The sequence below is a fragment of the Pseudochaenichthys georgianus genome, chromosome 4 (assembly GCF_902827115.2).
Source record: "Pseudochaenichthys georgianus chromosome 4, fPseGeo1.2, whole genome shotgun sequence".
In the NCBI taxonomy this organism is placed as follows: domain Eukaryota; kingdom Metazoa; phylum Chordata; class Actinopteri; order Perciformes; family Channichthyidae; genus Pseudochaenichthys; species Pseudochaenichthys georgianus.
This window is the reverse complement of record NC_047506.1, coordinates 42,153,783-42,297,961: the sequence shown is the minus strand read 5'-3', so window position 1 is coordinate 42,297,961 and position 144,179 is coordinate 42,153,783. Positions and strand designations below refer to the sequence as shown.

The 144,179-nt window shown below is 41.7% G+C and overlaps 6 protein-coding genes across 10 annotated transcripts in view; 5 read left to right on the top strand and 1 right to left on the bottom strand.

Moving 5' to 3' along the window:
* Positions 1 to 1,871: 1,871 nt before the first annotated feature.
* Positions 1,872 to 21,105, bottom strand: LOC117445895 (kynurenine--oxoglutarate transaminase 3-like). 2 transcript variants are annotated; one of them, XM_034081832.2, is made up of 14 exons: positions 21,019 to 21,105; positions 18,433 to 18,523; positions 9,556 to 9,617; positions 9,064 to 9,208; positions 6,971 to 7,120; positions 6,798 to 6,884; positions 6,549 to 6,671; positions 6,325 to 6,445; positions 3,840 to 3,916; positions 3,670 to 3,759; positions 3,409 to 3,595; positions 2,737 to 2,819; positions 2,556 to 2,642; positions 1,872 to 2,462 (listed from the first exon to the last, which is right to left on the bottom strand). In XM_034081832.2, the coding sequence occupies exons 2-14, from the start codon at positions 18,520 to 18,522 to the stop codon at positions 2,406 to 2,408; spliced, it is 1,359 nt and encodes a 452-aa protein (XP_033937723.1). In that variant the 5' UTR covers position 18,523; positions 21,019 to 21,105; the 3' UTR covers positions 1,872 to 2,405. The 2 variants fall into 2 exon arrangements, with proteins under 2 accessions (XP_033937723.1, XP_033937724.1); XM_034081833.2 differs by having other exon boundaries at positions 20,963 to 21,069.
* A 35,654-nt stretch (positions 21,106 to 56,759) lies between these two features.
* On the top strand, positions 56,760 to 72,537 carry lrrc8c (leucine rich repeat containing 8 VRAC subunit C). The gene is made up of 3 exons (XM_034081636.2): positions 56,760 to 56,907; positions 67,476 to 67,618; positions 69,203 to 72,537. The coding sequence occupies exons 2-3, from the start codon at positions 67,481 to 67,483 to the stop codon at positions 71,447 to 71,449; spliced, it is 2,385 nt and encodes a 794-aa protein (XP_033937527.1). The 5' UTR covers positions 56,760 to 56,907; positions 67,476 to 67,480; the 3' UTR covers positions 71,450 to 72,537.
* Positions 72,538 to 77,013: 4,476 nt separating this feature from the next.
* Positions 77,014 to 95,478, top strand: lrrc8db (leucine rich repeat containing 8 VRAC subunit Db). 3 transcript variants are annotated; one of them, XM_071202953.1, is made up of 2 exons: positions 77,014 to 77,040; positions 92,535 to 95,478. In XM_071202953.1, the coding sequence occupies exon 2, from the start codon at positions 92,537 to 92,539 to the stop codon at positions 95,090 to 95,092; it is 2,556 nt and encodes an 851-aa protein (XP_071059054.1). In that variant the 5' UTR covers positions 77,014 to 77,040; positions 92,535 to 92,536; the 3' UTR covers positions 95,093 to 95,478. The 3 variants fall into 3 exon arrangements, with proteins under 3 accessions (XP_071059054.1, XP_033937923.1, XP_033937924.1); XM_034082032.1 differs by lacking the exon at positions 77,014 to 77,040 and adding an exon at positions 77,275 to 77,477; XM_034082033.2 differs by lacking the exon at positions 77,014 to 77,040 and adding an exon at positions 78,863 to 78,979.
* Positions 95,479 to 99,700: 4,222 nt separating this feature from the next.
* Positions 99,701 to 102,708, top strand: LOC139433794 (THAP domain-containing protein 3-like). Of its 2 annotated transcripts, none has more exons than XM_071203013.1 (4): positions 99,701 to 100,073; positions 100,850 to 100,982; positions 101,808 to 101,912; positions 102,236 to 102,708. In XM_071203013.1, exons 1-4 carry the CDS (start codon positions 100,009 to 100,011, stop codon positions 102,242 to 102,244), a joined length of 312 nt encoding a protein of 103 aa, XP_071059114.1. In that variant the 5' UTR covers positions 99,701 to 100,008; the 3' UTR covers positions 102,245 to 102,708. The 2 variants fall into 2 exon arrangements, with proteins under 2 accessions (XP_071059114.1, XP_071059115.1); XM_071203014.1 differs by having other exon boundaries at positions 99,704 to 100,073; positions 101,808 to 101,894.
* A 36,005-nt stretch (positions 102,709 to 138,713) lies between these two features.
* On the top strand, positions 138,714 to 140,497 carry LOC117445790 (uncharacterized). Its single transcript, XM_071203039.1, has 5 exons — positions 138,714 to 138,820; positions 139,274 to 139,372; positions 139,558 to 139,790; positions 139,879 to 140,056; positions 140,427 to 140,497. The coding sequence occupies exons 1-5, from the start codon at positions 138,766 to 138,768 to the stop codon at positions 140,495 to 140,497; spliced, it is 636 nt and encodes a 211-aa protein (XP_071059140.1). The 5' UTR covers positions 138,714 to 138,765.
* Positions 140,498 to 140,966: 469 nt separating this feature from the next.
* LOC117445789 (uncharacterized) overlaps positions 140,967 to 144,179 on the top strand; it is a 3,221-nt gene continuing 8 nt past the window's right edge. Inside the window, exons 1-8 of the mRNA XM_034081660.2 lie at positions 140,967 to 141,028; positions 141,105 to 141,196; positions 141,308 to 141,425; positions 141,750 to 141,857; positions 141,969 to 142,160; positions 142,408 to 142,560; positions 142,829 to 143,028; positions 143,197 to 144,179. The exon at positions 143,197 to 144,179 is cut by the window's right edge and continues 8 nt beyond it. Of these exons, the coding sequence (XP_033937551.1) occupies positions 141,016 to 141,028; positions 141,105 to 141,196; positions 141,308 to 141,425; positions 141,750 to 141,857; positions 141,969 to 142,160; positions 142,408 to 142,560; positions 142,829 to 143,028 (876 nt within the window). The 5' untranslated portion in view covers positions 140,967 to 141,015 and the 3' untranslated portion in view covers positions 143,197 to 144,179. The remainder of the gene's footprint in view (positions 141,029 to 141,104; positions 141,197 to 141,307; positions 141,426 to 141,749; positions 141,858 to 141,968; positions 142,161 to 142,407; positions 142,561 to 142,828; positions 143,029 to 143,196) is intronic.

Genomic DNA, 144,179 nt, shown 5'->3' with positions numbered 1-144,179 from the left:
GGATCGCTGTGCATTCGTGTGTGGGTTTTTTGAGACTCCCCTGACGGTCAGCCGATTCGTACTTGTAATTTTTTATATCTATAGCCAATCAGATGTCTCCTCCATTCTAAGCCAATCACATGAGCGAGCCCCCACGAGGGTATGGTTTTTTGCGTTCATGACGTAGCGCTTCATGTACGCATTTTGCGCTGTCCGGTCAGCTCGCTAAACAGAGGGCGGAGCATCAGGTGATCATGCAGAGCAGCGTGTCTCCATCAGACTCAGCAGCTGATCTGATCTCTCTCTTGCGTCCGGTTATACTTCACTTGCGTTTATGTCCATATCGATCAGATCCAGCTCTCCTGATCGGCCTTTATAGAGAGCAGCGATCAAACTATTAAGAGTGAATATCGGCCGATAATGACCGGCGGGGCTCCCCCCCGTTAACAGGTCACTGTCTAGCACTGGCTTCGTAGTGCACTGATCGATTAGGCTAAGCTAACCTGTAGCTGCTCCCTCCACACTCACAACAACTTCATACAGACATAAATAAAGCAGCTGTATTCGCCACACAGGAAACACACATTTAAAACGGTTTTGCCTGCCGTTTTTGTGTACACAAGCATTCATCAATGGTTTGGAAAGTGGCGCTGTACCTTAATAATATAAAGGCTTGTATTTGCGTGCATTTCCTGTTCGGAAAGTGGCGCTGTACTGAGAGTGGAGGTGTCCTGACATTAGCGCCTGCAGGCAGGCTCCATGGAGCTGTCAGCTCCGGACTGCGCAAAATGCGTACATGAAGCGCTACGTCATGAACGCAAGAAATCTACCCTCGTGGGGGCGCGCTCATGTGATTGGCTTAGAATTGAGGAGACATCTGATTGGCTATATAGAAAAAATTACAAGTACGAATCGGCTGACCGTCAGGGGAGTCTCAAAAAACCCACACACGAATGCACAGCGATCCGTGCACAGAAAGCGGTTTGTGTTTGCAGGTGCAGAGGTTTTAAACGGAAAACAAATATGTGAGGATCAAAAATACATATGTAAAACTTTTTTCTGTATTTGGATTTTATTTACATGTAGCCTATGTGAAGGAAATATTTTGTTTATGTGTTTGTACCAAAAATCATTTTGTGTTTCACATAGGTCTGCCATAACTTAGAGCAGGGGTTTAAAGGTTTAAAGGTTAAAGGGTTAAAGGTTCCGCTTTCCTGTTGGGGGACTGTGACTAACTGCCAGAGGACTTTAACAGACTGTCTTTGTCTCTGAATCCATGTGTTTTTGTGATTATCGATCAGAAGACGCGCGAAATAGAGGCTCCTCCTTGATTATCTGTGTAGATTTGCGCTGTGTTTCTGTGTAATCTTCAGTGTTGGCTGGGGAATCACATGATGAAGTCGTGTGAGAACCCTGCCAATGCTCCCGGCCGTGGCTCTCAATAAACTCAGGTGTTTGATATAAAGCGGACTCCAGCCTCCATTCCTTCCATCAACATTGCTGAGCAGAAGTTTCTCTCACAGCCTATATGAAACAGAACACATTTGTGTGTGCATTGAAAAACACAAGTGTGGATCTGGAAACACAAGTGTGAATCCTTCTGTGTGCATGTGTGTATTATGAGACTGTTTTGAGCCCATATCATATCACCTGTGTTTTTCCTAGTGTGACATGTGTCTGTGGACCTGAGTGAAGGTCTGACCCTGAGATCAACACTCAAATGTCTGCAATGTCCGTACTAACATTATTAAATTAAATACTAGTTGTCATACCACTGTAATGCTGTATGTCACACACGTCAGCCACAGGAAGACATTGGGACTAATTCAGTCAACTTCACAACTAAGATGAAATATGGTATTAAGATCAGATATGTCCTAAAGAGTCCTTCAAAGTATGTGGAAGTGTTTATCAACAGCGACTTCAAATACAAATATTTTAAGTTGCATTTCATGAAAAAAAAAAAAACTAAACTAATTGGATTTAAGAGTGAAAAACAAAAGCAGGATTTAAAAAATAACAATCAAAATTCAATACTATTATTATCACAGTTGTTTTTTATTCAAATATTATTCAAAAACAAAAATATGTTATTTGTGATTTATTTTTCCAGTCCAAACAGCGCAACCAGTTCCATCCAGCTAAGTGCTTTGTAATTAGTGTCTATGTACACATCAAAAAGGCTGAACACACAATAACTACACAAAATGAACACCTTGCATAACGCAGTCCCACACAGGACCTGCTGTGACCGTGAAGATTCTCTCAAGCAGTATGTCAACATGTGGAAGAGCATTTAGCAATTAACGTATGCACTTCAACTGTTAGTATTTGCTTTTCTAAGTTAACAGTCATATCTCATTCCCTCAGTTTCACTCGTTCCTCCTGCCTGAAATCGAGCTGAAGTCTTCAGACAATTCATCAAGTTAAACTTTCCTCCAGTTCTTCAAGATGGCCTCTGCTGCGTCCAGAGTGCTGTCTTGCTGTTAGGAGAGAGACAGTATGAGCATTCTTCACAAGAGAACAAAATGAAGTGTAAAGTCTTTCAGGTTTGTATCAGACACGTTTGTATTCACCTTAATGAAGCAAAGGCGAATATATTTCTCAAAGTGCTTCTTGGACTCCTCTCCAACAAACGCTGTGACGGGAATGGCTGCCAGTTTCTATATGAAATATGATAATTATGAAACAATAAAAAACTATGGGTTTCAATGTGATATTGTAGACAGCTGATTGAAAATAACCTAAATCATTTACCTTTTCTTTAATCATCCACTTCACAAACTTGTAGTCGTAGGCTTCCTCCTCCTCCTCCTCCTCCATGTGGGACAGGTCCTGATCTGCAATGAGAAGAGACACTGAAGTCCATCGAACAGCAGGACCTACTTTATTCACTTCTATCGCCTTTTCTAATATACAATTAGGATCTAAAGCGTTGCTATATTCTGAGGGTCAGTAGCAGTCCACCCTGGAAGAGTTTTATCAATCAATCATGGAGTTAGAACTAATTTACTGATAACTTTAAGTTGCTTTTTGTTTTTGCACAAATACAAAAAAATACCGTCTTTTATTTCAATATTCAAACCACAGAGTGACTTATTGTCCACAAACGGGTCGACGGTGCTGCACATATCCAGTGACTCTTCCATCAGAATGTGCATTTGGAGATTTCATTTCTAAATTCAATGCATTTATTTTAATGTCTGCATTACCTCTGTGAGCTCCAACTTCATTTGCACTTCTTGAATTAACTGTTCAGTATGAAAATGTGAAGTTGTTACCAAGTAAACGTGTGAAGTAGAACGTCTGTGTGCTGTCCAACCACCTGCCTCTTTAGGACTGAGCCACGGGGCAGTATGTGTCCTCCCTGGCAGCACGCAGCAGCAGCAGAGTAAGTGTGTCACAGATGTCAGTTAGAAGGTAACTCACTAAGAGACGTGACGTCCGCCAGCATGAAGTACCCCCCCTCTGGAATGACAGGGGTCATGCCAGCCTCCTGCAGGATGGCAGCCATGCGGTCCCTCTTCAGCTCCAGCTCCTCTGGCAGGGAGGAGAAGTAGCACTCCGGCTGCCCCATCAGCTCCAGGTTCCTCTGGAAGCCGTGAGCCACCGCCTCCTGGGGACGGACAGACACAAGTGTCAGAGTGCATACTGATTGGTCAGGAACCCGTGTCCCAGCTTCACACTTGCCTGTAGCGGTGTGGGGCAGGTGTACATGGTGTTCTGCATGACGGTCTGGAGATGCTTTATCAAGTGCTCAGGTCCTACAGACCAGCCCAGCTAGGAGACAACAACACCAATAAGTGCAAGAACTGATTTGTGAATATTCACAATGGTGTTCTAAATAAACTTTGTGTTACCTTCCATCCTGTGACACTGAATGTTTTCCCTGCACTGCCGATAGTGATTGTTCGATCCCACATGCCAGGAAGAGTGGCTGGAGAGGCAGAACACAGGTCATTGCAAACAGGGGAAACGGTCAGAATGACATGTCTTTTAATGCCATAACTTCATGCAAAAGTATACAATCATACAAGAATATTAGCCACAAATAAGCAAACTAAATGTATGTGCTATATGCAATATTTATATATATATATTGTATATTTTATGTATTTATTTGGTCCTACTTGTAGTGAGACAGCACTATAAGTTAGTGTCTTCAGGCAGCCACTGTTTACTTTGTGATGTATTCTTTCAATTTCTTTGTCTTCATGCATAACACTCAGATGTTTTAGTTGCATTAAACAATAGTTTTTTTTAAAGTTGCACTGGCTGAATCTTATGATAAACTGTCTCTTTTTTAATTCTCTTTTAGCTCTACTGCAGCTTGATTTCAAACATATTACATGTTCTTGATTGTTGTCTGGCCTTTCATATGGAAAGTGGCTTTCTGGACACAATGACATGAGAGGGGTGTGCGTCCCCTTGAAGTATTCAAAAGACATTTTGAAAGGAACCGGCTGGTTTAACTCGGATACATTCCATTCATCATTGCAACTCAAATGTTCCAACAGCCTTTTGTCCCTTTGTCGGGCAGAGGTGCCGGGTCAAAGTATCAAGTTACTCCCTTGCTAGCTTTATGATACATGGCATAGCACTTCTCTCTGTTAGCTACTGAGCAACTGGTTGGCTTGTTGCAGTTACCAAGCCTCCCATTACCTTGGTGGAACACTGTTACTGGCTAGAAAAAGTTGTTTTTCAACAGTTGAGTAATTTCTTGCATTTAAATGGTTGTTTTGATGTGTTCCAGTCAGGCTTTCGTCCAAACCACAGCACTGAGACTGCTCTTGTAAAGGTCTTTAACGACATCCACTTAAACACAGACAGTGGCAGAACTTCAGTGTTAGTATTATTAGATCTCAGTGCTGTGTTTGACACTGTTGACCACAGCATATTACTAGACCGACTGGAAAACTGGGTGGGACTTTCGGAAACAGTTCTAAATTGGTTTAAATCCTACTTAAAGGACAGAAACAACTTTGTTTCTATCGGTAAATACACATCTGAGTTGACAAATATGACATGTGGGGTTCCTCAAGGCTCCATCTTGGGGCCTCTTCTCTTTAACATCTACATGCTACCACTGGCTCAGATAATGAAGAACAACAAAATAAGTTACCATAGCTATGCAGATGACACACAAATTTACGTAACAATTTCACCAGGAGACTATGCTCCAATTCAAACACTGAGTAAGTGCATTGAACAAATCAATGACTGGATGTGTCAGAACTTTCTCCAATTAAACAAAGATAAAACTGAGGTAATGGTTTTTGGAGCAAAGGCAGAACGTATAAAAGTTAGCGCTGAGCTTCAGTCTGCAATGTTCAAAACAACAGATAAAGCCAGAAATCTAGGTGTAGTCATGGACTCTGACCTGAGTTTCAACAGTCACATTAAAACAGTTACTAAATCAGCCTACTATCACCTAAAGAACATATCTAGGATTAAAAGACTAATGTCACAGCAGGATTTGGAAAAACTTGTCCATGCCTTTATCTTCAGTAGACTCGACTACTGCAATGGTGTCTTCACAGGTCTCACTAAAAAATCTATTAGAAAGCTGCAGCTGATCCAGAACGCCGCTGCTCGAGTCCTCACTAACACTAAGAAAGTGGATCACATCACTCCTGTTCTGAAGTCTTTACACTGGCTTCCTGTGTGTCAAAGAATAGATTTCAAAAATATTGCTGCTGGTTTATAAAGCACTGAATGGTTTAGGCCCAAAATACATTACTGACCTCCTGCTAAATTATGAACCATCCAGATCTCTCAGGTCTTCAGGGACTGGTCAGCTTTCTGTCCCCAGAGTCAGAACTAAACATGGTAAAGCAGCGTTCAGTTATTATGCTCCAAATATCTGGAACAAACTCCCATAAACCTGCAGGTCCGCTGCAACTCTGACTACTTTTAAATCCAGGCTGAAGACTTTTCTTTTTGTCGCTGCTTTTATTTGAACTATTCATATCTTAAACTGCACTGTACATTTTATCCATGTACTTTTTCTTGTAATGTTTAATTGAACTATTTATATTTTAGACTGCACTGTAACTTTTATCCATGTATTTTTTTCTTAATGTTTATTTGATTAGCTTTTCTTTTTTAATGCTTAATGTCTTTCATTTTTTTTTTTTTTTGCGTTGAAAAGTGCTCTATAAATAAACTTGCCTTGCCTTGCCTAGGGCTCGTGAGCTAGCTAGCATGAGACCAGATAGCTTGGCAGTCAGACAAGAGTAGCTGCTTTTCTCAAGGTGTCCATCCCTGTAGCTGTTTGTACAGGATCTTATATAAGATGGATACCAGTGTTCTACTCTTTTTGCACAGTGGGTATGTTGAAAGTACCGATTTTGACATGTTGATGTCCTTTGTAGATCAGCCACTCATACACCTCATCACTGAAGCACAGCGTGTCGTGTTTGATACAGAGGTCAGCGATCACCTGCAGCTCGTCTCTGGAGAAGATCTGCAGGGAGACGACAGAACTACTGAGAGCTTTGTTTCCCATCAAGTTAGCAAGCATTTACATATCTCAGATGAAACAGGTAATGGCTGCGAAGTAGACTTACCTTCCCAATGGGATTGTTGGGGGTGTTGATGATGATGGCCTTTGTCTTGGAGTTGAATTTACTGGAGAGCTCCTCTGGATCAAGAAACCAGTCGGCACTTGTTCCCGTCTTGTTCCCAGACTTCTGAAATGTAGAAGAGATGTTGTGACATGGCTCCTATAATGTATTCATATCCTTAAGATATGCAGTAAGTAAAGTAACTACTTTGCTACTGTACAAGTGGAAGATGTATGTTTAGGTTTAACTTACAAGACGTAGCGGTATTAGGACAGGCTTGCCCCCGGCCATCCGCACCATGGGTACATAACAGTCGAAGAAAGGCTCGATGATGATAACCTCGGGAAAGAAACAGTGTACATAAATATAACACATTACAGGGAGCATGTTTGTAAATGTTTATGGTTTGAAACACCTGTCCTCACCTCGTCTCCCTCGTCCACCAGCCCTTGCATGGTGCTGAATAAAGAACCGTAACCTCCCACTGTCACAAGGATCTCTTTGAAGGGGTCGATCTGCCGCCCGCAGACCTTCCCATAGACCTGAGACAGAGCTTTCACCAAAGACGGGTGACCCTTGCAAATCAACAAGAGACAAAAGTGTAAGAACAAGCGGGTTTCTGGCAGCAGCAAATACTGTATGTGAGGGAATAGAGTATTGTAAAAAATGTAACATCTGTTAAAAGCTTCAGAGCTTCGTTTATAACGTTAATATTTGATGCCTAAATAAACATTTGAATGCTGCACAGCTTCTTCTCTTTTGATATTCCCATGAATAGTGTGGAAAGACAGTATTGTTGCAGATTAAGATGAAGCTCGAGTAGAATTACGATTAAAATTGGAATTGGTTTCCGGTACGATTGATTCAGACTTGTGATTTCCAAAGAGTCAAAAAGTCAACATTCATAGAAAATAAGGAAATATCCTGCTTCGATCAAATGGTGTGCTCTGCTGTTTGCCACATCGGTACCAACGGGGATGTGCAGCAGCAGCAGAACTGCACTTCCATAGAATGACAAAGGGTAGTTTGCTATGGACAGATATGCTGCGCTTAATTCAAAACCTCAACAGAAGTTTCAAAAAATGTAAACAAATAACAAAATGTACAGCCTAATCACTAGATTTATTAAAACATGACAGCTTAGCACTATCATACCAATATATGATAGCTACATTTCAGTTTGTTCATAATCAGGGTATATGCAGGAATCCTGAAGTCAAATGTAATACCTTTTAAGACCTTTTTTAAGACCCTTTCCATACATTTTAAGACCTCATCGCAACTTCGAGTTCTAACCGGTTACATTGGCGACACACTTTATCTCACATTTACTATTGATTGTAAGATAGCACAACTAAACAGAGTGCAGACAGACTACTGAAGCCTCCTCTCCACATGAACTTCAACCTCTCTGTGAAGGTCAGGGTTAATGCAGCATGCTGCTTTGTTGCTTCTGTGTTCTTTCATTCCAGTAGAACTCCCCAGAAACCATTAGAAACCAGTATTTGACCAATAAACAAAACAATTGACAACACTTTGAAATATTAAATATTAAACTTAAATATTAAATATTAAACCATAATGCCATATAGGAGCTCCCTCACAAACACCCAGGGGTTACATTGGGCTGGGGCTGTCCGGGGCCAAGCCTGGCACATAGGACGATGCTCTCACGTCATCCCCCTCACACATTTGTCATATGTTTACAAAAAACAATATATATGTTAAGACTTTTCTCGTTCTTAATATAGACTATATTTAGGGTAGATATGTGTTGACCTTACTTTAAAATAGCAGATCTCTGTGACCGGATATAGTTTGGCTTAGACCCCGGCCCCACGAGGGGCCTCATACAGAAAAATTGCAAAAAGTAGTACGTATGTAGTACATATGCCAGGCCTGTAAGTGGCGCTGCTGCCGCCACAAAATACACCAAAAGCAGCGAAGAAGACCCCGGAGCATGGTTGTCATGGTCGCCCTTGTGTTTATTCTCCGCGGTGGACGGCGTGTTCTCCTGCTGTATATCCCCCCCCCCCCCCCCCCCCACAGAGCGGAGCAAGGCAACGAAACCTCAAATAAGAAGCAGCATTTTATGGCACGCTATGCATGGGGCCACCTTGAGGGGGTTTCCCGACATGTTGTTTCAGTAAATTAAAGGGTGTTTCATGTTGTCGTTGCTGTGGACCTTCTTAATACCTTGGAAAATGCAGTTTAATACTTTTTAATACTTTTTAATAGCCTTAATTTTCGCTAAATTGATTTATCAACTTTTAATACTTTTTAAGACCCCGCGGACACCCTGATAATGCTGTTTTACCGATTGGGATATAAAGCCCCACATTCCACAGTGTAAAGGGCCTAAGGTTAAACAGAAAGTATTAAACTCTTTCTCCATTATCTTAGCAACACTTTTCCTTTGTAAATGGATTCAAAATAGATAATGATGGGTCCTAAAAACATTTTGTGATGGTAGTAGTGGATTATGAGTGAGTGTGTACAGTTAGTGTACAAGTCGTACAAAGCCTCGGGTGTACTGGTTCATCCGGTCCACAGAAGAAGCCTCTGCTAGGGCCTCCTTGACGTAAGAAGGCGGGGGGATATCTGGAAAGCCCTGACCCAGGTTAACAATGGACGGGTCCGCTGCCACTGCAGTGAACGCCACCCTGAACATAAATACATATAATAAAATAGGCCATTACAAGACATTACAGATGTGACTACGGATAAGTATGTCACACAACCTGACATCAAACTATCCAAAGTGTCCCTTTAATACCCCAGAATGAAAGAGACAAAGTAAACTGGTTATACAAATACATCTGTCATTTAGTAAAAAGTCCCCCCACTTTCTTCACATTGTGTAAAATTAGACAGCATAAAGAATATAGGTGTAACTAATACCCTCACAGAGAGACGGACTCTTAGCTCTTGGATACAATCAGAATAACAGTATTATATCAAATATTAACCTGATCAGAAGTCGATGAGACATTTTGTATTTTTCACTTACCAGACATTCTTGTCCAGTCCCTCGATTCTTTTGGAGTTCTTGTGCCTTGATGTCATTGTACACTGCAACACAAAACCAACATACATGAATGAATATCTGATTCAGTGGCCTTTTTACATTTAGCAGTCCCAAGTACTTCCTTGCATGTCCAAAAAGCTGTGTGTTGGGACTACAGAACATCAGCAGCCAGTGTACATAAACACACCAGAGGCCAGTGTACATGAACACACCAGAGGCCTGTACTACGTATCCAGTTCAACAGACCCTGGATCTGTTTGTGTTACCCGGCTTACCTAATCCAAAACAAACGTGCTCTCGCTAAGCGGTGCTACGACTCTGGTTATCAACTCGGTAACTCAAGCCAGGGTTTCTCTGTCCGGCTGAGTGTGCGTTCACATGAAAGGGGCGGGGTTAGCAACATTTGACCAATCACAAACATGGAGAAGCGTACTGACAGCGCAGCGTCACACTTCATGAATGAAAAGTGAACTATAATATTAGACAAATATGAAGAAGTTAAACTTTAAACATCCATGACTTAAACACTTTATCCAGGATCAAAGCCACAGAGCTGCACCTGCAAGGTGAATACAGCTGGTAAAAAGGTGTCATTAACAGGTTTATGATATCACTGCCCCGTCTAAAACACGATCTGACTTTAATTACATTTGACTCGAGTGTTTCGTCAACTTAATGTGTTGCTTAAAATAATACTTCTGCATATAGTATGTGACACTGTAAGTATACTGTATGCAGTGTCATATACTGTAAGTGGCATATACTGTATGCAGAAGTATTATGTGCCATGTTGACATTTGCCTCGAGTGTTTCGTCAACTTAATGTGTTCCTTAAAACCTGTTGAATCCCATCCCTGTGTTTCAGGCCTCAGGCTCCAAAATGACATTCCCAGAACACATGACCATATCTTCTAAAAGGGTTAACAAACTGTAAATTATAGTGTCCGTCCAAACATTATTTTTTACTTATAGTGAACACCACCCTTGAATGATGGGATGGTAGACTAAAAGCTTTAGGAATCCAAAGTGCAACATATACTAAGTACCCTGTATCAAGATTGATGCAAAACAAGTGATATTTGACCTTTTTAGAGAGGTTTAGCAAAAAAAACACTTCTGGGGCCATTTGGGTGGATTTTCCATATTTCTGGCCCCCCTTGGTCGATTTTGATGATTGACATCTCTTTTTAAGAGCCAATGGAATCGAGGGAAAGTTCCACATACACACACAGGTTACCAAATAAGGAGTGAGCGTGATGCGTAGCCAAAAACGGAGTTGTGACACACTCTGGTGGCTACCATAGCAGCTAATTTTTATTCTCCGATTTTTGCATACAAATTGAATGATGGATTATCAATAATTTTTTCAAAGTGACAGACACATCGGATTAACCTATGGATTAACCTTCAGCCGCGTCTTTTCTCGTTTTAATGCCATTGAACACGACTTTTGATCTGAAGAACAGCTAAGGTGAGCATATCTCCGTGTTTTGCTACCGAAAGCTACTCGTGTGTTGTCTGTATTTGCTTCCCCTGTCACGAGTTCTGATCACTCAGTGATGATCCTTATATTTCTATAATCTGTGGACTCTCAGGATGTTATCTAAGCTTGTTTGTGCGGATCCAATAAGAATATCGATCGGTATAGCTAGAGTTCTGTGCTAACGGCCTTAAGATTTTTTCGCTCGTGGCTAATTCAGAGGCTCAGCGTTAGCTTTGTGGATCAGTTAACTGAGTTTCTTCCCGTTACATGGATATGAAACATTCATAGTTTATTGAATATTAAGAAGTTTCCTTCAGATGATGCGTTTTTCTGCCCGGGGGCGGGTCGATGGGGTTCAACAGGTTAAAATAATACTTCTGCACACACACACTAAGACTGAATATCATGTTCTATTTGCAATTAAAGATTGATAATTGTGTGTATTGGGTTATTGAGAAGAGACTGGTTGGGTGTGCTTGTGTAATTATGTGGGATGGGGAACACTCAAAGATCTTTATTGAGGTACATTATTCTTTTTATTTTGTATTTTTCTAAAGAAATGTTTTTGTCCGGAGAGGGCCTTTTATCAGTTATAGTATTAAAGTTGAAAAGCGGGCAATGATTAAAAGTTAATCCATTCCAGGATTTGAACCAGTTGCCCATAGGACATGGCTGCATGCAGCCGCCGGCTCTATCCACTGGGCTATCTATTCTTTAAACCAGGGGTGCCCAACCAGTCGATCGCGAGATGTGTCTAAAAATAAAAAAACAATATTCTGTTTTATCGTTAATGTCCTAACATAATCTTCCTGTGCCAGAATAACGCATCAAAGCTTTGTGATTGGCCGGCGTGACCCCATGTGCCGGGCGTGGCTTGTGGGCAGTGGGCACTAGTTCGCTGACGTTGTCCGTGGCCCTTTCTCATTTCATCAAATCCCCCTCCTCAACTCCTCGGTCCTCCGGTAGTGACCCGGAAATGAATTTCAGCGCGCCATGTTGAAGGACATCTCATTTCTCTAAATGCACTTCGAGGACCGAGGATCGAGCATCGAGGAGGCTCTCTGGAGGAGCTCTAACCGAGGATACACTGATGGGTCCTCCACGGTCCTCCACGGCTCCTTCGTGGATGCATTTCCGGCAACAGAGATGTTTCAAAGAGTCGTGACGCACGGCCGGACTTATCTCAGCCAATGACAGCTCTGCATGCATCCCCTGGATATTATTTTATTAACTGCTTTCATCGCGACGCGATGTTTCCAGAGAGAACAGCTGTGAGGTCCGTGCAGAAAGCAGAGCAGTGTGTATAATATATATCACTCAGTATAACAGGCCTACTCTCTTTATTTGCTGTAGTTTAGTAGATATCTACAAACAAAGAGTCCATATTTTTCTAAAACCATTTAGTGCTTCACATAATAAAATACACAACGGCTGTTAGCTGTAGGTGCGTGTGTGTGGTACAGTGTGTGCGTAGATGCAGCGGACAGACAGGTCTCAGTTGGTTTGGTGTCCTCTGCTTACTTTTAATACTTGTAAATAATATATAAGTGGTCATGAACACATCTGTCCATCAGACAGAGGGCTGCTGTGCCTCCTGTCATCATTAATGGACGTCTCTTTAAAATGACCGCTCAGAGGAGACGAGTTCTCATTTCTCTAACCGCCTGCTGCTTCTCCTCCTCTCTCCTCGGTTCCCCTCCTCGGCTCGCATCTCCTGTGGGCGGGACTAAGTCTCGAGGATAGGAGTCGAGGAGGGGAGTTAGATAAATGAGAAAGGGCCCGTGTCAACAGGAGTGACAGTCCGCACACACACAAGACCGCAATTGTGGCAGAAGCAAAAAAGCCCAAAATATATAATTTTCACTCCGAGTGGGAAGATGATTATTTTTGTATCTATTCCAATTCAAAGTCCATCTGTCTCATCTGCAATGCGAGCGTGGCTTTATCGAAGAAGGGTAATTTAGGAGCGGCATTTCAAAACAGTGCACAAACGCTACGAGACGGAATTCCCTCCTAATTCTGCCCTACGCTCCAAACGGGGAGGGGCCTGAGAGGACAGCTAAATGCACAGCAGTCCATTTTCACCAGGCGCAACAACAAGAGCAAGGCTGCTACCATAGCATCTTATCGTGTCAGTCACGTTCTTGCGAAACACATGAAGTCTTTCAAAGACGGCGAAGTTGTGAAAGAAGCATTCCTGGAGGTGTTCCGGATTAACTGGTTCCCTCGTTAACTGGTTTCCCGATCAACTGGTTTCCCGATCAACTGGGGTGATTTTCAATCGCTTCTTCTGTCGTTTACATACATGTTTTGGTATATTTGGCTTGGTAGGAAGACTTTGATGCACATGCAGTACCAGTGTGTTAGGTTGTGGTTACAAATGTGTCGTCACTTTACAAACCGCTGTCATTGGAGGCAGTCGCAATTTCTACAGGCTCGCACTACCTGTTAGCATCTGGCATCTGTTAGCATCTAGCTCTCCTGCTTACAAACTTTTAGCCATTCCTGCTTATACAAGTAGTAGTTTTAGTTGTCTGCGATCTGCGGAGGCCTACTCCCACCTGTCGAGTACGGCTGTACTGAGGTGTTTTTCCTCCGGAGACGTCGCGAAGAGACGGAGCGGCTCCACCTGTTGCTGCATGCGATCTGCGATATACGGAGGCCTGCTCGTCACGAAGAGACGGAGCGGCTCCACCTGTTGCTGCCTGCGATCTGCGATCTACGGAGGCCTGCTCCCACCTGTAGAAATACGGCTGTACTGGAGAGGTTTTTACCCCGGAGTCGTCGCGGAGAGACGGAGTGGATCCACGCTTCGGGCTTGGCCTGCTTCCACCGGGCGTGTGCTGCTGTGCGGAGGAGGATTTTACCACCGCTGGGGCCTGCTTACCACCTGCCCTGTACTGCTGTTGCAGAGCCTGCTTTCACCCCGGGGATACCACGGAGGGACCGGAGCGCTTCCACGCTGCTGTTTTCGCCTGTCCTTTGCTGCTGTGCTGATTTTGCTCCAGGAACATCGCGGATTCTGTGTGCTGGTCTGGGGAAATGGCCCATATCGGGATTCTGCTGTGCCTGTTAACTGTTTTGGACTATGAGGAGATCTCTAGTCATTCTGAGAAGTCTACTGGATTCAGGTCTGTTCTGCCACCCGCAGTGCATCCCCTGAAAAGGTTCGGCTGTGTTGCTCAAACAATTACCGGTTGCCTTGTCACAGACAATCTGCTCGACAAAATATGTTTGTCTTTTTTGTTTTCCTGCGATGATGGTTCTTCAGGACTGCTTCTTAAGCTCAAATCACACTCTTGCAGACTTTTCCGGTGTTTCTAAATTAGATGACAATGTATGTGTGTCGTTTAAGAGGAAAAGATGCCTGTTTTTGTTGTTGTTATTACTGTCAGGAAATGTACAACCTAACCCTGGTCCGCCCAGTAGTAGTAGACATGATCGCTACTCCTGCTGATTTTAAAGCTAGGTCTGGGTTGGGTTTCATCCACTTGAATGTGCGCAGTCTGTTAGGTAAACTAGATTTTGTCCGTATCTGGGCGAGCTCGACTGACGCTGACGTCATTGTTTTATCAGAAACATGGCTAAATAAATCTATTTTGGCCTCTGACATTGCCTTAAATGGTTTTAATGTGTATCGTACCGACCGGCCTAATAAAGGTGGTGGCGTTGCCATTTATGTTAAGAATAAGTTCAGTGTAACCACATTAGTTTCCAAATCGATCAGTAAGCCATTTGAATTTTTAGCCATAAATATAGAAGTGGCAAAGGGTCAACAGGTCATGGTGGTGGGCCGCTACAGACCCCCCTCAGCTGTCAAAGACTCCTTGTCTTCACTAGCAAATCTTTTATCACAACTAGACTACAAGGAAATAGTCCTACTTGGAGATTTTAACTGGGACTGGTTAACTGCAGTGTCAGAGCATTTTAAAAACCTTTGTATCTCTTTAAATGTTACTCAGATTGTGGACAGTCCGACTCGCCCTAACATTAAGTCCCCTAATAAATCCTCCCTAATTGATCTCATTCTAACTAATGTTCCCCATAAATATTCATCTGTGGGAGTATTTGCAAATGATCTGAGTGATCACTGTGTTGTAGCCACAATTAGGGACACTAAGGTCCAAAAGGTTAAACCTCGCATTATCATTAAGAGAGACAAAAAACATTTTGTGGAGCAGGGTTTTTTACATGATCTGTTTGGGTTTGATTGGGGTCAAATCGATCTGTGTGCTGATGTAGAAACCGCATGGTCTTATTTGTATCTTGGTTTTATGGAGATCATTGATAGACATGCACCCCTGCGTAAATGTAGAGTTAAGGGATGAGACAATCCTTGGTTTTCTGCTGAGCTGTCTAGTCTCCTGCATGAGAGAAACAAGGCCTGGGCAAAGGCTAGGCAATCAGGCTCAGAGATAGAGTGGCTGCGTTTTAGGCAGCTAAGGAATAGCTTCACTTCAAATGTCAAAAGTGCAAAGTCAAAGTACTATTTGTCAGTTACCACAGAAAACCTAAATAATCCTAGGACATTTTGGAAAGCCATAAAATCGATATCCACCGGTGAGATCCGTAATGAGCTACCTCCGTGCCTTACCACAGCATCTGGCCCTATATCGGACAGGGCCACTATGCTAAATTGCTTTAATGAGCATTTTGTGTCCTGCGGTTCTATGTTTGATTCTGTGACTAACTCTGCTTCTGTGAACACTACAGGATGTGACTCTGAACAATGTGGTCTGGAAAACCCTTTTAGTTTTACTCCTTTTACTGTCAAGATCTAAGATAGATCCTAAGAAACCGGCTGGCCCGGACAACGTAGAGCCTTTCTTTTTAAAGATAGCTGCAGATTTTATTGCTCTTCACTCTCACTACTCTTTTTAACCTCTCCCTCAGCTCAAACACAATTCCAAAAGTATGGAAGTCTGCTTATGTCTTGCCTTTGCTAAAAGGAGGGGAGGCAACTATTTTAAATAATTATAGGCCAATCTCTAAATTGTCAGTTCAGGAGTTTTTATGTAAAAATGATATCCTGTGTAAACATCAGTCAGGATTCAGAAAGAAACACAGCACCATCACTGCGACAATGAAAGTGGTAAATGACATTACGAGTATTTTAGATAATAAGCAGAGTTGTGCAGCTCTATTTATTGACCTTTCCAAAGCGTTTGATACCGTCGATCATCGCATCTTAAAGCAGAGGCTACTCAGTATTGGCATATCCAGCCATGCAGTGGGTGGTTTGTGAACTACCTCTCTGAAAGGTCCCAATGTGTTCACTTTGATGGACTGTCTTCTGAGTGGTTGAACATTTCTAATGGTGTTCCTCAAGGTTCTGTTTTAGGACCACTTTTATTCTCCATATATATTAACAGTTTAGGTGAAAATGTGGATGAAGCTACTTTACATTTTTATGCGGATGATACTGTGATGTACTGTGCAGGTCCCTCCATTAAGGAGGCTGGTGTTAAATTACAGGCTGTTTTTAACATTATTCAGACTCAGCTCGCTGAGCTTAAGCTTCTTTTAAATGTTGATAAAACCAAGGTAATGCTATTTTCAAACGCTAAAAAGACACCAGAGCCTGTTTTGGATATTGTTACTATGCAAAGACAAGTACTTGAAGTGGTTACCTGTTATAAATAACGGTATCTGGCTTGATGATTGTCTTACTTTTAAACTTCATGTCAATAATCTGCTTAAAAAGCTGAGGGTTAGGCTAGGTTTCTTTTTCAGAAACAAGTCCTGTTTCTCGCTTGAGGCCAGGAAAAGGCTAGTCACTGTGACCTTTTTACCTGTGCTGGACTATGGGGATCTGGTCTATATGAATGCACCTGCCTATTGCCTGAACAAGTTAGATGCTGCGTACCACAGCACACTGAGATTTGTCACAAATTGTAAAGCACTGACTCATCACTGTACCCTGTATACCAAGGCCGGTCTGCCATCACTTACTGTAAAGAGGCTCAGTCATGGGTACACGTTTATTTATAAAGCTTTGTTGGGTAAACTCCTGTATTATATCTGCTCTCTGATAACACAGAGAGTTGCAAGCAGCTATTGTCTGAGGTCACATGATGTAGTCTTGTTAGATGTGCCAAGAGCAAGGACTGTCTCAGGTAAGACAGCTTTTATGTGCGCAGCTCCACTTGCTCGGAACAATCTTCAGCAAGAATTGAAACTGAGCAATCTCATTCCTCTGCATGTTTTTAAAGCTAGAGTAAATGAAATGCTTGCTGATACAATGGGCACTTGTAAATGTCTATAACTATGTATCCTGTAAATATAATGTATAATGTCCTTTATTGTTTTATGTTTCATGTGGAACCTATATGCTGCAGGTCTCCCTTGAAAAAGAGATCTATGATCTCAATGGGACCATCTGATTAAATAAAGGTTTGAAATGAAATGAAATGAAATGAAATATCCGGACGCACACAGCGGGGACTACAAAAAGAAAAACGAGTTGACTGGGGATGTCTGTTCAAAACATTGCGAGCTCCAATAAATCATTTAAACCAGCTATTGTTGCCAGACTTATTACTGAATATCGTTCTTAATGTGATACCAAGTCCATCTGAGACCTGTGTACACCTGCAGACAGCCTCCAAGTGAAGCACACGTTCTTTACTCACAGTTTGAAAGCAGCGTGGAGAAGTCTTCAGCTGTGAACTGTGATCCTCTCAGGTAAATATCCGCCCAGGGAAAAATGGGACCCGCCCAGGTTAAACTGTGTTACGACTTCTGTGGCTATCTACCAGCGATAATGTTTAATATGAAAGACCACACACATGTATCCCTTTATATAAACAGCATTCTGCAGCACTCCACTCATCCAGATAAGATATGACTGTTAACTCGTTTTGCAAAGATAGCAACAGAAATGTCATTGCTGCATGTGCAGGTAATTAGACTTTAAAATGCTGATGGGTCATTAATGTTGGTCTCGGCAAACAATATTAGGAATCCTCTATTCAAACATAATATTCAGTATGCTTCGACATGAAAATAACAACAAAGTTGATGCAGGACTCAAACCCGAGTCCCAACACCAAACTGTTAAACCTTTTTCTTTGTATACTCATAATTGTCTTTTTGTTCACAACTTCTCCACATTGTGAAGTGTTTCCCGAGCCAGAACGACCTATCTTTCTTCCTGACTTGCTCTATAGAACGATACATTTGACAATTTTAAGCTTGGCCTACCATTTGATTGGAGCGATGAGGAACAGGTGGGGCTTGAAAAGGCCCACCTGTTCAAAGTGGGGAATGACAGAAAACGTTTGAGAACCACTGCATTAGTGTCTGATTGGAAATTAGTTCATCATCAACCACAACTAAATGAGTCGTTTGAATTGATAGTTTTAAGGTGGACTTACCTGTGAAGTAGAAAAGCTTCTGCTGCAGTTTAGCGTAGTTGAATGAAATGCAAACCTGGAGCACTTCAGGACGTGTCGAGCTACGCTCATTCTGCACAAAAAAGAAGGATGAAAATGTAATAACCCAAATGTGTAGTATACACGTTTAATATTGAACCAGGCATTTTATTATTTATTATAACAATATTATTTTAAGTGGGTAAAATGTCATTTTATTTTATTAAACACTAACTTACTCTTTTCTTAAGAGGTAATATGTTATTTTATAGTTGTAATGACTACCTTTATTTTAATAAATGTGTAAAAAAGTGTTCTATTGTTATAATAAATGACTTAAATTGTATTAAAGTTGTGTTTTGTTCTAATTGTGATGTAATAATGTCATCTTAATTTGTATTTGACAATTTCTCTGCTATAACTGTGTTATTGCGTGTAAATCTTTTTATTACATCTCAATATGTTTTGTCTTGTGGTGTGGGTTTCATATTGTTTCATTGTTTTTCTTTTCAGATCTTTTCCCTGTCTACACGTTCTGCCTCATATGTTCACTGACCCTAACCTGTATGAAAGTACAGGAGCTCTCTATATTCAGTATAAATAAATACATTTTTGAGATTTGTAATCAGACAAAATTAATCTGAAAAGATCACTTTGGGCTCCAGCAAATAGGTAGATGGCATATTCCTACGATTTACATTTCATGGAATCCTGCAAAACAAAGACAGCAGATGGCGCCATTGCTCACACAGCTTCAGATGTTAGGGAGCCCTCAGAAACTACACGTGCACACGAAGTCACAGCTATGGCTTATTACTGTTAGAAAATCAATTCTTAAATTAATTCTATATAGAAAAGCTAATTATGCTAAACTAATTAGAACAAAAACAGAAGACATTTAGATCAAAAATGAGAATACAGTAATATTAAATTCAAACACTTAATTGAAATACTATGAAAACAGACATACTGTTTAAAAGTCAAGAGAAAACATCAACACTTTCTTGGGGGGAAAATATATTTCCTCGACCCAAAAAAATAACTGACGGAAAAACGTGTGTCAACTAAAATAGGGGAATAACCAATGAAAGGAGAGTAATGTTCAAAAAGGAAAAATACGGTGGCCGCCATGTCAATGTGGGAGAGAAGAAAGGGGAAATAATAATTAGTAATATTATAATATATGTTAAATCATTACAAAACACTAATATAAAAAAAGACTAGAATAGGGAATATCTCTTGCAGTTATTTAGTTGTTATGTGTTATGTAACTACTAAGGCTGCATGATTTGGAAACAAATGTTGACTGACTATGCGATTACATTAATGATGGATGGATATTTTTTTGCATCATTATTTTCATTATCATTGAAAGATATTTAAAAATGATCAACATGTGGTATTTAGAGAGGATGTGTACCAGATTACTAATGTAGGTTGGGATATCTCTGCAGTTTCACAACACTTAATTCAAAATAATATTTTTTAACACATGGCGAGCTTCCTGAGATTTAAATATAGCATTAATAGTATTATGGAAGACAATGTGCCGTGTTGACATACAGAACTGACCAGTGGTGTTAAGTAACTAGGTACATTGTAGTCAAATACTCTACTTTAGCACACTTTTGAGATAGCTGCACTTGACTACTCTAGTATTTCCATTTAGTTACTTTGTACTTCTATTCCACTACATTTATGTAGTGCCTTTAGTTACTTTGCAGGAATCGATTAATGAATAACAATATAATCAACACTTAACGAGACCTTAGTTATACTTGGGCTAAATGCACATGCACCCAGCAGTAAATAAAGTTATTGATATCACATCAATACAGTATTATTATAATAATAATAATAATAATAATAATAATAATAATAATAATAATAATAATAATAATAATAACCAAAACATATAATATATAATATTCTGAAATGAGTCAATCTGCATAATGAGTACTTTTACTTGTATTTATTTAAGTATATTTTGATACCTATACTTTTGTACTCCGAATTGAGTAACGTTTTGATTGCAGGACTTATTGTAATAGAGTAGGCTATTACAACACTGGTAGTTTTACTTTTACTCAAGTACGAGATCCCCTCTGGAACTCAGATCACTGTGTTTGAAAATTATGGAATATATGATGTGCTTTGGTTATATAGCTACACTGTGGCACAAATAAAGAGGCACCTGCTGACCAAAGGAGGTCAAGTCTGGACTGTTCTAAACTCTCTGGACTTGTCAACTGATAAAAGAGTGCCAGTAAAACACCTTAGGGGATGGTTTCACCCTGTTATTTATCCTCAGCAGGTTTGTGTTGCTCCACTGAACCACAGGAAGCATGTGTTACCGTGAGCTACAGCCGAATAACACTGACCACCTATTTCTCTAACTAAGGCTAACACATGCTAGCTAGCTTTAGCTAACAACATTACTGCTAAACGAGCTGACCGTTGTGTTAGCCTTCACTTGCAATGGCACAAGGTTATGGCCGCAACTGCGTTCAGTCCTTATTGAAGAAACACGTACCATGTAAGAATACTGGTTGAAGTTAAGGCACCACCAGGTCAGCTAGCAGTACTTACTTGTCGGTGCTCTTTAATAGCCTACTGCGGTCAACTCAGCCGTCTTTCGCGTTCGCTTGGTCAAATCAGCAGCTCTTCATTTTTGAGTGCGCGATTAATAGCGCCTTTACGGTAATCGCTGTCCAAGAATAAAATAATGCATGTTTTTTTCTGCTTCTCAAAGGTCACTTCTTATTTAAATAAATATCTGAAATATAGATATTAAATGCATCAAATTGAACGTATAAATGAAAACTATTTCACAGCAACCGCATCCCCCACTTTTTGGAAAAATGTAATATTAAGATAAGAAGTACTTTATTGATCCCAATTTGGGAAATGTGCATTGCAGCAACATAAAATGTTTTGGCTCTATGAAACCTGATGTACTTATATGATTCTGTTTTCTTCAAGTTTGTATCTTCTTGGTTGAATGCACTTATTGTAAGTCGCTTTGGATAAAAGCGTCAGCAAAATGCAATGTAATAAAAAGACAAGGCATTGTACATTAAATAAATTAAAAGACTAGAAATATACATTCCAAAATATAAAACCTCTCAAATAGAAATAAAATAGCATTACAAAAAGTAGAAAATATACGTGTTAAAATACAAATTTGAAGTAACAAAATATAAAGCAGGATATATTATATATATATATATATACATTAAGTGTGTGAGGAATGGAATATTAAATATTAGATTGCATGTAAATGTAAAATGTACAGTGTGAGTATAAGTCAAGATGTTGTCACAAGAAAAGCTAAATACAACCTTTACTTTACATGCACATCACTATTTTTTACACAGAGAGCAATCCCTAGCTAGCTTTCTTTTAAACTTTTTGTCCATCTGCAGCCATACAAGTAATAAAAACATATCAACACAAAGAAAAAAGTGATTATTTGATTGTGTAATTAAAATAGGAAATTTACTTTTTCATGTTATTCGTATTACTTGTATACATTTTCATGTTGAACTAAAGGCTGGATATCTTTCATGCATCAAGGAAATTGAAAAATAAAAAAGTGAACATTTGTTCAAAAGTAAATAATGTTGTGTGCAAACATTTAAAATGTAAATATAAAATGTTTACAAGTTGTCCCTTTGAAATTATTTCTGGAAAAAACCTTTCTCAATAAATTATTAAAAAATGTTTAGTCAATATAAGATGTTCTGCCTATAAAATAGTTGAAATTGAACGTAAACTATATCAAACACCACGTGCATGGCAATGAACCCATGTGTGCCCACTATTAAAATGTACTTTGGTTGAAGTTAATAATAATATAAATATGTTATAAAGATCTTAATATATTATTGATTTAATCTTTCTGAACACTTTTGAATCAACACAAAATTAAGACTTATTTTATAATGTTCTAGATACCTTAATTTCATTTTGAAAATACCTGCCAACTTTATTAATACAGCAGATGAAAATATGTTATTAGGAGGATCAATTCGTGGACTTCAATGACTATTCATGAAGGCAGTATTATGATTGCTTGTATTTATTCTCAGAAATTGAATATTTTAAATAAGAAGTGATCTTTGAATAAATATTGCAAAACAAAGCTTATATCACATGCAGGCTTAGCCAGTGTGTATTTCTTCCTGCACTACAAGATTTCGATGTGTACAAATCTGGGCCATTTATAATAAATAAATGGCCCAGATTTGTACACATGATTCATAAGAGGCCAACAAGAGTGACAGGGGTGTGTCACTGTGCTGAAGGAAAGTTGTGAACAGCTATCCAGGCCAGTCTCTAAAGTGCTGCTGCTGGAGTACTGATCTAGTGGATCTAGTGTTGATGTCATCTGTCCACCATATCCTTTTAAAATACTCTGTCTAACATTTTTATCGCAAATATCGCACAAAAACATGCATTATTTTACTCTTGTACTGGCGTCACTGCCGCTTCTCGGCGATTACCGTAAAGGCGCAATAAATCGCGCACTCAAAAATGAAGAGCTGCTCAGTGGTAGTCGGATTGACGGTGAGTGCGAGATTGAGAGCAGCTGGTGGAATGGCGTCTTTGAGTCCTGGAGAGGAGGATATGGAAAGTGCATCTGAAGGAGAATGAGGATGGAATGAAGTAAGAATAAAGAGTTCAAGAAAGAAGATAGACATGTCAAGTGACAGTGTCAATGAGTCGAATGCAATGAAAAGAACAAAGAAAAGGAATGAGAATGAAGAGTGGAAAGTGATTGTGGAGTTTGGTGAACAATCTGCAACTAAATTACACCCTGTGGCCTTGACTAAAGCGATTCACAAATAAATTGGATCGATAAAACAAGCAAGATTTCTGAGCAAAGGCAGGGTTGTCAACTTTGGGTACCTGGCTGGAGTGAGATTTTGATATCATGGGTTTAATTACACATATGCGCACTAAATGACTGCTATCGTGCCAGTAGCGGGACCTTACCATAATTATATATATATAGGCTCTTATCAACACACTCTCACTCCCTAAGCTTCCTGCCAATTACCTGAGCAAATTGGATGCTGCGTATCATAGTGCTCTGAGATTTGTCACAAATTGTAAAGCGCTTACACATCACTGTACACTGTATACCAAGGCAGGTTTACCATCACTCTCTGTACGGAGGCTCAGTCACTGGTACACGTTTATCTATAAAGCTTTGTTGGGTAAACTCCCGTATTATATCTGCTCTCTGATAACACAGAGAGTTGCAAGCAGCTATTGTCTGAGGTCACATGATGTAGTCTTGTTAGATGTGCCAAGAGCAAGGACTGTCTTAGGTAAGACAGCTTTTATGTGCACAGCTCCACTTGCTTGGAACAATCTTCAGCAAGAATTGAAACTGAGCAATCTCATTCCTCTGCATGTTTTTTAAAGCTAGGCTAAATGAAATGCTTGCTGATACAATGGGCACTTGTAAATGTCTATAACTATGTATCCTGTAAATATAATGTATAATGTCCTTTATTGTTTTATGTTTCATGTGGAACCTATATGCTGCAGGTCTCCCTTGAAAAAGAGACCTATGATCTCAATGGGACCATCTGGTTAAATAAAGGTTTGAAATGAAATGAAATGAAAGGAGCGACGTTTGGTCAGTTTCCGTGGCGTCCAGTTGTGACGCTCCTAGGCTCCTTCAGCGTCATAAAGGGACGCAAATAGCTTTCAACTGATTGCAATGTATTCCCATCTGCGGCGGGATTTGACGCTCATGGAAGCACGGCATTCGTTTGTGTCGGCTGCCCTTAAAGGCAATGTGAGCGTCCACTCCATTCCCATTGGATAACAAGGAGAATTGTACACCCGGAAGTAAGTATTCCTCTTACTGTCGATTGATTTTACAGTGATATCTGCACTACTCATCGACTAAAAAACACCAGATTATCCTTGTTAATTACACAACATTGATTGGTTTAAATTGTGTGCAATGCTTTTGTATTTTTCCCCTTCGATTCGGAGAAACAAATATTTTTTCGGAGTAAAGGATGGCAGAAGACACTACACTACCCAGAATCCCCAGCTATCGTTTGGACTACACCATGTGCTCTATAGAGAGGCAAGTCCCTCCCTTTCCGGGAGCCTCCATGGGACCCCGGAAGCGTAAAATTATACATTGAAGTCAATGGAGAGAGAAAGGTTATCTTTTGATCCCGTTTGAATTGTGCCACGAATGACACATATGATGTTTGTCAATTTAAAAGAATATTTTGCAAGTCAAAAAAATAAAAGTGTGTCGTAAAACTGTGAAGTTACAAATTGTTTTGTGTGAAACCGCTCAGTGAACTACAGGTCTCTGGTCTCGCACAATACGCGTCACCATCACAAAGACGGCCGTCAGGTTAGCACGTTCACCTGTTCTTTCAGAATGAGAATAAAAGTATAAAATGAGGTGAAAATCACTACAAGTCTGGACCGTTGAGAGCTGTACATACACGAAAGGGGAGTTAGTCGGTTCTGTAAGAGCAGCGGGACCGGCTTTACAAGGTTTCGGTGAGTAATATGAGTGCAATGTGTAACGTTAATGTCAGCTAGCTAACATTAGCTAACAAGGTACACTAACGTGTTTTGTTTCAGTAACTAGTGTTCTCCTTTAGAACTTCGTGGTCTCTGTGTATGCTGTGGATAACATTAGTGTTCACAAGAACAAGGTACACTCCCGTGTTTTGTTTTAGTTGCTCTTCAGATTGAAGCGGCCAGTTTTATATCGACTATACTGTATGTGTGATCTCCCTTTACATCTCGTTGTGTCATTTGAGTTTATTTGCTGTGTGTAGATTCAAGGATTTTGGTGACATGAACATGACCATCGCGGAGGCAGTCCAGTTACCATCCTTCTGTCTCCGTGAGGAGGGTGGGTCATATATCACCCATACTGGCACCAGGTCCAAGGGCAGCTGCACATCACAGACCGGAGTCTCTGCTACTTTGTTGTGTGGACCACGAAGGAGGCGATCATCATCCTCATCCCCAAAGACCCTGCATGGCATGGAAATCTCCTCCTCCTGGAACAATTCTACACCCAGCATATGCTCCCTGTGTTGGCCAGTAGAGAGGAGGACATTTAAATAAACATACTCTTAACACCCTCAGACTCTGCGTTGTGTTTCGTATGTGTGATGGGGTTTTATGCAGAGGGGAGGAAAACAGGACACAGCAGATTGGGATTGTGGTGGAGACGCTGAGCAGTTATTTCATTGTTGCATGTAATTATTATTATACTGCGTGCTTCTTAGTTATTCCATCTTTTGCTGTAACATGGATCTGTATGTAACTCTATATTCACTTGTTATCTACCACACTCCATTCTACATCATACACCATCATTATACATGATGGTGTATATAGGATATATATATTTGTATACATTACATATCTATAAATTGTATAATTAAATTTTTCGTATTTGGGATTGTTGGAAACGTCTTTTTGATCTCTGTCTATAAACACAAACTGAGTAAGATTGACAATAAAGTTGACTTTGAAAAATATATATATTCTTTATGAAAATAGTTGACTGTTGGCGAAATGAATCCAAATTAAATGTTGGACTGAACTACAACTACGCCTTTAAATCTCTACGGACTGTTTTTCAGTGGGATGGCAAGTTCCTATCTTTAAACATGTATTAGTTTTTTCTCAGAACAGATTTGATTTTCTGAAGTTAATTTAACTTTGCCGACCATGTAAGGTCATTATTAAAAAGGTACAATCAATTTGTTTAGGGTTGACTAAAATAATGATAAACATTTCATTTGGATAATTTACTGACAGAATAAGAAACTCAATGATGCTCTACTCACCTGTTCCTTTTTATAAAGTGAAACAGTTGAAACGATAGATTTTTAGTAAACTTAAAAACAACCTTCTCCAAAAGCTATCAAGGAATATACCGAATACTTGTTTTAGAACTTTATTACATATTATTTGTATATAGTTTGAATGATCCATAATTGACAGAAGCTTGTGTTTACACTGACCTGTCACTCATATATTAATGTCTTTGTAACTTCAGTAAACCACTACCTCACTAATTTCTTTCATTCATCACGGTTCAGTAAACTAAGTGATACATGAACCAGTTTAATAATTATAATAACGTAGGATTGCAACTCTTTGAAACTGTAGGTGGCTCTTAAAGAGCCGTTGTGTTTGGGTGTGCTGGTCTCAGGTCAGTTTAAGCCCCTCTCTCCGCGGATGCGGCGGGCCAGCTGGATGTCCTTGGGCATGATGTTGACCCTCTTTGCTTGGTTCATCTTACTGGGGGGCAGCTACATGGATGTCGTGGCAGTCCACAGTCATTGTGCAGTTGAAGGCAGAATGAATTTATTATTGACTCCGAATGAAGCACAACTTCATGTCATACAATACATTGACTTTATTTGTAATTGTGTAAAAAAATATGAGCATTGATTAGCAAGCAGGACCTGCAGGAACAGAGCACGGTGATGGATGGAGCTGGGAAGAGAGAAGAATAAAGAAAACAGTTCAACTTTATTATCGGATATTAAAAATTCAATTTCAAAACAAGTTGCCGCTCCTACAGTTTTCTAGTATGTAAAGATGATTTCACATGACTTATGCAAAATATCACACTCAATACATGTGTGTCTCTGGGGGGTGCATTGTGCCTTTGATGTATATAAATAATATACCATAACCAAATACTATTACGTACAGTGGAAATCAGGTTGCCAGAGCAGGTCAGTCCAGTGTGCATGTTCCTCAGGGTCTCAGCAGTTACAGGTGAGGGAAAGGAAATAAAAGAGAAAAAGGTCAGTAACAACACTTTAACAGTAACAACACTTTGAATAATTATCTCTTTTAATAATGTTCTATCAGTAATCACTCAACTACTGTCTTTCCAACAAACAGATTGACTCACTATCATCACAATGAAACACGTCCAGAAGAATGGACCACAGATGGAAATTAGCATATTAGCTATAATCTGGCATATTGCATCTCTTCTCTTTGCTGAGATTAATGTTTTTGTATGCATGGTCCTTCTATAAATAAATACATGTCATGCAAAGCTGCCTGCCTGCTTCCTTCCTTCGACTCTCCCTGAACTGCCTGATCTTTTAATGTTCAATGTTAACCATTTGAGCAGATAGCATTAAGTAGAAAAGATCGCAGATGCTAATGTGCCGTTAGCCTACCTCCCGCCCCCTTAGCACCTGGTGGAGGGGGCGATAGGCTCCTCTTCAAATGTTTCACAAAATACTTACCATCATGACTACTCTTACTGTTTAACATTTGGGTTTACTTCATGTTAAGGCTAATACAAATGACAAGGCTAAGTAATGTGATGCTAACTAACGTGCTCGCTACTAGCTATGTAGCTAGCTTGACTGTGTTCCATGCACAACATGTGTATTACCTGAGATGTCTGATCCAGCGACTCCTGGTCCTTTCATCAGACGGGAAGCGATAGAACGAGCTATGATCTATAAATATGATCACTTATGTGATTACAACCTGGTACAAAGCACACAGGCATCTTGTCAAAGTGAATTTATTTTTAGCAATCTCTTATTTATTGGAGGGAATAAATCAGTTATGAGATCTTCTTCTTCTTCTTCGCTTTAATTACGAGTCGCAACTACTTGGAGCATTATCGCCTGTGACATCACTTACGCGAGCCAGAATGGGATTTGGGATTTGTAGTCTTTGTAGTCGCGTATTTTTCATAGTCTTATATTTCAACAGTTTTACGACAAAGTGTGACTTTTTTGACATGGAACTTATTGTTTAAGATTGACAAACATCATATGTGTAGTTCGTAGCACAATTCAAACGGGATCAAAAGATACGTTTTCTCTCTCCATTGAATTCAATGTAAATTTTTCGCTTCCGGGGTCCCATGGGCGTAGATGGGCGTGACTTCGCCTCTCTATTTGACAAACCCCGTTTTTTTTCACCATTCATTCCAATGGCTGGGGTCTATGTCACGTGATCTTCAAATTTCTCCCTGCAGAAAAAGAAAACATGGCCGAACTTCGTTTTATTCTCGGTGGAAAATGACTATTTTAAAGTTAGTTTGGCCATTAAAATGCGTTTTGATGTCATTTGATGCGAGAAATATGAGTTGTTATTTCAGATTATGTGTGCAGTGGATGTACATGATCTTTAGTTTGCTAGTTATTACGAAGATTACTTCAGGAAATCGCGACGTTTTCATTGTTACCAAGGTGGTTGCTAGGGACGCTGCTATCGATATTATTTCTGTTATGTTGTGTAACTGTTTAATGGTGTTATCTTTATTGCTACCCCCTTCCCCGTCAATGTATAGTGTTGGTCCACAGTGCAAACATATTATTAACAAAATCCGCATCTAAAGATAGCCTACGTTATTTTCCCCTGTGCAATTCTAGTCTCACATTTCACAGCACATCGTCATTAACAAATACCGGAAACAGACCGAAAACATTTAAAAAAAATAACATAATACTTTATTCCGAGTGTCCTCTTTGAAAGTCATCACATAACGGCATTGTAATACACGGTTCGGCTGCATTAAATATTACATATCTATTGTAGTTCTGTATGTATAGAGCCCTGATGAGAAGACTTCTAGACAAACATGAGGAACTGAAAACGTGACGTGGATCATAAATATATCAGCCATTAAACAACATCTTACATTTCTTTTCACACAATACGTCTCCTTGCAGTATCAACACTAATTCGGCTGACTTTTATATTTGATCCAATTGGTAGATAGGCTGTATTTACACCATAAAGGTGCACAGCTGATATAAAGGGACACCTAGTGGTTAAAGTATGTTATTGAATTTCATTATTTTTATTATTAGATATTAATAGGATCCCTATAAAGTATATTCATTACTCGTTATTCTCTACTAATAGTTATTTAAAGACTGTACATAATGACTATTTTGCACATCCCTTTCAAGATTTCAAGATTTTCTAAGGTCAATAATCCTCCTTTTGAGAGATGCCGTAGCTGCTCTCAAAAGGGGAAGAATTGGCGGGCTGTTTATTGGTTTTATTGATTTTCTTTTCATTTTTTTGAGCTGCGCCCTCGGCCTGAAGCCTGGATGCGTCAGCGGCAAATGTTTAATGACAGAATGATCAACCAGTGTGTGAAATGTGTTTGTGCAGACTTGAGGATGGTGTTTAGGCATCTCTCGAGGTGGCGGGAACACATTCACGGAGGGGAGAAGGGGGGGCTGTCAGGCTGCTCGCTTTTTCTTCCTCGACTGCTGGTCGAAAGTCTGGGTTGGCTGCGCCTGGGCTGCAGCCGGAACCGGAGACTTTCTAGGCCAACTCGCCTTCGTCTCCTGCCTGGGCTGGGGACTCGGGGCGGGCTGCGACCTCTGCTGTTTCGGTATTTTAAACCGAGCAGGGTTCGGGGCAGCTTGGGCGAAGGGTTGCCGCTGTGAAGGCAGCGGCTGGACCCTTCGAGGGAGGCAGAGGTGGAGGGCCTCGTCTTCCTTCTTTTTCGACTCGCATCTCCTCTGCATGGAGGCGAGAGCGGAGCCAAAAATCCCCTCGGGAACGATGGGCATGTCAAACACATCCTCCTTTTCCCGGTCTGGGAGGTTGGTGAGGTTGAGCCATCTAGCTCTTTCCTGCACCACCATAATCCCCATTGCCTTGCCCGTGGCCTGGACGGCGCAGCGTTGGACACGGAGACAAATGTCTGTGACCGCAGCCATCTCGTCCAGAGTGGCCGGTCCAGGATTGCTCGACAGATCCTCACAGAGCTCCGCTTGGTATGCAGTTAGCAGTGAGGAAACGTTCAGAGCCCTGGCGGACAGCGCTGCGGCTCTGTAGGACCGTTCAGTCATGGTCGACTGGAATCGGTCTGCCTTCGCTGGCAGTGTGGGGTTCCTGCTTGGTGACGGGCCCATCCTCGGTAGGAGGTGGGTTGCCACCAGCGGTTCCATAGGCGGTATGCGGAGCAGGCCGAGCCTCTCCATACCGTCACAGTCTAGGGAGGAGGCACCCTGGATTGGGGCCTTCTTGCTAAAGGGCCGGTCCTCTCCACGAGACCGACACCTCATCCAACATCTCCGGGAAGACCGGAAGGAGTTGCCCTCTTCGTCCTCGTTGTTTGGGGGAAATGTTTCCCCTCGTAACGGACCTGAGGTCTCCTTGGCCATTTCGTGCCACGGGATGTCTAGCCTGGATGCGGCGCGCTGACACACGGCCTGCAGGTCCATGCTCAGACAGGTGAAGCTGGTGTGCTATCGCCCGGGAAGAGCAGCCATCCGCTCCCGGCTTGCAGCCTGAGCTGATGACATGAAGATGTCATCTTCTTAGCTCATCCGAAATCAGACGTAGGAACTCAGAGGCATCCTCTTCGTCCTCCATGTAATCCATTCTAGGACATCCTCCGCGGGTGAAACCATGGTGATGTCCAGCCGGAGCCCCAGCTTGGTAAAGCGTGGGGCCCCGTTCCCATCGCTCTCTTAGCCGCCACCAGGGTCCCGGCCTGACATGGCGCGGGATTCCGGTTCCGCGCTGCCGCTGTTGATGAGCCCCAGACCGAAATGGTGAGGTGCTCAGTCTCTGCGGCGGACTCCCCCCACCGCGTCTTGATTGCCAGCCGGCAAATCAATGGACATGAGGGGATCCTGCCCGACAAGCTAGCTTGTCGTGCTAACCGTCGGCGGAGGCTCTTCATGGTGAAGCGGGCACAATTAGTGCTGCGTACCGGTACGCCGAACCGGTACTGGACTTGTAAAAAGTTTCGGTTCAAGTCCGGTTAAAACCGGAACGTCGGGAACCGGTACTTGGACTCGCAAAAAAACTAGCACTTACGTATATTCTGGTGTCTGTGGTTATTTAAACATTCCCTGATAAACGTTATTCAGCATCAATAAATGAGTGCTAATCCCAGTGTGCTCAGTGTACAACATCACATGTCATTTCACCTTCGATTCACGGTTTGAAAAGGTAGCATTTCGCCACATGCTAATGCTAACCGGAAGAGAAGAATTTTCAGAATAAAAGCATTAAGTTAATATTGTGAACTTCCGGTTTTTTCAGAATAAAACTGATTTAAATTAAATAGTGTATTTAATTCAAAATTACGCCATATCAACATTGATTTTAATTTCTAACAATATGTATGTACATCACTATGTATATAGTATGTACTGTATAATGTACACATGCAGAGTTGTAGAAAAGTGGCAAAACGTTTTTTTTTTACATTTGTACTTTGTAGAGAAATGTAGACACAAGTTGGAAGGGAGCAAAATAAACCTGACGAGTTTGAATTTGAGTTGATTATGAGTTAATTTCAATTGATAATTAGCTCACAATAAGTTCACTTTAGTCACACAACTTGACACAAGCCATGGTTCAGGTCCGGACTTATAAGTCCAGACCTGAACCTGAACCTCTGGACTTGAGTCCGGACCTGAACCTGAATGTGAGTCCAGGTACGCAGCACTAGGCACAATGCCCGCACGAGCCGGGGTTGTCAATAGCCTCCTGGGCGTGTTCCAGCCCGAGGCAGGACGAGCAGACCTGGTGTGAGCTGTGTGCCTGATACCTTCAACCCGCAGCCGCAGAGTCGAGCCTCTGAGTCCCTGACTCCTCTGGTGTGAGGGAGAGATCGGCGTCCATCTCGTTCGCCGTGAGGCGTTGGAGAGACCCGCTCGTAACAGATACGTTGAGAAAAAAAGTGTTACCAACCTGTCTTTAATCCGGAGAAAAAAGGACGGTGTGGGTCTTTTTTCTCAAAGAATATTACCTGGTGTGGTATTATTCTTTTAATCCTTTTCTCCTCCGTGAGAAGAGAAAAGAAAAAACGTCCTCGCTACCATGGTGTCGGCAGTGAGGAAAACAAGCTAGCAACGGGTGTGTTGCTAGCTTGAAAATCAAAACCTTACCTTAATTCCAGAGGAAGAACGGCGAGGTTGATTATAATACTAACTGGTGTGTTAGTACTATACTCTTCTGCGAGGCAGAATAGGGTAGCCGGCTAACGCCCGTCGACCGAACTTAGCTTTGGTTCAGTCTGTGGACTGTTTAGCTAGCCCGGCTACCATTAGAGATGTGCTCTGAAGCGAGAAGAGGTGTTTGAATGACGCATGCGTCGTGGCGGCAGGCTACTTATAGGGGGTGATTTCCCCTGACGTTGACGTCAAGATCACCAGCCAATCAGGATTGGCGTAATGAGATTGATGCTTCTGTTTTCTCCACGATGAGGCGCATCCCATAGTGAGACATCGAATGAAATGTTATGAATGAGAACTTATATTTTGTTTTTCTGTTATGCTGCTGCAACACAAACATTTCCCAAATTGGGATCAATACAGTAATATCTTATCTTAATTCATTAAGAAATATAACCTATTATAATTAGTGTAGGCAGCTGACACCTATTTTCAATATGGATGAATCTACCTTTATTTCAATTTTCATCTATAAAAATGTCAAAATGAGTGAAAATGTTCACGAGACAAAGTGCACAGGTTATATCGTTAGATGTTTTCTTTTAGCCTATGTACTGCATGTCTTAATGCTCTTATATGTGACGGTGTGACTTCCATGAAACTAATATTTGATATCTTCCCAACAGACGAGCTGACAGGAAACCTAACACTCTAACAACCACAACATTGCAAAGGCGAGTAAATGTAAATTTCTTCTTCTTTCTTGCAGTGAGGTGAAGCTGACCTTGCACTTGGTGCCAGTAAGGATGCTCCTCACGCAGGCTGAATGTGTCTCCCTCCTTACTGACACAGAAGCCCTTGATTTGCAATGCTTCACTAATTGTCATTTCCCTGGCTCCGTAGGGACACTTTACCTCCAGCACAGCGGAAGACCCTACCAGACCATCTGGAGATGCCCCCAACAATCCTGATTGGGAGAGCCACAAACCTGACTCATGGACCTGCATCTGGGTTGCAGTGGTGAATGCCCTGACGCCCTCACATTCATTCATAGTCCCTCACTGTACAGACAAAACACCACCAAGGGTCTGTTGTTGCCCTAGCACCCTGGCAATAAGGGAAGCAGTCACACGCTTTGACCTCAGGACAGCTCCAACGTTGCTGGCAGTCAACCTTCCTTTCCTGAACAGATGCCAGTTTGGGTTGGTTCGCTGACCAGTGGTGGCCACCTGAATTGCCCTCTGTTGCTCCTCAGACAATGCCATGCTTGCCACAATTGCCTCAGGTCCCTGATGCCCAACAGATTTGAGAATTTCAGGAACAGTAAGTGTTTCCAAGCTGTAGTGTTCCTCTTCTGGCTCGGGGGAGAGAAGCCAAGACATTCCTGAGAACCTGCCCCCGAGTCTGTCCCTCATCCAGTCACGATCTTCGGAGGTGGGCTCTGTCAGCGGGTTGAATGAGTTATTGGTTGGAGGAAATAGCTCCTCCACTGAATGCGTACGTTTAGCTGCCTTTGGCTTCTTCCACTGACAGGTATCAGTGCAGCTGAAATTGTGGATGGCAAAGATGGCTAATGCAGCCGCATGACTGCATTTCCATTCTCCACATGGGCATTCACATTTTGTTGAGATAATTCCCTCTTCTCCTGTAGATACCTGTGGTGGTGGGATTGTTTTATTATTTAAAATATATTTACATTTGTAATGCCTTCCCAATTATCCCTTTTATTATTTCATGGATATTTCTGTGTTTTCTGGTGTGTAATATTTGTAATCTTGGGGCCTCTTCTCTTTAACATCTACATGCTACCACTGGCTCAGATAATGAAGAACAACACAATAAGTTGCCATAGCTATGCAGATGACCACACAATTTACCTAACCATTTCCACCAGGAGACTATGCTCCAATTCAAAACACTGAGTACGTGCATTGAACAAATCAATGACTGGATGTGTCAGAACTTTCTCCAATTAAACAAAGATAAAACTGAGGTAATTATTTTTGGAGCCAAGGCAGAAACGTATAAAAGTTTAGCGCAGAGCTTCAGTGTGCAATGTTCAAACCAACAGATAAAGCCAGAAATCTAGGTGTAGTCATGGACTCTGACCTGAGTTTCAACAGTCACATTAAAACAGTTACTAAATCAGCCTACTATCACCTAAAGAACATATCAAGGATTAAAAGACTAATGTCACAGCAGGATTTAGAAAAACGTGTCCATGCTTTTATCTTCAGTAGACTGGACTACTGCAATGGTGTCTTCACAGGTCTCACTAAAAAATCTATTAGAAAGCTGCAGCTGATCCAGAACGCTGCTGCTCGAGTCCTCACTAACACTAACAAAGTGGATCACATCACTCCTGTTCTGAAGTCTTTACACTGGCTTCCTGTGTGTCAAAGAATAGATTTCAAAATACTGCTGCTGGTTTATAAAGCTTTGAATGGTTTAGGCCCAAAATACATTTCTGACCTCCTGCTAAATGATGAACCATCCCGATCTCTCAGGTCTTCAGGGACTGGTCAGCTTCTGTCCCCAGAGTCAGAACTAAACATGGAGAAGCAGCGTTCAGTTATTATGCTCCAAATATCTGGAACAAACTCCCAGAAACCTGCAGGTCCGCTGCAACTCTGACTACTTTTAAATCCAGGCTGAAGACTTTTCTTTTTGTCGCTGCTTTTAATTGAACTATTCATATCTTAGACTGCACTGTAACTTTTACCCATGTATTTTTCTTTTAATGTTTATTTTATTAGCTTTTCTTTTTAATGACTGATTTTAAATGCCATTTTCTTAATGTCTTTCATTTTTTGTAAAGCACTTTGAATTGCCTTGTGCTGAAAAGTGCTATATAAATAAACTTGCCTTGCCTAATAAAGATTTCATGTGACACATAAAATGGATTTGTTGATGGGAATTAATGTGAATAAATTAACTCTAGGTTAACGGTACTCTTGCTATCACTACTCTCCGACACTATAAACCTTGTCCCTCATGCTGTCACAATTCACATGTTAGGTCACGTTTGTAGTTTTGTCTGTGTTGGTGTTTTTCTTGTCTTTGGGTTTCCTGTCTTATTGTGTAAAGTGTTCACCCCCATTTCCTGCCTGTCTGCTTTCTGTCTGTTTCCCTCCCTGATTACCCGATTGTGTTCACCTGTTGTCCTTGTGTTTCTCCTCCCCTGCTCGGCTGTTTCTCGTTGTCATGATTACCCCTTCTTGTATTTAGTCTTGTCTCTGTTTGTGTTCAGGGTTGGGTCATTGTTTGTTGGTGACGGAGTTCACCGGAGAGTGTTCTGTTCTGTATGTATCATTTATCCTTGAAATAAAGGGTTTCTCAAAGGTTATCTGCATTTGGGTCCTGCTTCCTTCACTCATCCGTGACAGAATGACCCAACCAGAAATGGACCCAGCAGACGATCCTTTTGAGGTGGAGCTGCAACGTTTTTCTTTTCCTTTGGAATGTTGCCACGATTGGTGGAAGGAAGCGTCCAGTGTTCGGCTGAAGGAGGCCGCCCTGGTAGAGGCGCACCGGTTGGCGATGGAGAAGCCCGACTTGGTGGAATTCTTACCTGACTGGATGTTGGACTTCCTCTGGAGGTGTGATTTCCAGCCTGCTGACTTCAGACGTCTCGGAGTGGTCCGTCTGGGGTCAACCCATGCTTCTGTCCCAGTTCCTGCTCCTATTCATGAGTCTTATGCTGGAACTCGTCAGGCTTATGGAGGCCCACGGAGCATTCAGGCGGCTGCTAAGAGGAGTCGTCGCAAGGCCAGACAAGGAGCCCGGGCCCCAGCAGCCATGGTCCCAGTACAGGCGCCAGCAGCCATGGTTCCAGCCTCAGTCCTGGTCCCAGCAGCCACGGTTCCGGCCCCTGCAGCCACGGTTTCGGCCCCAGCAGCCACGGTTTCGGCCCCAGCAGCCACGGTTCCAGTCCCGGCCCCAGCAGCCACGGTTCCAGTCCCGGCCCCAGCAGCCATGGTTCCTGTCCCAGTGCAGGCTCCCACAGCCATGTTTCCGGCTCCAGGGCCGGCCCCAGCGGCTATGGTCCCGGCTCCGGGAGCGCCCTATACGGCCGTGTTTCCGGCGTCGAAGCTGGAGCTTATAGACAGGATTCCGGCTTCAGTGCTATAGCCACATTTAAGGAAGAGATTCAACCAATACTTAACTCGATGGCATGTCTGCATGTAGGGGAGGAAACTTATACAAAATGTACACCACCCCAAATTGATAATGTTGTTGATAGTGCTATAGATGCGCTGCGAATAAAATTAGACTCTGTTGCTCCTTTGAAAAAGAAGAAAATAAAACAACGTAGATTAGCTCCATGGCATAATGCCGAAACCCGCAAAATAAAGCAAAAGTCTAGACAACTTGAAAGGATATGGCGTTCCACTAAACTTGAAGAATCTCGTTTAATTTGGCATATTACTCTCAATGAATATAAGAAAGCACTGCGTAAAGCGAGAGCAGCCTACTACTCTTCATTAATAGATGAGAATAAGAATAATGCAAGATTTCTTTTCAGCACTGTAGCCAGGCTGACAGAGAGCCACAGCTCGATTGAGCCTTCTATTCCCTTAGCACTCAGTAGTAATGATTTTATGTGCTTTTTTAACGATAAAATTGTTACTCTTAGAAACAAAATTAATGACCTCTTGCCTTCGACCAGTATAGTGTTATCAACAGCTCCCGGAATCGTAAGTTCTAATATTACACTAGATAGTAAACTAGAATGCTTTTCAGCCATTAACCTTGAACAATTACATTCAATGATTCTCTCTTCTAAACCATCAACGTGCATGTTAGACCCAATTCCAACTAAGCTGTTGAAGGAAGTTTTTCCATTAATTAGCACTTCTTTATTAAATATTATGAATATGTCTTTATTATCAGGCTATGTTCCACAATCATTCAAAGTAGCAGTGATAAATCCGCTTCTTAAAAAGCACAACCTCGATCCAGAGGTTTTAGCCAACTATAGACCTATTTCTAATCTTCCGTTCCTCTCAAAATTCTTGAGAAAGCGGTCGCAAAACAGTTGTGTGATTACTTAAAAAACAATGATTTATTTGAAGATTTTCAGTCTGGCTTTAGAACACATCATAGCACAGAGACAGCTCTGGTTAAAGTCACAAATGATATTCTAATAGCCTCAGACAAGGGACTTGTCTCTATTCTTGTTTTGCTCGATCTTAGTGCTGCATTTGATACTATCGACCATGATATCCTATTGCAAAGACTAGAGCACTTAGTTGGCATACAGGGAACTGCTTTAGGCTGGTTTAGGTCCTATCTATCTGAACGCTCTCAGTTTGTACGTGTTAACGATGAATCTTCCATGCAAACCAAAGTTAGCCATGGAGTGCCACAGGGCTCAGTGCTCGGACCTATTTTGTTCACATTATATATGCTTCCGTTAGGCAATATTATAAGGAATCATTCTGTAAACTTTCATTGTTATGCGGATGATACTCAACTATATTTATCAATCAAGCCTGATGAAATTAATCATCTAAATAAATTCAAGACTGCCTTAAGGACTTAAAAACGTGGATGACCTTAAACTTTTTGATGTTAAACACGACCAAAACTGAAGTTATTGTACTTGGCCCGAAGAATCTACGAAACAAATTATCTAAAGACATACTAAACTATGGATGGCATTAATTTGGCCTCCAGTGAGACTGTAAGGAATCTTGGTGTTATATTTGATCAGGATTTATCCTTTAAACGCCCACATAAATCAATTTCAAGGACCGCCTACTTCCATCTACGTAACATTGCAAAAATCAGGCATATCTTGCCTCAAAACGATGCAGAGAAACTAGTCCATGCATTTGTTACTTCTAGGCTGGATTATTGTAACTCTTTATTATCAGGGAGTACTAAGAAGTCAATCAAGTCGCTTCAGCTGATTCAAAATGCTGCGGCTCGTGTACTAACCAGAGTTAGGGAAAGGGACCACATTACTCCGGTTCTGGCTGCCTTACACTGGCTCCCTATAGAACACAGGATAGAATTTAAAATTCTTCTTCTCGCCTACAAAGCCCTTAATGGGCAGGCGCCATCTTACCTTAAAGAACTCATTATACCCTACTGTCCTACTAGGGCATTGCGTTTCCAGAATGCAGGGTTTGTTGGTTGTTCCTAGAATCTTTAAAAGTACAATGGGAGCCAGAGCCTTTTCTTATCAAGCTCCACATTTGTGGAATCAGCTTCCAGTTTGTGTTCGGGCGGCAGACACCCTATCCGTTTTTAAGAGTGCGCTTAAGACCTTCCTTTTTGATAAGCTTATAGTTAGGGCTGATTAGATTCAGCCCCTAGTTTTGCTGATATAGGCTTAGTTTGTCGGGGGACATCTTACTTCTTCCTTCTCTCTGTCTATACCCGTGTACACTCATGTTCCGATTAACCCAGCTTCTCCAAATGTCTTTCTTTTTGGTGTCTATATACGCTGGGATCCGGAGTCATGGATGATCCTGCGGTCCTGTGTCCTGGATCGCGAGCGCTGGATCTTGAGTCGTGGCTGTGGTCCTGGATCATAGGTCCTGGATGGATATCCTCGTGGATTCATCTTCCTATTATACACACATGCATTTCCAAACATTTGGACTACCTATGTTGCAAATGTATTATCTTTTCAATTTACACACGGCATCTATTGCACGTCTGTCCGTCCTGGGAGAGGGATCCCTCCTCTGTTGCTCTCCCTGAGGTTTCTCCCATTTTTCCCTTTAAACTGGGTTTTCTTTGGAAGTTTTTCCTTGTACGATGTGAGGGTCTAAGGACAGAGGGTGTCGTATTGTCATACTGATATTCTGTACACACTGTGAAGACCACTGAGACAAATGTAACATTTGTGATATTGGGCTATATAAATAAACATTGATTGATTGATTGATTGATTGATTGATTGATTGATTGATTGATTGATTGATTGATTGATTGATGTTTCTGGCTGCAATTCCGGTCCCTGCAGCCAGGGTTTCGGCCCCAGTTCTGGTCCCAGCAGCCATGGTCCCGACCCCAGCTGCCTTGGTTCCAGACCCGGATCTGGTCCCGGCTGCCACGGTCCCACAGTTTCCCTCTCGAGTTCCCTCCCGAGTTCCCTTCTCTAGTTACTCTTCTAGTCCCTCCTCTAGTCTCTTCTCTAGTCCCCTCTTAGTCTCTGTTCGAGTTCCCTCTCTGTTTCCATCTCAAGTTCCCTCTCCAGTTCCCCCTCGAGTCCCCTCTCGAGTTCCCTCCTTTAGGCCCTCCTCTAGTCCCTCCTCGAGTCCCCTCTCTAGTTCCCCTCTCGAGTTCCCTTCTCTAGTTACTCCTCTAGTCCCTCCTCTAGTTTCTCCTCTAGTCCCCTCTGTAGTCCCTTCTCGAGTCCCCTCTCTGTTTCCATCCTCCAGTTCCCTCTCGAGTTCCCTCCTTTAGTCCCTCCTCGAGTCCCCTCTCTAGTTTCCCTCTCGAGTTCCCTTCTCTAGTTACTCATCTAGTCCCTCCTCTAGTCTCTCCTCTAGTCCCCTCTTTAGTCTCTGTTCGAGTCCACTCTCTGTTTCCATCTCAAGTTCCCTCTCCAGTTCCCCCTCGAGTCCCTCTCGAGTTCCCTCCTTAGTCCCTCCTTTAGGCCCTCTAGTCCCTCCTCGAGTCCCCTCTCTAGTTCCCCTCTCGAGTTCCCTTCCCTAGTTACTCCTCTAGTCCCCTCTGTAGTCCCTTCTCGAGTTCCCTCTCTGTTTCCATCTCGAGTCCCCTCTCCAGTTTCCCCCTCGAGTCCCCTCTCCAGTTCCCTCTCGAGTTCCCTCCTCTGGTCCCTCCTCTGGTCCCTCCTCGAGTCCCCTCTTTAGTTCCCCTCTCAAATCCCCTCTCGTGTTCCCTTCTCTAGTCCCCTCTGGAGTCCCCTCTCCAGTCTCCTCTCGAGTCCCCTCTCCAGTCTCCTCGAGTCCCCTCTCAAGTCTCCGCTCGAGTTCCCTCTCCATTCCCTATTCAAGCCCCTACGCAAGTGTCGTTGGAGGCCCCGCCGTCTACTCCCCTGCCGGGGGTCCTGCCAACCCTGTGTCCTGTGCCGTTGGAGGTCCCGCAGAATACTCTTCTGCCGGGGGTCCTGCCAACCCTGTGTCCTGTGTCGTTGGAGGTCCCGCCATCTGCTCCCCTGTCGGGGGTCCTGCCAGCTCTGTGTCCTGTGCCGTTGGAGGTCCCGCCGTCTACTCCCCTGCCGGGGGTCCTGCCAATCCTGTGTCCTGTGCCGTTGGAGGTCCCGCCGTCTACTCCCCTGCCGGGGGTCCTGCCAACCCTGTGTCCTGTGCCGTTGGAGGTCCCGCCGTCTACTCCCCTGCCGGGGGTCCTGCCAACCCTTTCTCCTGTCCCGTTGGAGGTCCCGCAGAATACTCTTCTGCCGGGGGTCCTGCCAACCCTTTCTCCTGTCCCGTTGGAGGTCCCGCCGTCTACTCCCCTGCCGGGGGTCCTGCCAGCTCTGTGTCCTGTGCCGTTGGAGGTCCCGCCGTCTACTCCCCTGCCGGGGGTCCTGCCAACCCTGTGTCCTGTGCCGTTGGAGGTCCCGCAGAATACTCCCCTGCCGGGGGTCCTGCCAGCTCTGTGTCCTGTGCCGTTTGAGGTCCCGCCGTCTACTCCCCTGCCGGGGGTCCTGCCAGCTCTGTGTCCTGTGCCGTTTGAGGTCCCGCCGTCTACTCCCCTGCCGGGGGTCCTGCCAACCCTGTGTCCTGTGTCGTTGGAGGTCCCGCCGTCTACTCCCCTGCCGGGGGTCCTGCCAACCCTGTGTCCTGTGTCGTTGGAGGTCCCGCCGTCTACTCCCCTGCCGGGGGTCCTGCCAACCCTATATCCCGTGCCGTTGGAGGTTCTACCGGGGGCCTGTCCGACCGGCTCCGGTTTCTGTCCGGCCGACACCGGGTCCTGCCCGATCTCCGGAACTGGCCCATCAGCGCTTTCCTGCCCGGCCTCCTGATCCTGTCCAGTCGACACCGGCTCGAGCCCGGCCCCCTGAGAGCCGCGGTCTTCGCCCTCGAGCCCGGCCCCCCTGAGAGCCGCGGTCTTCGCCCTCGAGCCCGGCCCCCTGAGAGCCCGGCCCCCTGAGAGCCGCGGTCTTCGCCCTCGTGCCCGGCCCCCTGAGAGCCGCGGTCTTCGCCCTCGTGCCCGGCCCCCTGAGAGCCGCGGTCTTCGCCCTCGCGCCCATGTGTTCCTGGGCTGTCAGCCCAAGACCCGTCCTCCGGACCCCCTCCGCCCACCCTGCTTGGGGTTTTGGACTTTTTTTTTTTTTTTTAGGGACGTCTGGAATCCGTCCCTTGAGGGGGGGGTTCTGTCACAATTCACATGTTAGGTCACGTTTGTAGTTTTGTCTGTGTTGGTGTTTTTCTTGTCTTTGGGTTTCCTGTCTTATTGTGTTAAGTGTTCACCCCCATTTCCTGCCTGTCTGCTTTCTGTCTGTTTCCCTCCCTGATTACCCGATTGTGTTCACCTGTTGTCCTTGTGTTTCTCCTCCCCTGCCCGGCTGTTTCTCGTTGTCATGATTACCCCTTCTTGTATTTAGTCTTGTCTCTGTCTGTGTTCAGGGTTGGGTCATTGTTTGTTGGTGACGGAGTTCACCGGAGAGTGTTCTGTATGTATCATTTATCCTTGAAATAAAGGGTTTCTCAAAGGTTATCTGCATTTGGGGCCTAGCTTCCTTCACTCATCCGTGACACATGCTAGCCCTGACAACACCGGTACGCACACCTTCATCTAGGCTGAACTGTTTTACGAGTCCTGACTTGTAGTGGTTCTCTCCTCTATCTACACTTCTTGTCATCTTTGTAAAACAATATCAGACTGGTAATTGACACAGCCATGACTTCTAGTTAAATTCAGTGTGGCTAAAATGAAAAGCTTTGTTAAAATATGCAAGCACGCGGAAGTCAAAGTCAGCTTTATCGTAAAAAAGTCTACATGTGTTATACATCCAAAAATATCGAACATAAACAACAAAAAGGGCCTAGATAAACGGGGTATACAGTTTAAAATGTTAATATATTTAAAGTGTTCAAAGTGCAGTTTCAGTGCAAGTCAGTTGAAACGATCTTAAGTTGGCGTGACGTTGAAGTCGTGCGACCCTGCTGCTGTACTGGCTTGTAGTTCGTTTATAGCATAACGTTAGCATTTCGCTTTTGGCGACTAGATTTATGATTAAAAAATTATAAAAGTAGGGTAGACATGTGGAGATTATCCGGCTGAACAAAACGTGATCCCTCTATTAAATGTGTGTCAACCACAGACCTTATTTCGAGCTATTTTCCAAAATCCTATGGAGAATTTTCATTGCGTTTTTGACGAAGGAACCGGAAGAAGTTTACTTCCGGGTTTTACGACGCGTCACTGCGGTTCTCTATACTTTTGTACTTTAACTTGAGTAACATTCTGAAGGCAGACTCTTACTTATAATAGAGTATTCCTGCACTCTGGTACTTCTACTTTTACTTAAGTTAAGACCTACTTAGTAGTCTATTTTTACTCAATAGGCTACTTCTTCAACCACTGTAAAGTTGAAGAAAGTACAGTACTTGAGTAAATTAACTTAGTTACTTAACACCATAGACACTACACCAGAGGTGCCCAGTACGTCGGGTGCAATGCTGGTAGATCGCGAGTCATTCATAAAAAAAAAAAATCCAGCTCCGTTAAAATAGACAAAACAAGTTTTGATCCCGCCTCCCTGCCACTTAATTCAGGAGTTTACTTGATTGACAGAAAAAGCGACCTATCGCTTTCCAATCTGTTAACCCAGAATGCAAAGCGATACAAAATCAGTCAAGTGCCGTGAAAACTCAAATTAAGGCCCATTCCCAAACCGCCCCCTACACCCTACCCCTCCGTTTGCGCGTTCACGCGGATGGTCCGCCATATTGAGGGCTGTTCCAAAGCAACGAGTGTGGAGGGGGAGTGGGCTATCAATCCCTCAAACAGCGAGTCTGCAGCGGTGCTGACTTGAGACCGGTCTCTACCCATCTGACAGGAGGGAGCCTCGTTGAGCTGCGAGTGTGGCTACAGACGGAGTTCACTCCATCACGGAGGGGTAGGGTCGAGGGAGTGGTTTGGGATTGGGCCTAAATTAAAGAGACAAACGAGTCAAACAACAAAATGAGTGCGGGACCGAGCAGCAAGAAGCTAAAGACATACCACTTCCACCCAGAATGGGAGGAAGAATATTTTGTTGTGATGTCACATTCAAAGGTTATTTGCCTTATTTGTAAAGCAAGCGTCGCTCTGCCAAAGAAAGGTAACGTGGAGAGGCATTATCGGAGTGTTCACTATACAGCGACTTCCCTCCGAGTAGCGAGTTGAGAAAGAGAAAGGTCATATATTATTGCTACACAAACATTATCTCGCAGTCTTAGTGTCGCCAACTCGTTTCTAACATGCAAAAAGACAAACAAATGCATCTATGGTCAGTGTATTTTTGATCTTTCCAATCGAGACGCTGGCTCATTCCCAAACCACCCCCTACACCCTACCCCTCCATTTGCGCGTTCACACGGAGGGTTCGCCATATTGAGGGCTGTTCCAAAGCAACGAGTGTGGAGGGGGAGTGGGCTATCAAGCCCTCAAACAGCGAGTCTGCAGCGGTGCTGACTTGAGACCGGTCTCTACCTGCCCGGAGTCACGCTGTGTGTGTCCGTCAGGAAACACGCTGTTTACAAGTAGTTCCAGCAAACATCCACTGATAAATTGCGATGTTAACGACCTCATGATAACTCCATATGTTTTTAACTTAGGATCATACCTGTGTTTAGTCTAGAAAAAGGTGTGTGCATTTTATTATAAAGTTGTGTATATTTACAGACCGTTGCAAAAACTAAGACGCTTATAAACATCAGGTTTAAAACTAAAAGAGCTTTGAAACACAATGAAAGATGTTTGGAGTTTTATTTGAGTTATTCATTTAAACTTTTTGTCTAAGAGATGCTGATTTGAAACCGTTGTTACATACAGTTACGGCACTTCCTGTTTCTGCCGGAGAGAGGGGAGGCCGTCCCAAAGCTTGCTGCTGTATTTACTCCCTCCATCTGACAGGAGGGAGCCTCGTTGAGCTGCGAGTGTGGCTACAGACGGAGTTCACTCCGTCACGGAGGGGTAGGGTCGAGGGAGTGGTTTGGGATTGGGCCTAACTCTCCCGTCTGTGTGCGAGGGGGCGGGGCAGTTTACACACACGCAGCTGCTCCATGCAGCAACACACGGCGGGGATGGCGGAGAGAAGCGCTCCAAGGTGTGGTTACATGTTACCCGTCTTGAGGTGGACAATGCTCCTTGCCAAGAGTGTTTAGCATGTAAGGGCGGTAACACGAGCAATTTGTCTAAACATTTAGCAAAAGTGCTCCACATCCAGACGGAGAAATGCACCGGGTTCCACTGTCTTTCTAGTAGCTCTGTAGCTCCATCCACGAGTAACGTTTCCACGTCAGGTGTTATGTATGCTAGCAGCAACACACGGAGTTAACTACATTATACAAACATGGGTTAATGATTAGAGGTAACTGAGTTACTCTTTATTTTGTTAAAGTTTCAGCTATTCTGTTTACAGTTCTGTCATCAGATTATTTAATACGATTTGTTCAAACATTGTTGTTTCTTTTGATGTGAAATATTATTTATTTAATTTAAATAAAAGCAATGTTAATTTTGTTCACAATTTGTTAAGTTAATTTAATAATATATGTATTTTTGAATCAAGTATTAATCTTTATTGTCTAAATTGTTAGTTTCCACATGCCTAAAACAACCTCAAGCTAAATCTAAAAGTTGATGGCTAAATAAGAGCGTTTGAGAAATTGTGCAAGGCATAATAGTCCGAATAGTCGATTAATCGTTTCATTAATCGATTATCAAATTAGTCGTTTGTTGCAGCCCTATTGTAGTTATCCTATGTATAAATAAAACGTGTTATTCAGCAACCCTTGCAATTTGGGATTTTATTTTTGGTTGGTAGACCTCGGTGTGCTGGTCATTTCAAAAGTAGCTCACCAGCCAAAAAAGTGTGGGCACCCCTGCACTACACTAATACATGCGGATGAGTGAGTACGATATTTTCGTGTAGTTGGAATGAGTGGAGTAAAGTATTAAGTATTATAAAATAATATAGTTTCAGGCGGCCTGTGGAACTGCCAGTCAGCTGTTCCTAAGGCTGACTTCATCTCTGGCTACGCCTCCCTGCAGTCCCTGGATTTCCTTGCTCTCACTTGCCCCTTTCACACCAGCGCCTTTTCAGCTCCGGCTCGGAGCTAGAGCCTGAAAAGCGCCGGGTTTTCCAGTTCACACCGGAGCTGCGCCGGCTCTTAGCTCCGGAATCCGCTTCATTTCCAGCTCCAAAAAATTGTCGGTCCAGAGGCAAGAGCTTTGGAGCTAAGAGGCGACGTCGCTTACGTCTCTCTTACGTCGAGGCGTGCAGGAAACTAAACCCACCTCCCATGGGTCGACTGTTATGCCTGCCTACAAGCAGTAGTGCCTATAAACACACTTTATAAAGTCAGGCAACACTAACCAGGCTTCGTGTGATTCTGTTTATTTGTGCCTTACTTTGACCATCCGTTCGCTGTTATCGATCATTGTGGAGAGAGGCAGACGTGTTGTTTTGTATTATTGCAGCTATCGGATGCAAGTAGTCAGTTTAGCTTCGGTTGCTATGCTAACATTACCCGTTTTATACCAGAGAAACTTTCATAACAGCGTTGTGATACCAAACAGTGTCAATTCAGACTGACACACATTCACTTAGGCTAAGGGAACTGGGGATATGCATCAGCTGCTTGTGTGAGTCGGACAGTGAATATTTTAGAGCGGCCGCTGCAGTGTGAGCTAACCGGGAGCTAACGGGAGAATAAACTCCTGTGGAAGAGCAGCACTGCAGCGGTCGGTAAATGCTGCAGAAACACATTAATAAACAATGAACCACGGCACTCTGGAGAAAAGTATAAGGTTGGAGAAGTCGTTATTCAATTTATTCTGGCTTCGTGTGATTAAAAGCAACACGATCATCGACCCGACGTTGTTGTTGTTGTTGTTGTGAGCTGCCGTAATGGCTGCCGGTGGGGGGCAAATCAGCGATGTAAACGGTGACGTCATGACGCAGCAAGGGCAGCTCTGGGGCGCCAGTGGGCGGTGTGCACAGAGCGGGAGCTGAAAAGGGAAACCGGAGCTGAACCAGAAAAGCTCCCGCTCGGAGCTAGAAACTGAAAAGCGCTGGTGTGAAAGCCGCAACTGAGACCTGGATTACTCCATTCAACACATCCACCCCAGCAGCTCTCTCCACAGCATATTCCTTCTCCCATACACCCAGACCCACTGGCAGAGGAGGTGGCACTGGTCTCCTGCTCTCTCCCAAATGGAGCTTTTCCCTCTTCAAGCTACCTAACTTCACTCCTTCCACCTTTGAATGCCATGCCGTCACAGTGACCCATCCTATACAACTAACCATTGTTGTTCTCTACCGTCCACCAGGCGCCTTGGGGGACTTCTTGGAGGAATTAGATCATCTCCTCTCACACATCCCTGAAATCGGCCCTCCCGCTGTACTTCTCGGAGACTTCAACCTCCAGACGGGGAAGATAGACGAACTAACATCTCTGCTAACCGCCTTTGCTTTCTCACTGTCTCCATCCCCACCAACTCATAAAGCTGGCAGTGTCCTTGATCTCATATTCTCAAGGAACTGCGCTACTTCTAACCTCTCTGTAAACCCACTCCACACCTCCGATCACTTCTTCATTTCATTCTCTCTACCCATTTCCAAACATAACAAACTAATCTCTTCGCATCCTGCACTTGTCCGCCGTAACTTCCGTTCCCTCTCCCCCTCTACCTTTGCCTCATCGGTGCTCTCAGCCCTCCCTTCCTCTGACTCGTTCCAACTCCTGCCTCCAAACTCTGCTGCAGAAACTCTCCTCTCTACTCTCTCTTTCTCTCTGGACTCTCTCTGTCCTCTCACATCTCGGCAGGCTCGTCAGTCTCCTCCTGCTCCCTGGCTAAATGACGCACTGCGTGCTAATAGAACCGTCCTTCGGGCAGCAGAGCGGAAACGGTGGAAATCCAAACACCGCGACGACCTCCTAACCTATCAGGCTCTCCTCTCCTCTTTCTCTTCTTCGATCTCTCAGGCAAAAAGCACTTTCTTTCAAGACAAGATCCAATCTTCCTATTCCAATCCTAAAAAACTATTTTCCATCTTCTCCACCCTCTTGGACCCTCCCAAAGCCCCTCCCCCCTCCTCCCTTCTGTCAAGCGACTTTGTTAACTACTTTGAAAAAAAGGTTGACGATATTCGCTCGTCTTTTTCTGACTCACCTTTACTCACTGCTGGATCACCTGACCGACGGTCAACCGGCACACTAACTACTTTCTCCCCTCTCTCTCCAAGTGAGGTTCTTACCCTCGTTACCTCTGCCTGCCCTACCACCTATCCTCTGGACCCTATCCCTTCTAACCTCCTTCAGACTATCGCTCCTGATATTCTACCGTTTCTCATCCATTTCATCAACACTTCTCTAACTTCTGGTCACTTTCCAAACAGTCTCAAGGAGGCAAGAGTAAACCCTCTCCTGAAGAAACCCACTCTCAACCCGTCTGATGTTATAAACTACAGGCCTGTCTTTCTCCTCCCGTTCCTGTCTAAAACACTTGATCATCCTGTTGGACCTGTCTGCTGCATTCGACACGGTGAACCATCAGATCCTCCTTCGCACTCTCCAAGAACTTGGAGTATCAGGCTCTGCACTTTCCCTCCTCACCTCATACCTCAAAGACCGCACCTACAGGGTAACTTGGAGAGGGTCCGAGTCCGAACCTTGTCAATTAACTACAGGGGTCCCTCAGGGCTCTGTTATTGGTCCCCTCCTCTTCTTCCTGTACACAAACTCGCTCGGATCTGTCATTAGCCCGCATGGTTTTTCATACCACTGCTACGCTGACGACACCCAACTAATTCTGTCCTTTCCCCGCTCAGAGACCCAGGTCGTCGCTCGCATCTCTGCTTGTTTAGCTGATATCTCTCAGTGGATGTCCGCTCATCATCTCAAGCTCAACCTTGACAATACTGAAGTGCTTTTCCTTCCGGGAAAAGATTGTCCCACTCTTGACCTGACCATCAACATCGGCACCTCTGTTGTCTCCCCGACCCAGACTGCAAGGGATCTGGGTGTGATCCTGGATAACAACCTGTCCTTCACTGCAAATATCGCTGCTACAACCCGCTGCTGCAGATACACGCTTTTCAACATCAGGAAGATACGTCCCCAGCTGACCCAGAAAGCGACGCAGCTTCTGGTCCAGGCTCTCGTCATCTCACGCCTAGACTACTGCAACTCCCTCCTGGCTGGTCTACCTGCATGTGCCATCCGACCTCTGCAGCTCATCCAGAATGCAGCGGCTCGTCTGGTCTTCAACCTTCCTAAATTTTCCCACACCACTCCGCTCCTCTGCTCCCTCCACTGGCTTCCGGTAACTGCTAGAATTCACTTCAAGACACTGGTACTTGCGTACCATGCTGCGAATGGATCTGGCCCTTCCTACATCCAGGACAGGGTGCGAACTGGAGGGGAGCAGGGGGAGCTATAGCTCCCCTAGTGGTGACATGAGCTCCCCTGGGAACATGGTTTGTGAAATTTGGGGGGAGCTCTCTAAAATACTGATATGATGACCAAATAAATTCCATTTTGGGCATGTTTTTTTTTTTCAAAGGTGTAAAATAAGTGAAATAAATTTATATTTAGAGTTTATGATTCATGAACAAAGTTTCGGCTGCTTGCACGCTGCCCGCAGCTCCACCCACTACCCACTCACTCACAAGCTCGTTTAGTTAGTGCTGCATGTTTACCAGGCATTGTTGCTGCTGCTGACATGTCGAAAAGAAAAAAACAATTTAGGCAATTTCTTTAAAAAGACGGCCAAACAACCTGATCAAGAAGACCAACCGAATGTAGCTGGTGGTAGCACATCGTACGTTGTGACTGCTGCTACAACAGAACCGAGAGAGGAGGGAGCTAACGTCAGTGCTAGTGCTAACTTGACAGCTAACGTTAACTTGGGGGCTGAAGAGACACAAGAAGACGAGCCAAGAGAAGCTAACTTGATGACTACAACTACCATACAGTAGTAGAGATCGAAGGAGATGTGGAAGAAGATGATGCTGCTGATGACCACCCCACCTGTTCTTCCTCTTCCTCCTTGCCTGCTGCTCGAGATGGGGGGCGAAGTTGCTGCGGTGGTCCCGCGGCCGCCGGCTGGCTGGACCAGCCAACAGTGGAGTGAGTGGATCACATTTGAGTCATTTTAATTTGATTTAATTAAACAGTCAAACGTTACATTGGTGGTCCGTGGATTATTTATTATCAAGTTGATTGAAGTTTGCGTAGCCCATACATGCTCGGGAAATCTGTTGACATTTACATGATCCATTTGGACGTTTCATGTAAATGTAGACCTGTGGCACCACCCCGTGTGCAACATATTTTCTCTTTATAATAGGCCTATGTCTGTGCTGTTGCTATTAATGCACGGATCAGCATTTACCCCCCCCCGCAAAAAAAAAATCCCAGCTCCCCCGGAGACCGTGGTATAGTTCGCTGCACCCTCGCTGCGAGGGGGACCCAAGTTCCCATCAGCAAAAACACGTGGGTTTGCTATCCTGGCTCCTAAATGGTGGAATGAGCTCCCCATTGACATCAGGACGGCAGAAAGCTTACACACCTTCCGGCGCAGACTGAAAACTCATCTCTTTCGACTCCACTTCGAGCGATAGAATGACTAACAAAGAACTGCTAACAGAACACTTATATACTAATAAAGGACTGGCTTCTCTAAAGCCAGTTGAGTAGCACTTGAAATGATTGGCTCTATGAAACCTGATGTACTTATATGATTCTGTTTTCCTCAAGGTTGTGTCTTCCTGGTCGAATGTACTTATTGTAAGTCGCTTTGGATAAAAGCGTCAGCTAAATGCAATGTAATGTAATGTAATGTAAAAAAACTCTCAAGTACCTGGAATTATACTTGAATAGGCTACAGTAGGTTGCTTAAGTAAATGTACTTAGTGACTTTCCAGGACTGCTAACATGCAACATATTAAAAGATAATTTAACTTTAGATTGAATTAGGCTACATCTAGCTGACGATTGGCTACTGTGCATTTAGAAAAGGTATATCTTTTTTAATAAAAATCTTCGTTACTTCTACTATTACAATGTTGTATTGGTAGTCTACTTTTACTTAAATACAGGATATGAGAATGCTACTTCTTCAGCCACTGTATGGCAACAATAGATACAAAGCTATTAAATAAGAATAGCCTAAGGATATAGCTGATGTTGTTGAAAGTATAATCAGCAGAGGATTGTCTGAGTGTTGGCCTTTCCCCTCTGCAGCTGTCTCATAAACAGCCCTGATCTCACAGTGTGGGTGTTTCTCAATGTCGAGGACGCTTGCTTGGTAGCACATGTCTTCCAAGTCACTTGCTTCAGAAGCGAGGCAAAGAATCCTTCCTAGCCTCGGAAAACGAAGAATTATGGAACAGGCAGGTGTGCGTCATATGTGAGGCCCCGCCTTAAATGGAGCGCGATTTCCGCCAAAGATTTGGAAATTGGTCCGTGCGCAAAGCATTGTGGGGATTTTAAGACCGCGGAGTCTACACCAAGCCCCCAGGAAGTGCGCCGGACTCTGTGCCCAACATTCGTTGGCCGTGTCTCAACTTAGGGGCTGCACTCTTCGGAGGCTGCATTTGTAGACCGCATACGTCACTTCCGCCGAAAGAAGGCTGTCCCAATTTTTTTTTAAAAGACGAGACTCCTCCGAATGCGGCCCACGAATGCGGCCCACGAATGCGGCCCACGAATGCGGCCCACGAATGCGGCCTTATTTTTCCCAGATTTGAAGGATACATCTGATGCATCCTCCGCGGTCTACCATATCCCAGGGTGCAATGCGTGCAGGGAAGAGTGAGTTTTTTTCAAATTAAATGGCTTCCGGTCTCCCCAGCAGAGTGGATTTAAAAGCAGCAGCGAGCAGAGGAATCACTAATAAATGTGAGTATTGGGTTTTAACTTACTTTAAATTAACGTCACACACGTCAAACCCAAGGGGAATTAAAACGTACATTTTCGTTACATAATACGGATAAATATGTGACGCTAACTACAGTAGCTAGCTGGACGTACTGCACTGTTGTTTACACTTATTTTTAATTCAATTCAGAAGTTTACTAAAGTCATACAGAGATCTTGGCTCTGTTATAGATAAGTTATACTTTATATTACATACATAGACCAAAGTGAAAATATTTAGACCGATATAGCCTACAGTACGGTGGGATTTATAAAACGCTACCCTGACGTGTAGCTGCTGATAGCTTTATTTATTTCTCTGACATGTTGCAGTAATGTTTTACTGTTTATTAGACTTTGGGACAACATTACAACCTTTGTATTCAGCTCATGCTGCTTTGAGGTAGGGCTAAAAGAAAGCCTATTTTCAATATTTCCACCAGATTTGATCATCTTTTATTTAGGTTAAAGTGTATTTAATTTATCCTAATCCCCTAATAATAAAACAATCAAAAATAGACAGAAGCCTTTTGCTTGATGTTAGCTTGTGCTGTGCTGCCAAAGGGATGCAAGTCTGACTGTCATTTCATCTCTTTAGTTTTAAAAAAAAAAAAAACAGTACATCATTTGAAATAATCCTTTAGGGATTGTTTGTCTGAAATGCTTAGTTACATTTTGCAATAATACTTTTGCAACCCTGTGTTTAAAGGGAAATGGAAACACTTTTCAAACTGCTTTCCATGCGACAATATTCCGATTAGGAAATGTATTTATCTAGTCTATTTCCAATGTAAACGATCGAGATACGCGAATTAATTTTTTTAAATACGCGCCTAATGACCTTGGGCGCTTCCATCGATCCGGGACTTTCCCAGTGACGTCACTGAGTGGGTACGGCTTCCTGGGCCAAAGCTCAATACAGCTGCAAACAACATGGCGTGCAATGCACCAGTCGTTTCCAACAAAAGAAAACGGTCGTCGTCAGGAGCGTATTGTATTGCCCCAGGCTGCACACATGGTTTTTATACAAAGAAGGAAGAAGTACATTTCCATAGGCTGCCACTAAAGGATGAGAAGCTGCTCAAAGCATGGGTTATTTCCATGAAACGGTCCGACCCGCCGCTGAATCAGTACGCACCTGTGTGCAGCGAACACTTTACAAATGACGATTATGTCCACAAAATGATGTTTGATGAGTCTGGATGCCTGGTTCAATACAAAACATCAGATTTGAAGCCAGGATCTGTTCCCACAATATTCGATTTCTCATCGTATGCAGTCGGGAACACCGACCGTCCCAGCACGTCGGCCGCGCAAGACAATGACACCAGTGTCCACAAACGTGAAGTTCGAGCCACCAAACGAGCTGCTTCAGCTGCCGAGAGAGAGGTAAATATTGCAGCACTACCAGATTACTAGCTCACACATGTATTTACTGACACAGTGTGACCTTATTAATTTATCAGGGGAAAAATATGTCGTATATATGAAGTCAGCCTGTGGGGCATTGTGTCTGTGGTATATGAAGTCAGCCCGTGGGGCTTTGTGTCTGTGGTATATGAAGAAAGCCCGTGGAGCTCTGTCTGTGGTATATGAAGTCAGCCCATGGAGCTCTGTGTCTGTGGTATACATGTATGAAGTCAGCCCGTGGAGCTCTGTGTCTGTGGTATACATGTATGAAGTCAGCCCGTGGAGCTCTGTGTCTGTGGTATACATGTATGAAGTCAGCCCGTGGAGCTCTGTGTCTGTGGTATACATGTATGAAGTCAGCCCGTGGAGCTCTGTGTCTGTGGTATATGAAGTCGGCCCATAGGGCTCAATGTGTCTGTGGCATATGAAGTCAGCCCATGGGGCTCAATGTGTCTGTGGTATATGAAGTCAGCCCATGTGGCTCAATGTGTCTGTGGTGTATGAAGTCAGCCCATGGGGCTCAATGTGTCTGTGGTGTATGAAGCTTAGTCAGCCCGTGGGGATCTATGTGCCTGTGGGATAGGAAGTCCGCCCATGGGGTTCTATATTCTATATTCCTCCATCGCTGCCATATCTGCCACGTTGTGTTGACTTCCGGTATGGATACCCGGAGCGAGGACCCACACAGTGACGTCACCATTTGGGACTCCCCTAATGGCAGCGGCTTGGTCCCGGAATTCCCCACCCGGCCGGTGGATAATTAATTTTCTTTTGGCGAGTAATATCATATACAATAAATATTGCGATCAATATCCATTGTAAAATGAATAAACTACCGGAATATTATAGCCGTAATGGTGTTTCCTTTCCCCTTTAATGTGATTAATTGACTTTTTTATTTTTCTCTTGTTTTTCTCTGTAATTAGGACAATTCTGGAGAAATGGATCTGCTGGAAAAGGACCCCTAATCTGTGTGTGCACAGCGGATCATCAGGACAGAGCTGCCATCCACCTGGACACCCCGAGGTGCTGGAGAAAGCAAAACAGCGATCAGGAACATCCTCCACCCAGACCTCTGCTTACTGCCGTCCTCCGGACTTGTGTCTTAGTTTCAGAATTTGATTTTGTATGTGTCTTTTCTTTTAATAGATATTTAACGATTATAGCTTGAGTCTGTTTGATTCCCCAAACAGCTGCTTCTATACTTGCTGCACATACAATACAAATAAACAACTCCATAAACACACTTTTGCTGATATTTGTGTTACTGCTGGTGATGTTAAATAACATGATTGATTTCCTCTGTCTCAATGATGAAAGTTATAATAATAGAGGACATGAAGCTGCAGAGAGAGGATGGATATATTCTTACTTATACTTTGTGATTAGATGAAAATACAATATTACATTGTAATTGTTAAACACATTGTTTATTTCATTTACTGAGGTTTTTAACCATTATTTACAACATGTGTACATAAGCAGTGGAATAATAGTATATCTCTAGGTCATTAAACTGTCTTCAGTTTAATTTTATTAATACAAAAAATAGGTCATAGAAAATGTTTAATTGTGTATTTCAGCAGAGCGGGGGTCACGGTGCTGCTGGACCTGGAGGTGCTGACCTGGGGTCAGTAGGACATCATCTGGGCTGGTTTAGGGGAAGAAGGAGAATATAAACTTGGAGTTAGCTTGTAAGCTAATTTGCCAGCAGGCTGCTGGAGCAGCGCAACCGAACAGCGCTTATCACGTGATGTAAATGTGAAGCGCTCCGTAGGCTAGACCGTCTCATTTCGTAGGACGCTCAGTCCAGCCTACCCGGTCTACGTGGGCTGGGTCCTCCGTGGACCGCGTAGGCTGTGTACACGAAGGGTGCAGCCCCTGAATTGAGACACGGGGTGTTTCTCAATGTCGAGGAAGGCTGCTCCAGAGCCACTAAAGCATACTACGTCATCGGGTGCCACCGAAGGACTGTTCCAATGTCCAGCATACTTGAATTCTACCGATGCCGGCGTACTTCGTAGCGAGAAATTTCAAGGCTGCACATGTGTAGTCTCTGCAGTCTTAAAATCCCCACAATGCTTTGCGCACGGACCAATTTCCAAATCTTTGGTGGAAATCGCGCTCCATTTAAGGCGGGGCCTCGCATATGACGCACATCTGCACACCTGTTAGCCTGTTCCACAATTCTTCGTTTTCCGAGGCTAGGAAGGATTCTTGCCTCGCTTCTGAAGCAAATGACTCGGAGGTACATGTGCTACCAAGCAAGCGTCCTCAACATTGAGAAACACCCACGGTGTCCAAACGGCGGTACTGCAACTTCCGTATCAGTCTGTGACGTCACCCGGCCCAAAACAACTTTTTCCCATTGACTAACATAAATCGGTGGGTAATTTTCTTTTAACTAAATAAACTACCAGTATTAACTATGTTATAGCCCTTATTAGAATAATTTGGTCCTTAAAGTTGTAAAATGCACTAAAAGCCGAATCGAGATTTATTTTCTCTCTCCATTCATTCTAGTGAGGCGAGAGTGGGAGCTCGGTGGGCGGGGCTTAAGGGGCGCATGCTCTTTGAGCGCTCATACGGGTTCTTCTGCTCTGGCAGCCAGGCATGATGGGTAATCTGTGACGTTTCGCTCTCTCAAAAGTTGGGCCATTTTGACTTCATGCGCCAATGAGCAGCTCTCATAGGAAAGAACGAGACCCCGCCTCCCACACTAGAATGAATGGAGAGAACGCTCCCAGTTCTTATTATACATCCATGGTCCACACATGTGCAGCCTCGAAATTTCTCGCTACGAAGTACGCCGGCCTCGGTAGAATTCCAAGTATGCTGGACATTGGAACAGTTCTTCGGCGGCAATGGATAACATAGTATGCTTGAAATAGAAGGCTCCTTTGAGATGAGCGAGACCGAGGCAGACCTGCGCAATTGCGACCGCCGTCTTGCTAGTGCGTTGCATGATGGTTAGTCATTTTGTCCGACTTGCTCTGGAGGACGCCGGCAGCCTTGAGAGCGAGGCGGAGCAGTTTCTCTCCACGAGCTGCAAAAGCTAAATGCTTGATGGGAAACGACTCGCTGGTATCTCGAGCTGAGCGCTCATTGGTGGTTTTTACCGCGAAACTCTCCAATTGGCTCCACAAAAGTTTGTTGTTGTTTTGTGTCAGTTTTACATCGCCACTTCCATTCATATCCAGGGGATGCAGTTTGCAGAGCTGTCATTGGTTGAGATAAGTCAGTACATCAGTGTATCCTCAGTTATAGCTCCTCCAGAGAGCCTCCTCGATGCTCGATCCATTCACATTTTTCATCATTGTTCCACAATGTTTATCATCATGAAATTCATATCTATATATTTTATACTATACTTGCACTGCTTACCGTTTTCTTACTTTATATATCTTAGCATATTCATACACACTGTTAATACTACTGCTCACAGGCTGCTGTGTATATCTAGTGTATTCATATCCCTGTTTATTCATGATTCAATTCATTCTATATTTTATTCTGTAGATTGTGTACATTACTTTTCACTTTACTGCTTTTTGCACTCCTGGTTAGAAGCTAAACTGCATTTCGTTGTCTCAGTAGCCTACTGTAATCTGTGCAATAACAATAAAGTTTAATCTGATTTTGAGCAGGAACACATGTATTTACTTAGCACATATCTGACATTAACAATTAAACACATGTGTGGATTCTTTATAAATGCAAACCAAGTCAAGCCAACTCCGAGCTGTCTGACTTCATGCAAGCTTTTTGAGACCTCCCCCGGCTGCAATCAGCTATTCTCGTCTACTTTCGAGGCGAGCCGCAGCTCATCTCAAACAAGCCTAGTGGCTCTGGAGCAGCCTTCCTCGACATTGAGAAACACCCCCAGAGTCTCAGCCGGTCCTCCTGAGGCCCCGCCCCTCTCCGCCCCTCTCGTTCTGACAGGACTGTCGGGCTGCCGAGGATCCAGGAAGGTCTGCGGGTAGAGAGAGGGGACCGCACCGCGCACACCATGATCCGACACATCACCACCGCCTGAAACACCGCTCACATCCTCAGCTCCAGCTCTCCTCTACAGCCAGGTAAAGCACCGACACTGCTGCGATGTAGCCATGACACGGTCCGGTGTGTGGACTATCTGCGGAGCGTCACTTATTTACACTGCGACCCGCATTCCGTTAGTTTACCTGGGGTACACGGACGGTGTGACTGCGCATTAGTTCACAGCCTTAAAGGCGAGATCAACTCTCTCTTTAACATGTCCTTCATATTCTAACGGTTATAGCTGGTTAGTGCTGACCTCAGGATGAATCACAGCTCCTCTGACTGTATTTGCACTTTTTCAGGAGCTTCCGTTTTAACTTAGAAAAAGTGTGCCTCATTAATAACTGCCAAGATGTTGTTTTTTTTTCCACATCCTTAACGAGACAGGACTTTTTTTTGCCTGGGGCTGGGTGTGTTTCTAAACATGTCTGTTTTTGGAGATCTGGGATTCAGACACATTTCCTGTCAGGAAGGGACAAGGATAGGAGGGCCTGGTCAGCTCACTCAATGGCTGACTCATCCAGGGGAAAGACAGGAACTCTCCTGAGGACTAATGCTAAACACAGGCTTCACACACTGACCCAAAGCATCTGTTCTCTCTGCCCTTTTTTTCTTTTTCCATGACTCCACCCAGTTATTACAACTTTAAAAGTATCATACAGTCATCTGTTTTCCACACTTTCCACTCATAGACACATACGTATTTGATTTAGCCTATGTTTAGGAATAGAGTGTTGCAGTAATGACGTGTTTTTGTAAACTGACCTGGGAGTTAGACAAAAAGCTAGGGAATGTTTCATTGGATGTGGGAACCTTGCGGAAATAAGATCTGTGGCTAACACACGTTTATGATACTAACACGTTTTGAACACAGCCTGTCCTCCTACAAAAAACGACCAAATAGGTCGATTGTTTAAGCACCAGATTACGACCCATAGCCACGTTTTAAAGTGTAGCACCTCTAGTGGTCGTGTAAGAAACAACATGCTCCCGTTTATTTACAAATAACCCTCTCTGGAAAATCCTAAATTGTAGAACAGTTTGGCCATTAAAATGCTTTTTGATTAGATTTCTAGCGAGAAGTGTATATTGTACTTTTATAATCCACGTCCAGTGGAAGTGTAGGATCTATAGTTTGATAGATATTACGAAGATGATTTGAGGTCTCGCCAGGATAACGTGTATATGCGGCAGCTTCCATGTAAAGTTAGCGTGGGTGAAAACAGTATTTCCGGTCTCGAAGTTTTCATAATAAAACCGGATATATTCCCCTCACTGTCAAATGATTACACAGTGATATCTGCATTACTCATCCACTAAAAAACATCAGTTTATCCTTGTTAATTACACAATATTGATTGGTTTAAATGATGTACAATGCTTTTGTGTTTTTAACCTTCGAGTCAGAGAAACAAATAGTTTTTTAGGAGTTTAGACACTACAGTTTCCGAAGACACTACACTACCCAGAATCCCCAGCTATCGTTTGGGACTACAACATCCGCCTTGCTTTACAAACCCCGTGATTAGTCATCAAGCCCTGTGATTGGATGTTGGAGTGGCAGTGCGACAAGGTTACGCTGTCAAACAGCTCTTTGAAATGGAATGGAACCACGGCAGACTTTCCAAAACTGGAATTGGACGGGTCCAGCCCCCGGCTCCAGCTTCCCCCCCCCCCCCCCCAGAACTACACATGCTGGCTATTGTGTGTTTCGCAATATATGGCACGTCTCTTTATAAGACGTTTTCGTATTTCCCACAATTAGAAGTTGGCAGTATTAAACGTGTACACCCTGGAGGTTTAGGGGATACGAAACACAGTGGTGTTATCAATTGTAAAACATATAATTAATAAATGGTGAAATAATATACCCACATGACACCTAAGGTCAGAAGAGCTTTATTTAACAGATGGTTTTATGTCTACCCCTCCTGTTGTTCATTGATAAGCCGGAAACATGCACTTGTCAAGGTTCAGAGGCAAATTTTGCAAATATGGCAGTAGCCATCGATCATCTTAAGATAAGATACTTTATTGATCCCAAGTTGGGAAATGTTTTTGTTACAGCAGCATGTACTACTTTGTTCTACTCCACTACAATTCAGAGGTTAACCTGGTATTTGTACTCTACTACATTTATTTTTGTTACTTTGCAGATTCTGATTAATGATGTGAAATATAAACAACCCTTAAATCAGACTTTAGTTACACCTGAGTAAAATTCAGCCTTATCAGTTTGTCTGTTTTGCACATCCTCCTGTTAATATCTTTGGACGTCCTGCACTAAACTGTTTTATTGTAGAGATCACTACAGTATCTTCTAGATATTTTCCATTCTATATTTCTATCATTGACCCCTATTTTGTATGTAGGCTACTCTTAATATTTAAATGTTTTCATCAATAACTAAATAAATATAACTTATTCAACAACTACATTCAATAACGTGCTTTAACCACTAGGAGGTGCGGTTTAGACCAGTGGTCTAGTTAATAAAACATAATAATATCGTACATAATATTATTATTCACTTTATTGTGAGTTTAAAACAGAACGGTAAAGGAAAATACAGTTTCAGTCTCTCGATGTGAAGCTTATGCATTGTACCATGAACCTGTATAGACCTGTAACAGTCAACTGCATGAGGAGTTGGAAAGGTAGTTCAGAAAATCAGTAATATCTTTAAAAAGCTGTGCACCGTTATGGTGTAAATACAGACTATCTACTAATTGGATCAAATATAAAAGTCAGCCGAATTAGTGTTGATATTGCAAGGAGACGTATTGTGTGAAAAGAAATGGAAGATGTTGTTTAATTGTTGATATATTTATGGTTCACGTCACGTATTCAGTTTTGGCGGCATCTCTTCCAGTTTGTCAAAAGGTCTTCTGATCAGGGCTCTATAAATACATATCTAGGGCAGATATGTAATATTTAATGCAGCCGAACCGTGTATTACAATGCCGTTATGTGATGACCTTCAAAGAGAAAAGCAAGAACACTCGGAATAAAGTATTATTATTATTATTTTTTGAATGTTTTCCGATTTCATATCACATAAACACCATATCCCGACGTGCATTGCGGCGTGATTTTAGCCTATCAAAACCTCTGAAAAAAGAAATGTGTCTCTCAGAATCGAAAGAGAAAAACCTATGGGAAAAACACAAAAGCATTGTACACAATTTAAACCAATTAATGTCGTATAATTAACTAGGATAAACTGATGTTTTTTTAGTGGATGAGTAGTGCAGATATCACAGTTAAATCATTTGATCATTGGTTTTATTATGAAAACGGCGAGACCGGAAATACTGTTTTCAACCCGTAACTTTACATGGAAGCTTGCCGCATATACACGTTCTCCTGACGAAATCTCAAATCATCTTCGTAATATCTATCAAACTATAGATCCTACATATCGACTGGACGTGGATTCTAAAAGTACAATATATACTTCTCGCTAGAAATCTAATCATAAAGCGTTTTAATGGCCAAACTATCCTACAATTTAGGATTTTCCAGAGAGGGTTATTTGTAAATAAACGGGAGCATGTTGTTTCTTACACGACCACTAGAGGTGCTACACTTTAAAACGTGGCTATGGGTCGTAATCTGGTGCTTAAACAATCGACCCATTTGGTTGTATGAGTTGGAGGACTTGTTGTTTGAACAGCACATATTTCTCTACTGATGCCACTTTAATAGTCATTGAAGCGTAAATGCAATAGCCAGAATAAAAATGCTAACATTAGTACATGAACAAACTACATCGTGGTCACATGACTTCGCATCACCATCGCTAAGCTAAAGGCGGCTAATGTTTGACATGATGACGTTTAGTAGTCTCATTTAGACGCTTGTTAGGACACCCTTTCTAGTCCCTGTGAAACCAGTCATTCCCAATAGAGTGTTTACTGACGTAGTTTATGTCGTAAAACAAAACGTTAAATTATCTTTAGCTTGTGTTCCTCGGCAACATTTTTTCAGGTATCTAACCGATTAACCCGTTCAAAAAACCATTCACTACAAGACGACGTTACCCGTCGTGTTGTGCTAAGATGCTGACTCATTTCAGCTTTTATGACTCATTCCTGCATCTCTATTAAGTCTTTGGAATTTGTATCTGACCCCTAAAGGAGGACTTCACCTATTTGATATGGATAATGTCACTAGGGATGTATCTGTGTAGGCTTTAAAGCCTGCATTACAAAGTTTTGATGTGGAGTTGGAGGCATAGAGGATCTAATGAAATAGGCTATAGAGTTGCATGATGGGAAATGTTGAGTTTTTGGAGTGTAACAAGTTGGAATATCTTTACCTCTGCTGATCCAATTTTAATCTTTTTATAATCTGTGTCCTGAGCGAACCTCATTGTTATAAAGGTGCAATGTTAAATTGTTGGAGCACTCCTTTAAAAATAATGGTGGAATTTCTTTGTGGCGCATACACTTTTATCATGATCACTATCACTAGCCTGCATCTCTGGATAATCCTGAAAAAGAAACAGCTGGCGGAAGGAGTTTTCAGATCCTTTTCAGATCCTTTTCTTACAATAGGTAAACATTGTACCACAAGATAAAATAATTGCATACAAGTGAAAGTCCTGCTCTGAAAAATCCTCCGAAATATACTTCAAGATTGCTAGAATACTCAATATGATGCTGTCGGATTGTTGATACTGAAGCATTAACCCATAAACTGCATGTCAATGTTCTAGCTGGTTCAGGTGGAGCTCTTTTTGACTAATTTATCTCTAGCAGAATTATAATCCAGAGGTTCTCTGTCCCTGAGCTGCAGACTGGTACTGACCTAGAATCAGACCATTTGCTTGAGTGCCAAAAGGAAATCTGTGATTCCTGCAAAAACTGAGCGTTATTAGTTTAACTCTGTAGGTTATGATTGGCTTTTATAAAGTTCAACTCTCATTCTTTGCTGCAGTTTACCCTTATTAATCTGTCACTCCCCTAGCATAAATATACAGATTTTGAAATAATGTAGGTCATTAGTCTCTACGGTCACTGAGGTTGTCAAACAACTCCACAGTGGCAAAGCCCCGGGGGTGGATGAGATCCGCCCGGAAATGCTGAAGGCTCTGGGTGTTGAGGGACTGTCATGGTTGACACGTCTCATCAACGTTGCGTGGAAGTCGGAAACAGTACCGAAGGAGTGGCAGACCGGGGTGGTGGTTCCCCTTTTTAAAAAGGGGGATCAGAGGGTGTATGCCAATTACAGAGGCATCACACTACTCAGCCTCCCGGGGAAAGTTTACTCCAAGGTACTCGAAAGGAGGGTCAGGCTGATTGTCGAACCTCAGATTGAGGAGGAACAATGCGGATTCTGTCCTGGTCGTGGAACGACGGATCAGCTTTTTACTCTCGCAAGGATCCTGGAGGGGGCCTGGGAGTACGCTTATCCGGTCTACATGTGTTTTGTAGACTTGGAGAAGGCGTATGACCGGGTTCCCAGGGAGTTACTGTGGGAGGTGCTGCGGGAGTATGGGGTGAGGGGGTCTCTACTCAGGGCCATCCAATCTCTGTACTCCCAAAGCGAGAGCTGTGTCCGGGTCCTCGGCAGGAAGTCGGACCCATTTCCGGTGAGGGTTGGCCTCCGCCAGGGCTGCGCTTTGTCACCAATCCTGTTTGTAATATACATGGATCGGATTTCGAGGCGTAGTCGTGGGGGAGGGGGTCTGCAGTTCGGTGGACTAAGGATTGCACCACTGCTTTATGCAGATGATGTGGTTCTAATGGCTTCATCGGTCTGCGACCTTCAGCACTCACTGGATCGGTTCGCAACCGAGTGTGAATCGGCTGGGATGAGGATCAGCACCTCCGAATCTGAGGCCATGGTTCTCGGCAGGAAACCGATGGACTGTCCACTCCAAGTAGGGAATGAGTCCTTACCCCAAGTGAAGGAGTTCAAGTATCTCGGGGTCTTGTTCTCGAGTGAGGGAACAATGGAGCGTGAGATGGGCCGGAGAATCGGAGCAGCGGGAGCGGTACTGCAGTCGCTTTACCGCACCGTTGTGACGAAAAGGGAGCTGAGCCAGAAGGCAAAGCTCTCTGTCTACCGGGCCATTTTCGTTCCTCCCCTCACCTATGGTCATGAAGGATGGGTCATGACCGAAAGAACGAGTTTGCGGATACAAGCGGCCGAGATGGGTTTTCTCCGCAGGGTGGCTGGTGTCTCCCTTAGGGATAAGGTGAGAAGTTCGGTCATCAGGGAGGGACTCGGAGTTGAGCCGCTCCTCCTTCGCGTCGAAAGGAGCCAGTTGAGGTGGTTCGGGCACCTAGTTAGGATGCCACCTGGGGAGGTGTTCCAGGCACGTCCAGCTGGGAAGAGAGTAGAGACCAAGGGGTAGACCTAGGACCAGGTGGAGGGATTATATCTCTTCGCTGGCCTGGGAGCGCCTTGGGATCCCCCAGTCAGAGCTGGTTGATGTCGCCAGGGAAAAGAAAGTTTGGGGCTCTCTGCTGGAACTGCTACCCCCGCGACCGACCACGGATAAGCGGGAGAAGATGGATGGATTAGTCTCTACGATAGTCAGTCCGTCATCACAACCTTTCATTATTCAGTGTGACTAGGAGGTCAGGAAATTGTAAAAAGAAAAATAGTCCACATTGAAAAAGGTTGGGAACCCGATATTATTATTCTGTATATTAAAAAAAAATGTGTTCAAGTAACTCACTTGCAACTAAAGCTGCCAAAAACATTTAATGGATCTAAAATCACATTTTTGCAATGCTGTGGAGCACGAGGTTCAAAAAAGTAAAAATACTCAAATGAAAGTGCCTCAACATTGATCTTAAGTAAAATACTAGTAATTGCACTTGTTTAGACTTTACAAACTGGGTTAACATAGATTCAGATTCACAGGGACCAAAAGTAGTTCCATTGAAATCTGTTCACAGCGAGCTCTGTGTATAACACGAGCAACAAGATATCATTGTGGCTGAATGTCAGTGTTGCTGTTGGATGTTTGTTTTATTGAATACACATTTTTCAATGTTCAAAAAACTAAATTCCATTATGGTAGATATCTCAAACATTGGCTCATAACATCAGCACAGCTACATACCATAAGTGAGATAAATGGTTCTGAACTCACCTATAACTATCAGCAGACAGTTCAGTGTAACCAACATCCACTCTCCAGCCTTCCTGTTGTTCATGATGGTGAGATGGAAGAATCAATCAAATATTTTGTGTGAAAAACTTTATTGAAGTGTCAATTATATAAACTCTCTAAAAGCCCCAATGCTTTCAGCAACACAGGGTTTCCCACACATAGACTTTACTTTGGCGGGCCGCCCAGGTATATTAACGGCCGCCCAAGTATATTTCGCGACCCATTTAGGTTTTTTTATTTTTTATTATTATATATTTTTTTATTCGTCCGCGACCACAACACCATCTGTGATCGATTAACTTGTGGACAATGATCCCTCGCTCTACGCCTCCTGTACCCAGTCCCGGACTGACCATCGGGAGGACCGGGGGGTTTCTCGATGGCTTGGCCTGTTAAGTGGTCTGCCTCACACAGGGTGACTGTGACATGGCTGTCTACATGATGTGGCCTGCCAACATGGCCACTGTCATACAGATCATAAATCAAAGCCCTTGATTGGTCTCTGTGTGTCATTCAAGCTCGGGATAACCTCAGGTGAGGTGAGGTTAAGGACTCAGTGTTTAGATAATTAATTTAGCCTAAGTTCTCAGTGGGTCTCAAACGGTTTGGTCACCATTTATGTAAACACATATTTCCATTTGAGGGGGGAGTGATTAGTAAAATATGCATGAATAAAAAAAGAGAGCTAAAACTAGTCCTTGCTGCTGCCTCAAAGAGGAGAAGGGGGGAGAGGAGGGAGGGAGACAGGAGAGGCTGATTCAGGAGCACACACTCACAACTATAAATGAACCAAAAATACATGTTTGTGTTTTTCATATTGGAAATGGGATGTTATTGGTTAGGGCCATGATTTAATGATTATTGAAATGTATACAGTTCTGTTTCATATAGGTGTTTCCATAGATCTAGTCTCTTTATTTCCCCCTCAAAGTGCACCAGATTGATGCATTTAACTCCAAATTAAATTAAATAATCTTACCGGGGGAGCATGCCCCCGGACCCCCCTAGAGGGTTTGAGGTCCACCCCCACTTAAAATCACACGGATAGGTTCCTAAATACATTTTTAAATAGTAACCCATGTACCTGTTCGCTCTGCCATGGCGTGAAGGGTCTGCTAACAAGCGACCAACAGAAAGGTTAATGTTGTTGCACGTCACAAAGGCACGTCACCTCAACCCCCCCGCTACCACCACCCCCCCAAGTATATTTCAGATCTGTGGAAAACACTGCAACATACTCAAAGTTACCTTCCAGCTAAATTAATAATGAACCACAGTTTGAGTGTATTGACAGCACCTGACTATGTGGCTCCTTGGAGCTGCAGATGATAAAACACTGTTATGTATTCTCTGGCTCATTGTAGCTTATTCATAATACCTGCTTAAACTTTTAGACACATACGGGACATGTTTGTTTACATTTTTTCCAGCAGGCCGTTTAATGCACTTTGCTAACTACAAACATCAGTGCTTATACGGACTTGTCATCGCCTACACCTTTTAAAGTTTGAATGACACTGCAGCCAACCTACTAAATAGGACACTGGCTGCTGTAGTAAGCACTTTACAGAAGGTGAGCACAGTCATGTGAGCAGGAGGCTACAGCAGGGATAACCACTCTCTATCCTGCTACAGCTGTTAACAAAGACAAGTGTTTCAATACTCTTTAGTGATTAAAAGCTTGAAGAGCATGCTGGGAGTAAAAGGAGATCCGGTGTAATTCAGTTTTGTCGTTGTGTTCATTAAAGCCACTTAACAAACACGTGGGCTTCTTGGACTATGCAGTTCATCTCTAAAAACACAAGTTTTACCAAATTAATCATAGTTTACTATTCTGTGTGCACTCACTTTTAAATAATGACTTTTTAATGTATTTCTGTATAATGTTGGAGCTCCATTAGAGAGGGACTCATCAGATTAATTAAAACATGTATTTAGTGGTCTGTGTTTCCCACTGAGCTAATGCCAAATTAGACACGGTGTGAAACCTCAAGGTTCTGGGAAAGGAGGACTGTTTGGGTTTTGAGTTGAACTTCAAGAAAAGGCTGCATCTATGCTAGCTGCTTAATGTTTCTCAGGTATGTTAACCCTGGTCACCTTGTTAGTTAATTATGTTGTTGTGCTAACAATTTGAAACAGAGTTCACATTGAAGCTGAGAAAGGCCCCTGCTTCACCCACTATGCTATGTCTATGCAATGGCTCCTTTCATTGCAGGTTAAGGATGATATTTCCCATAGGACTACTGTTGGTCTCCGTAACGTCCCCTGTGGTGTTCTGAAGAGCCAATCTAAAGGCTGGCTTTGGCAGTTGGGACTCCACCTAATCTCATTTCATTTTACCATGTGAAAGGACAATAAATAATCTAATCTTTATCCAAAAAGGGGAAGAAATAGCTAGCAATCGTCATTTAGAGTTGCCACACACTTATTAATGCACACATTTATGTATTAATATAATTTTATATGGGTGACTTTTATGAAAAAGCTTTATCCAAACGCTAATAGTATGCTAAAATGCTCACAATGACAGTGCTAAAATGCGAATGCTTGGACGGTGTAATTACCAGGGTCAAAGTTTATCTTGCTATCATGCTAAGGTTAGCTAATTAGCACTAAAGACAAACAAACAATTTGAGCCAAAATAAAAGTAGCGATATATTGACAGTTCAGGTTTGAACAAAGTCTTTACAATTCATCTTAAGGGAGACATGAATGTAAGGTAAAAACTAGGGCTGTCAAGTTAACGCGTTATTAACGCAAAAAAAAATTAACGCCACTAATTATTTTAACGCGATTAACGCATGTGTATTTTTTTTCCTCGGCCGCCCCGTAGTTTCAGAGCGCATCGAGTTTAAAATACCATCTGCTGACAGTCCCGCTCCTGCCGCCCGCTTGTGGCAGACCACACTTCCACGCTCACCGGCAGGCACCGACTGGCCATCGGGAAGACACGCACACGCACACACACACACACACACACACACACACACACACACACACACACACACACACACACACACACACACACACACACACACACACCCCCCATTTGTATTGTATGAGAGAGGTTCCAGGTTGAATTGAGGCGAATATTTGTAATGTTCAGAGGTTATGTGTTTAATATAGAATATTTGTCATTGTTCAAATGATAATAAACATTTGCATAAAGCATATTTGTCCACTCATGTTGATAAGAGTATTAAAAACTTGAAAAATATTCCTCTAAGGTACATTTAGAACAGATACAAAATGTGCGATTCATTTGCGATTAATCGCGATTAACTATGGACAATCATGCGATTAATCGCGATTACATATTTTAATCGACTGACAGCCCTAGTAAAAACGTATATTGTTGTGACTGGAACTGAATAAAAATAGTTTCTAGTGCCTACTAAATATTGTAATGTTTCACCTCCCTATCGCCAAAACGATTTGTGAGGTGGCTCTAACGTTCCACTCTTTTGTTAACAGGCATCATGATTCCTGTGATGGAATTCCGGCAGTTCTCTGAACAGCAGCCGGCGTTCAGAGTCCTGAAGCCGTGGTGGGATGTGTTCACTGACTACCTGTCCGTAGTCATGCTCATGATTGGCGTGTTTGGATGCACTCTTCAGGTCAGTAACAGTGCCTCACCATGACGTCTCTTCTTAAGAGAACACACTGTAAGCACACTGTTTTGTAATGACTTGTGCTGCTTGTGTTTACTCTTTTCAACAGTAATCATCTCTTTAAAAGCCTGGGACAAATTAAGCTAATGCACGCTAATCTAGTTCAACATGTGTACGAGAAAAAATGAATTGTTCTAATTTTCATTACATCAACAGTTATTGTATTCATGTTTCGGCACTCTAAAAGACCATTCTAGTACATTACTGCTGTGTCTCATGCACTGGCACCAGCTCCAAGACACTCATTCTCTTATTTTACCACCTGGCCTGTGTGCAGCAAAGGAAGCCTTCAGCTTCAGTGGGAACATTTTCCCACCCAGCCCCTTTTAGTAAACATGAGATTCCAAACTCTTGTGGCCTGGCACTTAACTTCTCTCTCAGTGGGGAAAATAGGAGAATTTTGTTCGGCTGCTGCAATACTATGTTTGGCTGCTGCAATACTATGTTGTGCAAATACTGGAAATGATACCAAAACAACTGTTCACAGGATATTTATCAGGCTGGGAGCAGCTATTCTTTCCCAGTCTCGCTATAACAGTGTTTGGACATAATCTAACAGTTTGTAAATGGAGCGGATCATTATTTATGTAGCCAAGCTTACTTCCCAAGTCAGAACTTTATCAACATGCCATTTTGTGTAATTACTTCATTGCCTCACACGACATTCCCTGCGTTAAACGTGAGAAGGAGAAAAACAGAGAGAGACTGAGCCTGTGTAATCCTCTGTATACAGACCACGGCAGACTTTTCATTTCAGTCTGATGTCCTGCAGCACAACAGCATAGCCTTACCATAGTAATAATGTTCTGAGTACTTTGCTTGCAGATACATAATAGTTTCAGATGATGTGCCGCTGTACTGTGAAGAGTGCACAATATGCCTCCCCTGCAGCCCTGCCACGATTGAAACAAGTGCCCATTTCCTGTTATTACATTGCAGAGTAAAGCATCTGTTTTTCATGTTGTTTACTGTTGCAAGCTTTTGGCCAATATTTAGTATGATAACTTGCACTCAGTAAACATGTTATTTATCAGGTTAGAGAGGAAACCAGTAACATTTGATCTGCCCAAAGCCTGGTCACTTCAAATCCTTTTATTTATGCAACAGTTTCTATTGCTCTGTTTACCGTGAGCACACTTACAGAGCTATTCCTTGGCAGTGAGTCAGTGCATGTATGTAGATGGGAACAAGCTGCTACTGAGCCAGCTGTGGAGTGTTGTCAGACTTCTTTGCTTGTGTTATACATGGTTAAGAAATTGCCTTTCTCAAGGGGAAATCCAGCTGTGAAAATCATGTGTCTAATGCCAGGTTCAGTTTACACATAAGGTTTCTATTACAGTGGGCTCTGTGTCAGATTAGGCAAGTATTCACTATTTCTTTCATCAGCTGACTCAGATGAAACTGCTTTGGAAAATATGAAAGGAAGATAAAAAAGAAACTTGATCCTGATCAGCATCATAATTGATTGATCATTCTAACATTATGATACCTTCACCCTAATCTTTAACTTTTTCCTACGTTTTGTTTCAGGCAATGCAAGATAAAATCATATGCCTTCCTCAGAGAGTTTTGCTGCCTCCAGTGAACACAAGTGAAGTGGAAGTAAAGTCACTGTTACACCTGCAATCCAATATGTCTGCCGCACCGAGAGAAATGACCGGCCTGAAGACCGATCTGGATCTTCAACAGTACAGTTTCATCAATCAGATGTGTTACGAGAAGGCTCTGCATTGGTATGCCAAGTACTTTCCTTATCTGGTTCTCATACACACACTCATTTTCATGGTGTGTAGCAACTTCTGGTTCAAATTCCCTGGCTCCAGCTCTAAAATAGAGCATTTTATCTCCATGCTTGGCAAGTGCTTCGATTCTCCCTGGACCACGAGAGCGTTGTCGGAGGTGTCCGGAGAAAATCCTGAAGAAAAGGATAAAAAGAGCATTACTCTTAGATCCAACATCGCCGTGTCTCCTGGTGAAGGGAGCTTGGAGAAGACACAGTCCCTCAGGTCAATCCCCGAAAAGATTGTGGTTGACAAGCCATCGGCGAGTGTTCTTGATAAAAAAGAGGGTGAACAAGCAAAAGCTCTTTTTGAAAAGGTGAAGAAGTTCCGTTTGCATGTCGAGGAAGGAGATATCCTTTATCTTATGTACGTACGGCAGACGGTGTTCAAGGTATTCAAATTCCTCCTGATCATTGCCTACAATAGTTCTCTCGTGAATAAAGTGCGGAATAGAGTGCATTGTGTAGTCGAGATCCAGGACATGACCGGCTACACAAACTTTGAATGTAACCACACAATGGCGCATCTGTTTTCTAAGCTGTCCTACTGTTACCTGTGTTTAGTGGCCGTCTATGGATTTACAAGCCTGTACACGTCTTACTGGCTGTTTTACCGCTCACTGAAAGAATACTCTTTTGAGTATGTGCGTCAGGAAACGGGCATCAACGACATCCCAGACGTCAAGAACGACTTTGCCTTCATGCTACACATGATTGATCAATATGACCCGCTGTATTCTAAGCGATTTGCAGTTTTTCTCTCCGAGGTCAGTGAGAACAAACTGAAACAGCTCAACCTCAACCATGAGTGGACCGCGGAGAAACTGCGCCAGAGACTGCAGACTAACGGCAACAACAGACTTGAACTCCAGCTGTTCATGCTCCCAGGGTTACCTGACACGGTCTTTGAGTTGACGGAGCTGCAGTCACTCAAGCTCGAGATCATCAACAATGTCACCATCCTTGCCTCAATCTCTCAGCTGGAGAACCTTCAGGAGCTGTCTCTTTACCAATGCTCTTTAAAGTTGCACACGACAGCTACCTCCTTCCTCAAAGAGAACCTGAAAGTGCTTCGTGTTAAATTCGATGATAACCGGGAACTTCCAAACTGGATGTACGGCCTGCGCAACTTAGAGGAGCTCTATCTCACCGGGTCTCTGAGCCCCGACGCCTCCAAAAACATAGTTCTTGAGTCGCTGCGGGACATGAAGTGTTTGAAAACGCTCTCCCTCAAGAGTAATTTGACCAAGATACCCCAGTCTATCGTTGATGTGTCCAGCCATCTGCTTCGGCTATACTTTCACAATGATGGCACGAAGCTAGTGATGCTCAACAATTTGAAAAAGATGACCAACCTGATTGAGCTGGAGCTAGTACGTTGTGATCTGGAACGCATCCCACATGCAATCTTCAGCCTGACGAACCTGCAAGAGCTCGACCTGAAAGAGAATAACCTGCGATCAATAGAAGAGATCATCAGCTTCCAACACCTTCGAAAGCTCACTTGCCTCAAACTGTGGTACAACAGTATCACGTATATCCCAGAGCATATCAAGAAGCTTGGTAGCCTCGAGCGCCTCTACTTCTGCCACAACAAGATCGAGGTATTGCCTTCACACCTGTTTTTGTGCAACAAGCTGCGCTACCTGGACCTGTCCAACAATGACATCAGATTCATCCCTCCAGAAATTGGAGTCCTTCAGAGTCTACAGTATTTCTCTGTGGTCTGTAACAAAATCGAAAATCTACCAGATGAGCTCTTCTTTTGCAAAAAGCTCAAAATACTAAAGCTTGGTAAAAACTCAATGTCCATACTCTCGCCAAAAGTTTCCTACCTGGCTCTACTGACATACTTGGACCTGAAGTGCAACCACTTTGAGGTTCTGCCACAAGAGCTCGGTTGCTGTCATGCTTTGAAGCGCAGTGGCCTTATAGTGGAAGAGACACTGTTTGAAACTCTGCCTTCTGATGTCAGGGACCAAATGAAGGCTGAGTGAGATGCCATATAGTAGCCACAGTGCCTGCTGCGTGTTCTGTCTACCAGATCAGAGCATTTGTTTTGTATGAACTCATTACCAAAGTTAAGTATTACACAGCTGTTATAAAAGTTCTTATTTTAAGTTTCCTTGACAAATTAGATTGCACTTACTCATGTTGTCACCGGGAGTGTGGCTGCAACAGGGTTGATTGTTCTGCTGTTATTCATCTTTCACATACTATCAAACCACAAATCATTCCTCAACTAGGAGTTATTGCTAAGAGTCAGATGAGAAGATGAACATCAATCTCATTATTTGCAAATTAAACATGAAGGCACAGTTAGCAGGCTATTCACTTTGCTTACCACCGTCTGCTTGTGTCCAACAGAGAACACACACCTACCAGCACAAAGCTAACTTAATACATGTTATATTGCTTGCTTGTAGCTGCATTAAAACTGAAGTAGTGTGAATTGGGGATTACATGCTAGACTATTTTAGGGCCTGGTTTAGTTTTGGAGTCTCCTAATTAGAAAGCTTTAGAGGTGATGGTCGGCAGATTTGTTTAAATCATTGGACAGAACCATGCTAGGTTCATACCTCCCCCGTTACAGTCTTAATGCTAAGGTAACTGTGTTCTGGCTTGAGTTTCAGATTTAGCAACCAGGCACGAGATACTGTATATATCCATCTTATTATCATACTTTTTTTTTACAAACTATTTTTAATGTACATTTCCTGTCAGTGCTACATGAAATAATTGTATTACCAAAAATATCACTTAGGTTAAGGCCAGTAAACTTGGGTATTCTGTATTGTATATGTGTTTTGCCCTTATAAGTCCTTTTTTATTATTCAAGATAATTCGTTCAAGAGGCAAGATGCAAAAAACAAGGAATATAAGAACATATAATGTATTGGCTAAACAATTCTGTATCATATACAAATACATAAAGTGCATTAAAACTTAAAGGATTGTAATACCAGTGTTTTTTTTCCACTCTTGAAATGTGCACAAGAAATATGCAACCTATTTCAAAAATGTATTTTCATAAACCGTTTTATGTTGTTGACCATTAAAAATAACCAATCATTTGGAAACATCATATGCTAGGATGGATTGTTTTCTTAAGGTCTAACAGAACACAAACCCACTATTTAATTAGGACAATGTTCTTGGGCAGAACCAATAAGATGTTAATAATATTTTCAAAAAATGTAAACAAAAGGAAGGTGACATTTGGTGAATATTATTTTATAGAATTGCAAAAGTGTATATGTTGATTTTTGTACATTTGTATTTATTTATTTTTTCCAGAGACGATGCACAGAGAAGATGCACACATGACAAAAATAGCCTTTTCCCTAAAAAAAGTAGCTTTCAATTAAAGAAAAAATATAAAAATAGGAATCTATTATGAGAGTCTCTTGAATGTTTCTTCTAGTGAAAGGCTTGTATATTTTTGACCCAAGAAAACAAAGCTGTGATATAACTGAAATTGCACCCTTTTGCACTTTCACGACGGTCCCTAACTTCAGTGGGTCATCTCCTCTTTAACAGTGTCAACTAGTGCAAGGTTTGCTAAGAGCGCTATGCTGTAGGCCTACATCATATCAGGTTATGATGTGAAACAACACCTGTTCCACACCAGGAGAGATTTATCCTGAACATTACAACAGAGCTGTTAGGTCATTCTACAGAAACGGTGGAATCTGGGAGATACAAATCTGCTGACATATATTCCTTCTTACACATCTAAAAACCTGTTAAATAGCAATAACCAACTCTTAACTTGATGAATCCACAACAAGTAGAGCTTAAAGTATTTATTTATTTTGTATTATTTGTATACATTATACAAAGCTTATTTATATAGGAACGTCACTGGTGTTACGTGTTACCAGGAAGAAGAGTAACACCAGTGACAGTAAAACCAGTGACAATTAGGAGAAAACACTACCATTTTAACAACATGGCTGCCATGTCATCCGGGGGTGGATGAGATCCGCCCAGAAATGCTGAAGGCTCTGGGTGTTGAGGGACTGTCATGGTTGACACGTCTCATCAACGTTGCGTGGAAGTCGGAAACAGTACCGAAGGAGTGGCAGACCGGGGTGGTGGTCCCCCTTTTCAAAAAGGGGGATCAGAGGGTGTGTGCCAATTACAGAGGCATCACACTACTCAGCCTCCCCGGGAAAGTTTACTCCAAGGTACTCGAAAGGAGGGTCAGGCCGATTGTTGAACCTCAGATTGAGGAGGAACAATGCGGATTCCGTCCTGGTCGTGGAACGACGGATCAGCTTTTTACTCTCGCAAGGATCCTGGAGGGGGCCTGGGAGTACGCTTATCCGGTCTACATGTGTTTTGTAGACTTGGAGAAGGCGTATGACCGAGTTCCCAGGGAGTTACTGTGGGAGGTGCTGCGGGAGTATGGGGTGAGGGGGTCTCTGCTCAGGGCCATCCAATCTCTGTACTCCCAAAGCGAGAGCTGTGTCCGGGTCCTCGGCAGTAAGTCGGACTCATTTCCGGTGAGGGTTGGCCTCCGCCAGGGCTGCGCCTTGTCACCAATCCTGTTTGTAATATACATGGATCGGATTTCGAGGCGTAGTCGTGGGGGGGGGGGTCTGCAGTTCGGTGGACTAAGGATTGCACCACTGCTTTTTGCAGATGATGTGGTTCTGATGGCTTCATCGGTCTGCGACCTTCAGCACTCACTGGATCGGTTCGCAACCGAGTGTGAAGCAGCTGGGATGAGGATCAGCACCTCCAAATCTGAGGCCATGGTTCTCAGCAGGAAACCGATGGACTGTCCACTCCAAGTAGGGAATGAGTCCTTACCCCAAGTGAAGGAGTTCAAGTATCTCGGGGTCTTGTTCTCGAGTGAGGGAACAATGGAGCGTGAGATGGGCCGGAGAATCGGAGCAGCGGGAGCGGTACTGCAGTCGCTTTACCGCACGTGCCTGGAACACCGTTGGGAGGTGTTCCAGGCACGTCCAGCTGGGAAGAGACCAAGGGGTAGACCTAGGACCAGGTGGAGGGATTATATCTCTTCGCTGGCCTGGGAGCGCCTTGGGATCCCCCAGTCAGAGCTGGTTGATGTCGCCAGGGAAAAGAAAGTTTGGGGCTCTCTGCTGGAACTGCTACCCACGCAACAGATAAGTACTATAAGACCACGGATAAGCGGGAGAAGATGGATGGATGAATGGCTGCCATGTGTCAGACCGTCAGACCACATGACTTCAGTCAATATCAAAATTGTTTTACTCTTCAATGCAATACATTTTCCCGTTCAAATGTTCACCCCTAGGGCTATGAAATGAGCAGTGTTGTGCTAGTTACTGAAAATCAGTAACTAGTTACCATTACTAGTTACTTCATTTCAAAAGTAACTCAGTTACTTTACTGATTACTTACACCAAAAAGTAATGCGTTACTGTGAAAAGTAACGTTTTAGTTACTTAAAAAAGAGCTCCCATTAATGCCCTTATAGCCTTCATTTCAGTACTGTTATTGCATTTGAGAATAATACAATCTGTTGATCAACTTGACATGCATTATATGCAATCTGGATAGCATCGATATTAGCTGGCTTTCCATTTGTGTATATTCTTTCTCCAGGTAGTTGGAAAAAGTTTTCCGTTTCATATGCCGTGTGCCGCCCGGACATGCTATCATGCTAACTAGCTCCCTGAAAGCGAGTGACTCCACTGTAGCGATAGCCTGCATGTGTACAACATACCGTGCAATGGCTTTATCGACTTTTCCCTGGCTAGCAGTCCCTTGGTTAAAATCCAGCCGCTGTTGCTTCGGTGCAGGTGGAGGTGGAGTGGCGTCGGCTGAGTCTCTGTGGTCTTAGCTACTAGCTTCGTCCCAGCATGTTGTTTTTGCAGATGTTTTAAGAGATTTGAACGACTGGTTTGGGCAGTAGATAGGCTCTTTGACCCGCCAGGACACAACTTACATTTAACAGAAACTTTATTTTCTTTGTGCTCGACAAAAGTGAAATAGTGAGAATATCTCCAGGTGGAGAAACTAGACTTGAGCTCCACCGCCGCCATGATAGTCTTGTTAGTAAACAACACAAACACGCCCACAGCGCGTCTCCGCATGTGACACAGGAAGTATCTAAGTACATTTACTCAAGTACTGTACTTAAGTACAGTTCTCATCTCTGTTCACCTGGCTGTTGACTATATAAAAAAACGAACGGAGTAACGCACCATGTAGTAACGGTAACTGAGTTACTGAATTGAAAAAGTAATGCGTTAGAGTACTAGTTACTGCCAAAAATAACGGCGTTAGTCCCAACACTGGAAATGAGTAACACTAATGACAGACTTAAAAGCTGCACGTACAATTTGAAGATAAAATGACATCTTTAACAAACAAAGTAAGAAGTATCTGAGTTACCCTATGTCTTTGTCCACTGCACTGTCTCAAAGGATCTCTTTCAGGAAGCTCTTCAGAGACAGTACATTATTTCAAACATAAAAGCGTGTTGTGTAGCAGTAACACCAATGATGTTATTTTGGGTGACTGACATTTATTTGCTATTATTATAGTGTTATATTTAATGTATGCAATGTTATGTAAATGTGACTGAGATTTATTTATTGAAAAATACATATTTTAAACTTGGGATTTTAAATAAATTGCAATTTATTAATAAAACCATTTTTTTAATGTATTTATTTAGTACCATTCCAATGACAATCTCTATTTATTCAACATAATGAATGTGAGTATTAGGTCAACTTCATGTATTTTGGTGTCTGAAAAAGTAAGTGACAGTAGGCTACTTCCACCATTTTTGTAGAATGTTACCATTTGATGGTCATACTAAAACCATATATTGAGAACAATCTCGGCGAGCGTGAGAATAGCCTCAACCCAGGAACACCTCCAGCAGCTGCCTGCTGCCGCCCGGCTGTCACAGGCGGAGAGGACCCGACCATCTAGGGTTGCTAACTTCCAGAAATGGAGAAACGGGACACACGTGATTTTCGGGTTTCTGGCGGATTTAGTTACTTTCTTTTGTTACTTTATTTCGGTTTGAGGGTTAGGGTTATGTTATTTAATTATTTTGGGGGAGCCAGCCCCCTAGGGTTCGAGGGGTCAAACCCCCCAAAACCCTCAACATGCATAGAAAACAATGCATACCTATAACACAATACAAACACAATGGTCTTACACCTGCATTAGGCTACTACATCACATTGTACATCAGCATGTTCAAATCGGATAGGTGGGCATAGGGACATCTGGGCACCTCGATGTACAATTGGCTATTTTGTCCAAAATGTTAAAAAAGAAATATTTGAAAAATGGTATTAAGTAATGCAAAGTATACATGATGTGAACATGCACGGTACATCATTAATAGACTTAATGTTATCCTTCAACCAACCATTTTCCCAGCATTTCCCCATCAATCAGCTGACACACGCACGCACACACACGCACGCACGCACACGTGCGAGCATTGTGCCTGCCCTGTCAACTGAGCGGTCCTAGCGCCCTTCACATACAGCACACAAACACACAGGCACGCAGCCAGACACACTACATTGCAGTCCTTGGGCAAGACACTTCACCTGAACTTGCTCCTGTGGGTATTGTCCACAGTGACCATTGCATGTATAATAATATGTGTAATGTGTATCTGTAACGCGCTTTGAGCACTGGAAAAGCTCTATAATAAATGTAAGGAATTATTATTATTATTATTATTATTATTATTGCGCGCAAACAGAAACATCATTTTTATTTTTCCCTTAAGTTTACACGGGAGTCCGGGATAAACAAAGTCCCGTAAGGGACACGCCCCTTTTGGCTCAAATACGGGGCGTCCCGGCTAATACGGGACCGTTGGCAACCCTACGACCATCTGACGCGGAGTTGGGGAGAGAGACTGAGCTAAACTGCTTACACCCGGCCAGCAGACCCACGGTCAACTGATACGAAGAATGGACGGCTTCATTACTGCAGCGGAACAAGGCGTGTAAACAGAGGCGTTGTTCGGCAGTGCCACATAACCTCCTGAAGGTGTGTAGCTGTATGATGGTGCTCGTTTATGTTGTGCAATGTGTTAAATAGAACCGCTATGCTGTGGCCCAAATGTGTTAGCATGTTTGGCTAACAACATTAACCAGCAGTGAATTTAGCGCACTAATGTAATCTGAACGCGTAGTGATTTTCTAACGGAGAGCAGCCATCAGTGCTGCGTCTAGCTGCTGGAGCCGCTGTCCCAACCTGCTCCAAAGCCTCGTTACAATAGTCGCCTTCGTGTTTTCAACATACACAAAATAATTGAGAGACACTGATCTTTTTATTATTTAATGTATTTTTTATTAACCATACCAAAACGCTATGTTAATGTACAGTTAAACATATCAATGATACGCAGTCTGATGGATATGTGAGGTTGGCTTTACAGAGCTTGTGTTGCACTATCGAATTGACCATATAGCCTACATTGGGGGGGAGGATATATTTAGATACAGGGCTGCCAACATTTGAGTTCAGCTTGGAGTGAGATTTTTTTTTGGTGACCCGAAAAAAGAAACGTTCATGTGTACAGTGTTACAAATGTATTGAACATGTACAAACTAGGGTTTCCCATTAATGTACCGGGCGCTACAGACTGCGGTCAACTCAGCCGTCTCTCAAATTTGCTTGGTCAAATGAGCAGTTCTTCATTTTTGAGTGCGCGATTTATAGCACCTTTACGGTAATCACTGAGAAGTGGCACGAACGCAAGAGTAAAAGAATGCAGGTTTTTTCTGATTCATGCGATACAAATTATTTTTACCATGAGTTCTTAAAAAAACTAACACTGTTTGACTCAGTACAATAAAATGAAGTACTTTTACTGTCTTTTTTCTGGGTAATACTCTCAAATTCCCCTCCTGAGAACAAAATCATGCAACTTCTACTATATTTGATGAGATAAAATGATTTTTAGCGATACATCCTTAAAGGGAAATGGAAACACTTTTCAAACTGCTTTCCATGCGACAATATTACCATTAGGAAATGTATTTATCTAGTCTATTTCCAATGTAAACGATCGAGATACGCGAATTTACTTTTTGAAATACGTGCCTAATGACCATGGGCGCTTCCATTGCTCCGGGACTTTTCCAGTGACGTCACTGACTGGGTACGGCTTCCTGGGCCAAAGCTCAATAACAAACAACATGGCGTGCAATGCACCAGTAGTTTACATTACAAGAAAACGGTCGTCGTCAGGAGTTTATTGTATTGCCCCAGGCTGCACAAATGGATTTTATACAAAGAAGGAAGAAGTACATTTCCATAGGCTGCCACTAAAGGATGAGAAGCTGCTCAAAGTCCAGTCTGGATGCCTGGTTCAATACAAAACATTGGATTTGAAGCCAGGATCTGTTCCCACAATATTCGATTTCTCAACGTATGCAGTCGGGAACACCGACCGTCCCAGCACGTCGGCCGCGCAAGACAATGACAGTGTCAACAAACGTGAAGTTCGAGCCACCAAACGAGTTGCTTCAGCTGCCGAGAGAGAGGTAAATATTGCAGCACTACCAGATTACTAGCTCACACATGTATTTACTGACACAGTGTGACCTTATTAATTAATGCAATCGCGTCCAAACTAAATGGTAGCTATTATTATGACGCACAATAGAGAATTGGGGGTGTTCTATAGCTCAACTAATTAAACTGGCATACACACGCTCATCTGTCGAAAACAGCCCTAAAAAGGCTAGTATTGCTATTGATGGATAGTATTGCAGGACCCAGAGCGCACGGAGCACAGAGCGGACAGCAGATAACGGAATTGCAGTTGTATTGCTTATAGATTATCAGAACATTTCAAAGGGGACACAGCCCCATTGGATATTAACCTATGGATTAACTACATCATCGTTTTTATCGTTGTAATGCCATTGAAGACCAGTTTAGACCAGACAATGAGGAAGGTAAGCCGTTAGCCTGGCGTATGTTAGTACCTAGCGCCACTTGTTTTGATGTACGTTTTTGTGGATAACCTCGCGAGTTTGTATCTTTCAGTGTTGAGGTGGGCACGTTAGATTCTGTGTCTCCTTGCGATCATAAACGATGTGTTGGATGTGCGGCTAGGATAAGTAATAAGGGAGCTAGGAGTGATTTTCGGTGCAGTAATAGGTTAGCATTTTCGCTCGGGGCTAATTCAGAGGCTCACTGTTAGCATTGTGTTTTTTAAATTTTTTTATTCCGGATCGTATGCCACTCTATTCGACCGAATCGGTTCATAAGCATAGGCCATGGGATGCCTGGTAACTGTAGATGCTTCCACATCAATGTCATCTCCCGACGAATAGTCAAATTCATCGTTCAAAACGTCGATCTCATTGCAAAATTCCTCCATCGCTGCCATATCTGCTACGTTGTGTTGACTTCCGGTGGAGCGAAAACACAGCCAGTGACGTCACCATTTGGGACTCCCCTAATGGCGGCGGCCTGGTCCCGGAATTCCCCACCCGGCCGGCGGATAATTAATTTTCTTTTGGCGAGTAATATCATATACAATAAATATTACGATCAATATCCATTGTAAAATGAATAAACTACCGGAATATTATAACTGTAATTGGTGTTTCCTTTCCCCTTTAATAAAAGTGATACTGTTGGACTCAGTACTTGTTAGACTACTACCAGAAGTACAATCAAGTACTTTTACTGTGTACTTTTGAGTAATCCCCTGTCAAACTCCCCTCCAGAGTACAATAATGCATGTTTTCTGCCATCTTTGATGAGACATAAAATGATTTTGTGCAATAAGTTCTTAATGTAATTGGTACTGTTGGATTCAGTACTACTTGGACTACTACCAAAAGTACAATCAAGTACTTTTACTGTGTACTTTTTGCAACCCTGTCTCCTAAAAATTACGTTCCCACAGAACTAAACTGCATTCTGAATTACGTTTAGCTAGAAACGTATTTACTCCCACGTTACGTTCGTTATGAACGTATTTAAAATACGTTTATTTTCTACATATCTTCTAGAAACATATTTTCTCCCACGTTACGTTCCTTATGAACGTATCTTAAATATGTTTATTTTCTACATATCTTTTCCATTTATTGTCTTGCTTATAATAATAAGTCATTTATAAATATCATTTTAGAGCACACATTTGAAATCAGTAGGCGAGGCTGTAATTTCGCCAGCTGTTACTCTCCTGAGCGAGGCAGAAAATAATAGTTTTTAACATGCCAAAAAGCTGCTGTGTCGTTTATTGCACCTCAAACATTAAAACAAATCCAGAGTTACGTGTTTCTGAACTTCCTCTAAGAAGAAAGGACAGTAAAAGAAGAGCTCTGTGGCTTTAGGCTTGATCGACGTTCAAATGACAGCGTTGGTTTCCCCAAAAGTGGGCGGGCTGTAAAGTGACAGATTTTACTCTCATCTATTATTCAAAACCATTCTATTTATTCTAACGTAAATTACATGCCAGTGTTTTATCTTTTTATTTATTTGTTTTTATTTTAAATCGTATAATGTTGGACTTTTTTTGTCGTCTGTGTGGAAAAGAAATGGTTCAGAGCCTCAAAATACTGAAATCTGTATTTTTTAAAATCTTTTTTTCCTTCTAATTTGTTATTCTTTTCGAAATAACACACTGTTATTTACTCAACAATAACACACAATTATCCTTGTTTTTATTTATTCTATAATCTTGGGCTTTTTAGCTTGCTCTTTAGCCGTAAATAAAGTCACCAGAAAGAGACGGGACATTTCGAGATTTAGGATGGCCGAAGACACTACACTACCCATAATCCCCAGCTATCGTTTGGGACTACAGTCCCATTGTCAAACCCCGTGATGTTGGAGTGGCAGTGCGCCAAGGTTACGCCGAGCATCAAGCTCTTTGAAATGGAACGAAACCACGGCAGACTATTCAAAACTGGACTTGAACGCCCCCCGAGAACTACATATGCTGGCTATTGTGTTTCGCAACATGTTCTCTATGGCACGTCTCTACTGGGAATTGTAGTTTTAAAAGACGTTTTTCCCAAAATTAGAAGTTGCCAGTATTAAACTGTGTACATCCCTGGAGGTTTAGGCGATAGGAAACACATTGGTGTGTACACATTTAAAACATGTAATTACTAAATGGGTGAAAATCGCTTGTATCCATAATGGGCAGCATTAATATATACCCACACGACAGCTCATTGTGTTAATAATGTCACAAGGCTCAGGACCCAAATGCACAACACCAGAAACAGATCAGAATTAACAAGGTCTTTTAATTAAGGTCAAACACAAAACGCTCACTTGGAGGATCAAAAACTCTAAACCAAAAAACATCTACATGGACTATCAAAAATATACTTCACATGATCAAGGGATGACTGGCAGGCTTGACGAGACAAGACGAACTGACACAAGACAAAGGGAGACGCAGACTATATATACACACTAGGTAAGGGGACACAGGTGGCAACAATTAAGGGAGGGGCTGACAGTCACACTGGAGGGGAAAACACACAAGGGCAGGAGTGCTCTGAAACGAGAGGGAAAGGTTACTACAAAATAAAACAGGAAATCACAAGACAAGGCAAAAGACAAAAAGACTGAACTAAATAAACTAACTTAACACAAATGTCTAGACACCACACATTGTTACTTTGTAATTCTACTCCACTACAATTCAGAGGTTAACCTGGTATTTTTACTCCACTGCATTTATTTGAGTTACTTTGCAGATTCTGATTAATGATGTGAAATATAAACAACGCTTAAATCAGACTTTAGTTACACCTGAGTCAAATCCAGGGAAGGTGATTGTCAAGTGCCAACAATCAGGAGAGATATTTGATAGTTGGTGCTTGAGAAGACTAAACATTTATCTGCAGATCTCTATAAAGTATATTCATTACTCGTTATTCTCTACAAATAGTTCATTAAACACTGTATATTATGGCTATTTTGCACATCCCTTTCAAGATTTCCTAAGGTGTATTGATCATATACACAACTTGGGTCACAGGTTCCTCAACAGTTCATTACAAGACATCTATCAATATGTGTGTACCTCCACCATTAAACTGTCATATTCTGCACATTTCTTATTCTATCTACATACATAAGATTATAATTAATGTGTATAATATCAGTTAAAATAAGTGCTTCAACATAGTTAACATTGCAAGAAAGCAATATATTAGACATTAAGTACTTTGTCAGGCTTAATATTCATCGGTAGATAGATACCCCCAAAGCTTTTTTCTTATTTGAAAGAAGACCTTAACCTAAAGTATTCTTTAATGTGTTAATAAAGGTCAATTCGTTTCTGTTTTGCACATCCTCCTATTAATATCTTTGCTGACGCTGTCATTTGAACAGCGATCAAGCCTGAAGCCACAGAGCTCTTCTGTTACTGTCCTTTCTTCTTAGAGGAAGTACAGAAACACGTAACTCTGGATTTGTTTTAATGTTTGAGGTGCAATAAACGACACAGCAGCTTTTTGTCATGTTAAAAACTATTATTTTCTGCCTCGCTCAGGAGAGTAACAGCTGGCGAAATTACAACCTCGCCTACTGATTTTAATGTAACCATATATCGAGCCCGATTCTGGATTTCAAACGTGTGCTCTAAAAGGATATTTATAAATGACTTATTATTATTATAAGCAAGACAATAAATGGCAAATATATTTAGAAAATAAATGTATTTAAGATACGTTCATAAGGAACGTAACGTGGGAGAAAATATGTTTCTAGAAGATATGTAGAAAATAAACGTATTTGAGATACGTTCATAACAAACGTAACGTGGGAGAAAATATGTTTCTAGAAGATATGTAGAAAATAAACGTATTTGAGATACGTTCATAACAAACGTAACGTGGGAGAAAATACGTTTCTAGCTAAACGTAATTGAGAATGCAATTTAGTTCTGTGGGAATGTAATTTTTAGGAGACAGGGTTGAATTTTTGATAATAAAGCTGACTTTGACTTTCGCACACTTGCATATTTTAACAAAGCTTTTCATTTGAGCCACACTGAATTTAACTAGAAGTCATGGCTGTGTCAATTACCAGTCTGATATCGTTTTACAAAGATGACAAGAAGAGTGTAGATAGAGGAGAGAACCGCTACAAGTCAGGACACGTACAACAGTGCAGCCTAGATGAAGGTGTGCTTACCGGTGTTGTCAGGGCTAGCATGAGGGACAAGGTTTATAGTGTGTCGGTGAGTAGTGATAGCAAGAGTACCGTTAACCTAGAGTTAATTTATTCACATTAGTTCCCATCAACAAATCCATTTGATGTGTCACATGAAATCTTTATTAGACAAGGCAAGTTTATTTATATTGCACTTTTCAGCACAAGGCAATTCAAAGTGCTTTACAAAAAATGAAAGACATTAAGAAAATGGCATTTAAAATCAGTCATTAAAAAGAAAAGCTAATAAAATAAACATTAAAAGAAAAAATACATGGATACAAGTTACAGTGCAGTCTAAGATGTGAATAGTTAAATTAAAAGCAGCGTAGTAGTTTTGGTAGTAGTCCAAGTAGTACTGAATCCAACAGTACCAATTTCATTAAGAACTTATTGCACAAAACATTTTATCCCTCATCAAAGATGGCAGAAAACATGCATTATTGTACTCTGGAGGGGAGTTTGACAAAGGATTACTCAAAAAGTACACAGTAAAAGTACTTGATTGTACTTTTAGTAGTAGTCCAAGTAGTACTGAATCCAACAGTACCAATTGCATTAAGAACTTATTGCACAAAATCATTTTATCTCAAATCAAAGATGGCAGAAAACATGCATTATTGTACTCTGGAGGGGAGTTTGACAAAGGATTACTCAAAAAGTACACAGTAAAAGTACTTGATTGTACTTTTGGTAGTAGTCCAAGTAGTACTGAAACCAAGAGTACCAATTACATGAAGAACTTATTGCACAAAATCATTTTATCGCCCATCAAAGATGGCAGAAAACATGCATTATTGTACTCAGGACAGGAGTTTAAACGAGTATTACTCAAATAGTACACTGTAAAAGTACTTGATTGTACTTGTGCTACTAGTCCAAGTAGTACTGAATCCAACAGTACCAATTTCATTAAGAACTTATTGCACAAAATCATTTTATCTCTCATCAAAGATGGCAGAAAACATGCATTATTGTACTCTGGAGGGGAGTTTGACAGGGGATTACTCAAAAAGTACACAGTAAAAGTACTTGATTGTACTTTTAGAAGTAGTCCAAGTAGTACTGAATCCAACAGTACCAATTTCATTAAGAACTTATTGCACAAAATCATTTTATCTCTCATCAAAGATGGCAGAAAACATGCATTATTGTACTCTGGAGGGGAGTTTGACAGAGTATTACTCAAATAGTACACAGTAAAAGTACTTGATTGTATTTGTGGTAGTAGTCTAACATGTACTGAGTCGAACAGTACCAATTTTATTAAGAACTTATGGCTAAAAATGAGTTTATCCCCTCATCAAATATCATTGATTAATTGATCAAATATAGCATAAGCACTTGTACTACCGTCAGCGCCGTCGGCGATTACCGTAAATACGCTATTAATCGCGCACTCAAAAATGAAGCGCTGCTTATTTGACCAAGCAAATGCGAGAGACGGCTGAGTTGACCGCAGTCACTACAGTGGAATACGCACATACACAGTGTACCCGCGACTCTTACAATGAAGGCTCGATGTTCTCATATGGGCATAGATATGTCTCATAATTATTTGTGTGAACATAAAAATAATTTGTGTGTAAATATGTGATTTGTAAATGTAAAACACCATCCACAAATGCATTTAAAAGATTTGCAAACTCACAAATAAATGTGCAAGTATAAAACGGATCTGCAAATACGCTAAATATTTTCACAAATAAAAAAAAGATCTGTGAATATCTCTTTAACATTTACAACTTTCAATCAGGCATTTGTGAATCCATTTTGTATTTGTCGACCAAAAATGCGCTTGCGGATCTCAAATCTCTGCTCGTGGATCTCACATTTCTGCTTGTGGATCGTCTTTTTACACACACGGAATTTTGAGACATATTTTCCGCCGGTCTCTTCTAAAATCTACTCGTGTCACTCGTTATTTTCGGAAACCACGTGATGGCCTGCTGATGACGACATTTCCGCATGATCTCAAAGTAAGAGCATGATGGTTTGTTTAATGCTCTGTTTTTTTATTATAATGAACAGCGGAACGTTAAATGCATTCTTTATCACCATCATCATCATCATGTTATAGTGATGCAGTTAGTTTGTGTTAGTTTATTGGTTCAATACAGCATATATCGAGGGCAGCCCTGTTAGATACGCTCAAAATGTCCCCCCCCCCCAATAGCTTAACTGATATAAAACAATTCATATAAAATTGCTATTCTATGACTTTTTTATTTTTGGTCCCCCCCAATGTTGACTCCATGGTTACGGCCTTGGTGTGTGTGCCCCAGTTCAAGGGCAGTGTCCTCTAATAATAAATCCTTATCAACATGACAAGGCTGATCAGTCTGAGCCTCTTCAGAACGAGGCCTTGGAGGGAGGACAGTGAATCCTACCAGAACTCAGTGTCCTAATATCTATGCTGAGTATCTATTGGTCACATTGTTAACTAGTAGAGGAAATAATAATATCCTACATGTTTAGTAATGAAAAATTAGAAACAATGTTCAAAATGCTATTCAATACTACAAAATCTTACTTTAAATAGTCAACACTGTTTTATTAGATTGTATAAGATTAGAAGTGGCGTAAAGTAACTAAGTAGGTGTACTCAACTACTGCATTTGAGTACAATTATGAGAGACTTGTACTTCACTTGAGTATTTCCAATGTTGTACTTCTACATTGTACCACACTACAATTTAGAGGTAGCCTACATATTGTACATTTACTCACCTACATGTATTTAATATCTTTAGTTACTTTACAGATTTGGAATAATGATGTGAAATATAATCAAGTCTTAAAGGTCCCATGTCTTGGCCATCTCTACTGATCATAATTCCATTGTTGTGGTCTACTAGAATAGATTTATATTGTGCAATTTTCCAAATTCACATTGGTTTCTCATACAGCATCTCTGTCTAGTATGTGTATTCACTCTCTGTCTTAAACGGCTTGTTGGAGATCCTGCCCCCCACCCTGTGAGCCCACTGTGCTCTGATTGGTCAGCTCAGTTTAGAATATCACCTCCCATCTTCAGAGCAATCTGACTATTATAACATTAGCGTTAAGAAACCTTACTTAAATATCTGCCACAACATAAGTAACCGGATCAGAGTAACATTACGTACAGTCTGCGGCATATCACATCATAATGTATCATATTTCCTTATCTGAATCAGCTGAGCCGTTTCTGGCCGTGCAACACTCAGTGTCACATACTAGGGCTGCACGGTATAGAAAAAAACTGACATCGCGATTTTTTTCCCCCCCTGCGGTATATATTGCGTTTTTTTTAACCTGTTAAACCCCAAAGTCCCGGCGGGTAATTTACTTTTTTTTTCACGACAGTGTCTCAGGGGATCGTAATATTTAAGAACCTATTAATGTTTTTTAACGTCTCTGTATAAAAAAATCATTGAATTTATAATCCATAATTCCATTTTTATGTAAATATCGCAGAGAAAAAGTTAGCTGCTAATGGTAGCCACCAGAGTGGCTGCTGCTTCCGGTCTTGGCTATGCGGCAGTCTAGCGCAGTCTAACACACACACATTACCAAATAAGGAGTGAGTGACGCGTAGCCAAAACCGGAAGCTGCATACACTCTGGTGGCTACCATTAGCAGCTAACTGTTGTGCTCCGATTTTTACATAAAAATGGAATTATGGATTATAAACAATTGCTTCAAAGCCACAGATACATTATCAACCTATGGATCAACCGATTCAGCCGCGTTTTTTCTTTCTTGTTTAATACCATTGAACACGTCTTTTTATCAGATTGACAGCTACGGTGAGACGATCTCCCGTAAAAGCTCGGCAGGTCCGTACGCCTGTACTGGAGTACCAATAATGACGTTCAAGAACGGCCTCAAGTGTATGATTGCGATTCTATAACACAAACTATCATTGTAATCAACAATATCGTAAAATAATTTCATAATGTGGGCTAATTTGCTCCCAAACCTACACTTTCTGCTTGAGTTAATCTCCGTCAGAAAGTAGTTCCTATAAAGTAGTTCCCTTGGTAACGCTAGCCGATCAATCGAACACTCCTGCTTCCCCGCTTAGTTATTGTTTGATATAATTATAGTAAATAATATATTATTAACCAATTTATTGAAAACAATTTATTGACAACAATTCTTGAATTAGGCTATTTATCTATTTATTTATTTACATATTTAACATTTTGGCTTCAGAATGAAGGTGGATGTTCATGCTGCCATTAAAAGTGCAATTTTTGAAACAGCTCTCCATGAACTCCATGCCAGACTTGTTTGCAGGTGGTGCCGTGGTGTTCACGGGTAGGTTATCGAAGAGCTTTCCTCCAGTGGCCGTTTCATGGCGTGTCCCGGACCGGCAAATAGCGCGTTGCTCCACATCTTTCTGTTGTCCAGAGATGGAGCCCAGTAGCTGCGAAGCGATGACTCATTTTTATGCCCGCTAACGGACATGATTTCTCTGGCCTCCAACCCGGCCTCCGCCAGCCGCTGTATGCAGGTGCTTCTGACGCAATGGTTTGTGTAACGCGTAGCAGTGCCAGCCTCTTCACTAATGCGGGTCATCATGGACCCCAGGCTGTTCACCCCCAAGGGCTCCATGCTATACCACACCGCATCCCCAGGCTTCACCGACTTCCTTGGATGGTGGTAGAAAGCCTTTGCTGATTCGGGCATTTGCTTTCTTGTTCCAGTTCGAACCTGCACCTTTACCAGCTTTGAGAACTCTTTAATGATCAATCATTATAAAACATATATATTTTTCTGAAATGGACCAATCTGGACAATGAATACTTTTACTTTTGATTTTCAAAGTGTATTTTTATGCTAATACTTGAGTAACATTTTGAATGCAGGACTTTTACTTGTAATAGAGTATGCTTGCACTCTTGTAGGCTATTTCTACTTTCACTTAAGTACAATTTCTGATTACTTCTCCCACCTCTAAGGATTACAGGGCCATGTGTATTTCTATTTCTGAATTAATTAATTCTAGTCATTAATTAAAAAAGTAAGTCATTTAAACAGGACTATGACCACTCATATTCTTTGTTTTGTACTTAGCATCCATGATATTTTTAGCATCACATTGCCTGTCAAAATTATTTAAATATACAGTACTATGACAGACAACTAGGTTATTTTAGATATGTATTTAAAAACTGGTACAATGACAGGTTTGTCAACTTGGGTATTATGGGACTTACCAAAGAGTTATAATGTTTTGCCATTTTATCACCCTCCGAGGACCAATTTCAGGTGTTATTCATTGGGTTTTTAGATTAAAATAGGGTAGGACTTCCACAACACCTCATTAGGTTTACCTTCTATGAGGGAAGTACTACCTGTACAACTATCTAATACTATTTGTAAGGTAAAATGTATTTTATACCTTGCTGGTCACAGCTAAAAACTTTGTTGAATATAGAATTGCTAAGACGGAGGTAGCGGTTATATTAAGCTTTAAAGGTCCCATGTCATACATTTCCGGTTACTACCTGTCCCCTTGTGTGTTATGAAGGTTTGTATGCATGTAAACGGTCTGCAAAGTCACAAACCCTCAAAGTGGCTAGTGGAGCCTCGCAGATGGGGGTGCTGCAGCCCCCTCAGCACCCTCCCCTTGACGCGTCTATTCGCGATGTCTCGCTGTCTCGCAGATCCCACGCAGCAAGCAGGAAATGAACCCAGCTCACACTGTCCGCGCAACGTCCCGCCAACACGGCACCCAGACCCCACGCAGCATTCTCATCTGTTTGGGGGGGGGGCAGGAGCTCCAACAAGCCGTTTAGGACAGAGAGTGAATACACATACTATCAGGGCTCGACATTATAAATGGCCCGGAAGCACTATTTAGACACCCCCGGCCAGCATAACGTACTTTCCACTTGCCCGCTCGGGCCACTAAAAAGAATGCTTTAAAAAAAAAAAAAGCTCCTGTGGTAGTATAGGTATTTGGACAAGCAATTTTTTTAAATTGTTTCGTTTATTAATGCTACAACATAGAGTTCCGTGAGGCGGTTGTCTTGTTGGGTGAAAAGCAAACAGCTGTTTGCTGCGGATCGCAGCGCGAGCAGGCTCCCGTGAGAGGGAGCGCGTTCGTTCACTACAGACTTTAGCGCCACCTAACCATTCTCCAAAATGTTTTTAATACCAGCGGTAACCGCCCAAGCGCCGGGCAAAAAACAATCTTCAAATAAACGAAAGTCACCGGAGGAGTTACAGGAGAGTGAGATGAGTATCAGAAGAAGAGGGAGAGAAGGTTTCAACACTGTGACGCGTCCTAAAACCCTTTTATAATTATCGATTAGATTTATGATTCGAAAATTATAAAAGTAGGGTAGACATGTGGAGATGATCCGGCTGAACAAAACGTGCATTTATCAAACAGGTTTGTTTTCCACAGACCTTATTTCCAGCTATTTTCGAAAATCCTGTGGAGAAATCCTATTGCTTTTTTGTGGAGGGAACCAGCAGCTTACTTCCTGGTTTTAGGACGCGTCACTGCACCTCTCAATATGATGCCAGTATAAACAAGGTCTTTTGTCGGCTCTGTACATCAATGCCGACCTATGCTGACAAGTAAGTGAAGAGTAGACCATATAAAGGTATTCGCTATAGGGAAATGTCCCAGCAGTTTAGGATAATGAAGGTTCTAATCTAATCTATTACATAGCCATTACATTTCTAACTCCTAATGACAGGAAGGCAGAAAGCGCATTATACAAATAATAATACTCATAATAGCAGACATTTTTTAACAATGACCACAATATCATTATTTTAATAAACCAAATATGAACAATTGAGGAAAATGAGGAAGAACTGATGATTCAAATGTTGTAGTACAAGTAGTAATGTAGTTAGTGCATAAATTACTATTGCAACAATTTCAGTTCATTTTCTTCATTATTAGTCGATTTTTGTTGGACAAATGCTCCGGGCCAGTGGTTACAATGGTGGGGCCAGTGATAGTAAAACTCCACCGGCCCGGAGGGCCAGTGAAATTGTACCCTTAATGTCTACCCCTGCATACTATACAGAGATGCTGTATGAGAAACCAATGTGAGTGTGGAACATTGCACAAAATAAATCTATTCTAGTATACCACAACAATAGAATTATGATCAGTAGAAATGGCCAAGACATGGGACCTTTAATCTACGGATGTCAGGTGGTACATACTAGGGATGCCAGTGATTATTCGAGTATTCGAATATTCGTTACAGTCTCCATAATCGAATATTATTTTTAAAAATCGATTTTATTTATATATTTTTTTATTATTATTTATGTATTTTTTTATTTTTGTATGGCTTAGTTTCAACCAAAATATAGACTAATGCTAATAATAGTAATAGTATTAATAACTGTAAATGGCCATTGGTCACACCACCAGTTTGTTTTACTGTAAACTTGGAGGAAGCCACACCGACCCCACCCCCCCTCACACGTGCGACTAAAGATGAACAAAGCGGCAGGTAAAAAGAGTTCCTCCTTGTGGAACTACTTCGAACTTACAAGTCCAAAGGAAGTTAAATGCAAGCTCTGCGAAAAGACGTTGGTCTATCACAGCTCAACCTCAACAATGCGTTTTGAGTGCATCCATTTGAAGATGCGCACAATTTATTTATTGCAATGCTGCTATTATTATTAATACAGGCTACAGCCTGTATTAATAATCATGATCGCGATTAATCGCAAATTAATCGCACATTTTTTATCTGTTGTAAATGTACCTTAGAGGAATATTTTTCAAGTTTTTAATACTCTTATCAACATATGAGTGGACAAATATGCGTTATGCTAATGTTTATTATCATTTGAACAATGACAAATATTCTCATGAATATTAAACACAACAACCTCTGAACATTACAAATATTCGCCTCAATTCAACCTGGAACCTCTCTCATACAATAATACAATACTGTGTGTGTGTGTGTGTGTGTGTGTGTGTGTGTGTGTGTGTGTGTGTGTGTGTGTGTGTGTGTGTGTGTGTGTGTGTGTGTGTGTGTGTGTGTGTGTGTGTGTGTGTGTGTGTGTGTGTGTGTGTGTGTGTGTGTGTGTGTGTGTGTGTGTGTGTGTGTGTGTGTGTGTGTGTGTGTGTGTGTGTGTGTGTGTGTGTGTGTGTGTGTGTGTGTGTGTGTGTGTGTGATGGATCGTTGCAGCTATGTGCAACTCAAGGCATATTATGCTCGAACGGGAGCTGCCTGGACGCTGCAATCATGTTGCACTATCCGTGCTGAGTGTGCTGACTTCTCCTACAATGTCCCGCTGTCTGCTTCCTGCATCAAGTCAAGTGCTCGGCGCAGTTGTGGCGAAATGTCGCTCCTCTGTTTTCATTTAAACAGCTCCTTATATCCGTTAGCGCCGCTAGCTAGCACCAGATGCTAACAACAACAATGCACGTAAGGTCTCTCTCTCGCTCGCTCGGGCCACACACACACACACCCTCCCGGTCCACCCGATGGCCAGTCGGTGCCTGCCGGTGAGCGTGGAAGTGTGGTCAGCTGCAAGCGGGCGGCAGGAGCGGGGCTGTCAGCATCAGCTTGTAGATGGTATTTTAAACTCGATGCGCTCTGAAACTACGGGGCGGCCGAGGAAAAAAAATACACATGCGTTATTCGCGTTAAAATAATTAGTGGCGTTAATTAATGCGTTAACTTGACAGCCCTAGTTATTTTATTTCATGAAATGTTTTTTTAAGAAGTGACAATGTACATCAATCTACTTTTCAAAAAAAAAATCATGTGCCAAAGTTAGCTTAAGGGCTATATTACGTTTGCAGTCCATTTACCTGATGTTATTAGGGATCCCAAAATAACATGAATAATGTAATATTGTGTTGTTTTTGTAACGAGAGAAATAAAGCATGATGTTCATTAATATTCTCTGTTGCAGGAATGTTCACCCTCACAGAAGTAGCCTCCCTAAATGACATCCAGCCAACGTATCGCATACTGAAACCATGGTGGGATGTCTTCATGGATTATCTGGGGATCGTCATGTTGATGTTGGCCATATTTTCTGGAACGATGCAGTTAACAAGGGACCAAGTGGTTTGTCTTCCCATTCTGGAACCACCTCCAGAGGGGTCTGGGGGCTTCATACAACCCCAACCCCCGGAGACAGCTGATAGCTTATGGAACAAACAAAGTGCCATTGGTGAGCAAGCTGCTCCTCTAATGGCTAAAAGGCCTCCTGATCAAATCCCCCCCACAGTTCCCTTCACACAGTCGGGTTCTTTGGGACAGCCTCTGCCTACAGGTGTCAGGACCAAACTGGATTTTCAGCAGTATGTTTTTGTCAATCAGATGTGCTACCATGTTGCCCTTCCTTGGTATTCCAAATATTTCCCCTACCTCGCTCTGATCCACACTATCGTATTAATGGTCAGTAGCAACTTCTGGTTCAAGTACCCAAAGACAAGTTCCAAAATAGAACATTTTGTTTCCATACTTGGAAAATGTTTTGAATCGCCTTGGACGACCAAAGCGCTGTCCGAGACAGCCTGCGAGGACTCGGAGGAGAACAAACAGAGACTGGCAGGAGCCTCTACCCTCCTGAAGCATCTGTCCACCAGCAGCGAGGAGGGGAGTCCCAACCAGTCCGCCCCAATGCTGACCAAATCTGGGGTCACGTTTTCTGCTGAAAAGCTTGTGAGTGAAGTTCCTGCCATGACCATACTGGACAAAAAAGACGGAGAGCAAGCCAAAGCCCTGTTTGAAAAAGTTCGCAAATTCCGTGCCCATGTGGAAGACAGTGATCTGATTTACAGGCTGTATGCCATTCAGACCGTCATCAAAACAGTCAAGTTCATTTTGATCCTGTGCTACACCATGACTTTTGTTGCCTCTATAGATTTCAACCATGTGTGTGAGCCTGACATTAAGCATTTGACTGGATACAAAAGGTTCCATTGTACACACAACATGGCCTTCATGTTAAAGAAACTCCTTGTTAGTTACATTGCTCTCATATGCGCCTATGGCATCATCTGTATCTACACACTGTTCTGGCTTTTTCGGCGACCACTTAAGGAGTATTCCTTTGAAAAAGTCAGAGAGGAGAGTAGCTTCAGTGACATTCCAGATGTGAAGAATGATTTTGCGTTCCTCCTCCACATGGTCGATCAGTACGACCAGCTGTACTCAAAGCGCTTTGGTGTTTTTCTCTCTGAGGTGAGTGAGAACAAACTTCGGGAGATCAGCCTGAACCACGAGTGGACCTTTGAGAAGTTGCGGCAGCATGTGATACGTAACCCTCAAGACAAGTTGGAACTCCATCTTTTTATGCTCTCTGGAGTGCCAGATGCTGTGTTTGATCTCACAGATTTGGAAATTCTCAAACTAGAATTAATCCCAGAGGCCAAGATAACAGCTAAGATCTCACAGATGACAAACCTCCAGGAGCTGCACTTCTATCACTGTCCAGCCAAAGTTGAGCAGACTGCTTTCATTTTTCTCCGTGATCACCTCCGGTGCCTTCATGTCAAATTCACAGACGTCGCTGAGATTCCTAGCTGGGTATACTTGTTGAAAACTTTAAGGGAACTCTACCTCGTTGGTAATCTGAACTCTGAAAACAACAAAATGATCGGACTGGAGTCTCTGCGAGACCTCAGGCACTTAAAGATTCTGCATCTCAAAAGCAACCTCACAAAGATCCCGACCAACATCACGGACCTGTCCCCGCATCTGATCAAGTTGGTCATTCATAATGATGGTACAAAGCTCTTAGTTCTTAATAGTTTGAAGAAAATAATGCATCTTGCTGAGCTGGAGCTTCTCAACTGTGAGCTGGAGAGAATACCTCACGCTATTTTCAGTTTGAACAACCTTCAGGAACTGGATCTAAAGTCCAACAACATCCGGACTATCGAGGAGATCATCAGCTTCCAGCACCTCAAGAGACTGACCTGCCTCAAGCTTTGGCACAATAAGATCATCACCGTTCCATCGTCAATTAGCCATGTCAAAAACCTTGAATCCCTTTATCTGTCACATAACAAGCTAGAGTCTCTCCCCTCATCGTTATTCACGCTCCTCAAGTTGAGGTACCTCGATGTTAGCCACAACTCCGTAGTGACAATACCACTGGAGGTTGGCTTTCTGCAGAACCTCCAACATTTTGCCATTACTGGCAACAAATTGGAAGTAGTTCCCAAGCAACTCTTCAAGTGCAGCAAACTGAGAACCTTATGTCTCGGCCACAACTGTATCTCCACCATTCCAGAGAAGATTGGCCAACTCTCGCAGCTGATCCACCTGGAGCTGAAGGGGAACTGTCTGGACCGTCTTCCGGTCCAGCTCGGTCAGTGCGGCCAGCTGCGCAGGAGCTGCCTGATCGTGGAGGATCATCTGTTTGACCTGCTCCCCATCGAGGTCAAAGAGAGCGTCAATCAGGAAGCTAGTGTTTCTTTTCCAAATGGCTGTAAGTGTCTAAGTGATGGCCGTTAGTAACATCCTTCGTGGCATCAAACATCCAGCATTTCATCGTAGGTGTATAACAGGGTTTCTTTTTCAAAGTATGCCTTTAGAAACATTATTGTAATCTTCATGATGTTTGAGAAACTAAAGTAGGAAACAATCGAGAAATGTTTGTTGATATCTAGAAACTACCTTGTTTAGTGTCTATAAATGTCCTTATTGTTGGTTAATATATGTGCATAGCATCAAAAGACTCCCACTTTGTACGCAAAAGTATTGGATCTATGGAAATGTGTATCATTTTGAAACAATACAGCTTTTTATTGTTGTGATTTTATTTCATCACGTATCTAACTAGATACTCTTGATTGTTCTTTAAGGGGCAGTTCACTCAAAATAAAATAACTCACCCTCAAGTTTTCAGGTAGTTTTCAATTTTCTGCCTCCACCCGATTGAAATGGATGCAAATAGAATAGAAATTGGTCAGAGGGACTCGTCTTTACATCAATAAAATATGACATTTAAAAATGTAAAACAGCTACATTTCTTTCCAGAACCAGCTTCCCTGGATACGACCTGTTTACAGAAAGTGTGATGATTATCCAGACATTTCTTCCCGGAGAAGCTGCCAGTAGCATAGACAAAATGATATTCCCCTCATTGGTATTGAGATGCAATCAGAAATCTCAGGTATGGATATTTCGAAACCTGAACTACTTTTCATTTATAGACAATACTAAGTGAGGGAATACTCTTTTATGTTTTATGGTTGGAAGAAAAACATAAGGTCCAATTTACAGCATTGCTCATGTGTTTGTATCAGTGAATTACAACTGAACAAACTCCCTCCCATGAGGAAGTCTCACAAAGAACATCTCCAGAAAAAGATAATCAGTGGAGCTAGAGTACATACTATTACTGCTACTACTGCTTCCAAGGAGTTATTTTACTTGGCCTCTCACGTGAAAGAACTGTGCAGGAATAACCTTGTATTATTATGAAACCTATGCATTCCAGTTTGAATATATTTACATGTTGCACACCAAATGATTGATGGTTGATCAGTAAGAAGTGGTTATTTTTTGATACACTGGATTATTGTTCCTCCAAAGGAGTAGGCATTGTATTGTTTCCGTTCCCGTACAGCCAACCCACACTGATGTTTTTATTAGCTGTACTTTTGCTCACATGTTTGATTTATGTTTCGTAAACTGTGTGTACCATGCATTTTGTGAGTTTTTTGTATGTATTTATTATCTCATTGTCATTTATCTGTTCCATTTTAAGGCCACTTTGTAAACCAGAGGCCTGTACTACGAAGCCGGTTCAACATAACCTGGATATGTTTGATTTACCTGGTTTACCTAATCCAAAACAAACACGCTCTCGCTAAACGGTCCTACGACGCTGGTTATCAACTCGTTAACTCAAGCCAGCTTTGCCCTATCTAGTTATGTGCGCGTTCACAGAAAAGGGGCGGGGTTAGCAACATTTGACCAATCACAAACATGGAGAAGCGTACTGACAGCGCAGCATCATACTTCCTGAATGAAAAGTGAACTACAATATTAGACAAATTGTAGAGGCTAAGCCAACGCTTTAAGCCTCTGAGGATCCGCTTGGTGGGTGTAATTGACGCACACAAGTTTGCTGCCGAATAAAGATCAGAAACAAAGTTTCCAGTTTGAAACAGTCCATTTTTAACCTCTCCCTCAGCACGAACACAATTCCAAAAGTATGGAAGTCAGCTTATGTCCTGCCTTTACTGAAAGGAGGGGAGGCAACTATTTTAAATAACTATAGGCCAATCTCTAAATTGTCAGTTCTGGCTAAGGTTCTTGAACGCTTAGTGAGTGAACAAGGTAAAGGAGTTTTTATGTATAAATGACATCCTGTCTAAACATCAGTCAGGATTCAGAAAGAAACACAGCACCATCACTGCGACAATGAAAGTGGTAAATGACATTACTACTATTTTAGATAATAAGCAGAGTTGTGCAGCTCTGTTTATTGACCTTTCCAAAGCGCTTGACACCGTTGATCATCTCATCTTAAAGCAGAGGCTACTCAGTATTGGCCTATCCAGCCTTGCAGTGGGGTGGTTTGTGAACTACCTCTCTGAAAGGTCCCAATGTGTTCACTTTGATGGGCTGTCTTCTGAATGGTTAAACATTTCTAATGGTGTACCACAAGGTTCTGTTTTAGGACCACTTTTATTCTCCATATATATTAACAGCGTAGGTGATAATGTGGATGAAGCTACTTTACATTTTTATGCGGATGATACTGTGATGTATTGTGCAGGTCCCTCCATTCAGGAGGCTGTTGTTAAATTACAGGCTGTTTTTAACACTATTCAGACTCAGCTCTCTGAGCTTAAGCTTCTTTTAAATGTGGATAAAACCAAGGTAATGCTCTTTTCAAAAGCTAAAAAGACACCAGAGCCTGTTTTAGATATTGTAACTACGCAAGGAACAAAACTTGAAGTTGTTGCCTGTTACAAATACCTTGGTATCTGGCTTGATGATTGTCTCTCTTTTAAACTCCATGTCAATAACCTGCTTAAAAAGCTGAGGGTTAGGCTAGGGTTCTTTTTCAGAAACAAGTCCTGTTTCTCGCTTGAGGCCAGGAAAAGGCTAGTCACTGTGACCTTTTTACCTGTGCTGGACTATGGGGATTTGTTGTATATGAATGCACCTGCCAATTACCTGAGCAAATTGGATGCTGCGTATCACAGTGCTCTGAGATTTGTCACAAATTGTAAAGCGCTGACTCATCACTGTACACTGTATGCCAAGGCAGGTTTACCATCACTCTCTGTACGGAGGCTCAGTCACTGGTACACGTTTATCTATAAAGCGTTGTTGGGTAAACTCCCGTATTATATCTGCTCTCTGATAACACAGAGAGTTGCAAGCAGCTATTGTCTGAGGTCACATGATGAAAATTACCAAGCTAGTACCACTACATGTTTTTAAAGCTTGGTTGGATGCTACACAATCAGATGCTGTTGGTACCTGTACATGTGGATAGATATGTTGTTCTGTTGTTTATGTTTGTATGTCTTCATGTGGAACCTACTGCTGCAGGTCTGCCTTGAAAAAGACATCATTGATATCAATGGGATTTTACCTGGATAAATAAAGGTTTTGAATTGAATGTCCAATGAAAACATATCCAAGTGTAACAAACATCCAGTATTAACCCTACTGTTTTTTACTAACAGTAACCAACTAATAATTTTCATAAAGTGCATATTTATTCCAAACTCACAAAATATATATGTAATAAAACAATGCTCAATGGTACACAGTATCCAAACTCTTTAGGCACTGGTCAGAGACATTCATGTAAAGCAGATACTGAATCCAATACTGGTAAAAACGTTGCAGAGATCAAATGTTTTCTTGTCTGAACGGAGAAACCTAATTTTTAAAACAACATTTTCAGTGTGTGATTTGAAAGATAAGTTCTGATCAATAATAAAACCTAGATATGTGTGTGTAGTGACCCTTTCAATGTAAATGTCAGTCCCTTGAACAGTACAAATGTTGGGGAGAAAAGAAGTTAACTTTTTGCCATTTGAGAATATCATGAGTTTGGAGTTGTCTGCATTTAATACTAACTTGAGTTGAGATAAATGGGATGGAATAACATCAAAGGCAAAACATAAACAACAGAACAACATATCTAACCACATGTACAGGTGCCAACAGCATCTGATTGTGTAGCATCCAACCAAGCTTTAAAAACATGTAGTGGTACTAGCTTGGTAATTTTCCATTCTTTTTGCAGACTGTTCCATGTTAGTGGAGCTGCACATCTAAAAGCTTTCTTCCCTAAGACAGTCCTAGCACTTGGCACATTTAATAAAACCACATCATGAGATCTCCGGCAATAAGTACTTTCAATTCGCAGAGAGATCAGGGAGCAGATGATCAGTGGTGCCTTGTTTTTACTGAATGATGTGTTTTTTTTATGGGGAATTCAAATATGAGCTTATTATTAGGATTTTCGGAGACTTTGCACACGTTTTCACAAACATGTTCACGCTAGGAGTACTTCCATTCGCTTCGTCTTGATCTGTAGATGTGATTTGATGTGTCGTGTGTCTCCCAACTCCTCTCCAAAGTTCAGATACTATATAAAAATACTAAAAGGTAAATAAAACATTAAACAATGACAAAATAACAACCTGAAAGATATGTATTCTATCTACACATTTCGTAATTATCTAATCTCGTGGCCTTATAAAAGTGTTGGCTAAAGTAACGCAGAATATATATTTTTTTAATTGTAAATAATTAGAAACATTATTTATGTGCACAAGTACACACACATAACAAGCTGGACCGAGTTCCTCCGGCTGCAGTTCCGCAGACGGCCGGTGTGTGGCAGCAGAGCGCTGGGAGGTGAGTAGACGGATATGACTGATGACGGGTGCGACGGAAATACACCCGAACATATCTGGTAGGCCGAACACATCTGGTCATAGACATATATATGTCTATGCATCTGGTACTGACACCGGGAAGCCAATACGGAAGTGCCACACACTGCAGTTCATATATTGGCCGATAGGCGATGGCTGCAGAAAGGAGCAATTTCCATAGACCCCCATGTTAAAATGCCCAACTTTACAGCGGGAAAAAACATGTTTCTCTCCCTGGCTCCATACATTTTATTATCGATATAGTTAGATTCCACCTTCATGATTATGGATCTGTGAGTGAATTGTTTTCTAACGCGACCCTTTTATTTATATTAGGTCTTAAAGTTTGTGCACACATTAGGGCGTGGTCACTTTGATTGACAGATACGTGCCTCACTGTCAGCAACTTGTCCACTCTGCTAGGCTACAACCATAGAGGCTACAACGTTAGTTAGTCATAGTACTGTACTTGACCCTTTAGCCGTGTTCGTGGTGATATACCAGACAATTAAGATGTCGTGCTGTGCGCTTGAATGTACTAACAGAACTTCCAAGAAGTCTACTCACAGCTTTTTTCGGTGAGTAAAATGATAATATTATACATGTTAACCCCGTTAGCAGGTGTTTGTGTGCTTGTTAGCTTAGCTTGTTATGTAGCTAGCTAAGGACGTAACCCTTTATGCATGTGTATATATATATACAGTTTAGTTTATGATTCAGCCTTGGGTAAGACTTTTATAGTCTATGGCTATGACGCCCATAATGCTAAATGGGAGCAAATGTTAAAAGGGGACCCAATTATCCCAGTGGTGGCCACCGGAGTCTGCCGCCGCAGCTAACCGGAGCCGTAGCTAGCCCTTTGCGGCTCCGTTAGCTTCGGCCAGCGGCGGAGCCCGGCGTTATAACTGGAGATCAAGGAATGCAGCGAAACGCGGACTTGGTTCGCCTGCAGCCCGCTATAGTATTAGCTAAAGAAATGATGTTGAACAAGGCTTATTAAGCTGAACATCGCCACAATTGTTCTGCTATGTATCGGTACTTATTTTATTTTATTAACGTGTGAATGACAAGCATTAAGAATAACAACAAATAGCTATTTATCTTGCATATTATCTCGTTTGATTATGAATGTAACGTTTATATAGTGGAACTACACTGTTTTATCAAAACCACGCCACGCAGTAACTTGGTAGGCCCATGCATGTATTTTAGCAGGAAATGTGCAACCTAGATTACATTTACCAACACAGACTATATAGAAATATTTGTAAAAGTTGTTCATGCGTTACTAAGTGAATATGGCATTAACCCTCCTGTTGTCTTTGGGTCGGTTTTCATGTATTTTTGAATAAAGGTTTCCTTCAGGTGATCCAGACAGGCTGGACCAGTGGGTGCTGAACATCCGGAGGAATACATGGACCCCCAACGTTTCTTCTCGCCTGTGCAGTGCACACTTTGAGAGTCATCCCTTCAGCACGGACTCATGGGTACAGATCCTTTTTTAAAAACAAAATAACTTGGTTCCATTTGTGAGTGTAAATTGTTGTTACTAATTAAATACATGTTATACATTATACAATGCTAAATAATTGTTATGGCACAGCTTGCACAACAGTGATGAGTAATGTTCTTTTGATTAAAGGCCAAATTAAGATTTTGCCAGTTAAGTAAAGAAAAATAGAAATCGATTTGTTTGCAAACCATCACATTTCTCTTCAATTTATGCAAAGACTCTTTATCATAGATAGAGAATTGCCATTTCCCCCCACATACTCTATGTTAAAAACAGATGAATTATATTACCTTTTTTTTTTACATTATTTTAATAGCAACATTCATTCATCTGTTGTCATCTTATAACTTATTTATCTTAACAGCTATCACTGTAAAAAAAAAATGATTTAATTTTACTATACAATATTTATCTTTACATTCTGTTCTTGCATATGTCTTATTATATTTACGTGTATATAGATTTCTGCCTGCACTAATTTATTATTCTTAATTTAATTTTGAATTTCTTTTATTGTTTTATGTCTTATATAACTGTTGCATTGTTGGAGGAGCTCGGGACAGATGATTTGCATTGCCATTCCTACACTGTAGCCTATGTGCTATGACATAAATCCTTTGAATCTGAATCTTGGAAACACGTAATTGTTGAATGGATTAACTGCATAGTTAACATGTTGGCCCTCTATTGTCTTTTATAATGCACTCTTACATTTAAAACAACATTATTCAAAAGAAAGTTGAATATCTACAGACCTCAAAAAGTTATTTTATGTGTTTTTGTTTATTATTTTTATTAGGGAAGGAGATGCCTGAAAAACACTGCAGTGCCCACCATTTTCTATTTCACCAATGGCAAAGAACAACAGCCTGGAAGGAAAAGCAGGGTGAGTAACAATGACGAGGTAAGTGACACTCCTAGTTCGACTGTTAATAGCAATGAGGAGGTTGCAGATGGAGACCATGGTAGTGGTGAAAACAGTCTTGCTGCTGATCAGAGCAATATCATTATGATACAAGGCATGCCTGAAGAAGCCTTTGTTGTTCCACATGTGGAGCGTAATGACATTCCAACAGTCAATGCTTGTGAGGAGGGTGTTGGTTTGGGTAGCAGCAGCCAACAAACAGACTCCGCCTCTGTTCACTCTCACACTTGGGCTTTAAACCAAGACGGGTCATACTGAATAGTTTGTGCACATATTTTTAACATGATCTTTCTTTCATGTAGGACGCTTGAGGGAAGTTGCAACGCCTCGGCCAATGGGATGTCTTCTCCACGTGAAAGAGATTGAAGGCATCATTTATAACTTGAGACAATTTTCCAAAAGTTATGACTTGTATTGGCTTAGATAGTAATGGATTACATCGAACACGAATCAAGATCGTATAGAAAAAAATGAAAGTGTAATCCTTAGTTACATAGGAAGAGATGTAATCGGATTAGTTTTACTTTTTTTAATAATAGGGAAACTCAGGATTACAATCTTATTCAAAACCTAAAAAGAGCAGATAGTGGTTGTTGTAAAATGATCAAATGGTATCTCTTCTCTGGAAGCCGTACTGTTCTGGAGGATAATACTTTCATTGTGAATCTCTACACCTACTGCCTGAATCTGCTTTATGGTATTATATTATACATTTTAAGCAAAAAAATCATATTCATATTTCTTCTCTCCTGTGTTTATTTGCATTGCATTTGATATTGAGGTAATCCAAAAGAAAAAGAAAGTTATCACGTTACGTTACTTTTATATCTTGATACTCACATGAAGTTACTGGTTGTGTTTTTGGCAAGTAGCCCTCCCAAGCCTGTGCATAAGTTATATCATTTTAATTACTGATACAGTTGTTGCACATCTTTAATTTATTTTGTAGTGTACTTAAAGGGATAGTGGAAATTGAACCCCAAATACTTTCGTTTTAACTTATATACAAGCATAATTACGTACCAAAACAATCACACCTGATTAAAAAAATATAATAATTGCCTTACGCATGTTAGAAGCACTTTATTGCAGCTTCCCCGAACTTTTTTAGAAACGAAATGATCGAGTCAGCCAAACCGGAAGTGAGGAAAACTCAGGAAGACGAAACGATAACAAACCATGGCGTCTATGCAGAATGAACGTGGAAGGGCAAATATACCAGACAAAGAAGAAGGTTTGTACGAGGTATCCAGTGATGATAGCGAGTCAGAAACATCCTCTCGGCTTTCCTGCAAAAATGTAGTTTTAGGAACTGAATCTGAATCCGGTTCAGTAAGCGACGATGGTGAGAATATTGAGCCAGACGATGGACCATTACGTCCTTATTTGTTCGAGCCCGAGGAGATGGAGTTAGTTCACGGCATGGGCAATGGCGAGGATGACCAGGACCAGGCGCCAGATGATGCACCCCTACGCACAAATAATCTTGACTGGTAGGTCCCTAAGCATAGCTCACGCTAGGCGCTATATTATATATTGCAAAAGTTGGCATGCATGCACTGTAGGCCTATGGCTATGCCCGAGGATGACTGCATGTAGGGTACATTTTATAACATACCAGGGTCAGGTTCACATAAATTATCTTGTCACATTTATTATTGTATATGTAACAGCCTTATGGGCATTAATTACATGAATAAATTTAAATGAATTGTATACTAGCATGATATACAGCTAGAGCCAATCGGTCTTTTGACGTAGTATGGTCCTAATCCTAGGCTAGCCAGGCTGCCTGTCAAGTGTAGGCTGTACTCACAGTACTGTTAGTCTATCATGTCTATATGATGACTGTAGTGTACACATTCGACACCGTGTACCGGATTATCGGATGACGAGGCCTCCGGTCGCCTAATCGACAGGCAATAAATGGCGTTGTACACAATGGTACAGGCTAATGATGCATTAAATCAGCCAGAAAACATAATAAAATACTCGTGCCTCGTCCAATGTTTGTGCCCGTCTTCCTTTGTTTTCGTCATCATCCCTTTAAGTCATACAATGATTCGAAACCTTTACTTTTCATAAAATGCAAGATGTAACTTTCAATGTGGCTTGTGTATTTATCACATTTTCAATGTAAATAGATCTGATTAAATAAAGAGTAAAAGCACAATCTTAAATGTTGACAGTTATCATTTTCCTATGCTTATTGTTAATGTAGTGGTGTTATGAACAAAATGTTGTCCTAAAGGAAATTAAGATGTTTTTTATTTGTTGACAAAAGATTTAAAGTAGATGCTCACAACATGTGGGAACATTTATAGAGAAAAAATGTTCTATTGTAAAACAAATATTTATCTGCATACTGAACAATTTAGAAACTCTCTAAAAGGTATTATCTTCTGTGACGGTACGACCCTGTAGGGATTGTGGGTGTTGCACTTCATAATTACATTCTATGGTAGGCTTATGACATTGATGCCAACATACATGGGACTAGGGGAGACCTTCCTGTTGTTTGCATTGTCACTGACAAATGACAGCGTAGTATTCATTGTCAAAATGTTGTGTTTTTAAACTTGGGACTCTTTTCAGACTGCTCCGGCTTGGGAAAAGATTTGAGCCTTAATGTGTAATGTTTTCTGTATTGTATGGTAAGCTTATCCTTTCATTTGATAGTCCCATTTGGATGTGATAGCTAACATTTTCAGTAAGCAGTAGACAAAAGAAGTGAAAATATGAATGTAATTTATTTTCAATATTTACATAAATACAGAATTATTTTAACAAATAAAATAACAAAAAACATCATAACAAATACAAAATAAAAGGTTTGACAGACAGCCATGCCCAGCATGGGCCTGGAGAGCTGCAGAGTCCATTGGGGGAAGAGGGGGGGGGGGGTGTGATGTGGGGAAGAGGAAGAGCAGCCATGTTAACAGTGTTATGGCTACAGATGTAATATCTAACTCAACATTAGCCATGACAGTCTGGGCTTAGCAAGGGCCTTAGAATACATACTCTAAAGGCCAAATCCAAAAACAGTGATACTGACATTTTAGCAGTTCACAGTCTTTGGAGGTGGTCTTTCAGGCAATTGGCTAGTGACTTTACAAAAAATATCATTTCCCCTAGGGGTGAAATTAACTCCATCTCGCAAAAACAGCCCAGGACTGTCATGTCTAATGTTGGAGTGGTCAACAATGGCACCATTTAGGCTATGAACAAAAGTAGCCATAACACTGTTAACAAACTTCCGGGCCTTGTCCATTTTGACAGGATTTGCACCAGCCCTCCACCGGCGCCTCTGGTTCATCTGGGAGAGCATGATCTTCATGCCAGGGTGCCGATGGTGAAGCTGGTGCAGGTCCTCCTTCATCTGGTTCAGCAACTGAACACTGGGCACATCCCCCAAGTCATTGCCGCCACAGTGGATGAGGAGGACATCCGGGACTGCTCTTCCTCGCAGGGAGTAGGAAAAGAAAGGGAGGACACCTCTCCAGCGCAGTCCACCCCAACCGAACCAGCACACCCTCAGGTCGAGGCCAAGGTTGCTGCTGATGGTCTCTGTAGCTCTCTGGGCTCCATGCCGGACATAGCTGTCTCCGATTATCCATACAGTCACTATGGGAGGAAAATAAATGAGAGTAACAAATGCTTCAGATAATGAGGAATATCAAATGAATTATAAAGGGTTTCTCATTTTGTTCCTTTGACAATAACATGCAAAATAACTATGAAATCACACCTGTATGGTTAAAAGTAACAAGAGAGCAAAACCTCAAAAAACAGATTAACAGCACACAGTTTATATATATATATTTATATACTGTGTGCTGTTTATCTACAATTGTGCACACATGTATATGTATAGTATGTTTGTGTGTAATGTCAACCATCTGAAGTCATGTAAAGTAAGCCAGGACCATCAACTTACAGGTTGTGGAGGAGGTTGCCATCTTCATTTTTCTTAATGCTGAAATAAATAAAAATGGTTTAATCAATATAAAAGCACCTTTCTTTTTCTACAGTCATATTTCATTAATCACATTTAATTCACGCAACACTGGCCATATCTCTGCTAGTTTACAAAGTTTAGTTACAAATGACATTTATATTTGAAAAACGGTGAAGCACTTAAAAAACAATTGTATAGTGTAGGTTAAAGAACATTTAAATCAAAAGAACAAGTTTTGTAAAGTTACAGGGTATTACCTTCAGAATATGCCGGGAACGAGGAGCAGTGACCTCAAGCTGGGTTGTTAGCATAGGTTGTTAGCTTAATACTGAATAGAGCATGTTAGCTTAGCTTCTTAGCCTGAGCTAGGTCTGGAACGTCACGCTCGGTGGCAGCAGGTCCCGCCCTGTCCAACCTCGGCTCCGCCTCAGCACCGCCTCTTTGCCCTTATTTGGAGCAGGCGGGAGAAGGCGGGAGTTAGACACTGACGTCGCTGTCGAGCCGTTAGTGGCCGACTCCGCCTACTAAGGGCTTCACGGCAACTCTGCAGAATCCTATGGGTGACGTCACGGACCCTACGTCCATTTATATATACAGTCTATGGCACACACACACAAGACCGCAATTATGGCAGAAGCAAAACATATATAATTTTCACTCCGAGTGGGAAGATGATTATTTTTGTATCTATTCCAATTCAAAGTCCATCTGTCTCATCTGCAATGCGAGCGTGGCTTTATCGAAGAAGGGTAATTTAGGAGCGGCATTTCAAAACAGTGCACAAACGCTACGAGACGAAATTCCCTCCTAATTCTGCCCTACGCTCCAAACGGGGAGGGGCCTGAAAGGACAGCTAAATGCACAGCAGTCCATTTTCACCAGGCCCAACAACAAGAGCAAGACTGCTACCAGAGCATCTTATCGTGTCAGTCACGTTCTTGCGAAACACATGACGTCTTTCAAAGACGGTGAAGTTGTGAAAGAAGCTTTCCTGGAGGCTGTCGATGCGTAATAAAAATAACAGTAGCATTTCAACAGGTCTTTGATATAATAAAAACTCAAGTTAGATACCGTTATTAATCATCTGTAAGTTTTAGTTTGTTTGAACTTATTCATTATAATTATTGTACAAAATGGTATAAGAATGCAAACTTAAATTGATTATAGTCTATTCATTTCATTTCAAACCTTTATTTATTCAGATTGGTCCCATTGAGATCATAGATCTCTTTTTCAAGGGAGACCTGCAGCATATAGATTCCACATGAAACATAAAACAATAAAGGACATTATACATTATATTTACAGGATACATAGTTATAGACATTTACAAGTGCCCATTGTATCAGCAAGCATTTCATTTAGCCTAGCTTTAAAAACATGCAGAGGAATGAGATTGCTCAGTTTCAATTCTTGCTGAAGATTGTTCCAAGCAAGTGGAGCTGCGCACATAAAAGCTGACTTACCGAAGACAGTCCTTGCTCTTGGCACATCTAACAAGACTACATCATGTGACCTCAGACAATAGCTGCTTGCAACTCTCTGTGTTATCAGAGAGCAGATATAATACGGGAGTTTACCCAACAAAGCTTTATAGATAAACGTGTACCAATGACTGAGCCTCCGTACAGAGAGTGATGGTAAACCTGCCTTGGTATACAGGGTACAGTGATGTGTAATCTCAGAGCACTGTGACACGCAGCATCCAATTTGCTCAGGTAATTGGCAGGTGCATTCATATACAACAAATCCCCATAGTCCAGCACAGGTAAAAAGGTCACAGTGACTAGCCTTTTCCTGGCCTCAAGCGAGAAACAGGACTTGTTTCTGAAAAAGAAACCTAGCCTAACCCTCAGTTTTTTAAGCAGGTTATTGACATGAAGTTTAAAAGAGAGACAATCATCAAGCCATATACCAAGGTATTTGTAACAGGCAACAACTTCAAGTTTTGTTCCTTGCGTATAGTTACAATATCTAAAACAGGCTCTGGTGTCTTTTTAGCTTTTGAAAAGAGCATTACCTTGGTTTTATCCACATTTAAAAGAAGCTTAAGCTCAGAGAGCTGAGTCTGAATAGTGTTAAAAACAGCCTGTAATTTAACAACAGCCTCCTGAATGGAGGGACCTGCACAATACATCACAGTATCATCCGCATACAAATGTAAAGTAGCTTCATCCACATTATCACCTACGCTGTTAATATATATGGAGAATAAAAGTGGTCCTAAAACAGAACCTTGTGGTCCACCATTAGAAATGTTTAACCATTCAGAAGACAGTCCATCAAAGTGAACACATTGGGACCTTTCAGAGAGGTAGTTCACAAACCACCCCACTGCAAGGCTGGATAGGCCAATACTGAGTAGCCTCTGCTTTAAGATGAGATGATCAACGGTGTCAAACGCTTTGGAAAGGTCAATAAACAGAGCTGCACAACTCTGCTTATTATCTAAAATAGTAGTAATGTCATTTACCACTTTCATTGTCGCAGTGATGGTGCTGTGTTTCTTTCTGAATCCTGACTGATGTTTAGACAGGATATCATTTATAGATAAAAACTCCTTTACTTGTTCACTCACTAAGCGTTCAAGAACCTTAGCCAGAACTGACAATTTAGAGATTGGCCTATAATTATTTAAAATAGTTGCCTCCCCTCCTTTCAGTAAAGGCAAGACATAAGCTGACTTCCATACTTTTGGAATTGTGTTCGTGCTGAGGGAGAGGTTAAAAAGAGAAGTAAGAGGTGGAGCAATAAAATCTGCAGCTATCTTTAAAAAGAAAGGTTCTACGTTGTCCGGGCCAGCCGGTTTCCTAGGATCTAACTTGGATAATGCTTCATGAACAATACCAACAGTTAAAGGAGTAAAACTGAAAGGGTTTTCCAGACCACATTGTTCAGAGTCAAGGATTGGAGCGTTCACAGGAGCCACACAGCCAAACAGAGAGCCACAAGAAACAAAATGCTCATTAAAGCAATTTAGCATAGTAGCCCTGTCTGATATAATGCCAGATGCTGTGGTAAGGCATTAGGGCTGTGCATCTTCACTGGTCTCACGATTCGATTCGATTACGATTATCCTGTCAACGATTCGATTCGGTTCGATATCCCGGTGCATCACGGTGCATCACGATTCATACCAATGCGTTGCATCCTCAATTTTCTATATTACTGCACATGGCTTATTTTTCATCAATGCATACTGCATGTATGTAAATACATATGAACTCTCTTTTTATTATTTAGAAAGTGCTTCAGAAATCAATTACATAAATGTCTTGACATTAATTTATAAACCAAAATAAATGAATTGTATAGGTCTAGCCTCCGTGTGTGAAGTTGTTCCATTCTCAATGTCCTGAATGTGGCATCACACACAGGACTTGAGTCTGAACACAGCAGACAACAGGAGTATTTACAACAGCATATACAAACAAAAATACTGCATGTGGGTGCACACTTACATTCTCTGTCTTACTGTTACATAAATCCCATGAATGTATGAGATTAAATTAGCTTCATTATATCTCAGTGATTAAGTGAATAACAACGTTTCTATCGGGTCACTATCAGCCTGTCACTCATTATTTTCAGGGAGGGGGCGGGGCTTGGAGTAACGGAGAGGAGACGGTGATCGCGGAAGCTTTTTTCCTCCTGCCTTCACAAACTTTACACACGTATATATCGTCTGCAAATTGCTAGAGGACATTCATACTTTGCAATCCAAGACTTAATTAAATCCACCAAAAACCTGACATGATTGTAACGCGATTATTTTTGAAAAACATAAATCCCTCCCTGTGTCTCTGAGCCGCAGCGACATGCACGAGTGATTCAGAGCGGGTCCTGCTGTTGTCGGTTCTGGACTGGTGTTCTTGTGTTGGTGGATAAAGCAGACTGCTCCGTGTTGCTGTGCCGCTGTCACGTATGTTCCCTGATCTCTGAGTCACCGACCGATTTGATATTAAAGTGACAGAAAAAAACGTTATAGTAAAGCCGCGGCCGGAAAATCAGGAAGCAACGTTACTACTCTATAACCGATTATCTTCCGTCACTGCATCGAGACCGAATCGTCCACGTCCGCATCGCAATGCATCGTAGAAACGATTATTGTCAACACCCCTATAAGGCATGGAGGTAGCTCATTTGGGATATCACCAGTGGAAATCGATTTTATGGCTTTCCAAAATGTCCTAGGATTATTCAGGTTTTCTGTGGTAACCGACAAATAGTACTTTGATTTAGCACTTTTTATTTGAGATGTGAAGCTATTTCTTAGCTGCCTAAAACGTAGCCATTCTACCTCTGAGCCTGATTTCCTAGCCTTAGCCCAAGCATTATTTCTCTCATGAAGGAGACTGGACAGCTCAGCAGAAAACCAGGGATTGTTTCGTCCCTTCACTCTAAATTTACGCAGAGGTGCATGTCTATCTATAATTTTCATAAAACCAAGATAAAAATAAGACCATGCAGTTTCTACATCAGCACACAAATTGATTCTATCCCAATCAAAATCAAACAGATCATGTAAAAAACCCTGCTCCACAAAGTGTTTTTTGTCTCTCTTTGTGATGACACGTGGTTTAACCTTTTGGACCTTAGTGTCCCTAATTGTGGCTACAACACAATGGTCACTCACATCGTTAGCAAATACTCCCACAGATGAGTATTTATGTGGAACATTTGTTAAAATTAGATCAATTAAGGAGGATTTATTTGGGGACTTAATATTTGGGCGAGTAGGACTGTCTATAATCTGGGTAAAATTCAAAGAGGTACACAGGTTTTTAAAATCCTCTGACACAGAAGTTAACCAGTCCCAATTAAAATCACCAAGCAGCACTATTTCCTTGTAGGAAAGTTGCGATAACAGTTTAGCCAAAGACGATAAAGAGTCCTTGACAGCCGAAGGAGCCCTGTAGCAGCCCACCACCATGACCTGTTGACCCTTTGTTACCTCAATATTCACGGCTAAAAATTCTAGCTGTTTACTAACAGATTTGGAAACCATATTAGTTACACAAAACTTATTTTTCACATAAATGGCAACGCCACCACCTTTTTTAGGCCGGTCAGTACGATATACACTGTAACCATTTATGTAAATGTCAGAGGCCAAAATGGATTTATCTAGCCACGTTTCTGATAAGACAATGACATCAGCATCAGTCGAACTCGCCCAAATACGGACAAAATCTAATTTAGGTAACAGACTACGCACATTATCAATTCAGGTTAAGAAACGAGTGTTGCTTGCATCCTATTTTAAAGGCATTTCTTTTTATACTCTACTAAAATGCAACAAAAAAAGGGTTTGATTCTATTAATTGTGTCTTTTTTATTGCACGTTGGCAGCAGATTCCTGTATAGCTTCAGATCTGAGTTGTCTTATTAGTAAGCCTCATTTATACTTTTGTAGCAACACTATTTTTATATAATGGCAAAGAAAGGGTTCAGAGTCTTTTATTTTTTCCCTGTGTCATATGTGGCAGCACTGTTCAATGTTTCTTGAACACATTACCCACTGTAGTGACGTGTGGATAAACTCCAACTCTGTATCAACAACACTGTTGTGTCACTTCAGTTAAATACTTGTATGTGTGTAGATTAGAAAGAGGTAAGATAAAGGATCTGCAGTATTTTATGAAGTATTAATCGTACAAAGGTCAGTTTTATACAAGTAGAAGTGTGTATTTACCTGGCAGTAGGCTGTCAGTAATGGCTACGCCTCTCTATTTGGACTGGTAGATCTCGGCAGACTGGCAACTTTAAAAGTAGCTCTCGGTTCAAAAAAGGTTGGTCACCCCTGGTTTACACAATGCCTTTGCTTTGCTTGTAATCCCGTGTTTGTTTGTGTGTGTGTGTGCTCCGTGTTTGTGTGGTCAAAAACTGTATGGGCCATCCGGCGGAACCTCTCACCACCTCTCACCTCTCACCTTCCTACCTTTATACCCACAGTTAATTGGCTCCTACACACCAGCCCCTAATTGATAGTACAGGTATCAATTGAAAACAATTAAGGACCCAAATGTAAAAATCATTTTTCAATACATAGAAATGCACATCCTACACTTCCTGTACTAAACATAGTTTAGTAATAGGTCCCACAATAATGTTGGTCTTGGTCTGTAGCTTTACAGAGCGCACCAGTCCTCCTTTGTCAGGAAAAACCTCCAACACTTTGCCAAGAGGCCAGGAACCGCGGGGAGCTGAGGAATCCATGATGACTACAATATCACCAGCGACTATATTCCTTTTCCTTTTTGTTCCACTTTTGCCTCTCTTGTAGTTGTGATCCTATTTGCCACAAATGTGTGGAAACGCTTGTCCTCGTTGTTAATGTACTTCAGAACTGAAGTACTGTCTGTCCAAAACACAGACTCATCCAAATGAAGTTGAAGCTCTGATTTTAACATCATATCCACTCTGGCAGTCAGAACAGCAGCTGTTATTTCCAGTCGTGGAATGGTCACCATTTTTATGGGTGTAACTCTAGCCTTTCCTAATAGGAAAGCAACATGAACATCGCCTTTGCAGTTCATTAGCCTGATGTAAGTTACAGTCCCGTAGCCATTTTCACTGGCATCAGCAAAGTGATGTCGTTGAGAGTGTATGGGTTCACCGAAGTCCTTTGGCTTCATACACCTGTCCACTTTGAGTGATGCCAACAACTTAATGTCCTCCAACCACCGTCTCCACTGGTGTACGATATCTGGTGGCATGGCATCATCCCATCCACAGCTTCTCCTGCAAAGCTCTTGTTGCATTATCTTGGCTGGCAAAGTGACTGGTGCCAAAATACCCAAAGGATCATACACCGAGCTTGTTGTGGATAGCATGCCACGTCTGGTTAGAGCCTGCTGTTTCACTTCCATCTTGAATTTAAAGGAATCTGACTCGATGCACCAGAGTAGTCCCAAAGCTCTCTCAAGAGGAAGATTGTCTCTATCCAGATCCAGGTCCTTTAGCTCTTTAGCCTTCTGCTCTTCTGCGATTGTCTGCAAAACTGCCCGACTATTGCTGATCCATTTTTCCAGCACCAAACCTCCTCTTTTACAGAGAGCATTAAGATCTTCAACCATTTGTATTGCTGCCTTCTCTGAGCCCAAACCCATCAAACAGTCATCCACATAGACATGTCGCTTAACTGCTTCAACAGTCTCAGCAGAAAAGTCAGACTTGTTGTCGTCAGCAGTTTTCCTTAGCGCATAGCTAGCGCAACTGGGAGAAGAGACAGCCCCAAACAGATGCACCGTCATTCTGTATTCCTGGATCTCTCTGGTGAAGTCTCCCTCTGGCCACCAGAGAAAACGAAGGAAGTCTCGGTCTTCTTCTGTGACTTTGACCTGGTGAAACATAGCCTGTATGTCGCCTATGAATGCCACAGGTTCCTGCCTGAAACGAGTGAGAACTCCAAGCAGTGAACTGGTGAGGTTGGGACCTTGATAAAGTACATCGTTTAATGATGTTCCTTTTTTAAATGTGGCACCACAATCAAACACCACTCGGAGAGAACCTTTTCGTGGATGGTAAACACTGTGGTGTGGGATGTACCATAATTTTCCGCTGCCACAGTGCTGCTGTGTTGGTACCTGTTCAGCATAACCCTTTTCAATCGCTCCATTCAGAAAGCTGGCATATTCCTTATGCAACATTGGGTTACTCACAAATATTTTCCTCAATCCAAGTAGCCTTTGCTTTGCCACTGAAAAGTTGTTTGGAAGAAGGACGTCAGGTGTCTTAAGGGGCAACTTCAGGCTGTACCTGTTGTCCTGTAGTGTTGCAGATGTATTCATGATTTCCATACATCTTTAATCTTCCCTTGACATCTCTTTTTCCTCTGAGGGCTTTTCATTAAAGTCATGATTATACTGACTGCTAAGCATGAGCTCCAATTTGGAAATATAAATCCTATTCACCACAACAGAAGAAAGCTCCATGTCAACATTGCTGCCATGGCTGCTTCCATATAAAGGACCATCGATGGCCCATCCCAACACTGTTCTTATAGCGTATGGGCCATTTCCACAACTGTTGACAATTTCCCAAGGTTCCTGGGAGCGTTGGTTCCAAAACATGTCAACATTGGCATTTATGCTGCGGATATGGACCTTTGACAAATTATTCCACCTCTTCACATCCGCGGCTGTGGCAATGTTTGCTTTGGTTACTGGCATTTGCTTCTGTGTGAGGACCTCTGGAAGAGGATCAAAGTTATTTTCCTCAAGACCAGATAGCTCCATGCCAAATAAGGAGTAAGCTGGAACGACCTTTTTCTGTCCCATATCTTCAGAAGAAAATTAGTTCTTTTTCCTGTGATGTTTAATCTGTGCATGAGATCTTCTGAGCAGAATGTGGCTGTGCTTCCAGGATCTAAAAATGCATAAATCTGTATAATCTCACTTCCCTTTGTGGACTTGACCTGCACTGGACTAATTGAAAGAATGCAGCCATCATTTTCTGGCCCCCGTATGGAGTCAGATTTGGGTCAATATACTAGTGCGTAAAACAAGCTACTCACGAGCGGAAAATGTGTTTTTACACGCGCATAAAATGACCCTTGCGCGCAGATTAAACCCCCGCGAGCGGCTCTGCGCCCGCGAGCGGCTCTGCGCCCGAGAGCGGCTCCCTGCCCGAGAGCGGCTCTGCGCTCGCTCGCTCGCGAGAGAGACAGCCCTCTTGCTCGCTCGCGGGAGTGTCAGCCTCGCGGAGTCTGTCTACACCAAGCGGCAAACTCTGGGGAAGAGCCGGGAAGCCAATACGGAAGTGCCACACACTGCAGTTCATATATTGGCCGATAGGCGATGGCTGCAGAAAGGAGCAATTTCCATAGACCCCCATGTTAAAATGCCCAACTTTACAGCGGAAAAAAACATGTTTCTCTCCCTGGCTCCATACATTTTATTATCGATATAGTTAGATTCCACCTTCATGATTATGGATCTGTGAGTGAATTGTTTTCTAACGCGACCCTTTTATTTATATTAGGTCTTAAAGTTTGTGCATACATTAGGGCGTGGTCACTTTGATGGACACGTACATGCCTCACTGTCAGCTAACAGCAACTTGTCCACTCTGCTAGGCTACAACCATAGAGGCTACAACGTTAGTTAGTCGTAGTTACTGTACTTGACCCTTTAGCTGTGTTCGTGGTGATCGTGCCTGTTAGGGAATATTGTTACAAATACCAGATAATTAAAATGTCGTGCTGTGCGCTTGAATGTACTAACAGACCTTCCAAGAAGTCTACTTTCAGCTAAAAAATGTAAAATGAGTAAAATGATAATATTATACACCCCGTTAGCAGGTGTTTGTGTGCTTGTTAGCTTAGCTTGTTATGTAGCTTATTAGCCAGCTAAGGACCTAACCCTTTATACATATATACAGTTTAGTTTATGATTCAGCCTTGGGTAAGACTTTTATACTATATGGATATGACGCCCATAATGCTAAACGGGAGCAAATGTTAAAAGGGGACCCAATTATCCCAGTGGGGCCGCCGGAGTCCACGCCGCCGAAGCTAACGGGGCTGCAGGGGGTTTAGCTCGCTAGCGCGTCCCGGCCATAGGTCCCGGCGGCCGTAGCTAGCCCCTTGGGGCTCCGTTAGCTTTGACCGGCGGCGGAGTCCGGCGTTATAACTGGAGATCAAGGAATGCATCGAAACGCGGACTTGGTTCGCCTGCAGCCCGCTGTAGTATTAGCTAAATAAATGATGTTGAACAAGGTAAGCTGAACACCGCCACAATTATTCTGCTATGTATCGGTACTTCTTTTATTTTATTGTGAATGACAAGCATTAAGAATAATACCAAATAGCTAATTATCTTGCAGATTGTCTCGTTTGATTATGAATGTAACGTTTATATAGTGAAACTACACTGTTTTATCCAAACTAAAGTGCCACGCAGTAACTTGGTAGGCCCATGCATGTATTTCAGCAGGAAATGTGCAACCTAGATTACATTTACCAACACAGACTATATAGAAATATTTGTAAAAGTTGTTCATGCGTTACAAAGTGAATATGGCATTAACCCTCCTGTTGTCTTCGGGTCAAATCTGACCGATTTACTACATTCATCAATCATGTTTTACATTCGATTGCATTAAGGCTTTATGATATCCTTCACAGTACACATTTGAACATATACTGATCACCACTTTCATTAAATTATGGATGATTTAGTCAACGTTGTAACACCCACGGAGTTCCCGGTCACCGCCATAAAGAAAAGGAATTACTAACCATCCAGATCAGATAAAACACACACACACAAACCCACGCACACACTAGATGTGTTTCCCCCATAGACTGTATATAAAGCATATAAAGGTTTCCCCTCCCCATTATGTGCCTATCACACCTGCCACACACAAACACACGCAGAGAACAATTTGATACATTTCCCGCTCTTATGTGCCCATCCCCCCACAGTTTGAAAGAGTGTTAAATGAAATGTGGTGATGGTTTTTGTGTTAATGTAATCGCAGTTAAAACAGGACCGGTCAAATTTGACCGCGAACACCAAACTAAGGGGGAAAACACTTTTTGACTGTCACATTTTTACATTTCGGCATTGCATCACTATTTTAAGTTCTATGTGTTGCTTGTTAATCAGTCTGTAACCCTACACCTAACATATAACTTCTCATGTATTTTTGTATAAAGGTTTCCTTTAGATGATCCAGACAGGCTGGACCAGTGGTTGCTGAACATCCGGAGAAATAAATGGACCCCCAAAGTGTGTTCTCGCCTGTGCAGTGAACACTTTGAGAGTCATCACTTCAGCACAGACTCATGGGTACAGATACTTTTTTTTTATTAAATAACTTTTATGGTTCAATTTGTAGGTGTCAATTGTTGTTGACCCTCTATTGTCTTTTATAATGCACTCTTAAATTTAAAACAACATTATTCAAAAGAAAGTTGAATATCTACAGACCTCAAACAGTTATTTTATGTGTTTTTGTTTATTATTTTTATTAGGGAAGGAGATGCCTGAAAAACACTGCAGTGCCCACCATTTTCTATTTCACCAAAGAACAACAGCCTGGAAGGAAAAGCAGGGTGAGTAGCAATGACGAGGTAAGTGACACTCCGTGTTGGCCTGTTAATAGCAATGAGGAGGAGGTTGCAGATGTCGACCATGGTAGTGGTGAAAACAGTCTTGCTGCTGATCAGAGCAATATCATTATGATACAAGACACACCTGAAGAAGCCTTTGTTGTTCAAAATGTCGAGCATAATGACATTCCAACAGTCAATGCTTGTGAGGATGTTGGTTTGGGTAGCAGCAGCCAACAAACAAAACAAATTGGAAAACAGGCAGACTCCGTTCACTCTTACACCATTACAACACAGCTGGCTAGCAGCTCTCTGAGTGATCACTGCTACATTATTTCTGAGTCTCCAAAAACACTGAAAAGGAAACATTCCCACGTTGAGGTTAAGCTATGCGCAGCTCGCAAAAAACTGAGGTTGAAGGCCCAGCAGACAAGGAGACTGACGGCACGAGTTTCTTCCTTGGCAGGTATTGTAAAAGTGCTTCAGAAGAAACTCCTTATTTCAACTGACTGTGCCTCTCTTCTTGATGGTCTTGATGAGGTTCCCCGAGATGTCTTTGAGAGAATACAAAAAAAGAAGAAGTCAGTGTTTTCTGAAAACATGAAGCAATTTGCCACCACATTGCACTTCTACTCTCCAAAGGCCTATGACTATGTCAGAGAGAAGTTTTACTTGTCTTTGCCTCATCCTCAGACCATTCGAAAATGGTACAGTAGCATCTCGGCAGATCCTGGATTTACTGTTGCTGCATTCACAGCTTTAAAAAGTCATGTTGCTGAAAGGAAAGAAGCAGGGAAAGACACAGTTTGCTCATTAATGATGGATGAAATGTACATCCATAAGCAAACTGAGTTTGGGGGGGACCAAATTCATGGGTATGTTGACATTGGCTCTGGAGAAATTGAAAATGTGATTGCAACCCAAGCATTGGTCCTTATGGTTGTTGCAATCAACGAGTCTTGGAAGATCCCCATTGCTTACTTCCTCATAAACAGCATGACTGGAACCGAGAGAGCAAACCTCATCCGAGAGAGCCTTGTTAGGCTTCGTGCAATTGGAGTAAGGGTTATCTCTTTGACATGCGATGGACCCTCCCAAAACTTTGCCATGATAAGGGAGCTTGGTGCCAAATTGGACATTTTTGACATGAGATCATTTTTTCTCCATCCTGAGGATCACACACAAAAGATCTATGTGATCCTTGATCCATGTCATATGCTCAAGCTTCTTCGAAATGTCTTCTCAACAGTTGGGGTTCTGGTAAGAGAAGATGGCCAGCAGATAATGTGGAAGTACATCGAGGAGCTCCACAAGCTGCAGGAGAAGGAGGGCTTGCGTCTTGGCAACAAACTAAAAATGGCCCACATCCAGTGGAGAAATCAGAAAATGAAGGTCAATCTTGCAGCCCAACTATTTAGCAGCAGTGTGGCAGAAGCCCTTGAATATTCAGAAAAGGAGCTTAAGTATCCTCAGTTTACTGGAAGTGCAGCCACAGTTCAGTTCCTGCGCACAATTGATGCAGCCTTTGACGTCCTTAACAGCCGAAACCCACTCGGAAGAGGACACAAAGCACCCATCAAGCCAGCAACTAAACACCGTGCCATAGGTATTCTATTAGAAGCTGAGTCCCTTCTCCGTGGGCTTAAAATGAAAGGAAAGGACAACAAACTTGTTCCTTTACATGCCACACATGCCCATCTGTGGTTTCATTGCTTGTGGGAGAAGTGTTATTGGCATCTACGAAGACCTGGTAGAGCAGCCAGCGGCCCCCTGTCGATACCTTCTGACCTACAAGCTAAGTCAGGATCATTTGGAGCTGTTTCTCTCTGCAATCAGAGCGCGTGGAGGTTACAACAACAACCCCAATGTCAGGCAGTTCCGAGGGGCATACAAGCGTCTCCTTGTAAGGCACCAGGTGAAAAAAGGCACAGGCAACTGTCTTCTTCGTGACAACACAACCATCCTTGACTCAACACCGGCAAATATCAACATGGCACGCAGGTTGGGTATTGAGCCGGTGGAAGAGATTGTGACTGAGGATGACACCCTTGCTAACCTTCCTGATGTTAACCATCTCTCTGAGTACAAAGAAGCAGCGATCTCATACATCGCAGGCTTCATTGTCAAACAGATAGAACAGAAGGTCACCTGCATGCCTTGCTCACATGCACTGACATCAGCTGACTCTGTGCATCCATTTGTAACTTTGAAGAACAGAGGTGGCCCACAGAAACCATCACCAGGCATCACTTCAGTGTGTCAAGTTACCGAAAGATGTTTTCAGCGGCTTCTAAATGCCAAGGAGGGAAAGGCTCCACAGGGAAGAGGAACAACAGCGGCAATTGTCCATCAGGTGCTTTCTGAGTGTTCTGAGAAAAATCTCTTCCCACAGCTGCACAACCACATGTTTGACATGTGTGTTGAAGCTAACCATGTCCATGTTCTGGTAAAGATGGCTTCTGCCTTGTACTGCAAAGTCAGATTAAATCATATAGCAAGGCGGCAGACGGATAAGATTAAAGAAGGAAAAGTAGTCCGTAGAAAATTAATCAATTTTTACAGAGACTAAAAAAAAGGTTGTTGGCCAGTTCTGTGTTTTGCAGGTGTACGTTTATTATCTGTGTTTGTCAAAAATTGTGTATGCATATATCTATATCGTATATATTAAGTTATTGGTTTGTGTTTTACGTGTCATGGCCAATCAATACCTTTTTTGTAATTTACGGACCTAGAACAAGGAACATGGCTAGTGGCAAGCCTTACTCTCTTTGGGAAACATTGTATATGTTGCTTGGAGCCCGCATGAAAGGGGCCTGAGTAACTTTCAATGTCTACTGTTAAATATTCTGGGTAATTTCAACGTATTTGTGGCACTGCAGTGTGGGTATTGTGTGAACCTGATTATTAGTTGGAGTCTGCATGAACGGGGCCCAACTGTTTATTATCTGTGTTTGTCTATACTTGTGTGTACATATTTGTAAATATAATTATACATCTATATAATATATATTAAATGATTGGTTTGTTGTTTGCAGTGTTTACTGTGATTATCAGTTGGAGTCTGCATGAACGGGGCCCAACTGTTTATTATCTGTGTTTGTCTATACTTGTGTGTACATATTTGTAAATATCTGTAAATATAATTATACATCTATATAATATATATTAAATTATTGGTTTGTTGTTTGCAGTGTTTATTGCGATTATCAGTTGGAGTCTGCATGAACGGGGCCCAACTGTAAAATACTCTCAAACCCAAGCCGGGATGCGACTCAAAGACATAACCATCGGAATGTATCATACTAAATTGTTCAAAGAGCCTTAACATATTGCCTACCTCAACTGTTCAGTATATCTTAGAGCCTGCATGAATGGGGCCTAAGTTTATATTGATCTGTGATCCATAAACCACATTTGCAACGTCCTCCATATTCATGTTTTTGTAGATAGTTTCATAAGTTGTGTGTCAAAGTTAAACAACTGTTCATTGCCAAACGAGTAAGCATATGGAAAACTGTTCAATATGTCTTAGAGTCTGCATGAACGGGGCCTAATCTCATATTGATTTGTTAAACATATGCTTATTCAAATATTCATTTGTATGCTATGGTTTCTTGATGTGTTTGTCCAAGTTAAGGATCAGTTCAATGCAAATAAAAAAAATAAAAAAAATCTATAAAATGTAAAACTTTTATAAAAAACATATTTCTTTCTTCGATTGCTGTTTTGACGAAAGGCTAAGTAACTTTTGGCATGTGATATTATATATTTTCTGATATAGGTCGTTTATAACTGTAAAAACATTCTTCTTGACCCTTCTGCACTGGTTTTTAGCATTGTGTGCAGACTTTGTTGTGTGTGTTTGTCTCATTTTTATTTTTTGTTTGTCCATGTCCTGTGTCCATGCTTTTCAGTTTATTTTGCATTTTTGTCCCGTCTTATATGTTCCCATTCCTGACCTGCACCTTGTCGTGGTGAGTGGGCTTTAAACTAAGACGGGTCATACTGAATAGTTTGTGCACATATTTTTAACATGTGATCTTTCTTTCATGTAGGACGCTTGAGGGAAGTTGCAACGCCTCGGCCAATGGGATGTCTTCTCCACGTGAAAGAGATTGAAGGCATCATTTATAACTTGAGACCATTTTCCAAAAGTTATGACTTGTATTGGCTTAGGCAGTAATGGATTACATCTAACACGAATCAAGATCGTATAGAAAAAAAGGAAAGTGTAATCCTTAGATACAGAGGAAAAGATGTAATCGGATTAGTTTAACTTTTTTTAATAATAGGGAAACTCAGGATTACAATCTTATTCAAAACCTAAAAAGAGCAGATAGTGGTTGTTGTAAAATGATCAAATGGTATCTCTTCTCTGGAAGCCGTACTGTTCTGGAGGATAATACTTTAATTGTGAATCTGTACACCTACTGCCTGAATCTGCTTTATGGTATTATATTATACATTTAAGTAAACAAATCATATTCATATTCCTTCTCTCCTGTGTTTATTTGCATTGCATTTGATATTGAGGTAATCCAAAACAAAAATAAAGTTATCACGTTACATTACTTTTATATCTTGATACTTACATGAAGTTACTGGTTGTGTTTTTGGCAAGTAGCCCTCCCAAGCCTGTGCATAAGTTATATCATTTTAATTACTGATACAGTTGTTGCACATCTTTAATTTATTTGCTAGTGTACTTAAGTCATACAATGATTCTAAACCTTTACTTTTCATAAAATGCAAGATGTAACTTTCAATGTGTATTTATCACATTTTCAATGTAAATAGATCTGATTAAATAAAGAGTAAAAGCACAATCTTAAATGTTGACATTTATCATTTTCCTATGCTTATTGTTAATGTAGTGGTGTTATAAACAAAATGTTGTCCTAAAGGAAATTAAGATGTTTTTTATTTGTTGACAAAAGATTTAAAGTTGATGCTCACAACATGTGGGAACATTTATGGAGAAAAATGTTTCTATTGTAAAACAAATATTTATCTGCATACTGAACAATTTAGAAACTCTCTAAAAGGTATTATCTTCTGTGACGGTACGACCCTGTAGGGATTGTGGGTGTTGCACTTCGTAATTACATGCTATGGTATGCTTATGACATTGATGCCAACACACATGGGACTAGGGGAGACCTTCCTGTTGTTTGCATTGTCACTGACAAATGACAGTGTAGTATTCATTGTCAAGATTTTGTGTTTTTAAACTTGGGACTCTTTTCAGACTGCTCCGGCTTGGGAAAAGATTTGAGCCTTAATGTGTAATGTTTTCTGTATTGTATGGTAAGCTTATCCTTTCATTTGATAGTCCCATTTGGATGTGATAGCTAACATGTTCAGTAAGCAGTAGACAACAGAAGTGAAAATATGAATGTATTTATTTTCAATATTTACATAAATACAGAATTATTTTAACAAATAAAATAACAAAAAACATCATAACAAATACAAAATAAAAGTGTTGACAGACAGCCATGCCCAGCATGGGCCTGGAGAGCTGCAGAGTCCATTGGGGGAAGAGGGGGGGGGGTGGGATGTGGGGAAGAGGAAGAGCAGCCATGTCAACAGTGTTATGGCTACAGATGTAATATCTAACTCAACATTAGCCATGACAGTCTGGGCTTAGCAAGGGCCTTAGAATACATACTCTAAAGGCCAAATCCAAAGACAGTGATACTGACTAAGCAGTTCACAGTCTTTGGAGGTGGTCTTTCAGGCAATTGGCTAGTGACTTAAAAAATATATAATTTCCCCTAGGGAAAAAAAAACAGCCCAGGACTGTCATGTCTCATGTTGGAGTGGTCAACAATGGCACCATTTAGGCTATGAACAAAAGTAGCCATAACACTGTTAACAAACTTCCGGGCCTTGTCCATTTTGACAGGATTTGCACCAGCCCTCCACCGGCGCCTCTGGTTCATCTGGGAGAGCATGATCTTCATGCCAGGGTGCCGATGGTGAAGCTGGTCCAGGTCCTCCTTCATCTGGTTCAGCAACTGAACACTGGGCACATCCCCCAAGTCATTGCCGCCACAGTGGATGAGGAGGACATCCGGGACTGCTCTTCCTCGCAGGGAGTAGGAAAAGAAAGGGAGGACACCTCTCCAGCGCAGTCCACCCCAACCGAACCAGCACACCCTCAGGTCGAGGCCAAGGTTGCTGTCTCTGTAGCTCTCTGGGCTCCACGCCGGACATAGCTGTCTCCGATTATCCATATAGTCACTATGGGAGGAAAATAAATGAGAGTAACAAATGCTTCAGATAATGAGGAATATCAAATGAATTATAAAGGGTTTCTCATTTTGTTCCTTTGACAATAACATGCAAAATAACTATGAAATCACACCTGTATGGTTAAAAGTAACAAGAGAGCAAAACCTCAAACAGATTAACAGCACACAGTTTATATATATATATATGTATATACTGTGTGCTGTTTATCTACAATTGTGCACACATGTATATATACATATATGTATAGTATGTTTGTGTGTAATGTCAACCATCTGAAATCAAAAGTTACAGGGTATCTTACCTTCAGAATATGCCGGGAACGAGGAGCAGTGACCGCAAGCTGGGTTGTTAGCATAGACTGTTGTTAGCATAGGTTGTTAGCTTAATACTGAGAGCATGTTAGCTTAGCTTCTTAGCCTGAGCTAGGTCTGGAACGTCACGCTCGGTGGCAGCAGGTCCCGCCCTGTCGCGCCTCGGCTCCGCCTCAGCACCGCCTCTTTGCCCTTATTTGGAGCAGGCGGGAGAAGGCGGGAGTTAGACACTGACGTCACTGTCGAGCCGTTAGTGGCCGACTCCGCCTACTAAGGGCTTCACGGCAACTCTGCAGAATCCTATGGGTGACGTCACGGACCCTACGTCCATTTATATATACAGTCTATGGTCTACACGCGCGTGAAAAGTTTCTGGCACTTTGGGGCGGAGCCACTGGACTTTGATTGACAGCTGCAAGGAAACCCAGAGTTGCCAGGTTTGATAAATGCCTGAACTACCAAGAGCCGAGGAGTGACGGCAGCAAAATCAGTTGGACGAGATTGAATGGTAAAGTTGTCCATATGTGTATATATAATTGTTGCATGTAAGTGATATATTGGTTGTAAAAATTGTTTTTTGATTTGCTTGATACAAAAGGACATTCTTTATAACCAATTGCTTTATTATCACGCATTTGTAATATTTGTATGCTAGAACTTTTTGTATTCTTTTTGAAAAATAAAAAATAAATAGCTCACTTGTCATTCATTTTTATCCTTAATTATCCATCCAACACTGAAAAGGTGGTCCTTGTGAAGAGTCTCATCACTATATTCCCTCAGTTGAAAGTCATTTACAACAATAGTTTGCTGAAGATTAAGTTTGTTTTAACCAAGGTATAAGGTTTTTTTAGGTGTGATTTTATGAATTATCTATTCTGTCAACATTTGAAGAATTAGACAAATATTAATGTTTTTAAATGTTAACCATTATTTTCTTAATGACATATTGTGCTAATGAAATCCTTGTAAATAAATGTCCAATGAATGTATTCTTGCATTCGATTTTTTGAATAAAAACCATATCCACCACCTGGTACTTCCAGTAATCGTCATTGACACACAATGTGCAGATATAACACAATCAAATGTTAATTCTGGTTAAAGAAATAACAAATGAGTGTGTTCATCTTGGTTACACATGTATGACACACAATGTGTAAAATGTGCACATTGTGTGTTAGGGGCATGTAACACATTTTGTGTGTAAAAATTATTTACACATAAATAAACACAACACGTGTTGTCCCTGAGCACACTCTGTAGGTGTGTTGAAATTCAACACATGTTGTGTCATATTTGACACATCCCTGAGTGTACAGCAGACAGTAGCTAGCAATTTTCGACAGATACAGCCCACTCAAAAATATATTGTTTTATATAAAATAAATGTATATATATAATATATATGCAATTTTCGACAGATACAGCCCACTCAAATATATATTGTTTTATATAAAATAAATGTTTATATATATATATATATATTAGCTGTACACTTTACGAATATAATAGTTTTTTATGGAGAACTTTACCATTCAATCTCGTCCAACTGATTTTGCTGCCGTCACTCCTCGGCTCTTGGTAGTTCAGGCATTTATCAAACCTGGCAACTCCGGGTTTCCTTGCAGCTGTCAATCAAAGTCCAGTGGCTCCGCCCCAAAGTGCCAGAAACTTTTCACGCGCGCGTAGACAGACTCCGCGAGGCTGACACTCGTGCGAGCGAGCGAGCAAGAGGGCTGTCTCTCTCGCGAGCGAGCACAGAGCCGCTCGCGGGCGCAGTGCCGCTCGCGGGCGCAGTGCCGCTCGCGGGGGTTTAATCTGCGCGCGAGGGTCATTTTATGCGCGTGTAAAAGCACGCTCGTGAGTAGCTTGTTTTACGCGCTAGAATATTGACCCAAATCTGACTCCATAAGAAACCCTCCTTTTTACGCAGCGGTCCAGACATATACATCAAACGGTGACACATATTCAGTGTGCAGTTACTTTGGCATTAGGGCAGGGATATCTAGATACGTTCCAAGGTTTGACATCATGAATTGTGCTACTTTTAAAGCAAGCAGCGATGTTTTCAAATCTGTAATCAGAAAGCTCCTCAAAAACGCTATCGAAGCAGTTCCTGCCGTTGCTACGTTAGTTCAAACGGTAACAACTATGGAGTCAGATTTGGGTCAATATTCTAGCGCGTAAAACAAGCTATTTACGAGCGGAACATGTGCTTTTACACGCGCATAAAATGACTCTCGCGCGCAGATTAAACCCCCGCGAGCGGCTACTTGCTCCCTCGCGGGAGTGTCAACCTCACCCGCTCGCGGAGTCTGTCTACGCGCGCGTGAAAAGTTTCTGACACTTTGGGGCGGAGCCACTGGACTTTGATTGACAGCTGCCAGGAACCCCGGAGTTGCCAGGTTTGATAAATGCCTGAACTACCAAGAGCCGAGGAGTGACAGCTGCAAGATCAGTTGGACGAGATTGAATGGTAAAGTTGTCCATAAAAAAACTATTATATTCGTAAAGTGTACAGCTAATATATATATCAATTCATTTGATATAAAAAAATTGAGTGCAATACATTTACAAACACTATAGTAATAATATGCATTCATTATGACAACATCATACTATTACTAGGAGTGTTCTATAGTGTGTTCAAAAAACAACTACAGAAACACTATATATTATACTATAGTAGTACTATTTAAAATAATATAGTCTTAATACGGAAACACCAACAAAAACACTATAGTAATACTTTTACAAACACTATAGTAATAATATGCATTCACTATGACAATATCATGCTATTAGGAGTGTTCTATAGTGTGTTTAAAAAACAACTACAGAAACACTATATATTATACTATTTAAAATAATATAGGAATACTACAAAGATCTAGATACAGAGTATTACTATTGAAATATTATAGGGCTACTATAGCTAATAAAATGGCACTACAGAAAAAACTATAGTAAGACAATAGCTGCTGAAAAATACTACAGAACACTACAAACTTACTATAGGACACTATACAACTCTTATAGTATACTATAGTAATACTAGTTCATTTATAGTTCATACAGCAGACAGTATAGTAGCAGTTTTCGACAGATACAGCCCACTCAAAAATATATTGTTTTATATAAAATTAATTAATATATATATTAGCTGTACACTTTACGAATATAATAGTTTTTTATGGACAACTTTACCAATCAATCTCGTCCAACTGATCTTGCAGCTCTCACTCCTCGGCTCTTGGTAATTCAGGCATTTATCAAACCTGGCAACTCCGGGCGCGGGGGTTTAATCTGCGCGCAAGGGTCATTTCATGCGCGTGTAAAAGCACATTTTCCGCTCATGACTAGCTTGTTTTGCGCGCTAGGATATTGACCCAAATCTGACTCCATAACAACGGACTATTTTCCTTCGCGGATGCATGTCAATTTAAATCAATACGATACAACTATTTTTTAAATCAATAAAATCATTTTCTAAATCCATAAAAGCATTTCAATTAATATTGGGAGTCATAACGTTACTTTGTTGAGAATGTGGCCATGTAATACGCGGGATAATGTGCTGCGACGCGGTCATTATGGGGAAAAGAACACCGACAGGCTGATCAGGAGCCCGACGCGAAGCGGAGGGATCTAGATCGGCATGAAGGTGACCGCGAAGGTGACCGCGTCGCAGCACATTATCCCTTACTTAAAGAGCCTGTGACACGGTTTTCCCCCATCATCCAAACCCATCAATTTGAGTACATATTGTCCCCTTGAAAACCGTTACTGAACTGATTTTGGATATTTGTACTTTGATAACCATTAATCTGCCTTCAATGTTGACAATTTTCTGGATCTTCTCGCGGATTCTTCAAGTCCCGCCAAATGATGGGTGACGTCATTGCGGGCACAGCGCTCCAGCTGCACCGTCCAGGATCCCAGCATCTGCATGTAAACCTTTATATATATACAGTCAGATGTAAACGCACGATGGTGCACACAGCAGCAAGCTCAGACAGCGATGACAGGTTAATGTTGAACGTGTCTGAGAGCTCATATGAGGCTGGAGGATCGGTTTATGTTGTATCTGTTAGAAGTTTAGGAATGAGGTGCGTCAATATGGGCGATCATACGGTCATGTAGCCAGTGGTGGAATGGGACTAAAAATCATCCCGGGACTCTCGACCGGCCCACTTCGGTACCGCTAGTAAATTGTCAACGGGGGGAGCGGGGGATGTAAAATACAAATATAATGTATAATGTCTGTGTCTTTGACATTAGCGCTGCTAGCCACCTGTGCCCTGTACTACGAAGCCAGTTCAACAGACCCTGGATATGTTTGAGTAACAAACAAACTAACAACAAACTAACAAACGAGATCTCGCTAAGCGGTCCTACGACGCTGGTTATCAACTCGGTAAATCAAGCCAGGGTTTCTCTCTCCAGCTGAGAGCGCGTTCACGTCTAAGACACGAGTGGATCTGACTTTAATTACATTTGTCTCGAGTGTTTCGTCAACATAATGTGTTAAATAATACTTCTGCATCCAGTCTGTGACACTGTGAGTGTTGCACGGCCAGATGAGGCTGGAGAAGCTGACTCAGATCAGGAAATATATGATATATTATGATATTATATGATCGATGATCTGATTGATGATGTAATATGAATGATAAGTGCGACACGTCGGCGTCTTCTCTGCATACGGCAGTTTAAACTGTATTTTCTTTATCCTGTAATATGACTTGAGAGATTTAAACTCCGCACACTGAGTGGATCTCTTTTCTATAGACGCCGGAGGCGGGCAGCGTCAGGTAAAATAAGTTATTTAGCCTTCTCAAACCTGAGCCTCACGCGCCGCCTATGGGGGATGTGCTAGTTACTTATCCGACCGGCCCACTTCGGTACCGGCCCATCGGGATTCGTCCCGATGGCCAGTCCGCCACTGCACCCAGCCCACGTAAGCTGTCAACGGGGGGAGCTTCGCTGCTGGGAAACGGTGGACCTAGTGTCCCGATCGGAGTGGGAATAATAATAATAATCCGTGCATTTTATCCATTAATTTCCCCAACATTGTGGTAAAAAACCACACGTTTAATCCACGTTGGTGTACTACTACAACTACAAAAAGCATCGGTTTGTTTTCTCATCAGTAAATGTAGACCGGCTCAAACAAACGATTTTTAATCATCATCCTCACTCATCATTTAATGTATCATATGTTCGCCGAATTGACATGAAACTAATAAATGTAGTTTCATCCACTTGAGTTTATAACCACAAAAATAATCGATTTGTTTTTATATCACATCCGACGGGAGGAAATTCAGCAGCTCTCACTCCCGATTTTTAATCCTAATGTAATCATCATCTTCACCACGATCATTTATGTTTATGTCGCCGAATTGACATGAAAGCACTGACACATATGAATATACTGTAGTCAACTTCATTAAAACGTTATTAACGTGCCTAAACTCAGTAATTCACCATTTCTACGCATGACACAACACACTTTGTCCGTGTTTGGCTCTCGAAGCGTTCCCGCATTGACGTCACTTCCGGCTTCCCCCAAAACTTCAAAATGAGTGAAGGAATTTCCCCGCGATGTTCGAAATTATTGATATTTAACGAAACGGTATCGCTTTTTCTTTTTTAAACTGACGGTTCGAGATTACTAGTAGCCCAATATTTCATTGCACAACAGTTGTTGGGATGGTGTCACAGGCTCTTTAAGCTACCCTGCAATATATAAAGTAGTCAAAAATAATGTCTACGTTTACTAGCTGCAACATTATTGATGCAACACAAATTGGCTTGGAGCCACTGCTGGTATTCTCATGTCAAAAAAATACTTTTTTATTACCATTGCTAAAATAGTTTTGTCATACTTAAAATGTCTTAAGTATGTCTCCCTTAGGGATAAGGTGAGAAGTTCGGTCATCAGGGAGGGACTCGGAGTTGAGCCGCTCCTCCTTCGCGTCGAAAGGAGCCAGTTGAGGTGGTTTGGGCACCTAGTTAGGATGCCACCTGGGCGCCTCCCTAGGGAGGTGTTCCAGGCACGTCCAGCTGGGAAGAGACCAAGGGGTAGCCCTGGACCAGGTGGAGGGATTATATCTTTTCGCTGGCCTGGGAGCGCCTTGGGATCCCCCAGTCAGAGCTGGTTGATGTCGCCAAGAAAAAGACAGTTTGGGGCTCTCTGCTGGAACTGCTACCCCCGCGACCCGACCACGGATGAGCGGGAGAAGATGGATGGATGGAAATATAAAAAAATGGTAATTCCTGATCTGGATTATATTTGTTTAATATCACTGAAACATTGTATTTATCAACCCTACAATATAATTTGTCTATTCCAAACGGGTTTTATGAAAGGGAATGCATGTTATGTTACAGAGCTCACCTCTAATTTACCAATATTTAGTGCCTCTCCATAATCTATAAACAAGTTCCAAACTATATTGTGTCCCGTATATGTCATGACACTAAAGTGTTCCCACTGACACACAGCCACATCAATATGTTTCTTTACAATTCCTGTTTTAGGGCGTGTCACTGCACACACCACTCAATATAAACGCTGTGGATGTGGCAGAGGGCTTCATGTGTATATGATCACATTTCTGAAACAGTGCTGCCTTCTGCTGGTAGTACACAGCTACTACATTTTATAACAGCATCACGTCTGCTGTTACTTTGAATCATATCAAACAGCACTGAATGAAATGTATTGTCTGGGATGAAGGCTAAATGATAGTTTCAAGCTGCTAAACAGACAGTCATTTTGTGGAAGCTCATCATTAATGAATCCATTGATTTAATTGAATTCATACTGTTTAATAATAAGTGAGATTAATGATATGAATTATTAGCGGTTCTAGGGGGGGCAAACAGTGCCTCTGTAACGCTGACCTAGGACCCCCCCCCCCCTGTGGCCCCCTTCCTAAAAAAAAGTTTATAATATTAGGATTGATTGGTTATAACTTAAAGCTCTGGCGCAATAAACAAAACTAATGTAAGCATTCTAGTCAGACCCCTTAGAGCTGTCCGGCCAAAGCACAACAACACGTGTCATTCCAGAGGCTGCTCCCTTTTTACTTCAAGATAGATTTGAACCTAGAGGTTGAGACACTAAAAATCACAGAAACCGCAGGATGTTGTTGCTGTAATGTGGAAGATGAGAACACCTCAGCCGGATGCAGAGACCCGGATGTACAGCAGAGACTGAACTGAACCTTCAGTGTTGCAGCAAATACTGTTAATGTGATTGAATAAAATGTTAACTTAGTTACTAAAACAAGTAGTGCAATTTAATAAAAATAACTACTGTAACAAAGAACTGTAACTTAAAGTTATTGAAATAAATACCTGTACAGAAACAAAAAACAATAACTGTATCTTATCTTTTTTTTTTTACACAATTACTTTATACTGTCTTTGTCTTTTTTAATTAAAAAAAACACAAAGACAATTGAAAGAAAAAGAAGATACAATTGGTCTAGAATCCCCACTGATTAAAAGGTATTTTCATACACAACATTATGAAAGGACTTGAAAACACACTGTGCTATCACTGGCAAATGGTCAAATATTAAGCAAAGTGTACACCTCAAGAGAGAGGTCTGAGTCTGTCACACACAAACATGTAACCTGTACATATAGAAAGATATTGGCAGACATTTTAATACTAAATAATGGATAGATATATTCCAGGTGGTGATGAGTAGGTAGAAATTGGCATTACCCCTTTCTGAAGACCCTTTTTTCTTTTCCATCAGTTGTTTCTGTCAGTTGCTTATTATTAACCTGTATTTCAGGTTAAGGATGGGGGATAAAGAATGCCATTTAAAGGTATATGTATCAATGAAATAATCAATTAGAAAACTACTGAAAAAGTCAGAACACTTCATTCAAACTCTCTATTAAGCATATATAACCAGTACAAAATAAGTTAATTGTTTATAACAAACTGTAATGTAGTTTCAAGTCAGTTATCGACTATTATTTGATTAATGAATAATTATTATTATATAATTGACTAACCCTTGTTATGAAGCATCAATCATTTCTAATCACAGTATAACAGTTATTGAATGCTCGATAACATAATACCCTAATATATAGTAATTAGGGCTGTCAGTCGATTAAAATATTTAATCGCGGTTAATCGCATGATTGTCCATAGTTAATCGCACAGACCAGACAGACATTTTTTGTCTGTTCTAAATGTACCTTAGAGGGATATTTTTTAAGTTTGTAATACTCTTATCAACATATGAGTGGACAAATATGCTTTATGCAAGTGTTTGTTTATTATCATTTGAACAATGACAAATATTCTCATGAATATTAAACACAACAACCTCTGAACATTAAAAATATTCGCCTCAATTCAACCTGGAACCTCTCTCATACAATACAATAATACAATACAAAGTGTGCGTGTGTGTGTGGCCTAGCATTACTATACTTGTGGGGACCTAAATCTGTTTACATAGTCACGTGTGGGGACTCGCCTCCCTTATGGGGACACATTGGAGGTCCCCATGAGGGGAATCATTAATTTTAGGGTGAAGACTTGGTTAGGCTTAGGGTTAGGGTGAGGTTAAGGGTAAGGGTTAGGCATGTGTTGTTGTTTATATATTCTTGGCAATATTCTTGTTTTGCTCGATCTCAGTGATGATATCCTATTGCAAAGACTAGAGCACTTAGTTGGCATACAGGGAACTGCTTTAGGCTGGTTTAGGTCCTATCTATCTGAACGCTCTCAGTTTGTACGTGTTAACGATGAATCTTCCACGCAAACCAAAGTTAGCCATGGAGTGCCACAGGGCTCATTGCTCGGACCTATTTTGTTCACATTATATATGCTTCCGTTAGGCAATATTATAAGGAATCATTCTGTAAACTTTCATTGTTATGCGGATGATACTCAACTATATTTATCAATCAAGCCTGATGAAATTAATCATCTAAATAAAATTCAACTGCCTTAAGGACTTAAAAACGTGGATGACCTTAAACTTTTTGATGTTAAACACGACCAAAACTGAAGTTATTGTACTTGGCCCGAAGAATCTACGAAACAAATTATCTAAAGACATACTAACTATGGATGGCATTAATTTGGCCTCCAGTGAGACTGTAAGGAATCTTGGTGTTATATTTGATCAGGATTTATCCTTTAACGCCCACATAAAATCAATTTCAAGGACCGCCTACTTCCATCTACGTAACATTGCAAAAATCAGGCATATCTTGCCTCAAAACGATGCAGAGAAACTAGTCCATGCATTTGTTACTTCTAGGCTGGATTATTGTAACTCTTTATTATCAGGGAGTACCAAGAAGTCAATCAAGTCGCTTCAGCTGATTCAAAATGCTGCGGCTCGTGTACTAACCAGAGTTAGGAAAAGGGACCACATCACTCCTGTTCTGGCTGCCTTACACTGGCTCCCTATAGAACACAGGATATAATTTAAAATTATTCTTCTCACCTACAAAGCCCTTAATGGGCAGGCGCCATCTTACCTTAAAGAACTCATTATACCCTACTGTCCTACTAGGGCATTGCGTTCCAAGAATGCAGGGTTGTTGGTTGTTCCTAGAATCTCTAAAAGTACAATGGGAGCCAGAGCCTTTTCTTATCAAGCTCCACATTTGTGGAATCAGCTTCCAGTTTGTGTTCGGGCGGCAGACACCCTATCCGTTTTTAAGAGTGCGCTTAAGACCTTCCTTTTTGATAAAGCTTATAGTTAGGGCTGATTAGATTCAGCCCCTAGTTTTGCTGATATAGGCTTAGTTTGTCGGGGGACATCTTACTTCTTCCTTCTCTCTGGCTATACCTGTGTACTCTCATGATCCGATTAACCCAGCTTCCCCAAATGTCTTTCTTTTTGGTGTCTATATACGCCGGGATCCGGAGTCATGGATGATCCTGCGGTCCTGTGTCCTGGATCGCGAGCCCTGGATATTGAGTCGTGGCTGTGGTCCTGGATCATCGGTCCTGGATGGATATCCTCGTGGATTCATCTTCCTATTATACACACATGCATTTCCAAACATTTTGACTACCTATGTTGCAAATGTATTATCTTTTCAATTTACACACGGCATCTATTGCACGTCTGTCCGTCCTGGGAGAGGGATCCCTCCTCTGTTGCTCTCCCTGAGGTTTATCCCATTTTCCCCTTTAAACTGGGTTTTCTTTGGAAGTTGTTCCTTGTACGATGTGAGGGTCTAAGGACAGAGGGTGTCGTATTGTCATACTGATATTCTGTACACACTATGAAGTCCACTGAGACAAATGTAACATTTGTGATATTGGGCTATATAAATAAACATTGATTGATTGATTGATTGTTGGTTATGGTTAAGGTTAGGATAAGTCTCCAGGAAATGCATGTAAGTCAATGTAATGTCCCCTGAAGTGATGTATACATGGTATGTGTGTGTGTGTGTGTGTGTGTGTGTGTGTGTGTGTGTGTGTGTGTGTGTGTGTGTGTGTGTGTGTGTGTGTGTGTGTGTGTGTGTGTGTGTGTGTGTGTGTGTGTGTGTGTGTGTGTGTGTGTGTGTGTGTGTGTGTGTGTGTGTGTGTGTGTGTGTGGAGAGACTGTGATGGATCGTTGGAGCTATGTGCAACTCAAGGCATATGCTCGAACGGGAGCTGCCTGGACGCTGCAATCATGTTGCGCGCACTATCCGTGCTGAGTGAGTTGACTTTTTGTACAATGTCCTACTGTCTGGCTCTGGCTACCTGCATAAAGTCTAGTGCTCGGCGCAGTTGTCGGCGAAATGTCGCTCCTCTGTTTTCATTGAAACAGCTCCTTATATCCGTTAGCACAGCTAGCTAGCACCATATGCTAACAACAACAATACACGCAAGGCAAGGCAAGGCAATTTTATTTATATAGTACTTTTCAGCACGTGGCGATTCAAAGTGCTTTACAGATTAAAAGCAAACGACATTTAAGAACAAATACAGTACAAATACATTATTAAAAAGGCATTTAAAAACAGGCATAATAAGCAAAGGTAATGAAATAAATAAACACAGCAGGTACAGAATACATGACTGAAAAGGCATACTGTAGTGTGAGTATGGGCAGCTCAATTAAAAGCAGCGGCAAATAGGTGCGTTTTTAGTCGGGATTTAAAAATAGGAAGTGTTTCGGCGGACGTGCACGATTTAGGCAGTTTGTTCCAAATTGTTGGGGCATAATAACTAAAAGCTGCTTTTCCATGTTTAGTGGTTATTCTCGGAACAGAGAGCAGACCCGACCCAGAAGACCTGAGACTCCTGGATGCTTCATAGTGATGGAGTAGGTCGTCTATATACCTCGGTCCTAAGCCATTTAGTGATTTAAAAACTAGCAGTAGTATTTTAAAATCAATTATTTGGCCGACTGGAAGCCAGTGTAATGATCTTAGAACCCGAGTGATGTGATCCACTTTTCTAGTGTCAGTGAGTACTCGAGCAGCAGCGTTCTGAATCAGCTGCAGCTTTCTGATAGATTTTTTTAGTGAGCCCTGTGAATACACTATTGCAGTAGTCGAGTCTACTGAAAATAAAAGCATGGACAAGCTTTTCTAAATCCTGTTGCGACATTAGTTTTTTAATCCTTGATATATTCTTAAGGTGGTAGTATGCAGACCTAATAACCAACCCAGTCTCACGGCATTTCGTGTTCACCAACACGATTTTTAATCTATTGATTCGTGTTCACCATCACGATTTGCCCCTTTTTTTCGTGTTACACAGCACGATTTTTTTCGTGTTGCACAGCACGAATTTAAAAGCAATGTATTTCTACTGCCTGCAGCACGTATTTTGTGTGGTTCATAAAAACATGTTCTTACTCAATATCAAGCCACAAGTATTGCTTTTATTTTAAATCGTATAATTTGGGACTTTTGTTGCCGTCTGTGATGAAAAGAAATGGGGCTCAGAGCCTCAGGATACTGAAATCTGTATTTTTTAAATCTTTTTTTCCTTCTAATTTGTTATTCTTTTCAAAATAACACACTGTTATTTACTCACCAATAACACACAATTGTCCTTGCTTTTATTTATTGGTTTAATTCAATAATCTCGGGCTTTTTTGGCGTCCGTCAGGAACTGAATTTCAAAATAAAAATAACCGGAAACAGACGTAGGCCTATAAGGGACATTTCGAGCATCATCGACTTTGCGCTGTCATCGAGGTGAGGATGGTCGAAGACACTACACTACCCATAATCCCCAGATATCGTTTAGGACTACAGTCCACGTGATTAAACTTCAAATCGGGATTGGATGTTGGATTGGCAGTGCGTCAAGGTTACGGAATCGAAGCTGGATCGATCCGTCGAACGCCCCCCCCCCCAAAATGATCTATGGGGCGTCTCGATTGGGAACGTTTTTTTTTTTTTTCCAACAATTAGAAGTTGCCAGTATTAAACACCAATTATTAAACAATTGAAATGAACCGATTAAACATCTCTCTGACACAGTTTAAACGCATTTCAAGTGGAAGAATTGTTCGTGTCTCCTCTTCGTGTCCCGGGAAGCCGGAAGCTGTATTATTTTCAAAAAATAGAAATAAAAAAATATTGTTTTTAACCATAACGGGTACTTTACACAACATTGATTCAAATGTAACCCTTGTTTTATTTATGTTAAATTGTTGTTGTCGGTTAATTTTCCATTGTGGTGACCACCTATTTAACCACTGGGACATAATTCATACTTGGAACTACAGTTGCGGTTATTGTTCCCACACGGACATGTTATGGGTTACCTATAAATAGGTGTGCCCTCTTGGCTCTCTCTCTTGTCGACCCGGGCTGCGACCCGACAACATGTCCTTTGCAGCTTGTAAATAAATTGCTATTCTTGCACCTTCCTTGCACCGCCTCTGACTCCATATCTCTCGGCACTACACCATTTTATTTATTTTGGTTTAAGATATCATTAGTTTTTTTTATTATTATCATGCTAGATGTTTAAACTTTTCTGTATTTTATAAGGCAATATATACTTTTTTTTCCGTAGGCTACTTAGGTTATTAAAGAGTTATCGTGTCAAAATACAGGAAATGTATTAATATTTTATTGTATAATCGGTACAGGAAATTACATAATTCAGAGAACCACCTATTGGCCAAAGACCGCTGCCACCGGCATTGCAATCCATCCTCTGACAAAGTAAGTTGTGTCACTAAAGTCTGATGCATGTTTTGCTTAGATTTAATAATTGGGGATCTTTTTAAGCCTTCACTCGCATGGTTCATCATACATAATGAACTGTTCTAAGTCTGAGAAATGCCTTCGCCATAATCAGCAAAGCAACATTAATGTGAAATAATTCTTGCGGGCGGCTAGCTAGCTAGCTCACGTTCAACATAAGCTTAAACTAGTTAGCTACATTTATATCAGCTCATAAGTGGTGTGTGAAAAATATGTGTCTTGATTACGGCTGCATACGTCGGTGTTAAAGTGTAAGTTATACGTTATCTTAATCGCTTTTGTTTTACACATGACAGTACTAACGCTGGTCGACATTTTAATATATGTTTGGGGGGAGGGGCATAGTCCATGTGCACGTCCATGTGCTTGTTACGCGTATGAAACAGGAAACACGTAAATGAACTCAGTCTGTCTAAACTAGTTAAACCGTCACAATGTGCATTTAAAAAAAGCTAGTTTCACTACATAATTCACTTGTTATGTTCTCTCCTGCAGCTCCTGTACCCACACCACAAACCCATACACTGATCTACACCATCATAAAACCAACGGCACTTTTAAGAGCCAAACTCAACCTATCTCTCTGTCTATCTATCTAGCTTTCTTATAGTCTCTATCTTTTTCTATCATTCATTATCTATTTCTTCATCTATCCATCTCAATCTTACAATCTGTCTCACTATCTCTGTCTGTCTCATACAGCAGCTGTTTGTTTGCATATCTCTTGTGTCTGGCTGGCTGGCTGGCTGGCTGTGTTGCAATGGCAACAAAACACAACCCAGACCCCAATAATTCCACATCCAAAAAAGGGAAACGCATGGCTCTTGAGCTGAAGCATGAACACATGCTAGCTGAAGCTAAGGTTGGTGTTTTAACCCATATGACCTCATTCATTTCCTACTTGAATGTGGCACTATCTGTTATCCAAACGATGCTGAACAGGCCAAGAGTAACTGGATGTTGGATCAATGTATAGGGCCTTTGCAAAACGGTTCATCATTACAACATGGGGGGCAGAGGCTTACTAAATAAAGCTCGTTCAACTTGTTTTACTTCAGTAGTTGGATATGGTAGGAAAAACTTGAAGCAAAAATGTTCTTCAAGAGAATGAATTTCCTTTTTATTTGTCCACTGTCATATGGTATCAGTTTATCAGCAACATCAACCTTACATGAGTTGTTACTTGGTCACAGAAAGCAGCGGAGGAGAGGAAACGGGCACGCTCTGTAGGAGACACTTTACAGTCCCCTAAAAGGGGCTGTGTAGAACGTGGCAAGCCGAGAGGGAGGCGTGGAGGGCGACACCAAGGCTCAGCTACAGGTTGAAATCCCAATTATTTTACATTTTTATGTATTTACTAAATAAATGGTTGGAAAATTGAATGAAAACACAGTAATTGCTTGTTGAGGGTCTACAATAATTCAAATATATAAACGCATAGTGACACTACAGTCGGAGACATTCCCACTGTGGTGTCATAAGAACTATGCTTTATTTAATTTCACAAGCTTTTAAACAATAGGTAGATAATACAAATCATCAGTTATCTGTTGTTAACCCTCTGTGGGATGTTTTACAGTCACATCCCCCCCGACTGAGGGCTTCCAGTCTTCCCGTGTGGAGGTTCTGCAACTGAACCTTCAGCACAACACGAATTTGGTAAATCACAAAAATGGCTTTAAGTTTAAAACTAAAATAAATTGTGTTCGTGAGAGAAAATAACCTTATACACAACTGACAGTTCAGGACTCGGACGAGGAATGTAATTCAGTAAAGATATTGGCCAGTTCCATACTGAGCAAAGAAATGATCCTTGATTTTTAGTGTTCATCTTAAATATAGTCATTTACAGTTACATTTTCCCATTCTGTTCACAGAAAAGAATATGGAGAGACTCTCTGACATCCTTTCCTCATGTCCTCCTCCTGAGCCTCAAAGCTCTGCCTCATCCTGGCCTTTTCGGCAGCAGGAAGCCTCAGAGCGCTGGAGAGAAGCAAGACCACACCACCTACAATGCCTTCTAGAGAAAGAGGCTGTTGGTCATCCCCTGTGTGGCCTCTGTTATTAGGTGAGATAACATTTACCTTTATTTAAATTACTTTACCTAATTGTAATTGTTCAGTATTAATGCTCAGTGCCCTGCTATTTCAGCTAACATGCATGACTTTTGTGATGATAGAAAACTGGATACCTAGAGAAGACCCACATGAAAATGAAAGTAATTCTAGGACATTAGAATCATTTTGTATTTCCTCCCAAGGTGTAGAGAGTGTCTCCCCGAGGAGTGGTTCTGTGGAGACTGTGATGTACTTCATCACAAGAAACAGCCACTCCACAACCGGGACAGTTTAATAAATGGGTTTTTTAAACCAATTAGTCCAACAACGTGTGTTGTTAGAGTGGAAGGTGGATATGAGACCCATGACCAAGGTATGCTCTCTCAAACATGCATGTTGATGTGCACATGTCTCTTCGGCCAGCATATCATGGTAATTAGTGCTATTCTTTTTTTTTTTGACAGCTTGCATATTGCCAACTGTGAAGGCACCCAACTGCTCCTGTAAAGGCAAACACTTCCCTGTGGTACCAGGCAAACCAGTGATTTTAATTACCATCAATGGTAAACAAATATATATATATATTTGGATTTCTATTGAATTGTTGTTATATGTTTACTGTTGTGGGCTGAGGCATTGTGCTTCCAATTGGAGTAAAACCTTCATGTAATATCTGTTAATCTTTGACTATTTGTAGATGGAACTGTTGTAAAGTGTGTCTTAATTATGTGTATTTACTTGTTCCAAGGGCGTTATGACTTGCATCTGCCACTATATGTCTGTCAAACTTGCCAGCAGCAGTGGACCCCCGACTTGAAAGTCCTCCTTAAGAGTGGATACTGGCCAGCTTCGGTCAGTATTTCCACACTTTACACCTTGGACCTCCTGAGCTCCTTTGAAGAGCTCAAGGTCATCTCTCCAGGATTCTCCAGACAGGCCTTTGCAAAGCTGCTGGAGCATCGCACAAAGTGTGGAGGAAGAGTAAGTGTAAATGTTCTTTACCATATTATACATTATAACATTTCCGTAAATAGACAAAATCACAGGAATATATGTAATTATCTTCCAGTCTGGACCTGTCAACGGAGATGCACTGCAGCGCAGCTTTCTGGAGTTCTCCTATGCCTCGTATGAGGAAGACCAGCTCTGCTGTGGTGCTCCTTTCTCTGCCCTGCCTGCACGCCGGAGATGTTGGCTGTTTCTGCCGATGGAAACAGGAAGCTATATCGCTTTCGGCGAAGTGGAAGGTGCTATTTTTACATTGTTGTTATTTAACTTTTTTGATTACTGTTTATATTTCATGGATATATTTGCTAATCTTTTTGTTCTCAGTTCTGATGGCAGCGCCTTTTTTAATGGGCTCTTTGTAGCAGAAGACAGCGCGGTGGCTGCATGTGTCGACAAAATACAGAGATCACTGAAAAATGCAAGTTTTTATTCATAATTTTACCTTATAGGTATATCACAAAAATAGCCATGTATATCCGACCCTGACTTTCTTCAAATTCAGCTACTTCTCCTTACCATCTACTCCAACATCAGATAATTAGAACAAATGGTGTAGATCGTGATTCCATTGCTTTTAACTGATTTGTCATGATGTAATGCGTGTCTTAGACCCAGGGAAGAGGCACATGTGGGGACTCCCAGTGGACAGCAGCGAGGGAGACGTCAAGGAGGGCTTCTAAGCTGGATGAAGAAGGGATGGAGGTGGCTGTATGTCGCCATGGGTTTCTTTTGAAGGCCTTAAATATGTACAGGGGGGAGATATTCGCCTACCCCCTGTATCTTCAAAAGGAACTCATGCCAGCCAAAGCCAAGTTCTTCGCCATGGATGTGGCTTGCAAGTACTGGCCGTACATGGAGAACGCTGCAAGTGTCCTTCCTGCTCTCCAGGAGCTGACCACCATGAAGCCATTCCTCAGTGTAATGCATGCTCGAGCCCATGCTACCAAATGCGAGGTATGTGAAATATTTTTGTATCCCGTACATTTATATTTTTTATATTTATAATACTGAAGTAGTAAATATCTAAGCTATACTGTTTAGTATAGTAGTATGTAGCCTCTTTGCACAACATTCCAGCAACCTTTTACCATCAGATGATATGGAGTGGGAAGAACCAGGAGGGAGCAGGGTGACCGCCGGGTAAGAGGTGGAGCAGGTCAGCAGCTACCTGTCCCGTTGTGCCCTGACCACAACATACATGTCCGAAGCAGGTGAGTGGAAGGGCTTGCCCTATTATTGCATACTTTTTTAGATGACACATCATAACCTCATTATTGCTTTCAAAAGCACGACTGGACATGCTCACAGTGCATGCTATGGGATGGAACAGGAAAAAAGGTGACACCCTCCATCAGGCACTTTCCACAAGATATGTGAAGGTGAGCCTCCTATTAAAGGTGTGGTTGTGTCCTTTGTCATTTGCACATGGCTTGTTGTTAATCATAGCAAGTTTTAATCTTGATAAATGTCCATCGTCTACTGTTTATCAGACGAGTAAGAGGCTCCTGGAAGAGACTGCAAGTCTTGAAGAACTCAAGACGGAGCTACATTGTGTCTCAGATGACATGGTGTCGACGTGGATTTCCGACGTGAAGGAATGGGCGTCTGGTAAGCACGACGAGATGACACCAGCTACACATCATTGTCCATGACTGTTTGAATGGACAGATTTGATCCTAAAGAGCAGCCAATGATATAAGGCTGATTTGTCATGCCACGTAATGGGACCCTCACTGGGTTTCAGTAGACGGGGACATAATCTTCAAGCAATAGCAAGCCAACTATGTGTCCATGTTTATCTCTGATATGTTCCAGTTTCCATAGTACCATCAATTTGTGTTAAAAGGTGTTAAATATGTTGCACAACTTTGTTTCTCAAAACCGTTACGTGTTGCGTAACAGTACATTTGACTGCCAATATTATTTCTCCAGGAACATCGGGTACTTCTGAAGACATCCTTCAAACAGCACTGCAGCAAGGCATTGAGGGGCTTTACCTAAGTGTGAGGCAGCGGAAGCAATCCCTTTACCGACAGAATGGTATATAATGTTTTAGGTTGCAGATTCAACCTACTGAATTATATATATTTTTTGCACTTGCAAATATAGTTTGTCACATATCCCTATCTCTCTACCTCATGTCTTTTTCAGACAGCAGCAAGCTCCGCCATCGACTTCGAAGGAAGCTTGCAGACGACAACAAGCGCCTTAACCAGGAGATACTGAAATACAACCAGCTGGTACACGACTCTGCCAGAGGCATAGATGTTGCTGCGCTGGAGCATTCCCTCTCTGGAGGGAGCATCATGTCCGCGCTGTGGCCGTGGGAAGTTCATGGCATGGGTCAGTTTTCAGATATTTCATAATAATTCATTTGAAGTTCTGTTATATGAAGGTATACCTTGCTGAGTTATGCACATATCATGTAGAGTGTTAGAACGTTCATTTAGTTTAAGGGTATATCTTAAGTTTTCTTATTGTGTATACATTTGATTATTTTGAAAGTACATGTTTGGAGTTTTAAACATATTGTTGTGCTATAGTGAAAATGTGAGTCATGTGTATATACATAACTGTGATTGGATTTTAGCTAACTTTACAGCCAAGAAAAAGATACTGGATCAAGTGATGCTTACACGGAGACTGCACGAGGAGAAAGGCATCCTAGTGCTGGAGATGGCGCAGCATTGCACATGGTTGCAGAACATGGCAGTTGCTCTAAAAAATAAGGTGGCTGAGGAAGGTAAGTTGAAAGCAAAACTTAACCTACCTTGTAAAGTATGAGTTGGGGAAAAAAAGTCAGCCCAAATCATTCTTGGTCACAGAAATTGGATGGAGTATAATGGCCTTTGCCCATTCGACCCGGCCATTTGACATAATGATGTCCCATGACAGTGACAATCATCTTTCTATGTACATGGGAGAGAATATACTCCATTGAAGTGCTCTGGCCTCGTGAAGCAATCTTACTTTGTAGTATGTCCATATAACAATATTTTGTGTATTTTCAGATGTAGACAAGGGGAATGGAGGACTTGGGTGCACCCTAAGAAGGAAGCATGCTGAGGCGTCGGAGAGGTTGCAGGTGGTACTGCAGCAGTACAACACTGCTTTAGGTCCTGATGCTTCTTTCCTTCAACATGAAGAGGAAAGTCAAAGTGGCCTAAGCAGTCCAGACACCAGTGAGGATGAAGAAGGAAACATCATTTAGGTAATTTACTTATGAATTAATGTACAGTATCTTTGTTGATTTATCCTCAACCTAGACATGTTGCTGTTACTTTTGTATTAATTAATGCTTAACATACATTGTATATTCAAAAACCTCAAATGTGGTTTCTGATCTGCCCCTCTTTTTTGTTTCTCTGTATTTCCCCAGATTGCTGCTGCTCTCAAGCACGAATATCCGCCAAGACTTGATGTGCTATCAGAAATGTAAATACTTTACTGACTTTATATTTAGAGATTGTATTCATACTCCTCAATGGAAAATCACACTTGAATATGTTGACCATATGACTTTTCCCTATGCCGCAGCATCAGGCCAAATATTTCACTTGTACACAACTTAAATTGTATTGAACAAAACGCTCAGCCTCCCTGGAATGCATCCTGAGCAATGAACCATTCACTTTTGATCCTTTTTGAAACACTAGAATGTAAATTGCTAAATGTCCAAGTCTATCTTGCTGGTTACCATACAACTTGGTGAGCACATGATTGTCCAAGAGCAGGACGTCTTTCCCTTTGTCCCAGAACGGGATGCATCATTATTATTTTCGATCTCTTATAGGATTTACCTGTCATTAACTTTATATGACTGCACCTGTTACACCGCAGGCCAATAACAGCTTTCGTTTGCGTTCCTTGCTTTAATTGCTTTGTCAGTTATATTTCCTTTTTGATCTCCAGCTATTAACCTGATTGATTGAAGTACTTAAATCAACATGTACAATGCACAGTCTTTTAGGATGTATAATTAGGGACATTGAGATAAACATCAATTAGTTTATTTGGTGAATCACCTCATTGTTGTTCTCAAAACCAAATAATACATTGTTATATTTTATTGACGCATAGAATGTACATGTTTAATATACATAGTTAAATCATTAAAAAATGGTTGTGTTGTATGATTTCTTAATACTGTATGTTATAATCGTTTGCGTAACTTGATTTTATGTTCTGCTGTCCATGCTTTTCATGTTAGACTAACCCCAACGCTCTAGAATCAAGACATACACCTTATGGTGGCCTTTTACTTGTATTGTGGTGAAACGCATAAATAAATCATTGCCAGAGAGGACCATTTTATTGTTTTAAAAACAATGTTATTGATGTGGTTGATTGATGAATAAATAT

What these genes read in the sequence shown, in the direction of transcription:
- LOC117445790 (XM_071203039.1), top strand. Translation starts at nt 138,766, where the DNA reads ATGCCTTCTAGAGAAAGAGGCTGTTGGTCATCCCCTGTGTGGCCTCTG. An exon ending in GCACAAAGTGTGGAGGAAGA is followed by an intron (nt 139,791 to 139,878) that starts GTAAGTGTAAAT and finishes ATTATCTTCCAG; the next exon opens with TCTGGACCTGTCAACGGAGA. An exon ending in CGCTTTCGGCGAAGTGGAAG is followed by an intron (nt 140,057 to 140,426) that starts GTGCTATTTTTA and finishes TGCGTGTCTTAG; the next exon opens with ACCCAGGGAAGAGGCACATG.
- LOC139433794 (XM_071203013.1), top strand. Translation starts at nt 100,009, where the DNA reads ATGTCGTGCTGTGCGCTTGAATGTACTAACAGAACTTCCAAGAAGTCT. An exon ending in TCTACTCACAGCTTTTTTCG is followed by an intron (nt 100,074 to 100,849) that starts GTGAGTAAAATG and finishes TTTTGAATAAAG; the next exon opens with GTTTCCTTCAGGTGATCCAG. An exon ending in CCTTCAGCACGGACTCATGG is followed by an intron (nt 100,983 to 101,807) that starts GTACAGATCCTT and finishes TATTTTTATTAG; the next exon opens with GGAAGGAGATGCCTGAAAAA.
- lrrc8db (XM_071202953.1), top strand. Translation starts at nt 92,537, where the DNA reads ATGTTCACCCTCACAGAAGTAGCCTCCCTAAATGACATCCAGCCAACG.
- lrrc8c (XM_034081636.2), top strand. Translation starts at nt 67,481, where the DNA reads ATGATTCCTGTGATGGAATTCCGGCAGTTCTCTGAACAGCAGCCGGCG. An exon ending in TGTTTGGATGCACTCTTCAG is followed by an intron (nt 67,619 to 69,202) that starts GTCAGTAACAGT and finishes GTTTTGTTTCAG; the next exon opens with GCAATGCAAGATAAAATCAT.
- LOC117445895 (XM_034081832.2), bottom strand. Translation starts at nt 18,522, where the DNA reads ATGAGCGTAGCTCGACACGTCCTGAAGTGCTCCAGGTTTGCATTTCAT. An exon ending in CCTGCCCCACACCGCTACAG is followed by an intron (nt 3,596 to 3,669) that starts GCAAGTGTGAAG and finishes GTCCGTCCCCAG; the next exon opens with GAGGCGGTGGCTCACGGCTT. An exon ending in AGTGGATGATTAAAGAAAAG is followed by an intron (nt 2,643 to 2,736) that starts GTAAATGATTTA and finishes TATTTCATATAG; the next exon opens with AAACTGGCAGCCATTCCCGT.